Source organism: Cervus canadensis, chromosome 29 (assembly GCF_019320065.1).
Source record: "Cervus canadensis isolate Bull #8, Minnesota chromosome 29, ASM1932006v1, whole genome shotgun sequence".
NCBI lineage: Eukaryota > Metazoa > Chordata > Mammalia > Artiodactyla > Cervidae > Cervus > Cervus canadensis.
Genome location: NC_057414.1, coordinates 15,258,405 through 15,384,464, shown reverse-complemented (window position 1 = coordinate 15,384,464; position 126,060 = coordinate 15,258,405). Strand labels below are relative to the sequence as shown.

Below are 126,060 nucleotides of genomic sequence, written 5' to 3'. Positions count from 1 at the left end.
CAATGAATTGTGCTTAAAGCACAGTTATAAAATTTATAAAATTATACTGCATAATTAGTTTATTATCTAAACTCCCGTAGTAGTAAACTCTAGGATGGCAACAATCACAGGCGTATAATATGCGCATAATATCAATTTCATGCCTGACTGAAAGTAATATGTGTACGGTTAACAAGCAGTGATGTAACTTAAGTCTCCGAGTTCCTAAGAAAGTATTTCATCAGTAGTATTTCCACTGGGAATTATGAAGGGGGACAGGGAATTCTTTTGTTACAAAACGCTATTTAATTGAAGGAATTATATACATCATTTATCACGGGCCTTTCCAAGTTTTGTGCTAAGTTTAAGTTTTTAAGTGTTTAAGTTTTAAACTTTTTCTAAGGTACTTAGGAAAATACAGTTGCCATGGTATCAGTCTGCCTAAGCAATACATGTGTGTGTTGGGGGTTCTGCGACTTTTCAAGGGAGGAAACTATTTTTGCAAGCTCAACTGATTTTGCTGGACAATCATATTTGAGAATTACTGTGCTTACTCTTTATACATAAGTTTGCAAAAGGTTTTAGTACTTTGTTTACAAATTTGATTAATATTTATCATAGAATCTATTTGTGCCAGTAACTGTGCTAAGTGTGTTAAACATATTTTTCATTTAATCTTTATAAGGTGCTCATACTTCTGCAGTTTGGATGGGGCAACTACTGTCTCAGCTGGACTGGACCTGAGGGTCCCTTCATCTAGGCTGGGCTCAGCTGGTTGGTTTTGTTAGGGGAAGCACACTGATTGAAACTACCCACCCTGCCAAGGCACCATAGTAACAATTCGCATGCGTTCTTTTAGGACAGGAGGTCTTGCTAAGGAACACTGAACTAATAAGCTGCCACCACCAAGAAAAGTTCGGGAAAGGTCAAAAGGAGACACCACATGTCCAACTGAAGGAGGAAACAGACAGAGCTGGACTCCATCTTAGGCCAGGCTGAGAATATTAGGCTACACTCAAGGTCACCCTCCCAGTGGACTCTGAACTTTGTGCCCAGTGTCTATAGAAATGGCATACCAATGGAAAACCAGACCCCTGGATGAAAGAGCCTCAGGACTTGTACTTGGACTCTCCGTTGCCTAAAAGAATATGCTAATTACCTCTGTAAGAGAACAAGGTGGTAAATTCCATTATGTTTATCGGGATATGCCCACAGGCTTATTGGTAGATATCCATTGTTTATCTAGTCTTGTGATACATGAATCATGGGTTAACTTTGATCGTATCTCTCTTTTACCTTGTCCAGACTAGTTTCAAGGAATTTGGGGAGGTGGGTTTGAACAAGTACACTTAGGGTATATAAGGTTTTCACAAAAACTGGTCAGGGTCCTTGGCTAAGAGGAGACTCTACCTTGGGCCCGCTGGTGTAATGAACTGCACTCCACTATCTGCATTGTCCTCCTGAGTGAGTTTGTTTCCCGGAATGCATGGCTACAACACAGCCACCTCCCAGAATCCTCTCTGGCATCCATCTTGGCTCTGAGTCAGAATGATTGGCTAAGGACAACCCAGAAACAAATCCCATCACCATAAAACCCGAGGCTGCAAGCCATGTGGCAGAGCTGTTCTCCTGGGTTCCCTTACCCTACTGCTCTCCACCCGGGTGCCCTTTCCCAATAAAACCTCTTGCTTCGTCAACATGTGTGTCTCCTCGGACAATTCATTTCTGAGTGTTAGACAAGAGCCCAGTTTCGGGCCCTGGAAGGGGTGCCCCTTCTGGCAACAGTTCTACTTCCAGATATAGATCTACAGATTATTTGGACGCCTTTGTGCCATATGTCTCTCATTCTTGTACTAGCAAGCTGGTCAGAGTATGTTCTTTTCGTGGAAACGGTAGAGGTACAAGATCTAAGCCTTGCTTCCATTATATATCTAAAATCCACAAGTACTATGGCCAAACCCAAAAGTCAAGGATGGGAGAGGACTTATGTTCAGCCTTTTTAGTTGCAGAAGCTGAAGAGTTACAGAGAAAAGGGTGCGGATAATGGGAGGAGCAGGGCCAACAACCTATCACATATGGAAAATAATACAGTTGCACCCTTATGTTGAATCCTAAATAAAATTAAATTCCAAATGGATTAATGAGCTAAGTGTGAGAAACAGTGAACTCTTGGAACTTCCCTGGTGGTGCAATGGTTAAGAATCCACCTGCCAATGCAGGGGACATGAGTTTGATCCCTGGTCCAGGAAGATTCTACATGCCACGGAGCAACTAAGTCCATGCTTCACAACTACTGAGCCTGTGCTCTAGAGCCTCAGAGCCACAACTATTCAACCCCCGAACTGCAGTTACTGAAGCCCACAGCCTAGAGCCTGTGCTTTGCAAAAAGAGAAGCCACAACAATGAGAAGCCCACACACCACAACTATAGATTAGCCCCCAATCTCTGAAGCAAGGAAGCCCAATAGCAGCAAGGAAGACCTAACTAAATTATATATATATAACTATATATATATATAACTAAATTATATGAATTATATAACTAAATTATATACAACTAGTATATAACTAAATTATAATTAAGTTAAAAACACACACACAAAAAAAAACAGTGAAGTGTTCTGCATATTCGGATACATATGAAACTAAGATCTGCTTAAAGGGATGTATATTTGTCAGATTTTGAGGGTTCATGGAATTCAGATCTTCCAAAGGGAACCGCCTACCATTTTTCAGGACCAAAGAGGGAGAGATTGCATTCAGATTTGGCCTGAATTTTATTTAAAAGGAAACCTGGCCCCACCCCAGTAGATCTCTGATTATAATCAGTCTTTCATCTGCCTAACAAAGGTGGAAATCCTCACTGCTGGAAGATTAACTTAGTAGTAGTAAGTCGTGAAATAGTGGCTGAAACCAAAAACAAAAACCCATAGTCAGGAACATATTCATGGATGATCAAAACATTGGAGATGGGAGGCAAGGACTTTAACAGATTAGTATGTTAAAGAAAATAGAGGAAAATAGACAAAATGAATGAAAAAATGGGGTTTCAATAGAAGAATTTGTCTATTAAAAAAATCAAAATATACATTCTAGACTAAAAATAATGTTTTATTTTTTAGTGTTTTTTTTTTTTTTTTTTTTGCTATGGATCATTTTAAAAGTCTTTATTAATTTTGTTACAATATTGCTTCTGTTTTTATCTTCTGATTTTTTGGCCAAGATTATGTTCTGGTTTTTTGGTCATGAGGCATGTGGGATTTTAGCTCCCCAGCTTGGGACTGAACCCACACCCCCTGCACTGGAAGGTGAAGACTCAACCACTGGACCACCAGGGACATCCCCAAAGTAACTGAAATTAATAGCTTATAAGGTGGCACTTTAGTAAAGAACCCACCTGCCAATATAGGTGACCTAAAAAGACTTGAGTTTGATCCCTGGGTCGGGAGATCCCCTAGAGGAGGGCATGGCAACCCACTTCAGTGTTCTTGCTTGGAGAATCCCATGGACAGAAGAGCTTGGTGGTGCATCCGTGGGGTTGCAAAGAATTGGACACTACTGAAGTGACTTAGCACAAGATAGGTTTACTAAGAGATCTGACATAGCACAGAACAAGATTAGTGAAATCAAAGTTTGGCAGGCAATGAAAAAATCCAAAACACAGAACAGAACAGAATGTAAGATAACTTGGGATACACTTTCAAAATTCTTACAGATGTTAAAAGGCTAATAAAAAAAAATGACTAATAAGGGAATATTGTGAATAGCACCCCTTTTCCTTCTTCTTCTTGCCACAAATACCAGATTTTCTTAGTTTTAGTGCCCTCTAATATCCCAGGCTGTAATGTAGTTCTTCACAACTGGGGCCACCCTCCATTTATGAAGAACTACATTTATCTTGAAGAACCAAGAGAAAAGAGAGAGAAAAGTGGGACCCCAAGAAGTCCATTTCCTAATTCCTCTGGAATCATTTTTCTCTTGCTGTTTTAGGTAACAGCTCCACTAAAACCACCAATGCAGTGGTGCTGCTCGGACTGCACTGGGGCAAAGCCTTTGGGCAGAGTCAAGAGTTGGAAAAGGAAAAAGAGAAAAACGGAGACTTTCACACTGTGGCCTGCTGGGGCCCCCTTTACTGCTTCTCTAGCCAAAATGAACTGTCTCTTGGGAGTTTTTGCTTTCCATGCCCATTGCATTGTTCTGTGACCCAGTCTGCCTCGGATAAAAGAAGAGAGAAAAATCAGGAAACTCATCATCAGTATTGTTCATTTTTCAAGTTTGGACTTACTTCTTCAACCACTCAGTCAAAATGGTTTAATTTTCAACAGTCTTCGTTGAAAATGCAGCTGCCGTCTGCATTTTATCCAAAGCTTTGTATTTTGTAATTGTTGAAGAAATAGGCTGCTGTGGGCTTATTCCATCTTGTCCAGCACCAGAAATTCATGTGTTCTTTAGTAAATTTATTTTTGTGTTTGTGAGATGAAGTTTCCTCTATAATGTACAATACATTACAGAATAATACTAATAGGACTTACCCTCTTTTAACTATTTGTTCATATGTCAGTCAGTGTCTGATCCTGCATCCCTGGTACAGTGCTTGGCATGTGGATGATGTTCGTTAAACTGACACTGAGCAATAGAACATGACACACAGAGGCTTCACAGAGAATCTAAAAGGAAGCTGGGCTTTTAAAACCAAAAGCAACTGAGTGTCTGCTTTTAGGTATCTGTTCTAGTGGCACATATTAGATTGTTAAGGTAACTAACCCAAGCATTGCTTGCAAGCTAAGTCACTTCAGTTGTGTCCAACTCTTTGCATCCCCATGGACTGTAGCCCACCAGGCTCCTCTGTCCATGGGGATTTTCCTGGCAAGAGTACTGGAGTGAGTTGCCATGACCTCCTCCAGGGCATCCTCCCTGGAGGGTAAGTTTGAACCTAGGGATCGAACCCACGTCTCCTGCATTGCAGGCAGATTCTTTACCACTGAGCCACTGGGGAAGCCCAACCCAAGCATTACTGTAAACTTAAAGAAATTAGTTTTTCTTGCCACACTTAATACACACTTCAGGAAAACACAATGTTTCAGACAAATGGGACATATCAAGAGAAATGGGCCATAGGTAGAAGTTCCAGGAATACTAACCATGTATTTGACCAATGAATGGATATACCAGATTTTCTGTAGAAAACTCAGTATTTAATATTTTATCACTTTAGTCACATAATTGCGTTTATAGCTGTCAGATTGTGTTCTTATTTTAGGTTTGGAAAGGTGATGTAAATGTATCTGATCTCCAAGCTTTTTGCATTGAAAATCACAAAACTTTTTAGCTGAAACCCCTAACAGAATGTAACTTCAGAAATGTATGCAAAAATAGAAATTAAAAAGATGAAATAAAATATGTAAAGGCATTCTAATATTCATGTGCAGCTTGGGATGTCCTTTGCAGTTGCTGTGGTTCTTGCACCCCTCTTTGGAGAGCACTGATGGAGAGGGAAAGGCAGTTTTCACACACTCATCAGGGGAAGAGGCTCCGGACCCTTTCAGAGGACAACTCCCTGCTCCTGCCCCCATGCCATAAGAAATCTGATAGGACGCAGCTTGGGAGTAGGACTGAAGCTAATTCACTCTAGAACTGTTTTAATATTGCAGGGGTTCTCAATTCGGGTCCTTAAGGCAAATCTAGAACTCCTCACCAGGCAGGGCTGTAGGATAGTTCAGTTCTCCCAAGGGCTGTAATGCCTAAGTAACTTAATCCCCCTCACAGCTTTGTTAGAACAGGCTCTTAGCGGTGGTGCTGTTCCACACTTCACTGTTCTCACTCATTGCATATAGAACCCCCTGCTTCTTAATCCTCTTCTTTCAGTGTCAAATCCTCTTTACCCTTTATCTACGCTTCTTTTGAGTTTTTATGTCACTGCATCAGGACAGACACTTAAAAAGCTGACTTGTCATTTCATTCATAATTTGTCCCATAGGAATTCATTGGTATCTAAGACCCATTGGTATATCATAATCCATTCTTACTTAAAACAGATATTCCAGTACATTTCATAGGAAAACATCACATAGTATATTGTCATTGACATTTTATCAGTCTTCCTAAGGCAAATAAAATATTCTTACCCATCATAGTCCTCTCTCCCTATTACTGTCCACCACTTCCCACATGTCATAAATGCAGGCCACTGAACATGCAAAGGATAACTCCTTTGGGAAAAAAGTCATATATAAGAATAGGACAGCAATATGTCAGAAAAAATCCTAATCCAGTCAAGAAAACAAAAGGGAAGTATTTAAATAGAAAATAATTGAATATTAATTACCAAATCACCATAATTCTTTAGTATAAACTGAAAAATATTTTAAGAAAATGTGTGAAAAATTAAATACAAAAGAAAATACTTCTAAAACAGAGATTCACAATACTATGTCCTTAACTTTCTATTTGTCAAAAAGAAGATAACAACAAACACCTGTGTTTTCACACCCAGCTTAGTACCGATTCCTGATATAGTTGAAGCTCCTTTGTGCTCTTCCTAGCTCACTTCTCCCTTCCTCCTAGAAATAACCACTCCTTGTCATTTCTTTGTATTTTTTTTTTAAATTAGTCACCTACTGCTGTGTAACAAAGCATCCCCAAAGCCACAGGCTTACAGCAGTAATCACTCATACTTGAAGATTCTTTATGTCCTGAGGATTAGCTGGGCTTCCATTCTCTCCCAGATACTGGCCTTTCTTGTTAACTCTTCAGTACCTTCAAGAAGATACGTTTTATGTTTTGAAGCTTTTAAAATTATCTTTAGTGAGATGATTCATCTGAGTTATCTAATCCATTATTACTGGAAATAGAAATCTTAAATTTAACAGTGACCACTGGGGACTTCCCTGGTGGTGCAGTGCTAAAACTGTACTCCCGGTGTGGGAGGCCAGGGTTCAATGCCTGGTTGGGTAACTGGATCCCACATGCATGCCACCGCAAATAAGACTGAGTGCAGCCAGTGGCCGTTGGTTTTTCTGCCAAATACCAGTTCATAATTTCAGCCTATTTTTCTACTGGAAGTTCCTTTTTTCCTTACTGACGTGTAGATGTTAATGCATCCTGAACAGTTCAGTTCAGTCACTCAGTTAAGTCTGACTCTTTGTGACCCCACGGACTGCAGCATGCCAGGCTTCCCTGTCCATCACCAACTCCCGGAGTTTACTCAAACTCATGTCCATCTAGTCAGTGATGCCATCCAACCACCTCATCCTCTGTCGTCCCTTCTCCTCCTGCCCTCAGTGTTTCCCAACATCAGGGTCTTCTCCAAGGAGTCAGTTTTTTGCATCAGGAATTTAATCAGCTATATTTTGAAAATATGTTCTCCTAGTCTGTGGTTTGTTTTCTTCCTAAGTTACCATTTGGCCAACAAGTGTTACATTTTAATGTTGTCAGATCAGATTTATTTATCTTTTATATAGTCTGTGCCTTATGTTGTTTAGAAAATCTTTTCATGCCCTTAGGTCATAAAGATACCTCCTATATTTTCTTCCAAAACTTTAGAAGTTTTCTTGTTCACCTGTAGATCTTTAATTTGCCAGGCGTTGAGTTCAACCTGGTTTGGTTTCTCCACATTAATGACTGGTTGTGCCAGGAGTCTGTGGACACATTCTCCTTTCCCCATCAATCTGCTGCGTCAGAAAAATCAAGCATCTGCACATGTGAGGACCTGCTTCTCCTCTTGGTTTGACTGTCCCCACTGTACTGAAACCATACTGTCTTACTTAAATAGCAAGTTTATAGATGTTGCTATCTTTCAAATATCCCTGACCTTGCTATCTTGAAAACTGTCTTTGCTTATCTTGGCCCTTTGCTTTCCCATATATTTTTAAATGAACTGGTGAGGTTCTATCAAAAGCCCTACTGGGACTAGATTGACATTGAATTTATAGATTTGAGAAGAGCTGATACTTCTAGAGACTACATCTTCCTAGATATAACTGTTTCTTTTTATTTCTTTGCGTTTTCAACAATTTTATAATTTTCTCCATAAAGGTTATATGTAATTTTTGTTAAACAAGAGTACTGCTGTGTACTTTTAGTAACATGTAATTGGTATCTTTTTCAAATTTACTTTTTTGTTTTGGCTGCACCACTGCTGGATCTTAGCTCTTCAACTAGGGATCAAACCTGGGCTGTTGCCACTGAGAGCACGGGGTCCTAACCACTGGACTGCCAGGGAATTCCTTCCAAATTTATATTTTTAACTATTTTTTTTGTTGGTATGCAGGAATTCAACTCATTACTGTGTATTGATTTTTACATTTAGAAACTTTATTTCTATTGAAGTATAGACACAATATTGTATTAGTTTCAGGTGTACAGCCAAGTGATTTAGTTATATACATTTTTTTCTCAGATTATTTTCCATTATCGTTCCCTTTGTTATACAGTAAATTCTTGTTGCTTATCTATTTTATGTGTGTGTGCTAAGTCGTTTCAGTCGTGACTGACTTTGTGCAATGCTATGGAATGTAGCCTTCAAGGCTCCTCTGTCCATGGGTTCTCCAGGCAAGAAAACTGGGGTGGATTGCCATTTCCTCTGGCAGGGATGCTATGCTCTTCCCCACCCAGGGATCAAGCCCTGTCTCTTACATCTTCTGCATTGGCAGGCGGGTTCTTTACCATTAGTGCCACCTGGGAAGCCCATACCTGTTCCCACGCTCCTAATTTATCCCCCTGCCCACACCTCACCCCCACTCCCTTTCCCCTTTGGTAACTGTATGTTTTCTATGAGTCTGTCCCTCTTTTGTACATAGATTTTTGTATTACTTTTTAGATTCCACATTTAAGTGATATTTAGTATTTGTCTTTCTCTGACTTATTTTACATACTATGATATTCTCTAGGTCTATCCATGTTGCTACAAATGGTAATATTTCATCTTTTTTATGGTTGAGCAATATTTATATTTGGACTTCCCTGGTGGCTCGGTGGTAAAGAATCCACCTGCCAATGCAGAAGACATGGTTTTAGTCTCTGGGTCAGGAAGATCCCCTGGAGAAGGAAATGGCAACCCACTCCAGTACTCTTGCCTGGAAATCTCCATGGACAGAGGCGCCTGGCAGGCTACAGTCCATAGGGTCGCAAAGAATCAGACATGACTTAGTGACTGAACAACAACAATATTTATATTTAGGAACCTCTTTGAACTCAGTCTGATAATATAACTATAGATTCTCTTGGGTTTTCAAGAGGTCAACCATGTTTTCTGCTGAAAAACTGATTTTTTGCTTCCTTTTCAGTTGTTATACCTGTTCTTTCTTGTCTTTTTTCCTGGTTGAAACTCCAATAGTTAATGATATTGGGCATCCTTGTCACATTCCTAAAGTGAATATGGTATTAACATAATTTTGCAAATACCTATATCTAGCTAGTATTTTAAAAATCGCTTCTCAGAATATGCAGTAGATGTTAGCTTCATGGAGTTCAGGTGATCCTACTTTGTTCACAATGACCTCTTTGCTGTTTCTTGAAACTACCAAGTTCTCTTTTGGCTGAACCTTTAAATCTGCTGGAAAGGATGTTTCTACAAATAACCTCATGGCTCACTCTCTCATTTTTTCAGCACTTGGCTCAAATGTCTATTTATCAGCGGCTTTACCTGATCCCTCTCTATAAAATGTGTAAGAGTCTGATTCCACTTCTGATGTTTGATTGCCGACAGATGTTAAGCCTTTGCCCCACTCCTTCCTCCCCTTCTGCCCCACGTTTGTGTGATAAGAAAGCCTGGCTGTGGGCTTCCCCGAGTGGCTCAGTGATAAAGAATCCTCCTGCCAATGCAGGAGACACAAGTTCAATCCCTGGTCTGGGAAGATCCCACATGCCGCAGAGCAACCAGGCCCGTGCACCGCAGCTATTGAGCCTGTGCTCTAGGGCCCTGCAGCTTCAACTACTGGGCCCATGTGCGGCAACTGCGGAAGCCTGTGTACCCCAGAGCCCGTGTGTCGCAACAAGAGAAGCCACCACAATGAGAAGCCAGACACTGCAACTGGAGAGTAGCCCCCGCTCGCCACAACTAGAGAAAAGCCAGCACAGCAATGAAGACCCAGCACAGCCAAAACTAACTAAATAAAACAGATAAAATTATTAAAAAAAAAATGCCTGACTCCTTCTTGCTTTGACACCTGTGGAAAATTCAAACTGCATGCACAACCATCACCCTGACCCGACCTGCTAACCATCATAAAACCCCCAAGCCAGTCTTCTCTCCCTGTTCTCTCAGGCCATTTTTGGACTTGCTTGGGAGCTGCCCTGCTACCTCCAGAAAGCCTCATTATGGGAATCATGAAGTCTTTCGGATCCCCTTGGTGTGTGTGACTCCGTCATTCTCAACAACTGAGCTGGGTGTGGAGTCCACCTTTTCTCAGCGTGGGATGCCCACAACAAAACAGACCCTCCTTCAGCCTTTCATTTTTCTTCAGAGCATGAATACCGCCTGATATAATATATATTTGCTTATTTGCCTTCTCCTACCATGTAAAGGACTGAATGATCGATCCCAGCATCTAGTGAAGTATCTGTCATAATCATTCATCTATTCATTCAACAAATATTTATTGAGTGTCTACTTTGGGCAGATTCTGTTAAAGGCACAGTGTATAATGGTGATCAAAGCTCCTGCCATGGAGCCTACGTTTCCAGAGGATAGGCTATGTTGTTCATCCAGTATGTATTTGTTAAAGGAAAGAATACTAATATTATTTTTGTCTGGAGGTAAGATATTAATACGAAACCCAGGGACTCCCTGGTGGTGCAGTGGGCCCAGGTTGGATCCCTGGTGGAGGAACCATATTCCATATGCCACAGCTCAGAGTTCCCATGCTACAACCAAAGATCTGCCATGCTACAATGAAGATTGATCTCCAGTGCCTCAACTAAGACTCAACACAGCCAAATACACAAATAAAAATAAAAAAATAGAAACACAGTATCATATGAACATAAAATTTTTATTCATTTTTTTGTTACAGACTAGTGTTTACTTAAAAGTAATATTTAGGGATTTATACATAGGACACATTATAGTTAACATCCAAAGACAATCAAAACATATTTCCTGATGATTTATTATATGCTTAGTACTAAAAAGCTCCTAAATCTGTAGTGTTGGTATTACAAGATTAGAGAGTTGTTTTTGGCAAATGGTTATTATAGAAAAACACTGAGGAAAATCTCAACCATTATAATCAGTAAAGTATAATTTTATATTTCACAAAGGACAGTAGTCATATTTAGCAACAGCCTCACTTATAAATTATACACACTTCAAAGTTATATTTTGATGCTTTTCTTCCCCCTTCTCTTCTTGCAAATAACCAACAAGATACAAACTGCTTCCAACTGACATTTGTGAAAGGCAAACTGCAAACTTCTAATTATGGTTCAACTTCACCAAAAGAAGTAAAGGTGCTCCCTCTGACTGCCTTGTTCCATGAAAAAAAAAGTGTACTCTGACTTCTAAAATGGATTTTTAAAATTCAGTAGAAAGATTTAACAATAACCAACATTCCAACACTGATTTTTCTAATACCCAGAAACATCCACTTAGCAGTTGTGAGACTAATTTGAAAAACTGAATAATGTTATACAAATGTAAATTACTATTAGCTAATAGGAATAATCACTTGATTCTTAATCATGTTTATACTTAATTATAAACATAAGAATGATTTTTAGAATAAAAATAATGAAGAACATTTCCATCACGTGTCTTGTGTTCCCAATAGTCCCTCTCAGATAGATATGTGAAATAACACAGAACCCAATGTTAACATAACTTTCATTTCAAAGGCCCCCAAAAATAGGGCTGAAGTAGTGAGAGCATTTCTATTAGACTTTATATTAGTATCAATTAATGAGTTAATCAATCAATTAACCTTAGTTATTACTTTTTCTAAACAAGTACCAGATGATTTAATCTCGCCCAAATGAATGGGTCTCTTTTGGTTGATCAATGCGATAGAGAAACTCAGCAGGTAAGAAGTATCCGAGGTACTCCACTGTATCTGGGGTGGTGTCGTAATGGTAGTGTCCACCTTCTCCATGATGACTGAAACAATGAGTGTGCTCCAACCGCAAATCAAATCCCTAGAACAGCGGAGAAGCCATCTGTTAGTCTTCCAATTATTTGGCATAGAACTTAGGGGATAGGAGACCTTTTTAATTTAGGCTACCGTAATTTTTTGGGGTAGGTAATACAGTCACATGAATCAAAATTCAGAGGGTGCAAAAGTTTATATTCAGTAAAATGTATCTTTCCAACTCCTGCCGTCATCATTCCTTTCCTAAAGGCAACCACAGTAAGCAGTATCTTCTATATCCTTCCAGAAAGATTATATTTTTAATTACTCATAGGTAGTATTCTGCAGGTACCATGTTATATGTTGTTTTCTTAAATTAACAATATAGCTTTCAGATCATGAAGTGAAGTGACTCAGTCATGTCCGACTCTTTGTGACCCCATGAACTGTAGCCTACAAGGCTCCTCTGTTCATGGAATTTTCCAGGCAAGAGTACTAGAGTGGGTTGCCATTTCCTTCTCCAGGGGATCTTCGCGACCCAGGGATCGAACCCAGGTCTCCCACATTGCAGGCAGATGCTTTACCGTCTGAGCCACCAGGGAAGATCATGAGAGCTGCCTAACTCTTTCCAAATGAGACTTAGATTTCCAGCTCTTCTGCTATTACAACAATGATGTCATGAATAACCCTTTTCACTAATCATTTTATCATGTAAGCATATATTTAATGATTAATTCCTAGACATGTAATCACTAAATCAAAAGATATAGCTAGTCAGTACAGCAGTAGATATTTGGTTTGAATTAGACTATATTATTATTTTTCAAGGGTAGAAAACTAGAATATAATGAATAGTATGAAGAACAGCAAATAGATCTGAATCCTGTCCTGATTATACTATTTAATAACATAACTTTGGATGCTATTTAAAATGTTTGTGCCTTCAGTTCTCCAAAGGTAAAATCTACTTTGCCTAGATCTTACGTAGTCAGCTACTTGCTTCCTTACCTTTCAAGGTAATTCTGGAAATTATTCTAGTTCTTAATTAAGAACAATTTTCTAAAAATCAAGCACTACCACTGTAATATCTTGCAATGTAAAAGACAGACATAGACTTACGGGATCTCTGGAGACAAAAACTGGCAGACAAACCAAAGGAGCCTTCATCTCATAAAAACGCAACCATTTATTCACGTCTTCATCAGAGTTCAGTGGACAGGAAGAAAATTCTGCAGGCTATAATGAAAGAACATTAAACATGTAAACATACTGAATATTACTGAGCTAAAAATTTATATATAATTTCATTGTTAAAAGCTTTAAACTTTCTTATACATTCTACTGCAATTTTTGGCACCAGGAGATTCATATACCCTAGTTTTCAAAAGGACCGCCAACCAGTGTGTACCCACTGAAAGATATGAATGAATAAATAAAGGAGTCTATTGCTGTATTTTTATTTTTCATAGCCTCTCAGCTTTCCTATGAGCATATCCTCATCCCAGTCTTAAATGTTATTATTGCTATTGCTAGATGGAAAAAAAAAGCAAGGCATTGAAAGTGGAGTAGAAGCATCAAAAAGAATAAAATATTGAGGAATACACTTAAGAAGGCTAAAGACGTGTACACTGAAAAGTGCAAAGCATTGCTGAAATGAATTTTAAAAGACTCCAGGAAAGGCATCTTGTGCTCATGGATTGGACAATTTAATATTGTTGACATGTCAATACTATCAAATATGATCTCCAGATTCACTGCAATTCCTATCAAAATCCCAATGATGTTTTTGCAGAAACAGAAAAATCCACCGAAAAATTCATATGGACTCTCAAGGGGCCCCAAATCGTCTCACACTTCCTGATATCAAGCTTACTGCAAAGCTGTAGTAATCAAAACAGTGTGACACTAGCATAAAGACAGGCATTCAGTTCAATGGAACAGAAGAGATCCCAGAAGTAAATCCTTGCATATATGGTCAAATGGTTTCTGACAAGGATGCCATGACCATTCAATGGGAAAGGACTATCTTTTTATATTTTTAACAAACAATGCTTGGAAAACTGATGTCCTTATGCAAAAAAAATGAAGTTAGACCCTTACTTCATACCAGATACAAAAATTAAAAATGGATCAAACACCTAAATATAAGAGCTAAAGCTATAAAGACTTTTAGAAGAAAACACTGGGAGAAAGTTTTAAGACACTGGGTTTGACTTTTTAGATTTGGCATCAAAAGTACAGGTAACAAAAGGAAAACAAGTGGGATAACATTAAGCTAAAAAGCTTTTGTATAGCAAAGAAAACAGTCAACAAAATGAAAAGGCAACCTATGGAATGGGAGAAAATATCCGCAAACCATATATCTGATAAGGGGTTAATATCTAAAATACATAAGGAATTCACAAGCAAAAAAAAAATATTAAAAGAATGATCAAATAACTGAATTAGACATTTTTCCAAAGAAGACATACAAATGGCCAACAGGTATATGAAGAAGCACTCAATATCACTATTCATTTGGTAAATGCAAATCAAAACCATGAGACATCAGTTCATTTTAGTGAAGATGGCTGTTACCAAAAAGACAAGAGATAAAAAGTGTTGGTGAGGATGTAGAGAAAAGACAACCCTTGTACACTGCAAGTGGGAATGTAGAACCATTATAGAAGTTCCTCAAAAAATTAAAAATAAAACTACCATATGATCTAGCAATTCTACTTTTAGGTATATATCCAAAGTAAATGAAATCACCATCTTGAAGAGATAACTGGACTCCTATTTTCATTGCAGCATTATTCATGATAGCCAAGACTGGGAAACACAACCTAAGTGTCTGTCAATGGATGAATGCAGCCAGGAAATTAAAAGATGCTTGCTCCTTGAAAGAAAAGCTATGACCAACCTAGATAGTGCATTAAAAAGCAGAGTATTACTTTGCTGACAAAAATCCATATAGCCAAAGCTGTGGTTTTTCTAGTAGTCATGTATAGATGTGAGAACTGGACCATAAAGAAGGCTGAGCACCGAAGAATTGATGCTTTTAAACTGTGGTGTTGGAGAAGACTCTTGAGAGTCTCTTGGACTGCAAGGAGATCAAATCAGTCAATCCTAAAGGAAATCAACCCTGAATATTCATTGGAAGGACTGATGCTGAAGCTGAAGCTCCAATACTTTGGCCACCTGGTATGAAGAGACAACTCATTGGAAAAGACCCTGATGCTGGGAAAGACTGAGGGAAGGAAGAGAAGGGGGCAACAGATACTGAGATGGCTGGATGGCATCACCAACTCAATGGACATAAATTGGAGCAAATTCTGGGAGACAGTGGAGGACAGAGGAGCCTGGTATGCTGCAGTCCATGGGGTGCCAAAGAGTCAGACACAACTTAGCAACTAAACAATAACAACAATAATGGATGAATGGACAAAGAAATTGTTACCTATCTTTCTAGTTGTGATATATATGAAATATCATTCAGGCTTTAAAAAGCAGGAAATCCCATCATTTGTAACAATGTAGATGAACTTGGAGGATACTATACTGAGTGAAATAAGCCAGTCCCAGACTAATATTGGGTGATATCACTTGTATGTGGAATCTAAAAAAGTCCAGTTTAGAGAAACAGTAGCGTGGTGGTTGTCAGAAGTTGAGGTAGGATGGGAGTGAAATGAGGAGATGCTGATCAAAGGGTACAACCTTTCAGTTGTAAGATGAATAAGTTTAAAGATCTAATGTACATCACGGTAACTACAGTTCAAAGTAAAGTATTGTTTATTTGATTTTTTAAAAATCCTATGATCATTTGGTATTTACAAATGGATTGACCTATAATTTTGTTGTAAATAATTTGGAAAAGTAATTAAGTAGTTTCACAATATGTCTTTATATGCGATATCAGCTGGTTTGCCATTTAAAATTACCAGACTAAAAACTTTAAAACAATATATTTTGTGACAGCTTCACTGTTAAAACAAAACAACATTAAAGTGCAACACTTTTACATTTTGTTCATCATTGACTCAATGGACATGAATTTGAGCAAACTCTGGGAAATAGAGGACAGAGGAGCCTAGCATCCTGCACAGTCCATGGGATCATAAAGAGTCTGAAATGACTTGGGAATGAACAACAATGACACTTCATTCACTCACCTACCAAAAATTATTTTTTAAAATTATTTTGTTGTTTATTTTATTTTTGGCTGTGTTGGGTCTTTGTTGCAACATAAGGGCTTTCACTAGTTGCTGAAAGCAAGGGCCACTCTCCACCTGTGGTGCGTGGGCCTCTCATTTGCAATGGCTTCTCTTGTAGCAGAGCATGGGCTCTAGAGTGTGTGGGCTCAGTAGTTGTGGCTCATGGACTTAGCTGCCCTGGGGCATGTGGGATCTTCCAGGACCAGGGATCGAACTTGTGTCCCCTGCAATGGCAGGTGGATTCTTAACCACTGGGACACCAGGGAAATCCCAAAAATTAGTTTTGAAAATCTTAGATGACCTGGTCTGTCCTCATATGGTATTCCATCATTAATATCTTATAAATAGATTTTTTTTTTTTTTACAGCTAGTCCAGTTCAGTTCAGTCACTCAGTCATGTCCGACTCTTTGCGACCCCATGGACTATAGCACTCCAGGCCTCTCTGTCCATCACCAACTCCCGGAGTTTACTCAAACTCATGTCCATTGAGTCAGTGATGCCATCCAACCATCTCATCCTCTGTCGTCCCCTTCTCCTCCTGCCTTCAGTCTTTCCCAGCATCAGGGTCTTTTCTAATGAGTTAGTTTTCACATCAGGTGGCCAAAGTATTTGAGTTTCAGCTTCAGCATCAGTCCTTCCAATGAATATTCAGGACTGATTCCCTTTAGGATGGACTGGTTGGATCTCCTTGCAGTCCAAGGGACTCAAGAGTCTTCTCCAACACCACAGTTCAGAAGCATCAATTTTTCGGCGCTCAGCTTTCTTTATAGTCCAACTCTCACATCCATACATGACTGGAAAAACCATACATGACTACTGGAAAAACCATAGCTTTGACTAGATAGACCTTTGTTGGCAAAGTAATGTCTCTGCTTTTTAATATGCTGTCTAGGTTGGTCATAATTTTTCTTCCAAGGAGCAAATGTCTTTTAATTTCATGGCTGCAGTCACCATCTGCAGTGATTTTGGAGCCCAAACAAATAGTCTCTCACTGTTTCCACTGTTTCCCCATCTATTGGCCATGAAGTGATAGGACCAGATGCCATGATCTTAGTTTTCTGAATGTTGAGCTTTAAGCCAACTTTTTCATTCTCCTCTTTCAGTTTCATCAAGAGGCTCTTTAGTTCTTCTTCGCTTTCTGCCATAAGGGTGGTGTCATCCACATATCTGAGGTTATTGATATTTCTCCCAGAAATCTTGATTCCAGCTTGTGCTTCTTCCAGCCCAGCATTTGTCATGATATACCCTGCATATACATCAAATAAGCAGGGTGACAATATACAGCCTTGATATACTCCTTTCTCGATTTGGAACCAGTCTGTTGTTCCATGTACAGTTCTAACTGTTGCTTCCTGACCTGCATACAGGTTTCTCAAGAGGCAGGTCAGGTGGTCAGGTATTCCCATCTCTTTCATAATTTTCCACAATTTGTTGTGGCCCACACAGTCAAAGGCTTTGGCATAATCAATAAAGCAGAAATAGATGTTTTTCTGGAACTATCTTGCTTTTTTGATGATCCAACAGATGTTGGCAATTTGATCTCTGGTTCCTCTGCAGTTTCTAAAACCAGCTTGAACATCTGGAAGTTCACGGTTCATGTACTGTTGAAGTCTGGCTTGGAGAATTTTGAGCATTACTTTGCTAGCGTGTGAGATGAGTGCAACTGTGCGGTAGTTTGAGCATTCTTTGGCATTGCTTTTCTTTGGGATTGGAATGAAACATGACCTTTTCCAGTCCTGTGGCCACTGCTTAGTTTTCCAAATTTGCTGACATATTGAGTGCAGCATTTTCACAGCATCATATAAGATTATAATTTTCATAGTGCAGCATTTTCACAGCATCATATAAGATTATAATTTTCATAATGAATTTTTTCCCTTAAACCACAACCATTTTTTTTTCACAACCATCTTAACAGTAAACTCAATATACTGAGGTTAGGATTCTAGCAATGGAAACAATCAGTTTCTAAGGCTGGGATGGCGTCAGGGCAGGAGAGCCTGCCCCCAAATTCACTTTGGGCTTCCCTGATAGCTCAGTTGGTAAAGAATCTGCCTGTAATGCAGGAGACCCAGGTCTGATTCCTGGGTTGGGAAGATCCCCTGGAAAAGGGAAAGGCTACCCACTCCAGTATTCTTGGGCTTCCCTTGTTGCTCAACTGGTGAAGAATCCACCTGCAATGCAGGAGACCTGGGTTCAATCCCTGGGTTGGGAAGATCCCCTGGAGAAGGGAAAGGCTACCCTCTCCAGTATTCTGGCCTGGAGAATTCCATGGACTGTATAGTCCAAGGGGTCACAAAGAGTCAGACACAACTGATCGACTTTCACTTGCACTTTCAAGGCTTACACTCACAGCTACCTTGACCTTTGAAACAAACTAAGAAGAAAGTTCTAATATTATTAACATGAAGAAAGGATTCTAGCAGGACCTTATCATATAACATGCTTTACAGTATTCTTTGTCATTTAAATTTTAAGGTAACACGATTGTAGTAAAAGGACTTGTTCAGAACGTCTTGAAAGGTTAAATTCTCAATGTATATTCAAATCTCCTACAATCTTAAGCACATGCGCGCGCACACACACACACACACACACACACACACACACACGTGCAGAGGCCTTTACCATAATGTGAGTCTTCACTTTTCCCTTCTGAATTATGAAAGCACCTCCCATTCCTACAGGCTTATCTCCATAATGTTTTTCAAGAGTCTGCCTCATACATGTCACAAAGTTAAGTTTTCCAGTTCTTCTTTTGACTTTCACCTCAATGACCTAGAGAGAACATACATACCATTGTTGTAAGCTGCAAAATATTATGCAAATAACTACCAAAGTGAAACATTATATAATTCAATGCCATCAAGCAAATATTCAATTGTTTGTTTTGAGCACCCAGGTATTAGCAGAAGTGTCTGAGTCCTCTAAGTCTTAATAATATATATATATGTGAGATATATCATTTACTCTAATACTATCTATTCATGCTTTTTTGGACTGAGAAAGAGAGTTATAGCTTAATTTTATAAATTTATAGCTAAATTCAACACTGAACTCTTGAGACTCTTACTATATGTCAATATGGTAAAAGATTGAGAATTCTTTGATTTAAAGGATTAATTTCTGATAACTAGAGAAGAAATGACTATATTTTCTCATTTCCTTTAAAATTCTGGACTTCTGTTACCCCCACTTTAGTAGGTATTTTTGCTTCACCACCTCATTTCTCAAAGTGGCTGAAGTAGTTATCTCTTTATAAAATTTGAGAGTTCTCACACTGCTAAAACTGAAATCATCTTAAAAAAATAAACAGCTTTATTGGGGATACAATTCACATACTATACAATCCACCTACTTAAAGTAAACAATTCAATGGCTTTCAGTATATTTATAGAGTTGTGTGACCATCATTACAATTTTGGAACATGAAATCATCTTTTTTTGGTTCTAATAGGAAATAAATATGAAGTGGGGTGTTAATTCTCCTTATCTATTCTTTCTATAATTTCTATAATCTATAATATAATCCCCTCATTTCTAGATATCTCAATCAATGATCAGTCAGGAATGAGCAAGTTACGTATGTACTAACTGTAGGCAGACATTATCAACTTCAGCTGCATGGTTCATCTATTTGACTAACTCACTCCCCAAAGAATATCCTATTACCTTTTAGTTCCTGGGATAAAGGCTATTGTTTACTAGTATTATTCTTAACCTTAGTTTTAAATGAGACTTTCACTCTGCCTGCAGTACTTTCTGAATCTTTCATAACTGGATTATTTAAAGAGCTTTGACTTGGGTATCTTTGGACTTTCTTAAGAAAATTACAGTAGCAATAAGCATTCAGATTTTTAGCTCTCTGAGAAATTTTGGAGAATATTGCGTTTTTATGAACAAAATCACCTTCCCAGGTTGGCCTTCACTGGCAAAAAGATTAGCCAGTAATGCACACCCAAAATCATGATATTTCTCACTGTATTTCTCCAGTAGACACCCTCCATCTGCAGGGTTAACCCGAGCAAAGTAACTTCCATTCACAGGAGGTCTGTGTTCACTTTCTGTTTGAACAAGTGGCATAAACTGAAAAGAAAAGTAAATAAGGTATTTAGTCAATCATAGAATCTCTATGCAAAAGAGAATATCTTGAAAATGTGACAAAATATTTTGCCCTACACTTTAAGACATTTTATTTCAAGATCTAATAATAAAACATGAAAAATAGAATATTTAATGTTAGATTAAAATGCTAAAGATTTACAAAAATAAAAAACTGGAAAAAACATTTTATAAAATGTTTACAGTATTATGGTGTTTCTAAGAGATTGTGACATTTGCTTTAAAATTTCTCATTTTAAATTTTAAACTTTTCTCTTGAACACTAGCCAATTTATATTAATGTTTCTGTAAAAAGACTTGTATGATTATTGACTAACAGTCACATTTGTAAGAGGCAGTGAGACAGAATGTGCAAACTGAGGAGGTTATTCACTCTCTGTTCATGAGATGTGAAGAAGCACTGATATTTTTATGTTGGAAATGCGTTGACATACACAGTGATGGATATTACCTTATATAAATAACAATCAAACTACTGGGCTAGATCCCTACTATTGGTCTGAAAGAGGGAGTTGACTAGGTCATTAAACATTTCATGCATCTTCTGATTAAAAGCTGTCTTTGAACTAGCCAAGGTCAGAGAAGCTAGGAATCCTCTGATGTGTAAGGATCGAAATCTTTCATAGTCCAGAGTCCTCGGCAAACCACAGCAGGACCTTTGATAGACTCATCTGTGACTTAAGAAAATCTAAATTAGAGATGAGTGCTCCATTTCAGTTTGATTAACTGGAGCATGTGCTATACTCTAAATCAGTACCAAACAGTATCAAATCTGTAGAGAGGTATCATATCAACCACTTACAGTTCATTCAGATGACAGGATTTCTGATAGGGCAGTAAAAGGAAAAAGGCAAACTAAGTGTCAAATCAATAAATTAAAATAATTATACTAGTATATATTACATATTATATATAACATATGATAATATGCTGACCTCAGAATTGAATCCAAGAGTCTGAAATGGGCCTGCTCCTGCTCCAAGAATAAAAGCTCCAGGAAGCTGGATGTCTTTTGCAATCTTATTTAAATCATAAACCTAAGTAAGAGAAAAAGCATATTATTTAAAACTGACTTACATAAATTCCCAGGTTTACTTTTTGTTACTGAGTCCATTAACATTTGCTTGTCACACTGGTCAGTGGGTCTTCTAAGAATAAAAATAGGAATCAATTTCCATAATCTTCATGTGAATGTGAAAAGTAAAAATACACTTACTTTTTTTTTATTTGCAAGAGGCAGTAAGTAAGGCACACCTCCTACTTCTGCAATTCTAGTTTTTCCACAGATGCCTAAAAAGAAAATACACCTTAAAAATAGGTGAACATCTACATCTAAGTATAAAATACCAGAAGACACTTATTAAGAGTATGTATCTTTTAGAAGAATTGATGCTTTCAAAGTATGGTGCTGGAGAAGACTCCTGAGAGTCCCTTGGACAGCAAGGAGATCAAACTAGTCAATCCTAAAGGAAATCAACCCTTAATATTCATTGAAAGGACTGATGCTGAAGCTCCAATACTTTGGCCACCTGATGTGAAGACCCAATTCAATGGAAAAGACCCTGATGCTGGGAAAGATTGAGGGCAGGAGGAGAAGGGGACGACAGAGGGTGAGATGGTTGGATGGCATCACCAACTCAATGGACATGAGTTTGAGTCAATTCCAGGAGATGGTGATGGACAAGGAAGCCTGGCATGCTGTATAAGGTCCATGGGATTGCCAAGAGTAGGATACAACTGAGCGACTGAACAACAACTTTTGGGGCTTCCCTGGTGATCCAGTGGCTAAGATTCTGAGCTCCCAATGCAGGGGTTCTGAGTTCAATCCTTGGTCAGGGAACTAGATCCCATATGCTGCAACTAAAGATTCTGCATGCCACAACTAAGACCTGGTGCACCCAAATAAATGAATGAATAAATAAATATTTTTTAAGAGAGTATACACATTTTACTCTATATCCTGTGATAAATCATAATGGAAAATATAAAAAAGGAAGGTATATGTGTGTATAACTGAGTCACTCTGCTCTACAGCAGAGATTGTGACAGCGTTGTAAATCAACTATACTTCAATTTTTCATTTTTTACATTTTAAAATTTTTTATTTGTGTTAAAAAATGTTTGTACACCAGTATTTAAAATCATTGTAACAAAAAGGAAATGGCCCTCCAAACTGCACTTCGAAGACCAGAGGACATCTTGGACTAGCTTGCTTTTTACTCTAGAGTTCACTGTCGTCCCACCCAGCTTCCTCCTTCACCAACAGTTTTTTTTTCCCTCCCAGTCAGACAGGCAGATGAGAGAGGCAGGCCATGGCCTATACATTGTTAGAATAGTTCTCCTTTCTCTTATGTGAAAAAGGTTGGCAGTCATTTAATCGATCCAACCTCTTACATCTTACAAAGCTAAACATCTAAAAGTAAAATAAGAAGGCAGTGCTTGTGGAATGTACAGTGCATGCTGGCAGTGCATGCTTCATTAGGATTCGCCTGCTTGCTTCTCCTGTTCAATAGTTTCTTTTGAAGGCAGTGGATTTTTCTCTTGCGTTTCTGTTTTCTTCAATTTCGATTTATCGAACTTTTCAATCTCAGTCATATCGGGTTTGTCAGACATAGTTACAAAGGGAGTAGAGAGAGCTGCAAAGGAGAGGTATCCGGTTTGCGATGGCCGATGAGTGCTCTACTTCAATTTTTTTAAAAAGAAGAGTATATAAGTTTTCCATTCTCATCATTTTACAAATAGTAGGGGTCAGAATCTGTATTGGGTTGGTGAAAAATTTCCTTCAGTTTTTAAAGTAAAAATAAAACACATATTTTTCATTTTCGCCAAGAATTTTATTGAACAAAGTATTCACCATTTTGTTCCACTGCCTTCTGCCATTTTTCAGCTAACTTCATAATTCCATCTTCCCAACACTTTCTATCTTTTTGAGCAAAGAACTGTTCTCAGTGCCTTTAACAGTCTTTCAGGGAACTGAAATTTTTTCCACGAAGAAAATCTTGTAAAGACCAAAATAAATGGACATCCAAAGGTACAATGTCTGGTGAATATGGCAGATGAATTAGAACTTCCCAGTCAAGCTAAAACAGATTTTGCCTGGTCATCAAAGAAACATGTAGCTTTGCATTATGGAGGATTATGCATTTTCTGTTGACTAATTCTGGATGCTTTTCATCAAGTGCTGCTTTCAGTTGGTCTAATTGGGAACAGTACTTTTTGGAATTAACTTGTTTGATTTTCCAGAAGGTGCTCATAGTAGAACGGACTCCCTTCCAATCTCTCCATATTCACAACATCACCTTCTTTGGATAAAGACCAATCTTTGGTGTGGTTGGTGGTGGTTCATTTCACTTACCCCACGATCTCCTCCATTCCACATTGTTGTACAATATTCACATTTCATCACCCATCACAATTTTTTTTTTAAAGAATGTTTTCATGTCATTTAAGTAGACAATCGCATGTGGAGATATAGTCAAGAAGGTTTTCTCTGCTTAACTTATGTGGAACCCAAACATCAAAGCAATGAATATAACCAAGCTGCTGCAAATGATTTTCAGCACTGGATATTTTGAATGTGTCAGCAATCTCTTGGATGGTATAAGTTGATTATTCTCAATTAATGTCTCAGTTTGATAGCTATCAATTTCAACTGGTCTACTCGACCGTGGAGCATCATCCAGCATATCTTCAACAGAAAACTTCACAAACCACTTTAGACACATTTGTTCAGTCACAGCACCTTCTCCACACATTGCACAAATCTTTTTTTGGGTTTCAGTTGTGTTTTTACCTTTCTTCAAGTAATAAAGCATAATATGCTGAAAATGTTGCTTTTTTTCTTCTATCTTCAATATTAAAATGGTTACACAAAACTTGCCCATTTTGATAAGTTTTTTAAAAATGTATGCTGATATGACAGCTGTCACAATGTAATCTAACAAAACTGTTCTGAATGAAGCTAAAGACAACTAAGTGCTATTAGAGCCATCTTAAGGAAAACAACCAAATGAATCTTTTGGCCAACCTAAAAGTAGCTAGGACCCCTGTCCTATTCTAACTACCTGTTTTTTTTTTTTCTTTTTTGTTGTTTTTCTGGCTGTGCCACTTGGCTTATGGTATCTGAGTTCCCTGACCAGGAGTGCTAACCACTGGATTGCTGAGGAGTTCCCTACTTGTGTTTCTAATACGGTCATAACCAAATATAACTTGATATAGTTAGTAACATAAAGGCAATGGAGTTGATGGTAAGGCAAGGGCTAGAACTGGGACCAATGTCTGGATTGGATGAAGTTTCTATATTAGTCTATAATGACTTAGTCCTTTAAAAATCTTTTTTTGTGTGTGGGGGTGGAGGGATTTAGCTAAAATTATATTTTAAGGGGACTTCCCTCATGGTCCAGTGGTGAAGACTCCACATTCCCAATGCAGGGGACCCAGGTTCAATCCATGGTCGGGGAACTATATGTATTCCACAACCAAGAGTCCGCATGCCACAGTGATGATTCCACGAGCCACAACTAAGGCCCAGAGCAGCCAAAATAAATAGTGTAGCCTTGGAGCAGGTTCTTCCTTAAGGGTTACCAGTTCAGTTCAGTCGCTCAGTCGTGTCTAACTCTTTGTGACCCCTTGCACTGCAGCACGCCAGGTCTTCCTGTCCATCACCAACTCCTGGAACTTGCTCAAACTCATGTCCATCGAGTCGGTGATGCCATCCAACCACCTCATCCTCTGTCATCCCCTTCTCCTCCCACCTTCAATCTTTCCCAGCATCAGGGTCTTTTCAAATGGGTCCTTCCAGTAAGGGACATACAGAACAGTATTCTTGAGCTCTTCTGCAGAACTAAAACCCCCACCAAATGAAAGATGTTAACTACTTGATGAAACATTCTTCATTCCAAAGAGAAAGTTACAGTTCAATAACCTTGAGAACCACAGATCATAGGACCGCCTGAGACAATCTCTATACTGAACAAATGCAAGCCTTGTGAGCACCCTGATCCCAGTGAGAAACCCCTCCCATGACTAACCCCTCCCTAAGACTCCCCACAACCCCCACTTCAGTCTGGGACCCATAGTTTTGAGAGCATTAGTCTGTTATGTCCCCCTTTGCCTGGCAAAGTAATAAAGCTATTCTTTTCTATTTCACAGAAAATTCTTTTGTCTCTGAGAGTCAATTTGACGCTGCTACACAGAGGCTGTTTCAGCATCAATATTAATGTCCCTCCTCACTTTCAACATTGGTAATCAGTTGACAAATTTGTTGAAGGGATGTAAATATTTAATAGATGATTCAAATAAATACAAGGCTTTTAAGATCCCTTCTGATATTGAGTAAGTAAAACATAAAAATTATAATAAGTTTCCATAACAGTCACTTGAACAATTAAAAATAAAATTTTGATGTGATATTCAGATGCTAGCCTACTGAATAGCTATTATATAACCTATGAAAGTTATAAAAGTACATAAAACACCATATTTTCCTACAAGGGTATAAAATGAAATTTGACCAATATTAGAAAACACAGAAATGAAGCACAATTTAATCTAAAAGTTGGGGCAATATCCTTTATTTGTAGATAATTTAAGATAATCCTTAAAAATAATTTTGGTTTCAGGAAAAGATTTGGTCTGAAAAGGAAAAGCTAATTGCAAAGATTGCTTACCTTTTGTAGGAAAGGTAAATGGCTCCTTAGTTAAATCAGGGCAATCAACTACAGAGACCTGGACTTCAGCAAAGTTATCTGTTAGCCCCTTCTGCAGAACTAATGAAGACAAGAAAAAAGCTTAACATTAGGTAGAAATTTGCCATCACATATCAAGTCTTCCCTCGATTGTTTTGTGTGTCCTATTTCCAACCTAAACTTGTATAATTTTTTTTTTTTTTTTTAAATTTCTGGCTGCACTGCCCAGCATGTGGGATCTTAGTTCCCAGAACAGGGATGGAATTTTTGCCACCTGCAGTGGAAGCAAGGAGTCTTACCCTCTGGAGTACCAGGAAGTCCCTAAACTTGAGTAATTTAAAAGGAGCCTTGGGGGCCAGCAGTTAAGACCCCATGCTTCCACTGACGGGGGTACTCCTGCATGCTGTGCTGCCAAAAAAATCATATAAACAAACAAAAAGAGGGGGGAACAATCTTCTTAATGAACTTACTGAGATACTAGACACATAATTAATCACAAGATATGCATACTAATTACATAAATAATTCCATAAATACCACTGTTAGCTGTAGTGATTATAAACCACTGAAGATAAACACTGCACTTTTTCTTTTAGGGAAAGGATTCCAGGAATTGAAATGTAAATATTTACACAGCTAGAAAGTAAGCAGTTACATGCAACACCTTCATTGTTTACAGGCAAAATGTTTAGCAAAAGAGGACATGAAAGTATGTGCTATATGACTTCACTTATGTGTATTTCAAACAAAGGCAACTAATCTAAGGTCACAGAGGTCAGAACAATGGTCACTTCCTGGGAAAGTGATATTGACGAAGAAAGTGTGAAGAGTCTTCTGGGATACTGGAAACAGTTAATACCTTTTTTTTTAAACTTTAATATTTGGCCATGCTGGGTGGTATGTGGGCTCTTAGTTCCCCAAACAAGGATCTGTGCACCCCTCCAGAGTCTTTTTTTTTTTAACATTTATTTATTTGACTGCACCAGGTCTTAAGTTGAGGCATGTAGGATCTATTTATTTTTTAATTGGAAGAAAATTGCTTTACAATGTTGTGTTGGTTTCTGCCGAACATCAACTTGAATCTGTCATAATTATATATATATATATATATATTCCCTCTCTCTCCTGGCTTCACTTTCTTTTTCTTATCTATTAATAGATCCCTTCCTTTGAATTAATCCTGTGACACTGCCTTAAATTTTTGCTCAAATAAGGTGAGATACCTAAAAATATATACAGACAGAAAAACCTAAGTAAGGTTCACTGGCAGTCTGTCATATCAGGAGAGGGGGAAAAAGTAGTAGATTGGGAACATGATTAATGTATCACAGTAGATTATTTCAAGAGTACTGCAACTGGTAAAAAGTTAATAAAGCAAAACTGTGTACTCTTTGGGCACCACACACATTTAAATCTTGGATTATCATATTCATTTTCATTCTGTAAAGTTAGTATCTCATCAAGACTATTTGAATGGTGAATTTAGGTTTTTTTGAGAGGTAGAGATTTGGACTCTCATTATCTTAGAATGTTTTATTTTTATTTTTTTTCCTTAGGATAATAAAAAAGACTCAATATAGTATTTACCTCCAACAAGCTCCTCTAGACTTGGCACATGAAAAGAATATTCGGCACAAGCCATCTTCTTTCTTCCTTAGAGGACAAGGCACAACCTTTAAAAGAATAACATAGCTGTTGGGGAAAAACTAGTCTGAACCAACTAAGTCCAAGATGGCAAAAGATTCAACTTCCAGTAGACCTTGAGCCTCGTTGTAAAGCATTAGCATCTAAATGGCACATCCATAAGCACCATAACCATAGAAGGCCAAAAAGTGGGTGGTGGCCCAATTCCTGAAAATCTCTGCCCCAAATAGTTGGAATAATCCTCCCACTTGTTAGCCTATGAAGTTACCCAGCCCATAAAAGCTAACCACCCTACATTTAGGGACCTCTAGCTTTCTGAGCTGGCCCACACTGCCCGTCTTTCTTCCAAGGCCGTCTTGCTTTTTGAGACAGACGGCATTCTGTTTATGAAATTAGTTCAGTTCAGTTGCTCAGTCATGTCTGATTCTGCAACCCCATGGACTGCAGCACGCCAGGCTTCCCTGTCCATCACTGAATGTTGAGTTTTAAGCCAACTTTTTCACTCTCCTCTTTCACTTTCAAGAGGCTCTTTAGTTCTTCTTCGCTTTCTGCCATAAGGGTGGTGTCATCTGCATATCAGAGGTTATTGATATTTCTACTGGCAATCTTGATTCTAGTTTGTCCTTCATCCAGCCCGGCATTTCACATGATGTATTCTGCATGTAAGTTAAATAAGCAGGGTGACAATACACAGCCTTGAAGTATTCCTTTCCCGATTTGGAACCAGTCTGTTGTTCCATGTCCAGTTCTAACTGTTGCTTCTTGACCTGCATACAGATTTCTCAAGAGGCAGGTCAGGTGGTCTGGTATTCCCATCTCTTGAAGAATTTTCCACAGTTTGTTGTGATCCACAATCAAAGGCTTTGGCATAGTCAATAAAGCAAAATTAGATGTTTTTCTCGAACTCTTGGTTTTTCAATGATCCAATGGATGTTGGCAATTTGATCTCTGATTCCTCTGCCTTTTCTAAATCCAGCTTGAACATCTGGAAGTTCACAGTTCATGTACTGATGAAGCCTAACTTGGAGAATTTTGAGTGTTACTTTGCTAAGGTAGTGTATGAGATGAGTGCAATTGTGCAGTAGTTTGAATATTCTCTGGCATTGCCTTTCTTTGGGATTGGAATGAAAACTGACCTTTTCCAGTCCTGTGGCCACTGCTGAGTTTTCCAAATTTGCTGGCATATTGAGTGCAGCACTTTCACAGCATCACCTTTTATGATTTGAAATAGCTCAATTGGAATTCCATCGCCTCCACTAGCTTTGTTCGCAGTGATGCTTCCTAAGGCCCACTTGATTTTGCATTCCAGGATGTCTGGCTCTAGGTGAGTGATCACACCCTTGTAGTTATCTGAGTCATGAAGATGTTTTTTGTGCAGTTCTTCTGTGTATTTTTGAAATGTCTCTGTAAATAAATCTACTTCATATCACTTTGTCTCTCACTGAATACTTTCTTTAGATACGACCTAAAGACTTGAGCTTCATTAAGTCCTGAGTGTGTGATCTCAAAAGACAGTGGGTTCAAGTCCCAACCTGAGCTGTGAGGTTTCATGAGGATTTACAAGATAAAGCAAGTGTAGATTAATGATTGCAAGAGTTCACAGTGCACCAAGCATGAACATCTAAAGCTCTGGAAATGAAAGAATTCAGTTATATAAGGAAGGCAAAAGGGCACTTAGGTGTCTGTCCTCACAGAAAGGCAACCACAGCTTTTAGTATTTAATAATCAAAGTGAGAAATGTTCAAGTAACCTCTTTTAATACTAACACCTTAAATAGCTGACATTTAAATAGACAAAAGGAATACCAAACCAAGAGGGCACATGATGCATTTTTCTCCAGTCATGTACCTGGACTGAACATGCAGCTTTCTAACAGTTGGTTTAAGGACGATAGATGCTGAAGCAAAGGTAGTTAGTTGCTAAGGTTTATGAGTAAGTGTTTAAGTGGTTGTAGAATAACAGTTGGTTGTAGGATGCTCAGGTACTTCTATAATAGATCGTTTACTTGTGTTTTCTATTCTGTATTTGACAATTAGGCTAAAAATTACCTGAGTTTCTTACACTATCACTTTTACAAAAGAAAATTTAAATTGCTAACAAAAATGGAAATTTCTACAAATGATTACCTTTTGATATTCAAATCATTTCATTTACAAATAAACATTTTATTTTTGGTAAACAGCTTTAATGTTCAATTATTCTGATAACTAATGAAGTATAATTTGATTTTTAAAAAATATATGCTAAGCATTTTACAATAATTAGACATTTATGCAGAGATTAGTACCTTACCTCAACTGTACAGGTGACGAGGTGCACAAGCAGACAGATTTAAATAAAATGTGAGCCAAAAAGCACAAACAAACAAAAGTAATACTAGGTGGCTGGAGAAATCCCACTCTAGGCCAATCATAGCAAGGAATAAAGATAAAACTCTTAAGGGTGCTTCTAAGAACACTGTCGGATTTCTCATTAAAATTGTTACTGAATACCTCATTAATCTGAATAATCTCTGGCATATCATTACTTACTAAGTGAAAGGTAGTACTTTGGCAACATTTGAAATACTCTTCCAAATTTTTTTTAAAATTTTCCAAAGATTCATAATTTTCTTAGAAACTGGATTTCTAATTTTGACAGTTTCAAACAACACATTCTTCACAAACATATATATAAGACCCAACACTTCTTTAGTACTTGATCAAATACCAAAACTTATTACCCTGTTCCTCTGTCCATGGGATTCTCCAAGCAAGAATACTGGAGTGGGTTGCCATTTCCCTTCTTCAGGGGATCTTCCCAACTCATGGAAGGAACCTGGTCTCTCACACTGTAGTCAGATTCTTTACTGAGTTACCAGGGAAGCCCTTTATTTACTTAATATGCATAATTTGGTCTCCCAAATAAAACTGTTATTGCCATAATATAACAAGTCACATACCCCTGACTTGACTACATTGTGTTAGTCGCTCAATCAGACACATTGCAATCCCCTGACTGTAGCCCACTCAGCTTCTCTGTCCATGGACTTCTCTAGGCATTGCCATTCCCTTCTCCAGGGGATCTTGCATAACCTCTCCCTAATACCCAGGGAGAGGAGCACAGTTCTTGAGGCACTAGCCTACTGCGTTCCATCTTTGCCTGCCAAAGAAAGCAAGCCTCTATTTCCTTCGCCATAACTCTATCTCCGTGTTTCTGGTTGGCATCAGTGCACAAAGAGTCAAGATTTTGGCAACAAATTCTTGCTTCCCATTCACATAAATCATTTAAGTCCTGTGAATGTAAAATGCTGTTGGACCCACAATCCAAGAGAGTTCACTGAGAATCAAATTGCCTGGATTCCATGGAGTCGGTAGAATGAGCACGCATCAAGAAGTAAAATAATACAGAAGTTTCATCAAGAAGTGAAATAAAAACAGGGGTGTTAGTTTTGTTCAGTGTTAGAGTGAGAACAAAATACATAAGCCTGTATGAACTACACAGTATGAACTGTGAAATTTCAGTGATTCTGCGTATAAGCTAAATCTTATGTTTGTATTTAAAACTGGTATTACACAATATAGAGTGGTAAATCTCATGCTAATGAATTAACCTTTTAATTTCTTTTGACAATAAAGAGCAAATTAATGATAGTATTAATAATAAAATAGCATGATTAATAATGCCCTTGATAATAATAGCAAGTTAATGCTATTAGTTAAAACATCATGACAAGTTGAAAGAGATACTACAGAAAAAATGAGACAGCTTATATCTTAGTAGCTTTAATAACACTTTCCCATTGCATTTTGAACAAGGGACACTGCATTTTCATTTTGTACTGAGCCTCACAAATTACAGAGGCAAGTTCACTCTGGAAACATGGCAGGGGATAAGGCATGTAATCCCTGTTCTGAAACTTACTGTACTTAACAAACCCTACAAGACTTGACTATCTGTGCCTGGAATTGTTCAACATTTAGAGCAAAATTGAGTAAAGAGGCTAGATTACCTTCCAGGTCTATTCAATCCCAACATGACACTATCCACAAAATAAGACTAGACTGCTTTCCTGGTTTTACTATATGATACAAGAAGCTGAGGATTTGATTCCTGGGTCAGGAAGATCCCCTGGTGGAGGAAATGGCAATCCACTCCAGTTTTCTTGCCTGGAAAATCCCATGGACAGAGGAGCATGGTGCTACACAGTCCGTAGGACGGCAGAGTTGGACTAGAGATCAAGCCAGCTCATTCCTTTTTTTTTTTTTTTTAATTAAAAAAAATTTTTTTTCAGCTCATTCCTTTTTTTAAGTACTTTGGGAAAAACAAAAAACACCAAAACTAAAAGTTTAAACTTTTAGCTTTTTAACACAGTAACCATTCAGGAAACAGTGGAAACTGTGGCTGACTATTTTTCTGGGCTCCAAAATCACTGCAGATGGTGATTGCAGCCATTAAATTAAAAGATGCTTACTCTTTGGAGGGAAAGTTATGACCAACCTAGACAGCATATTAAAAAGCAGAGACATTACTTTGCCAACAAAGGTCTGTCTAGTCAAGGCTATGGTTTTTCCACTGTTCATGTATGGATGTGAGGGTTGGACTATAAAGAAAGCTGAGCGCAGAATTGATGCTTTTGAACTGTGGTGTTGGAGAAGGCTCTTTGAGAGTCCCCTGGACTGCAAGGAGATCCAACCAGTCCATCCTAAAGGAGATCAATCTTGGGTGTTAATTGGAAGGACTGCTGTTGAAGCCAAAACTCCAATACTTTGGCCACCTGATGCGAAGAGCTGACTCATTTGAAAAGACCCTGATGCTGGGAAAGACTGAGGGCAGAAGGAGAAGGGGACGACAGAGGATGAGATGGTTGGATGGCATCACCGACTTGATGGACACGGGTTTGAGTAAACTCCGGGAGTTGGTGATGGACAGGGAGGCCTGGCGTGCTGCGGTTCATGGGGTCGCAAAGAGTCGGACACGACTGAGCGACTGAACTGAACTGAACTGAACCATTCAGGGACCTCAGAAAACGAATAACAAAAATCCGCCGCGTGTGTCTCCTGTGATCTGTTAAGCAACTCCCGGGAGGCTGACCCTTCGTTCTGAGTGAGTGTAGGTAAGAACACAAGTTCGAAAGTGGAGCGGGGAGCTGGGAGTGCTTGCGTAACAGAGGCTTCCAGTACAAAGGTTACACATTTTGAGTCACGGTCAAGGTACGATCCTCTCACAATTTAACGGAAAAGCGATTTCTGAAGGGAAAAGTGGACACAACACGACAAAACACACCTGGCCAGAGACACACACTCGCACATCCCCCACAATACCCGCGGTGACTAACTTTGGACAGTTATAGGAGGAGCAAGTCAGGCAAGGTGCCTGTTTCCTTACAGTTCACGTGCATTCCACCCTCCTGACCCCACAATTTATTCCCGAAACGTTGGCCGAAACGTCCTAGGCTATTCCACTTACCTCGTCGGTTAGAGAAGCCTACACCAGACTCCTGCTCTCACCTCACTCAACTCCACCTCTTCAGGGTTAGGGCGTCCAGGCTCCGCCCACTGGACTCGGCCCTCCCCTCGCGGGGATAAACACGGCGCCCGCGTCGCACCACCTCCCAGCTCTCCCGCTCATCCGGGAGTCCAGTTGTTATCGCGAGACTTCCGCCCCACTATTAGCTTGGGCGCGCCGCGCGCTCAGCCTTTCCTCCCGCGCGGCTGCGGAGGCTGGTTGCTGTTTGCTTTTCGGAGGGCTGTGGTCTGTAGGTTGTTGTCGGCAGCAGGAGCCTGTGTCGAGCCGGCGCAGGTTAGTATACGCCATCCGCCTCTGGAGGGGTCGGAAAGAGGACACGGGCGTCCGGGCCTTGTGGGAGGCGGAGGGGTCGCTCTTGTGGCTTTTTCCGGGCGCGGCGGGGCCGGGCGCAGCCCCGGGAGTTGGGCCCTGATGGCGGGGGGCCCTCGGTGGTTGTGGACTGCGGGCCTAGGGCTGCATTGCGACCGTGGCCCGTGAATGTTACAGTGGAGCATAAATAATGCTCATTCTCTGAATGGCGGTTGCTAACGCCATCCTTGCCCGAGGTGGGCGCCTCCTGGAGACGCTCGCCCCAGGATCGCGCAAGGCGCCGAGGACGAGTTGTTCGCGGTCGCGTGGTACGGTCAGAGTACCCGACTAGGAAGCAGCACTTGCACAGGATTGCTTTCCAGATTCCGGAAAAGACTGTGTTAACTTTAGTTTTGATAATACGCTCAGGTATGCCATCGCTGTCATTGGATCCACTTTTCGTTTAACTTGTTTTTAAGGGCAGTTACTTCATGGCTTAGATTTTGCAAAGCTTGAGATCTGTGACCTGTTATTTTCCTGTATTTGAAATATATCGCTCTTAAAATGCTAAAAACTAAGAACAGTGGGAGAATGATGGCACTCTCTATAAGGGAGGTTGAGAAGTAAAAGACATTATCTTTTTAAAAATTTTGCCCAAAATACTGTATCAACGGAAGTGAAAAAAAAGACAACGGACATTGTCGTAGTCTGTAAGCCTTTTATTGAGAATTTGGAGAATTTACAACTTTTAATACCCTAATAGTAAATCTCAGACCAGGAGTTTGGATTGAGGTAGTAAGACCTAATGATTATTTCCCCTGCTATACTGAGGCCACACATAGTAGTTAACTTCCGTTGAACACTGATACTCTTCATTGTACATTACTATGGCTTAGGGTTAAAATTAACATTTTTTCCTGCTGGGAAAGTTCCTTGATACTGTTGGAAATTACCTGCTCTTCTGGAATCTTATTCCATTGTACAGATGAAGGAGGCAAAACAAACAGAACCCGTGAATCAAATCTCTAGGTTTTAGAATTGATCTAAAATTACAGTTAACAACCAGAAAATATTAAAGGCTTCGTAAGTGATGTGGCCTTAGTTTACATATTACTTACATAACTCACAGCTACATCAATATTTGCATTACTATTATCACTAACTGTTGGCATTAATTTGTTCAGGGAAACTACACCACATTTACCAGATTTTCACGGTCAGAAATCTATTGAAAGCAAAAGATAATTTGAGAGGGACTTGGATCAAGAATGGATTCTCTTAACTATGCAACGGCATTTGATTCAGCTGTGGAAACTGAGAATCAAAGGTAAGTGCCTTTAAAAAAAGCCACCAGATTTTTCCTAGATAAGAGACTGGATGGTAATATTTACTGTATTTGAATTACTGGGAGGGCATAAATCATTAGTAATGAGGGGTGGTAAATGTTATTTTCAAGAATTGGAACAGAAAAGGAAAACTTGGTTTGGACAGGCCTTTGAAGTTTTGAACTATAAGAGGGGTTTTAGTGAATCTTGCTTTAAAATCAACTTGTTCTCATTAATTCATGTTAGCAAGGCAGCTGACATATATTATGAAAGGTATCTAGTCTAAATCATTGATTTCACTGGGAAATCACATGAGCATTTCTAGTATATTTACATCAGATACCGCTCTACAAGATACTTTTTGTTTTATTTAGAGGAGGCTTTGTCTTACTTAGTTTAGGATCTAGCCGTGAACAGGATGCCTTTATGGAACTTGGATACATGAAGGATCACCATGGGAGTGGCATTATGGCCCACTTTAGCAGTTTGTTAGTACTGAGCCCATCTTTTAAGAAATTATTCTAAGCATGTTTTCCTGCTTTGATTTTAAAAAAGTATATTACTGGTAATAAATATTCAGTAATTTGAGAGGGTGCAATTAATCTTTCCCTGTTTTCTAGTGACAACTCTTCCTCTGGTAGCAGCTTATTTAAAACTCAGTATGTTCCTGTTCCACCTAAACAGAAGCAAAGAAACACTATTAGAAAATTCGTTCACATACCCAAAAGTACTCAAGCAACAGAGTCATCTAGTGACTCATCCATAGAGCCAATACCACTGACTTTAAAGGCTATTTTTGAAAGATTCAAAAATAAGAAATGGAAACGGAAAAAGAAGAAATACAAGCCAACGGGAAGATCAGCAGGAAGACCAAAAGGAAGGAGAACCAGGAAATTCTCACAAATTACTGAGGAACAATTTAAAGACAAAAGACCTGGTTTCCCATCTTTAGAATCAGAAAATGGAAGAAAACCATTACCTTGGAGAAAAATTTTAACCTTTGAGGTAATTATTTATATATGCTAATCACAGATTAAATGTGTGAAATGAGTTGTTGGTCACTTTTAGATAACACCTGGAGCATGCAGTTTGCAACTTTGATAATACTTCTTTATCCTGACCATACTGCCACTTAAATGCCACCTCCATCCTTCAGTTCAAAGTTGACTTGGGCTTCTGGATGTAATCTTTACTAGTATATTGGGTGGATGTATCTGCATGTAAAGTGCTCCAAGGACGTTTTTATACCTTGCTCTTACCCAAACAGGTTTTAAACATCATTCCTAAAACTCAAATAATGCCTAGTTGTTTTACTATAACGTAAGTCAAACCCACACCTGACTTTCGTATTCAGTGGCTTTAGTAGATGTCATTTCTGACAGAATCACCTGACAGATCAGCCAGTTCATAGCAGTAGACACAAATATTTGAATTTTAAGTGACTGCATAATTTGTAGTCACTTGTTCTAAAATCTGATTTATTGGAAAGGATTAGTAATTATTAACCTTTTATGTTTAAAAGTGACTAAAACAGACATTTCAATTTGCATTAAAAAAGTCTTTAGAAGTCTTTAGTATCAGAAAATGGAAGAAAACCATTACCTTGGAGAAAAATTTTAACCTTTGAGGTAATTATTTATATATGCTTATACACAGCTTAAATGTGTGAAATGAGTTGTTAGTCACTTTTAGAATTTAGGTAACACCTGGAGCATGCAATTTGCAACTTTGATAATACTTCTTTATCCTGACTATACTGCCACTTAAATGCCACCTCCATCCTTCAGTTCAAAGTAGTACTTGGGCTTGTATGTATATGGTCAACAAAGTTGACCATATACAAGATTTATGCTTGTTGTGCTTGTTTTTCTTGGTGTACCACCTTTGGTAACTCGGTAGAACAGTGAATTCTTTATCTAAGCAGTGTTGGATAGAGCTGATTGCCATATGGCAGAGTTACAGCTTCCTTGTTATTTTAGAACATAAGCATCTATCTGCTAAGCTGTGGCAGAAAAAAATTTTTTTCCAAGTCCATGACTTACAACAGGATGTTCTGGTATATAGCAAGCAGTGGCAAGAGGATTTTTTAACTACCTTGAAAAACTGAAGTATGAATACTACCTCAAGGAATCCTTGAAGCAGATGAATGTTGCTGAAGATTTAGAAAAAGAAGACCTTGATAGTCGAAGATACAGATACTTGGATGATGATGGATCTCTCTCTCCTATTGAAGAGTCAGCGTAAGTTCAGACATTGGAACAATTTTGAACATTGTTGGGCTTTTAAATTTTAATGTTGCTCCACATTATATCAGTTTGTTTCGATTTTGACTTAATAGTTTTAATGTTTAAAATTCATATTAAATGTTCAGTTCAGTCGCTCAGTCATGTCTGACTCTTTGAGACTTCACCGACTGCAGCATGCCAGGCTTCCCTGTCCATCACCAGCTCCCAGAGCTTGCTCAAACTAATGTCCATTCAGTCGATGATGCCATCCAACCATCTCACCCTCTGTCATCCCCTTCTCTTGCCTTCAGTCTTTCCCAGCATCAGGGTCTTCTCCAAGGAGTTGGTTCTTTACGTCAGGTGGCCAAAGTATTGGAGTTTCAGCTTGAGCATTGGTCATTCCAAGGAATATTCAGGACTGATTTCCTTCAGGATTGACTGGTTGGATCTCCCTGCAGTCTAAGGGACTCTGAAGAGTCTTCTCCAACACCACAGTTCAAAACCATCAATTCTTCAGTGCTCAGCTTTCTTTATGGTCACTCACATCCATACATGACTACTGGAAAAACCATAGCTTTGACTAGATGAACCTTTATCAACAAAGTAACATCTCTGCTTTTTAATATGCTGTCTAGGTTGGTCGTGGCTTTTCTTCCAAGGAGCAAGCATCTATTAATTTTATGGCTGCAGTCATCATCTGCAGTCATTTTGGAGCCCAAGAAAAGTCTGTCCCTGTTTCCATTGTTTCCCCATCTACTTGCCCTGAAGTGATGGGACCAGATGCCATGATCTTAGTTTTCTGAATGTTGAGTTTTAAGCCAACTTTTCCACTCTCCTCTTTCACTTTCATCAAGAGGCTCTTTAGTTCTTCTTCGCTTTCTGCCATAAGGGTGGTGCCATCTGCATATCTGAGGTTAATGATATTTCTCCTGGTAATCTTGATTCTAGCTTATGCTTCATCCAGCCTGGCACTTCTCATGATGCACTCTGCATATAAGTTAAATAAGCAGGGCGACAATATACAGCCTTGACGCACTCCTTTCCCAATTTGGAACCAGTCTTGTTCCGTGTCCAGTTCTAACTGTTGCTTCATGACCTGCATACAGATTTCTCAGGAGAAATTCATTAATTAATAATTAAGGATTAAATGTTACTTAATATTAAATATTCATATTTAATATTCAATAGTGATATAACTGGTATTGCTGGTTCAGTTGTATGTCATAACAGAATGCTATGAATTTACTGTCATCTGAGTAATGTTTTAAATATTACAGAGCAGAGGAGGAGATTGCAGCAAACCTTGAACATGATGAATGTGATATTAAGTTGGTGGTAAGTGACATTTTTATTCCATTTCGTTTTGGGAGGGCAGGAGTTGACAAAAGGAGATTTTTATCCTGTAGTGTTACTATCAAATTTTAGAAAGGCTCAATGCCCTTGGTGCAAGAATGTGAGGATAAAAATGAGAATTTTATAGATAATTGAGAACATCAATTAGCAGTACTATGTCAATACAAGTGTCAATAGTATTGTAAATTTTAATGTGTTTTATTGTTACTAGGATATCAAATGAGAAAAAATCCACATGTAATTTTCAGGTTATTTTAAGTAACTTAGTTGCATGTAATTACTAGTGCAGTAAAATTGGTTATATGTCTACCAATACTTCCTATGCAGGAGAATAGTTATTTCATAATAAGTTCTGAATTTCCAAAGAAGAAGAATGTATATTTGGATCAAGAGGAATATACTGAAGAAACTGCTTTGCTTAAAAAGAGAACATCAAAATCTAAACACTGGACAGAGGACAAAGTGGGCTGAAGAGAGATAGGATTATAAATACCAGACAAGGTAAACAGAATAAAAGTGAAGATGATAAGTATGAATGTATATGCCAGCCTTAGAAAAAACCACCGTGTAAGAAAATAAAGAATACTTAAAACAGATTTGTGAAACTCCTGAAGTAGTAATTATAATAAAAATTATGTAGAAAAAATTGAGGCTGTTAACAGCAGAGATTGACTTGACAAATAATAAACAAAAGTCATTCTGTTTTTGCCTATGATGGTTTATTTCTAGGTAAGAGAACTTAAAGGTACCATTTGAGCACTGAATCAAGTAACAGATTATAATCTTGAAAAGTCTGCATAAATAGTGATTTTTTTTTTCCTCAGCTACCCTCCTTACGGTACCTACAACTTCCTGTTTTTGTTTTACTTAGACAAGTTTAGTGTGAAATGCTGAGTACTTAATAACTTAATTTTCCCTTCCTAACTGCCTGTATTTCAATATCATTTCATCACCACTGTATATAATACATTTTACAGTAGCACTTGTGTTTGTTTTTGTTTAATTTGTGGACAAAGACTTAACAGACAAGTGCAAAAGTAAGTCCTCTTTTGCAACCCACAACTCATTGTTCAGTATGAGTTTTGATACAGATAAGAAGGAACATGATCCATAAAATGGGTGTGTATTGATGAGCATAAAGATTGCTTCCAGGGCTATAAAGTTAAATAAGCTTTTAAATTACCAGCTGTATTGATCCTAGTACTCAGTTTTAATGTTGACATAAAACAAACGAAGATGGGCTCCTCTTTTTAGGCTTTTATCTTCGGAATACAGTGTCTGGATTTTCCAAAGGTATGTCTAACGCTTTAGGTGAGTTTGGTTCAGATTTGTGTAAATATGATACATTGTCAGAATTTCTCCAGAGTTTTAATTTTTGAAAGGCATTTTTGCCAACTTTAAATTTCTATTCATTATGTAATTTCAGAAAATGAATCTCAGGATTGGCATGTTTTATAGCGACATTGTGCCAGCTTTACTTTGCTTACAGGAAAGGGTCCTAGAACTATAAGCTATCAGAATCTTGGCTATCTCCTCTTGAAGCATATGTATTTTTAATCTCCTAACACCCTCTATATAATTTATTTTAAAATTTATTGAAGTATAGTTGATTTACAGTGCTAATTTCTGCTGTACAACAAAGTGACTCAGTTATATGATTTTTATTTTTGTTCTTTTTTCTTTATGATCTATCACAGAATATTAATTCCCTGTGCTATATATAGTAAGCACTTGTTTATCTTATGAATTTGTATCTGCTAATCCCAAGTTCCCAGTCCATGGCTCCCCCACACCGCCATCTCCTGTCCAACCACAAGTCCGTATCTGATTCCACATATAAATGATACCTATTTCTGACTTAGTTTGCTTTGTATATCACTAGGTCCATCCATGTTGCTGCAAATGGCATCATTTTCATATTAATGGCTGAGTAATATACACACCCCTCCCACACATCTTTATCAGTTCACCTCTCAGTGGACATTTATGTTGGTTCCATATCTTGGAACAGTGCTGTAGTGAACACAGGTGCCTGTATCCTTTCTAACCATATTTTTCTTTGCGTGGGATTGCTCATCATATGGTAGCTCTACTGTTTTCTGTAGTGGCAGTACCAATTTACATTCCCACCAACAATGTAGGAGAAGGTTCCTTTTTTTTTCTCCAACACTCTGGCATTTATTATTTGTAGACTTAAAACGATGGCCATTCTGACCAATGTGAGATGGTACTTGATTATAGTTTTGATTTGCATTTCTCTAATAGAGATGTTGAATATAGAACCCACATCCCCTGCAGTGGAAGTGCTGAGTCTTAACCAGTAAACCACCAGGGATGCATCCCACAATTAAGGGATGCATATACTAAAATGAAGTAGAAAATTTAATAGTGCAATGCTAGAAATGACTACACAGGACATATAATTTCATAAATCTGAATGATGCCAGTTATCAATGAGAATATTTTGTATTATAGTTCTCAATTTAAAGCCAAAAATTCATTTAAATAGTTTTGCAGTAATGTGGGCACTGCAAGGTTAAACACATTGTAGTAATAAAGTTCTTAATAATCAAGCTTAAATTTACATATGCAATTTTTTGGTTTACCTGTAATAGCTACTTGGTACTTTATACTACCTTTCCTAAGCATTGATTTAAAACTACATATCATGTGATTAATTCATGGTATTCTTTAAATTACTTAATTTAAAATTAATTAAACAATGATTAAGCAACAGTTGAGGTCTATCCCGATGGGGCTTTTTCTATAAACCTACGTCGTTGGAAACGCCTCATAGAGTAACTATGTAGTTTCCTTTACTCATAGAACTACCTGTTAGATCTGTGGGAAAGAACTACAAGACATAGCTGCCTATTAAACTATGAAAAACCTAACAATTTTTTTTTATCTTAGGTATTGGCATATCCCAATGATCTCTGTCAAGTTCTAGGGTGTGATAACATAGGTAAGTTTTTAGTTAGTGACTATAATTTGGGGGGGGTTACCATTCCAGTTCAGATGATGAATTTAATGTTCAACTGCTGAATGATACAGATATGAATTAAAACTTAATTCTGATAGAGCTGAGTATAACAAAATATTTAAATAAGCATATATTTAGGTTTTTGTTTTTTAATCATGAGTAAGTAACCCATAATCTTTTATTTGGTATCTGTAGGAATTAATATCATTTGAACTTGATAAGCTTTTAGAGGTAAGTAGAATATAATTTCTATTCAAATAGGATTCAGAAGTTCTGAAAACAATGTAAATTTTGAGTATGGCATTCCATTACTATTGTGACTGCTAGTTATTTAGGTGTAAAACAGAATTATCAAGATTTTGGCCAAAAATTTGCTGTAATATTTGTACTTACAGAATTGGAAAAAAATGAAGACACAGCATGTGTAGGGCATGGAAATGCCCTGGTCGCTTGCACATTTTATTCAACTAGCATGTAAATATCAAGTATGATTGAATAGTTTCCTATGTAAGTTTTATAGGTATAGAGAGGGTAAAAAGGTAATACTAAGTTTATAGTTTAAGATAAGAGTTAATGTAGTTGCCTTGCTGGAATGACAAATAGGAAAAAATTATTTTACATGTTAAAATATTTTAGAGGTGTGTGTGGAAGTAAATTTCTCAGAGAGTATCATTACAGAATGAGGTTGGGATGGTTCCAGTTCAATCATAACTGCACTGCATGGTATCTGCATTCAGCAGTTTGTTCCTGCTGGCTGTTCAAAAGACAGTGCGATATAAATTCAGTATCTGGCATCGTTGGTTTTTTTGCTTTGTGCATGTCAGACCTGGTATTTCTACTGATACAGTATCCTTTTTGTTTCTTATACTGTTCAGTTTGACATAATCTTCAATAGTAACTAATAACTTTTTTTTTCTGTGGTTGTCATGAAGAACTAGACATCCCATCTCCTGACCCTAAACAGGTATTTTGCTTTTCACTTTCTGTTGCTTTTAGCAGCTTTCCTTTACTGATAGCATGCTTAGCAAAACAGTGGAACTTCTATATGGGTGCTACTGCTGCTGCTAAGTCGCATCAGTCATGTCCGACTGTGCGACCCCATAGACGGCAGCCCACCAGGCTCCCCCGTCCCTGGGATTCTCCAGGCAAGAACACTGGAGTGGGTTGCCATTTTCTTCTCCAATGCATGAAAGTGAAAAGTGTGCTCAGTTGTGTCCAACTCTTAGCAACCCCATGGACTGGAGCTGTACAGGTGCAGAAGAAGTCTTTCGCACATTCTCTTAAGCTTGGGAAACTTACTTATAAAGCCTCATTCTACTGAAAATGGGCACTTGTTCATGGTGTCCATAAACTGTTAATGTGGCTACATTGAGAACACAGGTTTTGCTTCCATCCCTGTAGTTTTATTGCAGTGGTGACAATGAGACCTGTAACATTTTTTGCTAGGCTCGTGAGTAAAAACTGGATATAATATGGCTTTTCAATATTAGGAAAGATGAAAGAATAAACACCAATGTACTTGCTATATTTAACTTCTAGGAACCTATAGTGAACTGCTTGAGGAAATTGGATCTTAAAGATTACAGGTAAGATTTTCATTCTTCCCCCCTTGTATTTAATGGAAAAAACTAGACGTTTAAACAGCCCGTTGGGTGTTTTTTCTGTTTTTTTCAGTGATGTTATGATGATGGGCAAATTGTTCAACTGCTCTGAATAGGCTGAGTGAAAATAGCCTTTCTGAACATCCATATTAAAACTATATTTTAAAAACACGAAAGCTCTAATATTAAAGTTGCCTGATGACATGTATGTTTTGCAACAAAGCTTAGGTATGAATGAAAATGGAACCGAATCAGTCCCAGTTATTAAAATCCTTTTCTGTAGGTGGCAAACTTTGAAGTGCACTCCACTGAAGATCAGAGAGGCCCAACTAAAACAGCTGTGGCAAGTAATTTGTTCTATCTGTCAGGTTTTGATGGTCATTACCAAGGCTTTTAGAATGCAGTTTCTCATTTGCTGTGGACATGACCGTAAAACAAAATCCCAACTAGGTTTTTCTTCCTGCTACTTTGTTAGCATTCAGCCTGTTGGGAACATTTTATTAGCTTTAATTAACACTTGTGAAGTTTAGCACTGTTCTAGTACCCAGACATTGGTAGCCTATGCCTAGCATGGAACAGTCTATGCCTAGATTTCTGGAGTTGTTTTCTAGTTGACTGGGGTAGCTGGCTTCAGAACTTTACGTGAGCATCTCTGAAAATGAAACCTTTAATATTTCTGTTATACAGGCATCACAGCTGTGGATTGAGCAGAACTTTTTGTAGGTATGTACACATTAGAGAAAATAATTTTTGTAGGTCATTTCAAAGAGGGCTGATGGAACCAAATCCTAGAGCCCTTAACGCTGTGACCAAAGATTGAATTCTCCATTGGATATAATAGTCACTCGATAGTGCTGTGTTTTCCTGATGGAGATACAAGCCACTTATATCCATGACTGGTGATGTGGGAAAGTAAAATGTAACTGTCTTCCAAATTTAACCAAATTTAACTCTTCTTCAGGGCTGCCTTGAAGGTGACAACTTTGGAGGAACTATGGTGACTGGCAGTGGAAAGAATCAGGACGTGTGAAAATCCTTAAAAATTTATTGACTTAAATAATAATGTTATGAATAAAAAGAAACCTTTGTGCAGAAAGTCAGCATGTATTTCTGGCTCGAAGCTTCTCTAATGTTTTCTGTGGAGGAAATAATATCAGTTATTAATATTAGGCTCTGATGTGCCTTAGACATGAAAAGTTGGGGGTATGTGTGGGATGCTGCTTACCTTATGAAATTCTTTTGTCCTTGCTTTGCTTTGGGCATGTATATCTTGCTTTGCTTTCTCTTCTTTCTGCTTTTTCATTTCAGCTAATTGAAGGTATAATCTGTAGGAAATTTGTATGGAATTAAAGACAGACACTTGAGGTACGTGTTTAGTCACTAAACTTGCATCTGACTATGCAACCCCATGAACTGTAGCCAAGGGATTTCCCATGCAGTGGGTTGCCATTCCTTTGTCCATCAGATATATATAAATCCATATACATACCCTAGTGGCCTTTGGTGCGTATGGGGTTGTGCAGTCTTTTTATCTTTAGGAAGAGACGCCTTAACTTTACTCATACCCTTTAGGTGACTTACAAATGAACCTGAGTGGAGAACAAGCCACTGAGTAAAATATGTAATGCCACTGAGTAAAACCACTAAGTAAATACACAGTTCACTTTGATAACAGATACCTGTAGTTTTCTCCGTTATTGTTTTGGTTTGAGAATTTCCAGAGGCGTGAACTTTATCCTTTATCTCTTTCTGTCTCTGTGAGGATCTCTCTATAAATGCCTTTTTTCTTTTTATGAATGCTTCTTGTAAGCTCTCTGTTGCAGCTGTACACCTTGAAAAGGTTTCTGTTTAAAAGTTTTTTTTAAATTATGTATGTCAGCAGTATACAAATTCAAGTTCAATGGGTGTGGGTTCACCAATCTGATGCACATACCTGCACACAGAGTTGGTTTCTCCAGTGGATGTTCTGACATAGCTGGATAATCTGAGTTTTCTGTTTCTGACACAAGAGGCAGAAGTTCACTCACCTAATTGCAAGAAAGTCATAGAAGACTTTAACACTTCAGAGAAGACTTTTACAGACTTAAAGGCTCTAAACTTAAACCCTAGTTCTTTTGGAACTGCCTTTCAGAAAATTCAGTTAATTTAAAAATAACTTTAAGACTGAATTTTCTAGAAAGGATGAGTCAAGCAAGAACTGAAAAATGTAAAGGAAAACTTACAAAGCAAGAGCACTTAGTTAGTGGCTGGATCCATTGACCACAGCCTTGTGAATGAAAGGCTCAATGAAACTGAGCCATGCCCTCTAGGGCCACCCAAGATGGACAGGTCATGGTGGAGAGTTCTGAGAGACCGTGGTCCACTGGAGAAGCTTAAACAGTATGAAAAGGCAAAACAATACAACACTGAAAGATGGAACTCCTCAGGTCAACAGAAGAGAAGGAGCCAAAGTGAAAACAATGTTAGGATGTGGCTGGTGATAGTCCAATACTGCATAGGAACCTGGAATGTTAGGTCATGAATCAAGACAAATTGAAAGTGAAAGTGGCAAGAGTAAACATCAACATTTTAGCAATCTAAATGGGTTAAAATGGACTAGAATGAGTAAATTTAACTCAGATGACCATTTTATCAACTACTGTGGGCAAGAATCCCTTAGAAGAAGCCCTCATAGTCAACAAGAGTCCAAAATGCAGTGTTTGAGTGCAATCTCAAACAAGAGAAGGATCTTTACTTGTTTCCAAAGGAAATCATTGACTTACCACAGTAATCCAAGTCTATGCTCCAACCAATAATGCCGAAGAAGCTGAAGTTGAACGGTTCTATGACGACCTACAAGACCTTCTAGAACTAACACCCCAAAAAGATGTCCTTTTCATCATAGGGGACTGGGATGCAAAAGTAGGAAGTCAAGAGATACCTGAAGTAATGGGCAAGTTTCACTTTGGAGTACCAGCAGCAGGGCAAAGCCTAACATTTTTGTTAAGAGTACACAGCAAGCTTCCCTCATAGCTCCTGCAGTGCAGGAGACCTGGGTTCAATTCCTGGGTTGGGAAGATCCTCTTCAAGAAGGAAATGGCAACCCACTCCAGTATTCTTGCCTGGAGAATCCCATGGATAGAGGGGCATGGCAGGCTATGGGGTTGCCAGAGGTAACTACACTACCACCACCACACAGCAAACACTCTTCAACCCTAACCCTACACAGGAGATGACTCTACACATGGACATGACCAGATGGTCAATAACAAAATCAGACTGATATCCATCTTCAGCTTCAAAGAATATACAGTCAGCAAAAACAAGACAGGAGCTGACTGTAGCTCAGATCATGAACTCCTTATTGCCAAATTCAGACTTAAATTGAAGTAAGTAGGAAAATCACTAGAACCCACTAAATCAAATCCCTTGATTATACAGTGGAAGTGACAAATGGATTCAAGGGATTAGATCTGATAGTGCCTTACAGAGATAGAAGAGAAAGGCAAAGGAAAAAAGGAAAGATATACTCATCTGAATGCAGAATTCCGAAAAATAACAAGGAGAGGTAAAGCCTTCCTAACAGATCAATGCAAAGAAACAGACGAAAACAATAGAATGGAAAATGGAAAAGAGCTCAAGAAAATTAGAGCTACCAAGGGAACATTTCATGCAAAGACGGGCACAATACAGGACAGAAAACAGTATGGACCTAATAGAAGCAGAAGATATTAAGAAGAGGTGACAAGAATACACAGAAGAACTGTACAGAAAAGATCTTCATGACCCAGATAATCACAATGGTATGATCACTCACCTACAGGTAACCACTCTGGAGTGCAACGTCAAGTGAGTCTTGGGGAGCATCACAAACAAAGCTAGTGGAGGTGATGGAATTCCAGGTTGAGCTATTTCAAATCCTAAAACATGCTCTTAACTGCTGCACTCAATATGCCAGCAAATTTGGAAAACTCAGCAGTGGACACAGGACTGGAAACAGTAAATTTTCATTCCAATCCCAAAGAATGTTCAAACTACAGCACAATTGTACTCATCCATGCTAGCAAAGTAAAGAAGTTGCTCAGTCTTTGCGACCCCATGGACCATCTACGCCAACAGTTAAGTCTAATGCTAGCAAAGTAATGCTCAAAATTCTCCAAGCAAGGCTTCAACAGTACACGAACAGAGAATTTCCAGATGTTTAAGCTGGATTTAGAAAAGGCAGAGGAGCCAGAGGTAGAATTGCCAACATCCATTGGAGAAGGAAATGGCAACCCACTCCGATATTCTTGCCTGGAAAATCCCATGGACAGAGGAGCCTGACAGGCTACAGTTCATGGGGTCGCAAAGAATTGGACATGACTGAGGCACTTCACTGGGTCATAGAAGAAACGAGAGTTCCAGAAAAATATCTGCTTTATCGACTATGCCAAAGCCTTTGACTCTGTGGATCACAACAAACTTGTGTACAATTCTTCAAGAGATGGGAATACCACACCACCTAATCTTCCTCCTGGAAATCAAGTTAGAACTGGACATGGAACAATGGACTGGTTCCACATTGGGAAAGGAGTAAGTCAAGACTGTATATTGTTACCCTGCTTATTTAACTTATAAGCAGAGTACATCATGCGAAATGCCAGTCTAGATGAAGCATAAGATGGAATCAAGATTGCCGGGAGAAATATCAATAACTTCAGATGTGCAGATGACACCACCCTTATAGCAGAAAGTGAAGAGGATATGAGGAGCTGCTTGATGAAGGTGAAAGAGGAGAGTGAAAAAGCTTTTAAAACTCAACATTCAAAAAACAAAGATCATGGCATCCAGTCCTATCACTTAATGGGAAATAGATGGGGAAACAATGGAAACAGACTTGATTTTCTTGGGCTCCAAAATCCCTGTGGATGGTAACTGCAGCCATGAAATTAAGACACTTGCTCCTTGGAAGAAAAGCTATGACCAATCTAGACAGCATACTAAAAAGCAGAGACATTATTTTGCTGACAAAGGTCTGTCTAGTCAAAGCTATGGTTTTTCCGGTAATGTATCGATGTGAGAGTTGGACTATAAAGAAAGCTGAAGAATTGATGCTTTTGAACTGTGGTGTTGGAGAAGACTCTTGAGAGCCCCTTGGACAGCACGGAGATCCAACCCGTCCATCCTAAAGGAAATCAGTCCTGAACATTCATTGGAAGGACTGATGCTGAAGCTTCACTACTTTGGCCACCTGATGCAAAGAACAGACTCGCTGGAAAAGACTGATGCTGATGCTGGGAAAGACTGAAGGCTGGAGAAGGGGATGATTGAGGACAAGTTGGTTTTATGGCATCACCAACTCAATGGGCATGAGTTTGAGCATGCTCCAGGAGTTGGTGATGGACAAGGAAGCCTGGCGTGCTGCAGCCCATGGGGTCACAAAGAGTCAGACATGACTGAGTGACTAAACTGAATAGCACTTTGTTAGCACTGTTTTGTGCCATGTAATTGTGCTTCCCTGATAGCTCAGCTGGTGAAGAATCTGCCTGCAATGCAGGAGACCCTGGTTTGATTCCTGGGTTAGGAAGTTTATGTGGAGATGGGACAGGCTATCCACTCCAGTATTCTTGCCTGGACAGAAGAGTCTGTCCTCAAGGACAGAGGATCCTGGCAGGAGTCGCTCAGAGGCAGACATGACTGAAGGACTAAGCACCAGCAGCAGTAGCCCTATCAGCTTACCCACTGTCAGTTTCCTACTGTCAGCACATTCAGACAGTGATACTGTAAGAAGAAATGCCATGTACAAATCAAAGTAAAAATACCCTTATCCCCTACATTTCAACAATGGGTTGCTATATAATTGACGTTTATTGAGAACTGTGAAATTTACCTGAAAACAGCTCTTTGCCTCATTTTCTCTCTTTTCTTCTAGGGTTAAGTTTGCAAAATCCATTTCAGCAATACTGATATCACTGGTGCTTGTCAATGTAAGTTCTGGTTCTTCCATTATACCATGGCCAGATTCTGTTTCCTGTTTAACAAAAGGGAAACCACATTCAACTATGGACACCAGAGAAGGTCTACTCCATATATTATAAAGCCAAATGCTTACAGGACTAGGTGGCCAGAGTGAGTAGGGGCTGTACAGAATCAGAGTTTGCATCCTATCTAAATGTAGTGGTGGCTGGCTACTGGGCTGCAGCCAAATGCAGCTCACTGCTGCTAGAGCACCCTTTGTAAGGGAACAGCCTTTAAATACTCAACAAGAATACAAGAAGATCCAAAAGGTGACCAAAACACCTTATTTTCTGCTTATCTGTGGCAGGACAAACAGTACTAGAAGGTAAAAGCTATGTTCAAGTGACTGCTGAAGCATAGGCTTAGCTATCATTCTTCAGGTAAGCTGGAGAAGAGAAATGTAAATTGGAAAGAAAGAAATGTAAAATTCAGAGGGAGGTCAAATTGAAAAATCTGTCATTTCTACATTTCACTGGAGATTTCCAATGATTATGAGACTCTCAGATAGGAATGTGAACAAGGAGCTTTGTTGCATGTCCTGCAGTTTTGTTTTCAAAGTCTTTCCTGAAAATGTATTCAGGTGTACAGCACAGATTTCACTTACCCAGACTGGAATAGATCTCTGTAATGAAAATGATCCAGAATTTACAAAGAGCTCTGATTGTGCAAGTTGAGATGGGTTTCCTATGATTGTTGGAATTCCTGCCATAGTTGAATCCTGAAGACATTTTTCATTCTGAACAGTGAGTGAATATGGTATCTGAATTGAAGTTCCCATCTCTACTGTCCTTACACATAAATGAGAGTCAATTTCCTCTATGTGTGGATTTAAATCACAGGTTTCTTTTTTATCAGCAGTGAATCCTTGACCTTGTAACACTGTATCAAGTCTTTCTGATAGTTTTTCAAAGCCCAGTCTGTCTTTTCTGCCTTCTGGTTGGTCTTTTATTGACCACTCACTAGAGGTAGAACCACATGGAGTGATATGCTGTAGATTTAATTGATGAAATACATTAGCCTCACCAGATGAATTGAAGACCAAACTTTGCAAATTTCCTACTGAGAGCTGGAAATGAACACTTTTTTGCTGATTTTGTAACAGTTCATTTTGTTCAGAGGAACAGTTCTGATTTTCCACACCTTGGGAAGAAGCTCTCGCTTCAATGCTAAAAATGCTTGGTAGATCGGCATGCTGGCTCCCTTCCTGTGAAGAATATTCTGGTCGAAGTTGTTGAAAAGATTGTTCAGACCCTGTAAGAGATCAGTTGATCATAATTAGGTGTTGTAAAACTTGGATATAATCTCTAACAATTTCTGAGAAAATTATAAATAAAGCCAGGTTACTTATAAAGTTCAGGAACAAAAACTGATGTACACAAACAAGAATAGGAAGCTAAAGGACGGTCACAGTGATTTTCAAATAATTACTGCTCACACCATGGATTTTCTCCTATAATATTTAATAAAGGAAATACAGCTATTAGACCACAATGAGGACGTATCCCCCTATAACAGAATATTGACTTTATAACTGAAAGACTAAAACATTCATGCATGTCTCACAGATGGGTATGTTGTAATGTGTGCATATACATATATATACATAATCTGTATAACTTTTAACTGTAAGAGCTGAGGTAGGGAAGCTGAACAAGAGGCAGCACTTACTACCCTCAAAAGGAATAAGGGTATGAGTGGAGACAAACCAAGAGCTACTAGGCGCAATTTCCAAGGAAAAATGATATAAACCACCATGAGAAACTATTGAGCTTTATTTAACTTTTCCAAACTTCTACATACCCTCAATATCTTCTGCAGCAAAACTCTGAGCTGCATCACAAGCCATGTTAGGGTCAGGCTGCTGGTTCAGACTGGTGTTAGAAGAATGCAGGCTGGCCCTCCTCAGTGCTGTAAAAGAAGCCACACTTTTGGGGGATGGAGTAGCATGGAGGCTTTCACAGGAAGAACCTGACCTCTGACGGGAAACGGAAAGGCTGTGTTATCAGTTGCATCAACAAATCCTCATGTTTCTTTGCTATTACACTTCCTTAATTACCACTTTACTATCACATTAACAACTTGCTTATTCAAACCCAATTCTTTAACTTTAGGAAATATGAGAGACTTTTTATTTAGAAAACAAACTGTGTATTAACTAACAAGACACAGTTCAGAACATGACTGAATCATTTTCTGTTAAGCATGAATTATGCAGAGCTGCCTGGAAACAGAAAGACCCAGGTTTGAATCTTAGTTCCTTTACTCTGTAGGAGGAGACTCAAAATTTTGCAACATTCTATTTACCTGACTATTTAAGACTAAATTCCATCAAAGTAACCCTTGCCCCTAAACCCAGAAAACTAAGGATAAAAATGTTCTCAAGTTTTTATGGAGTGACCCATAGCTAGAAATAAAGCTGTTGGGACCAAATTCTAATGCACCTATTTTCAATCTTGGTTCCACATTATAACCATTTTATCTGACCATTCCTAGATTTTCTGATTTAATTGGTCAGAGGTACAGTCTGGGCCTGTCAGGCTATAGTCCATGGGGTCGCAACAGTTGGACATGACTTAGCAACCAAACCACCACCACCACAGTCTGGGCATTGGTACCTAAAAGCTCACCAGATGATTTCAGTTCACAGCCAAGGCTAAGAATCATTCTTCTGTTCCAACAGAAGAAAAAACAGATGGTTTTTTGAAATTCACTGCAAAGAAGCATCTACTTTACCTGGTTAAAGTCTTTGCTGTCTTGAGAAATCCCAGAGAAACTTGAAAACAAATCAAAATCTGGATGTGGTTCTAAGGGTTTAAATAGCTGATGATGCAAATTTGGAAAACTGTGCTCCAATTCTGGAAAGTCAAAGTCAACTGTTGGAATTTAAGGAAAAAAAAAAAAAGACATTTATCTTAAAAGTGAAGCCTAGAAAAGTAGTACTAAGAACATATTCATAAAGGTTATTTTAAGGTAACTGCAACTCAACAAAATTACTTCCATTCCTGTCATTACCAGCAGATGCTTTCAAATTAAGCCCTATCATTATTTCTGATGCAAAAGGGGTTTCCAAACCCTTTGACACATTTAAGTTTCCATTTCTACTAGCCTCAAAGTCTTTATGGGGTTAATTAGGAATAAGATGCCATTAGGGTCACTGCTTTGCTACAATAAGCTTTGTTACTCTCAGATCACTTGGGGATCAATTACTTAAGAAAAGCTCACTGTACTAAGTGCTACCATGGGCCAGACACTGTACTTCCTGTGTTTTATTTCACTTTATTCTCCAACACCTCTTCTACAGAGGATGAAGAGTAAGCTGCCTGTGGTCTCAGGAAACAGTCATAGGGTCTGTATGACTTAAGTTTACGTGCTCAATACAGGCAGTACTGCCTCCGCTGCTATAGGTAACTTTGCAAAGGTACAGGAAGACCTACTCATCTCTTCTACATGGTCTTCAGTCTGATTTCAGAGCTCCTTTCTCACTAAGTGCTGTCCTCAGTGTTTTCCATGTTATAATTGCTACAGCAAGCCATCAAACACACAGCTCAAACAATCACTACTTCCAACTAAAAAGGATGATAGGTTAAAAAACGAAGAACACTTAGTTTACAGACTATTAAGAAAGTCTTACTTTTAAATAAAACTTACCCCGAAAGTCTGTTTTTTCAGTCATCAAATTTGCTTCAGTAATGTACTTGTCTCTCATCTGCTGAATGTGTGTCTGACCAGATATCAGTGTTTCCACTGCACTTAAAAGAGGTTTATGGACATCCCGAGAGTCCTGTCTTTGATAAATGTCTTGTGTTGAAGGAACCCTAGAACTTAAAACATTTGTTTCCTCTTCTTTACTGGCAGGAAGTTCTTGTTCCCTATGGTCCACATGCTCTGGGACTGACTCTGAAAATGGGGTTTAATGAAAATACTTAATGGCTGGGTACTTCCTTTGAGACAGATTTTAGCAGACAGACATAGCAACATACATTGATAAGCAATCAGTACAACCAAGAAACGTGCTTGGTAGTTCTCACTGATATTAGCAGACCCTGCTCAATGTGCTACTGGAGATTGATAGAGCATGAACTGTGACTTCCAAACATGTTTAGAATATCATATTGTCCAATATTCTAAAGGCATGATTAGTTTACTTTTGAGACTTAAAGAACAATCCCTCTCAGCACATTCTGAAAAACAATGTTAGCTCTCATCACTGTACTGCAACTCAACTGGTGCTTGACTTTCAATTTGTTTATAAATGTTTTGATACTCGTACCTGGCTCTGTAAGGCTCAAATCTATGTTTTCGTAACTTAAAAAGCTCCCAGTAGAAACAGTTATTGAAGATAATGGCTCATGATAAACTTCTTGTGTTTCAGCCTAAAAATTAAGGAGAACATTAGGCCACTGTGTAGGAAGAAATAGCTAGAAAAAAACCCAAACTGCCAACAGTAGCAGTTATTAATTCTGAGCTCAGATCAAGTGTAGAAACCTTCATAGTTATATAAAGTTCTGCAGTAAAAACTTTTCATCATTGCTCAGAACTGATCAGCCTTTCATACATGTACACCCACAACCCTCACTTACCCACCAATAAGCCCCTTAATTATCCAGTCACCTTTACACACACACACCCAAACACACACACACACACACACACACCCCTTATTTTAAATTATTTTGCTTCTCAGAACTACAGAGATCATGCATCAGGTACACCGGGTGGTCGTCTGATGCTCAGATTTGGCTACTTTCATCACTGATCCACTTTAGTAAGAGCAGATCTCAGAGAACACAGATGAAGCCAAGCAGCTCTAATGATACAGGGCACATCAAGACATTACTAACCTTAACATCTGACTTCACATTTGGATTCAGGTACATATGGCCTTCTCTCTCCACAGCGTAGCTTAATACTGCATGATTCTCAACCACAGCCTCCTTGGCTTTGACTAAAAGGAGTGAGGAAGAAGGACTAGATTATGACAAATCAAATTCTTAGCCAGAGGGCATAATTTCCTGCCTTCCTACAATTCTCTCTTTTTGACTGAGAAGAAAAAACAATTCACGTTATTATTCATTAATATTTATAGTTAGCACATTATACTTTTCCATGGAAAACTGTAGTTGTCATTATTATTCTATGAATAAAAACCCTTTAGAAAAGAGCCAGTGTGATTCGAAATGCTTCTATCATCATTTTAAGTGAAGAAGCAAGAATATTCAATCATAAGTACAGTGTGGCCTCAAAGTTGAGAAAAATGTACATAATAAAGAAAGTGCAACCAGTGAAAGGACAAGGAGAAATCTGACTTCTTTATAACTTGCAGTGTTGTCTAAAATCACAGGAGCATGTACTGCTTTTACTATGAATTATCATTCCTAATTACATTTGACATACTAAAAACACATAGAAATTATACTATCTCACTATTAGTAATTTGGGTATTCTGAGTTAGTTTTTTTCTTACTCTCAATTGCCAGTATTTGTGAGAAAGCTGGCCAAAGCATATGTCATCTGTGGCTCTGAAACAGAATAAAATTAAAACTGTTCCACCAAATATAAAAAAAAATTTTCGTCTCATTATCACCATGATATTAAGAGATCATGCTAATTAAATGTTTCTTAAGTGTTTATGTAAGAAATGTTTTCTAAGAGGTCACATATCCCAGGCACGTATGAATCTATATATGTGTGTAGATAGATATTCATAAAATGATATCTATATTATGGATAATTAAGTAAAACTACAGAAAATATATTTAAATATAATTTGTTTTTAAATACATTTTTTGACTCCTAGTTGAATTAAAAATATTGTGACATAATTCAACCATTAAACTGTTACTTGGCTGCTTCTATATCCACTAAGATTTTAAGTGAAGAAAGTAAGAAACTTAATAGTTTTTTTTTAAGCAGCTCATCTCAAAAGCCAGTTTTGAGATGAGAAATTAGGGATTTTTCATTTCAGAATCACAATTCTATAACTGTTATTATCTATAACAAACCAAAGATTCCCCCAGAGCGGGGGTTGGTCCAGGGTAGCATTTGGGTACTGAATCCCAAAGAAAGGAAATCCCAAAGAATGCTCAAACTACCGCACAATTGCACTCATCTCACATACTAGTAAAGTGATGCTCAAAATTCTCCAAGCCAGACTTCAACAGTACATGAACCATGAACTTCCAGATGTTCAAGCTGGATAGAAAAGGCAGAGGAACCAGAGATCAAATTGCCAACATCTGATGGATCATCGAAAAAGCAAGAGAGTTCCAGAAAAACATCTACTTCTGCTTTATTGACTATGCCAAAGCCTTTGACTATATGGATCACAATAAACTGGAAAATTATGAAAGAGATGGGAATACCAGACCACCTGACCTGCCTCTTGAGAAATCTATATGCAGGTCAGGAAGCAAGTTAGAATTGGACATGGAACAACAGACTGCTTCCAAATAGGAAAAGAAGTACGTCAAGGCTGTATATTGTCACCCTGCTTATTTAACTTATATGCAGAGTACATCATGAGAAACCCTGGGCTGGAAGAAGCACAAGCTGGAATCAAGATTGCTGGGAGAAATAATAACCTCAGATATGCAGATGACACCACCCTTATGGCAGAGAGTGAAGAGGAACTTTAAAAAGTCTCTTGATGAAAGTGAAAGAGGAAAGTGAAAAAGTTGGCTTAAAGTTCAACATTCAGAAAACTAAGATCATGGCATCTGGTCCCATCACTTCATGGCAAATAGATGGGGAAACAGTGGAAATAGTGTCAGACTTTATTTTTCTGGGCTCCAAAATCACTGCAGATGGTGACTGCAGCCATGAAATTAAAAGATGCTTACTCCTTGGAAGCAAAGTTATGACCAACCTAGATAGCACATTAAAAAGCAGAGACATTACTTTGCCAACAAAGGTCCGTCTAGTCAAGGCTATGGTTTTTCCAGTGGTCATGTTGGATGTGACAGTTGGACTGTGAAGAAAGCTGAGCGCCGAAAAATTGATGCTTCTGAACTGTGGTATTGGAGAAGACTCTTGAGAGTCCCCTGGACTGCAAGGAGATCCAACCAGTCCATCCTAGAGGAGATCAGTCCTGGGTGTCCACTGGAAGGACTGACACTGAAGCTGAAACTCCAATACTTTGGCCACCTCATGTGAAGAGTTGACTCATTGGAAAAGACCCTGATGCTGGGAGGGATTGGGGGCAGGAGGAGAAGGGGACGACAGAGGATGAGATGGCTGGATGGCATCACCGACTCAATGGACATGAGTAGGAGTAAACTCCAGGAGCTGGTGATGGACAGAGAGGCCTGGTGTGCTGCGATTCATGGGGTCGCAAAGAGTCGTACACGACTGAGCGACTGAACTGAACAGAACTTAAGAATTGAAAAATAAAAATGAGAGAGAGAAGCAAGGTCGAGTTACTTAAGATGTTGAAGAATTCAATGGATAAGGTCCCTGAAAGTAACTGGAAGAGAAGTATCACTGGTTTGAAAACAGCACACTGATAATAGGGATACAGTGGGAGGTTCCTAAAAAGGGGTTACTTCATTAAAGCAATGCCTTAAAGAGAGTAATCTTCCCATACTGCTACTGGAAGGCAACATTTTCTGCTTTCCTGAGAAGCAAAGCACCATTTCCTGCTTTCCTACAAAAGCAAAGGGTACAGAGTGCAAAGCTAGGGAGTACCACCTAAAAAGCTGAGAAACCAAGGTGAGGTGATGACCTGAATCAAGCGGTAGAGAGGGAAAAGACGACGCTAACAACACTAACACCCTCCCTTCCAAGGTAGAAACAAAACCACTCCAGGATGATTGTGAGAAAGAGACAAGCAGCCTCTGACAGCCAGGAGCAAACCTGGCACTACTGGCTATGCCTTGGAGTTCTCCTGGGAACAAATACTGGAGAAGGCCACTCTGTGACTATGATGGGTCAAAACAAAAATAAGACCATCAGTTCTCATCTCTGAACATAGACAAAACCATGAATACTGTCAAACCACAAAAAAAACCATCTCCTTATCCTGGCTGACATGAGTGACTGCTGCTTAACCAATTACAGCTTTACTTAGCCTAACTCCATTACTCCTACCTCCTAGATAAGAATTTTGTAGGTATCCAATAATAGAATCACACTTGCTTCCTGGTAATATCCAATACGAATAAGCAAAGCCCTATTTCCTTGAACCCTCCCCAAAATCACCTAATAAAAGCCCAAGTCTTACAGTAAGTCCTTTCTGATACCCTCTCACTAACTCACTTTTGGTTCCCCTTGGTGTGCATGCTCTCTCACTGTAGCAAGTCAAAGCACACAGCTTTCTTGTGTAGAGGTGTGATCTCTAGTAGTCTTTGGCTAGAGGACATTGACAGGTAGAATAAAAAGGAATGCAAGTATTCACTGAGTGAGTGAAAGTCACTCAGTCATGTCCAACTCTGCGATCTAATGGACTATACAGTCCATGGAATTCTCCAGGCCAGAATACTGCAGTGGGTAGCCTTTCTCCAGGGGATCTTCCCAACCCAGGGACTGAACCCAGGTCTCCCACATTGCAGGCAGATTCTTTACCAGCTGAGCCAACAAGGAAGCAAAGAATACCGGAGTGGGTAGCCTTCCCTTCTCCAGCGGATCTTCCCGACCCAGGAATCAAACCTGGGTCTCCTGCATTGCAGGTGGATTCTTTACCAATTGAGTTATCAGGGAAGTCCTTAAGTATTCACTGGCTAAATCTAAAAAAAAATGGTAATAGTTTTACTTTGAAATTTCAAAAACTATAATTCATTGGAAATTGTATCTGTAGTTATTTCAATCTCCAATTTAAAAAGGAGATGCTGAAGTCAATTCCTCTATAAACTCCCGTGTAGAAAATAGGTCTCACTCTTCTCTCATTCTATTAAACACTATGTACAACTAGGGCAATAGTTATCCAAGTGTAAGTGATAGCTAAAATAAGAAGAAATCTGGTTAGCAAAAGATAACTTTTAAAAAGATACTTTAGAAGTAATGAAGCAGTACTGGAACTATGCTTTGTAGAGTCAATATTATACATGAAACCCAGCCTGTTATAAACATGCATAAATTCAAAAGCAAGAAAACTAACATCAGTTGTCTTTGCGTGGCAGATTTTAGTCATTTAAAAATTTTTTTTTGTAACTTGTTCTTTAATACTTTCCAACATTTAAAACTAAACATAAAACAGCTCATTTAGAATGCCACAGATGTGAAATTACTTATTCTCTAAATAAACTTCACTTTCCTCATTCAACTTTTTGCATATGGAATATCGGCTTCTTATGGGAAAAAATTTTACAGTATGTAAACACAGAAAATAGAAAGTGAAACCCAATCTCCAACAAGGGTTAACCTGTACCAACATGTTGATTCTTATTTCAGACAGTTTTCAAATGCACGAACAGACTTTTCTCCTCTCATTTAACAGTTTCACAAAACTGCAGTTTTACCGAAGTTATTTACCATTTTTCATTACAAGCAACACTACAATAATTATCTTCTGCCCACATACTCTTGGTGCACAGCAATTCCACTTTCGATTCCTTTCTCTCTCACCTGCTTTATCAGAGTCATCACCACAGATGTTCTCCTGGGCAACTGGGTGAAGATGACCAAATGGATCATGGTCCAGAGGGCTCCCAAGAAAACTTTGTTCTCGGCTTATTGAGACCCTCAGGGGGTCTCTGTCTTGATAAAGATCAGGTTTACCTGGGAGGAAAAAAAATTGACGTACTGGATTTCCACTTATCTTTCTACTTGAAACTAAAAAGGGTAAAAATCTAAACTCTTAAAGGTTTGATCAATGTATCAAGAAAAAGTAACTGCTTAACTTTCACACAGCCTTTACACTGTTTTACTTCAATTTTACTAAGTTTTTAATATGCCTGAAGAACTTACCATTAATATTGTAAGGTATAATACATATTCATAATGTAAAATTCAAAAACAGTCACAGCTAATCTGTGATATAAGGTACCAATCCAGGTGTTTACCCTGGGGAGAGGAGGAATAAGAGTTAATATCAAGGGTACAAAGGAAGAGTTTATGGAATTCTCTAACATTCCAATTCCTGAGCTGGATGGTGTCTACCTGAGGGTGATTTTCAAAGTACTTATTTCTGTAAGTAAAATAAATACTTATGATTGAAATAAACACTTATGAAACAAAGGAATGGGAGACACTCAGAAGTAGAAGCTAATTTACTGAGGGCAACTCCAGAAAAACTTGAGAATTAACAGGCAAGATGTATTACAAAATGAAGGTGTATATTAGGGAACTAAAAACAGGTAGAAGGTTTCAAAACATGTACTTGGAAAAGAGCCCTCCCATCACTTGAGATTCCTGTCTCTCAACATCATCCCCCAGAGAACACGGAAGGTTTATTCTCTGGAGAAATGGAATCCTACATGCTGTGATCAAATTTATCACAGACTCTCAAACTGGAAAAATGTCAAAGGGTCACCTTCTAAGGGGAAAAGCGCCACAGCTGACAGGATTCAAGCCTATGTGGGGAGACCCCAATGGATTTCCAGTCTGTCCTCTTGGCCGTGTGGCCGCAGCTCCACTCTGAAATCAGGGGCATCAGGCACAGAATGGGGCAAGGGTGGAGGGAAGGAAAAGAACGGCATAAGGAAATCAGGGGTATTGAAAGAATGTCTACATCCTCTACTCAGGTCCCTCAGGTCGGCCTCCATAGCACCAACAGCCAGGCTTGTATCCAAGCTGGAGGATCTTTCTTTGAAGAAACGGAACTGTAAATTGCTCAGGGAAAAGAACCACAGGTACTAAGTTGACAGTCCTCAATGAAAAACCACCTTTTCCAATGAAATCCAGAAGTAAATAAGGTCCCCATCTATAGAATTTCCAATTAGCCGTTCAGTGTTCCACTGAAATATGCAACATTTTAGATTTTAAAAATTCTAAAATTTCGCACAGGAGAAAAAAAACAAACAAGGAAGGACCTAGACAGAAAATACAGGAACCTAAACTAACAAAAACCTATAAATATTCAGTGTAGGTAGTATCTTGCATCCATGAAACAAGAGCAAGATGCTATGAAAAGAAACAATCAGAAAAGAGGACAAGCTTTTAGAAACCATACTTTGAGAGTGAAAATAAAGATTTCTAAGAAATGTTAGAAGAAAAAGCTGAGAAAATGATCCTAGAAGGTAAAGCCAAAAGAAATAAACTACAGAGAAGAAATTTAGCTCAAATTTTCTCAACTTTATCATCACCCACCTAAGGAGCCTTTTAAAGACTTTTTCCCTAATGGCTTCCCAACTCTATGAAATTTAATAACTATATATATCCTGTATATCGTTTTTTCAGGTGGGGGGAGAGTAAGCATTTGGAAACTTTAATACCAGTATAACATTGCTTTGACATTCAACTGCATGGTCTGTAACTTAACAAAATACTGGTCTGAAAGGATTGGAGAACACCCTGGTCCTTCAAATAGTTTCAGAAGCTCTGTTTTCAAAGACAAGGGATAGTATTCACAAAGTGTGAAACTACAAAAGGTGACAAATATTAAAATGAAACTATTTTTACAAATGCATGCATTATCTACAAATAAAAGTAGAAATACATTAACCAGAAATAAAAAGATTAAGTAAATAATTATACCATATATCATTCTATGTATATTTGTGCTTTGATACCTAAAAAGTAAGACTTTTTCATCTCGCTCAAAACCAATTTTCACCCCTTTTGGAGGCAATAATAGCCTTGTCAAGAACGTATCATTCATCTCAATGGTGAAAAACTGAAAGCATTCCCCCTAAGATCAGGAACAAGAAAAGGGTGCCCACTTTCCCCACTATTATTCAACATACTTCTGGAAGTCCTAGCTACAGCAATCAGAGAAGAAAAAGAAATAAAATGAATCCAGATCAGAAAAGAAGTAGTCAAGTTCTCAGTCTGCATATGACTTGATACTGTACATAGAAAACCCTCAAGATATTATCAGAAAATTACTAGAGCTAATCAGTGAATTTAGCAAAGTTGTAGGATACAAAATCAATACACAGAAATCACTTGCATTTCTATATACTAACAATGAAAAATCAGAAAGAGAAACTATGGAATCAATCCCATTCACCACTGCAACAAAAAGAATTAAATATCTAGGAATAAACTTACACAAGGAGACAAAAGAACTGTACACAGAAAAGTGTAAGACACTAATGAAAGACTTCAAAGATGACATAAACGGAGAGATATTCCATGTTCCTGGGTAGGAAGAATCAATGTTCTGAAAATGATTATACTACCAAACACAATCTACAGATTCAATGCACTCCCTGTCAAATTACCAATGGCATTTTCCATGGAACTAGAACAGAAAATTTCACAATTCATATGGAAACAAAAGACCCTGAAGAGCCAAAGCAGTCTTGAGAAAGAAGAATGGAGCTGGAAGAATCAACCTTCCTGACTTCAAGTTACACTACAAAGTTACAGTCATCAAGACAGTATGGTACCAGCCCAAAAACAGAAACAGGCCAAAAGAACAAGATAGAAAGCCCAGAAATAAACCCATGAACCTATGGGTACCTTATATTTGACAAAGTAGGCAAGAATATACAATGGGGCAAAGACAGCCTTTTCAATAAATGGTGCTGGGAAAACTGGACAGCTACATATAAAAGAATGAAATTAGAACACTTCCTAACACCATACACAAAGATAAACTCAAAATGGATTAAAGACTTAAATGTAAGACCAGAAACTGTAAAACTCTTACAGGAAAACATAGGCAGAACACGCGATGACATAAATCAAAGCAAGATCCTCTGTGACCCACCCATCTCCTAAAGTAATGGAAATAAAAACAGAATTAAACAAGTGGGACTTGATTAAACTTAAAGCTTTTGCACAGCAAAGGAAACTATAGGCAAGGTGAAAAGACAACCCTGAGAATAGGAGAAAATAACAGCAAATGAAACAACTGACAAAGGATTAATTTCCAAAATATACAAGTAGCTCATACAACTCACTACCAGAAAAACAAATTACCCAATCAAAAAGTGGGAAAAAGACCTAAACAGAAATTTCTCCAAAACAGACATACAGATGGCTAACACACACATGAAAAGATGCTCAACATCGCTCATTATTAGAGAAATGCAAATCAAAATGACAACAAAATATCACCTCACACCAGTCAATGGCCATTGTCAAAAAGTATACAAACAATAAATGCTGGAGAGGGTGTGGAGAAAAGGGAACGCTCTTGCACTGTTGGTGGGGATTAAATTGATACAGCCATTATGGAAGACAGTATGGATTCCTTAAAAAAACCAGGAATAAAACCACCAATGACCCAGCAATCCCACTCCTAGGCATATACCCTGAGGAAACCAAAATTGAAAAAGACACATGTATCCCATTTTTCATTGCAGCACTATTTACAATAGCTAGAACATGGAAGCAACCTAGATGTCTGTTGACAGATGAATGGATAAAGAAGTTGTGGTACACATACACAATGGAATATTACTCAGCCATAAAAAGGAATGCCTTCGGGTCAGTTCTAATGAGATGGATGAACCTAGAACCTATTATACAGAGTGAAGTAAGTCAGAAAGAGAAAGATAAATATCGTATTCTAACGCATATATATGGAATCTAGAAAAACGGTACTGAAGAATTTACTTATAGGGCAGCAATGGAAAAACAGACATAGAGAACAGACTTATGGACATGGGGAGAAGGGAGGAGAGGGTGAGATGTACGCAAAGAGAAATATGGGAACTTACATTATCATATGTGGGGTGGATGGCCAATGGGAATTTGCTGTATGGCTAAGAAACTCAAACAGGGGCTTTGTGTCAACCTGGAGGCGTGGGATGTGGGGGAAGGTTGCGGGGGAAGTTCAAGGGGGAGGGGATATATGTGTGCCTATGGCTGATTCAGGTTGAGGTTTGACAGAAAACAACAAAATTCTGTAAAGCAATTATCCTTCAATTAAAAAAAAAAAAGAATGTATCATTCAATTTCCAACTAAAAGGTGTTCCCACAAATAGAGAAAATGATGTGATCTCAAATTATTTTAGTGGTGTTTACTATTTGGCTTAGTTTTTACTAAAATCCATTGCCAACTATAGAAGCAAATACAAGAAGAAGTACCAAGGAGGCTTTAAAAGTGACTGTGTCTGCCAAGTAGGATTAAGGGGTGAGGGGTGTATAGGGGCAAGAAGAAATGCTGTTTCATGCTGTAATCTTTTAACACTATTTGCCTTTAATTATGTGATTAAATTATTGCCCAAAGAAGTGTGATAAAGGCTATGACGAAAGCTCCCAAAGAGCACATGAGAAGGACACATGACAGTCCAGGCAAAGTTTATGCCACAAAGTGGCACCAAACTCAACCCTGAAGGGAGGGAGCAAGATCATGAAGGCCCTGATGGATGGCTAGGGACTTAAGACTTAGTTCAGACTTACCCTCCAGTCAAGGGGAAACTACCAAAGAGTTTTAAACACAGGGCAACAGAGGCAAATTACTCTGAGAACACAATGGAAAAGTGAATGAAAGTAATGCTAGGCTAGAAACAGGGAGACATGGAGGTTTGCAGCAGTCTTTCAAGAAAGAAATGACAGCCTGAATTAAAAGGGTAGTAGTGGGAATGGAAACAAGTGAATCAACTAGAAATGGTAGTGGGAGTGGAAACAGAGTCGATCAACTAGAACTGAAAAGAACTGGTAACCTGTTGGGTGTTGGAGAGGTATAGACAAGGAAACTGTCAAGACTTACATCCGGGTACTTTTCACTGAGAAAGGGCTAAAGGATAAGGAGGTGTAGGTGAGGGAAGATGACATTTTTGAAATCTCAAACACAACTCATGAATTTATAGGAATCAATGGTGAGAAATTCCCAATGCTCAATCTGAATCAGGGAAATCACCATTCTATTCCTAAATAGTTGTGTTTAACAAATAGCACAAAATGAAGCAAAGCTTTCAAAGCCTAGTAATAAACAGAATACTTACTTTATAAGTTCCATAAGACATAAGAAGAAAACAAAATGTGGAATGATTCAAGAGTTATTCAGAATTCTACCTTCTTAAACTCTTTTAGCCAGAAACAAAAGTACAATATTTTATGGCCTTAATTAAGACCTAAATGGGCTTCCTTTGTGGCTCAGCTGGTAAAGAATCTGTCTGCAATGCAGGAGACCTGGGTTCAATCCCTGGGTTGGGAAGATCCCCTGGAGAAGGGAAAGGCTACCCACTCCAGTATTCTGGCCTGGAGAATCCCAGGGACTATATAGTCCATGGAGTTGCAAAGAGTCACACACGACTGAGCGACTTTCGCAAGACCTAAATAGCTAGTATCAACAGTAAACTTCCATGTACCTTGCTATTAACAAAGCTTATTTTCCCCCTTCAAAGAGTCTTCAAATTGATAAATTTGATCAATAAAACTATCTGGTTGAGTGTAAAATCTAAAAACAATTGTAAAACAAAAATAAAGCTTTTATTAAGGATCACCAGAAGAAATTTTTCTAGATAACTGGATCTCTGAAGAAGCACAGAAAAGACATATACATATTCTAACAGTTCTCAGAGTCAGGATTTTAAGCACCGTAATTATCCTGTGAAAGATACAGGAAAAGAGCAGTCAAAGTATTGAGGTGAAAGAGCAATACGGGAAAAGAGAGAGAGGGGAAAAAAAACAAAAAAAAGAGTTATATCCTGAAGAAACTGGTTTAGGAGGAACCAGAGGGAAGCAAGAATGTCAGAATAAGGAGAACAAAGAATTTTTGTCTACAATAAATTGCTTTCTCCCATATATAAAGAATTTAGTTACCTAATGATGTATTTCTTAAGTCCACATTTTAAATACTGTTTATATAAACCACTTTTTCCCCTTCATGAGTACTCACAGTCTAGGTTTCTTCAACAGCCACAAAATATTTAGCATCCTGAAATAACTATAGAAAACTAGCAAACTATTAAAAAATCATATTTTATCAAGCCCTCTCTTTACCTAGTAGAGAAGTTCTGCCACTTGTTGGTGACTCTACCTCTTGTATGGCACTAAGTTCATGTTGGTTCAAATCCAATCCACCTCTTACTTTTGCTACAGGTGGTTTTGAGGATTTCCTACCCAGTTCTTTGTCCTGACGCACACCTATCAAGTCAAAAGACAAAGTCAGGCACAATACAGATCTGTTAACACAACGAACTTCTTCAACGAGCAAGTACAGGAGGTGAAAGCAAAGAATCATCATCAGGATAATGAGTACAACAGAATATAATTATTAGTATCTTACCACTTTGCTTGGCATTACTACCTTCTGAAAGGAGCTGATGATCATCACAGTTGCTCCTGTCTGCAGGACCAATGTTTTCTTGATCGTGGAGATGAGGAAGCCATTCTCTGAGTGTCTGGGTTTCAAAATCATTCTCAACTTTGGGCTTACTTTCCTGAAAAAGTAGATAGATAAGGGTGGGGATGACACAGGATGAAGGATCATGTGAAGAAGTTATTAGATCTATATCTCCTTTTTTCAATTAGTACCTCAAGCAAACAAACAGCTCCAACCACATTAGTACAAATTTATCTATAGATTAAAAAATAATGAGAAGTACTTCTAATATTTGAAAGGGTAGTAATTCCACTGAAAAGAACCAGTCACAGCCTTGAACCTCAAAAACAGCCTCCACTGCACCTTTCGAGATTAGATTTGAGTATCCCTAGACCTCACATTCTCATGAATTCAAACCTCCTGCGTATCAAAGGATGTGTAGAATTCTGTTCAGGCTAACTCATAAATTTAGGAAACGGCCACACATTCATATATAGGGGGATACACCGTCTCCCATATAGAGAAACTATGAATAGAAACCAGAGTCCTCTCAACAATTCAGTCCCAAGCAGCAGGTCCAAATGTCCATCAGCCTAAAATCACACCACTTTTATACCAGGTGTTAGTACTGTCACTTCAAGAAAAAGACGGTACTCATTTTGATTCTATACAAATGTCAACAAAGTGCTATAGAGAAAGCACGAAGTCTGCTATTTGCCTAAGAGAAATTCTGCTACCTAGTTATTTTATAATTTAATCTTGTGGCAAGCTCAAAACTCTTTATAACAAAACTTCAAAACACAGCCTACATTTTTACTGATATTTTCCATTTGGTTGTATCAAACTACTGGCTGAAATTAGTTGGGCTTCAAATAACTATTAACCTCATAAACACTATGCAAGGTGGATGAATTTTTATTTTTTAATCCCCATGTTATTTAAGGTAAAAAACTAAAGCACAGCTAAGTTCAAACCACTTGTTCTCAATAACTAAAAACTTATTTCCGCCTAGGAGTAAAACAAGTATTTAGTTTGGCTGAGTTACCTGAGTCATCGGGTTACTGGTGATGTTTAATTCTTAGATATTCAAGTTTAATACATACCTGGCTGTCTTTGAAGAAAGCCTTCAGAGTCTCCTGATGTTTCTGTGTCTGCTGCTGCAAGGCTGTCTGTCTCTGTACAAGCAATACTTCTTGGGCTTTCTGACTAAAATGCAGAACTTCTTTTTGTAGCTCCAATTGCTTCTGAAGTCCCCAGTTATCTTGCTGAGCAAAGATGGGTTGTGAAAAACTCAAAATTCTATCTTGAAGTCTTGGGCTTACAGAAGCACTAGAGGGAACTGCACAATCAATCTTGGCTGAATACAATTCACAAATGTTTTGAGATTTTACCTCAGCAAAAGGGAGTGGAATAAATGAATGTTCTCTTTCCTTGGGTAAAAACAAAGAGGGAGCAGGCTGCCCAGAAGCATCACCTTCAATCAGCTTTGTCTGATTGCCTCTAAGCCGTTCTTCCTGGGCTTTTTCACTAAAACGCAGCACTTCGCCCTGCAAGCCCAACTGTGTGGACACGTGGTCTTGCTGAGGCAGAATAGCCTGGGATAAATGCAAAGGCCTCTCCTGAGATCTCAGAATCTCAGGATGACTTGAGGAAACAGCAAGGTCACTTCTGGCTGGAAAAGACTTTGGCATTCCTTCAGAGTCAGCAACAGGCAGTGCTATGTGGGATAAGGATGAAGAGGCACTGGTCTGCTCAGCTGAGACCCCTTTGTCCAATTTACTTAGTGTTTGCAAAAGGAATTCTTCTTGGACTTCCCTCTGTATATCTAACTGCCGTTGACAGGCCTTTAAATCACCATGGTGAGGTTGGAGAAAATGCTCAGGTGACTTTCCCTCAAGTGTATATTGTCTGGGCAAAACCAACTCTTTTTGGATTTTCTCACTACATGGAAGGGGGTTTGTCTGGGCATACAAATGTTCTTGTTGAAATGTGACTGGATAATCTTGTTGAGGCAAAACAGGCTGTGGTAAACCTAAAAGTCTATCAGGCAACCTTGGTATCTCAGAATGACCCGAGGAGACTATATTATCACTCTTAGTTGAACAAGGTTCTTGGATTCCACCAGCGTCACTAGGAGATAATGAAGCAAAAGGAGGCTGTATGACTTGGGATAGGCAGGAGGGGCCAACCTGCTCGGGAGACACTCTTCCCTTCCACTCACCCTGTTTGTGCAAAAGAAATTCTTGCTGAGCTTCCTGTCTAGACTGAATGATGGCTTCCCTCTGTGTAGCTAACTGTTCTTGGAGTGACTTCAGGTTATCTTGCTGAGGCTGGATGAGCTGTGATAACTTCCAAAGTCTATCCTGCAACGCTGGGATCTGAAAACGGCCTGAAGGAGTTCTACTCTCACCCTCTGCTGAAAGAGGTTCCCGAGAGTCAGCAGAAGGCAATGGAGTGAGAGACAGCTGCCCTAACTGGGGTGTGAACGAGGGGCAAGTCTGTTCAGAAGACACATTCCCTCGGCATCTCTGGCTGAACTGAAGGGCCTCCTCTTCTCTGTCTAACCGTTCTTGCTGTCCTTCCAAATTACCCTGCAGTGGTTGTGTATGTCGTGAAAATCCCAGAAGTCTTTCCTGAGATCCTGGGATCTTCCAGTGGCTCAAGGGAACAGCACTGTCACTCCTGAATGACATGCATTCCTGGCGTCTTTCAGATTCAGCTCCCTGAGACAGAGATAAAGAGGTGCCGGTCTGTTCAGAAGGGAAAATTTTTTCTAATTCACTTTGTTTGTGTACAAATTCCTGAGTTTCTTGCTTATTGCCAAGTATTACCCTCTGAAGGTGTGACTGATCATGGAGTGCCATTAAATTTTCCTGCTGTGGCAGACTATACTGTGGAAAACTAAGAGACACATCCTGAAATGCTGGCATTACCAAATTACTTGAGGGAATAACACTATCCCTCTCAGAGAAATAAAAGTTCTGACTTCTCCTAGGCTCAGTTTTAGCTGAAACTTGTGAAGCAAGTGAATGCTGAGTGACCACTGGCAGGAATGAAGAACTCATCTGTACAAACTTAGCCTCTTCCAAATCCCTTTGTTTACGTGAAAGTAATTCCGCTTGGGCTTCATGCCTGGCTTGGAGAGCATCCCTCTGTGTAATCAGCTGTTCTTGGAGCAACTTCAAACAATCATGCAAAGGTTGGAACTGTTGTGGGAAACCTAAAGACCTATCCTGAGATGCGGGCATTTCAGTCTGGATTGAGAGACGCTCCTTCTCAGTCTTAGATGAATACTGGTCCTGGATTTTTCCAGACTGAGGACCAGCAGAAGGCAGTGAAGTAAATGTATGCTGAGCTACTTGAGGTGGGAGAGAAGAGGACCCAGTCTGTTCAGCCCATACTCTCCCATCCAACTCATTCTGTTTATGCACACATAATACTTCCTGGGCTTCCCGCCTCGCCTGAAGGCTGTCCGTCTGCATTTTTAACTGTTCTTGAAAAAATTTTAAATTAAGCCTATCCTGAAGTTGTGGGACCCCAGCATGGCCTGAGGAAACTCCACTCTCTTTCTTCGTTGGAGAAGATTCCTGGATTCTCCTTGACTCAGCTTGGGTGGAAGGCAGTGAAGCAAACGAATTCAGAGGTACTAATGGAAGGAATATAGAAAGGCCAGTTTGCCCTTCCAACTCTTTCTGTTTACACAAAAGCAGTTGTTCCTGAGCTACCTGTCTTGTCCGAAGAACTTCCTTCTGTAGGTCTAACTGTTCTTGGAGAGCCTTCAAATTACTCTGCTGGGCTATGATATTTTCTGAGAATGGCAAAGACTTATCCTGCATTTGGCCAGCTACAGAAACTACATCTTTGCTCGCAGTTGAAAAGGGTTGCTGGATTTCTCCAGACTCGACTTTAGTAGGCAGAGAAATAAAAGAATGCTTAGCTACCAATGGTAGGAATGAAGAAGGTTCAATTAACTTAGAAGACACACTTTTGTTGTTCTCTGAGAACACCTGCTGGGAGTCTAAACTTTGAAAAGCTGTTGCCCCAGATGTTTCAGCTCTTTCTCTAGCATCCTGTACTGTCAGTGGCTTATCATGTGATAAAGCCCTTGAAAGCGTTTGAGAATCTTTAGCAACCAATTGGTAGTCTCTCTGTTGTACTTCAGTCTGTGAGAGCTGCTTTTGGTGTTCTTGTGATTCCAAAGCTTGCTTGGCTAAAACATCTGAAGTGACTAATGCTTCAGTTGTTTCTACCTGTCTTTGTGGAAAGCGACTCTGTCTTGAAACCTGATAATCTTGCTCAAATCTGGAGACCTGTGCAGGTGGTACAGGTTGTTTGTTAGGACTCAGCTTGGGTCTCTGACCTTGATCCTCCTGTTCTGATAGAACAGTGGGTCTTTCAGATGTTGGTGGTGGCACTGATGTAACAGAAGCAGGTATCATTGGGGTAGCTGACAGGGATGGGTACTTTCCTCTTAACATTGTCTGATATTCGAGTAATCGCTTCCTGGCTGTTTCAACAGACTGCTTGTGAAACCTACCCAAAACAAACAAACGTTACTCTTTTTTGATGAAAACAAAAACAACCTACATGCTCAAGTATTTATACATTACATTCAATCTAGGAGTGGCCATAATCAAGGCAGAAATGGAATAATGCTATTAACATTGCCCTTTGAGAAATCTACATGCCGTAGTTCTAAAGGGAATCCTGGTAAGATCTTCATATAAACCAAATAATAAACCCTGAAAATGTAGCCACGCAGTATCACATAAGAACTGTACCCTAATTAATACCTGTTTTGCTGTAATAGCTGTTGTTGATAAATACGAATCATCTTTCTGTGCCTATCTTCATCAGAACGTATGGTGTATGATGCTGGAGCAGTGCTGACCTAGTAAAAGACAAAGCTACTAATCAAAAGGCAAATACAGAAACAAGTATTAAAGTATTTTACATAAACTGAAGTTCTGTAATTGTAAACTTCCATATAGCCTTTTCTTTTTTTAAATAAAAAACACTGGCACTTCCACTGTTGAGAAATGAAGTAATCTATCACTCTTGCTTAGTGTCAAGGAAGTTCAAGAGTTCAACATACATATTGCATACAACTCATGGTCATTGTATTAGCACTGTCTAGAAACTGAAAGATGTAAGTCATCAGGTTTGTATAAACTTATGTATATACATATATTTCAATCAGGTTTGTATAAACTTATTTATATATATATATATATACATACACATATATATACATGTATATCAATCAGGTTTGTATAAACATATATACATAATTTTAAAAGATAATCAAACACAAATTAGAAAGGCATTTTACTTTTCTGAACACTAAGACTGACTGTTCTTATCCTCCAACAGTCTACATAGGGATGAGATTTCCTGCATCCTACCCCAGTCTGTTGAGTTTTTTTTCTTTTTTCTTCTTCCAGCTGAGCTCTGAAGCAATCCGTTTCTAATCTTAACTTCTGTTGTTCAATCTGTTCAAGTAATTCCAACTGTTTTTGCTTCTGTTCTTCTATTTCCATTATCTAAGTAACAAAAATACTACTGATCTATTAACAACAAACTAATACCAAAGTTTACATGCATTACACTGAAAAGTAATAGGTCTCATCCCCAAGAGTACCAATTCTCCAAGAAGAAAGTGGTGATATTTTATCTGTCACTGCCATTGCCAGAGGGAGGAAGGAAGCGAGACAGGGAAAGGGGAAAGGAGAAGGGAGAGAAGTAAAAATAAACATGTTAACTATTTCTATTTCCTGGGAGCACAGGGAAACCTTGATCACCACTGAAGCACCACCTCCAGAGAAGTAGCAAATTCTGTGTTCATATCTTTAGCTCTACCTTGTTCTCAGTAAGGATAATGCCTAAGAAATTAAATATCAAGACCTCTCACAACACTTTGATTTCTTAGGCATACTCGTAAAAGGGTGCAGTTATCTAGAAGCTAAGTAACAGTAGAGTGAGCAACATTGGGTCTTTACCATCAGGCATGAAACAGATGGGAAGACAATGGCAGAGGGATGATAAACTCTAAAATTATACCAACACACACATACAAATCCAAGAAATAAAAACATCTATGTTAAAGTAACTATGATTCATGAGGACAAGGACTAGTCTAACTGGTTGCCTGCTAAATCCAATACCTTCTAGTCCTTTAAACATACATAAGAAACAAGGAATAAACAGAAAAGGGAATCTATGTGAAGCTTTTTTAAGTGGCACACTTCTGCTAGAAATAATGATCTAATTTTCAAAATTAAAAATGTGTCAATCTGATACTACCTATTCCTCATCAAGCAAGAGTGACTATAGCTGAGTTCCTGTCTTTACCTTCCTTCAAAATGGTAGTCACTAGCTACATGTGACTATTAAAACTTAGAGCAATCCAAAACAAAATTTAAATTTCAGTTTTTCATTTGCACTACCCATATTCAACAGCCCACGTAGCTAACAGTTACCATACTTGACACAGATATGGAAAATTTCCATTACTGTAGAAAAATCTATTAGACAATAGTGCTTTACAACACAGATTAGAAAGCATTTATCTGAGAAAAAACAATGGCTCTTAAAATTATCAACCCTCAGATGTATTTTTATAAAAGCTATGACTATAAACTGATTGGCTTAGTAACAATTAGTCTCTATCAAGTTAATTTGTATTAAGAAAAATTTTTCATTAAAGTAGAAGGGTCCAATATTATAGAAGCTGAATTTAAAATTTTTCTTTGAAATACAGCCTTTCAAAAAAACTGTTGGGATCACAAAGTCCAAATGTTTAACATTATGACAGGGACTCATTTATTCAACAAATACTTATTGAGTACTTACTATGTATAAGGCATTGTACAAGAAACTATGTAGGGTAAACTGACTTTTTAAAAAAGATAATCTTTGCCTTTATCAAATCAATGTGTAAGGTAGAAGAAATGGTATCAAAAGTAGCCAGATTTTAAGACAAATCTCATTGGTCAAACAAAACTATAGTACCCAGGGGAAGAAAGAAACCTTTAAAAACAAAAATTTCAAATTACCTGTTTCTGCCTCGCTGCCATTCTAATTCTGACTGCTTCTTCCTGAGGATGAAGTAGAACTGAACTCGGAGCTACAGCTATAATAGGCTGAGTAGTTTTCATTTCTAAGAGAATTCCCAAAGCAAAAATTAGTTTCACTAATTTAGAATTTAATACAACTGTAATGTCCTTTGTTAATTTATTACATGTAATTTTATTAGGAAAAAGATGTGACGAATTAAGTTCGTTTAAGAATGTGAAAAAAGAAATACCTTGTTCCTTTTCAGAGTCTGTACTAAAGGAAAGTGGCTTATCTTCACTAGTAAGTGGTCCAGAGTCAACTGTTAGCATGTCACTTTCAACAACTGTAACAGATATATTATTATTAACATATTATCACTGTCAAAATTAAATCTGAACAATGTAACAAAAATCTACATTCAGATTATCACTGGTCCACCTGAATGTCTTATTTAGTTAAGATCCAGCCACCTTCCAGATGATCACATATTTTATCTGATAAGCTCAAGTCTAACACAAAAAGAAAATAAAGAAGATACAAGAAGATGTAAGACTAAAATTGTAAACAGAAAGGAAAAGATGAAAGACAACTGACTTAAAAGACAGGCTTACAGTTTCAAACACAATGGGAAAGCATAAAAAGAATAGAGGGAGCAAGGCACCAAAGTGTAAAAAAAGAAAAGATAAATTTAAATGTATCTTCAACATACTTAGATTTTAGGATTTTTATTATTTATGAAACCAGAGCAGAAAAAGTTAAGTTAAAGCAGTATACGTTGATCATATCAGGGTAGCCAGAAACTCTGCACAGAGTATCACCCACTCATTCATGCAGCACCTACATACATGCTGTGTGCACATGTACCACAGTCAGGAAGGAAAGGCCTCAAAGGGAGTTTTATGGGGCAGGTGGGAGCAGAACGTTATATAATCATCTTAGAAAAAAATTATAAAATTAGAAACAGTGCTAAGTACTATATAAGAAAAAAGAAAAGAGGGCTTATAACCAGAAGAGTATTTCAGACAAATCTGAATTACACTAGGAGCTCAGATGAGACTTCCCTTAGGAAATGGCACTTTAGTGGAAATTTGAAAGGTAAGGAAGAATCAACCAGGTAAAGAGTGTGGGGATGGACAGGAGACCTTTCCAAACAGGTCAGCAGGCATTAAAGACCCCGTGAGGATTAAAAAAAAAATAACTTGGTTCGGACAAGAGGAAGAATGCAGTCAAATGAGGCTAGAGAAAGATTATTACCCACGGCCTTTTCCAACATTACTTGGTTATGGATTAAAGATGAAAGCGTCACCTTGTATTAAGTGCCAATGCCATATTCTCTCTCCTACTTCTCACTCCTTTTTACTGCTTGCCCCTTCTCTAGCCATCTTCTAAATGCCTGAGTTCCTCAGATGTCTTATAAGCCCTTTTCTTACCGAATTCTTTCCACTAAGAGTTCTTCCATGCCCATGTGCTTGAATATCATGTCTGACTTCCAAACTTGTCTCTCTCTGCTTTAAGCAGGTAAATTAAGTCAATAAATATAAACTGAGCACCTTTTATGTACAAGGCACTAGTCTAGACTCTGGGGATAGAGCAATGAACAAAATTAAGTCCTACAATCCAGGACTGAAGGATGAGCAAGGTGGAGAGGGGCAGGTGTCAAGACAAAAAGCAAATGAGCAAGAAAGAAAATTTACGGTCCATCAGATGCTAAGAGCCATGGAGCAGAGGTGACAGGAAGTGAGGATTATGGGGCTGGGAGAAGGTATAGGAGTTTGACATTTTATATAGAGTGGTTGAGAAGGTTTTATTGAGAAAGTGGTATCTAAGCAAGTATTTGAAAGAAGTGACAAGAGTAAGCCATAAAAATACCCAAGGAGCATCCCCCTCCCCACCCAAAACCAGCACTTGCAAAGACCATATGACTTGTATTTGCTGTGTTGGAAAATTAGCCAGGAAGCCAGTGCCTATGGTGCAGTGGTTGGGGAAAAAATGAAGTCAGAGACAGAGTAAGGGAAGTAGGGGAGAGGGGTGTGTGGGGAGATCTGATGCCACTCTAAGAAAAACAGTTTTCCTGAAGGAAATGGGTAGTTATTGGAGGGCCTCCCCCAAAGGAATGACGCAGCTGACATGTTTTAACAGGATGACTCTGGAAAAAGATTACTACAGGAAGGTGCAAAAGCTATGGACAGAAGACCAGAGAGGAGGTTAGTACAGGCAAGAACCTACACTAGAGAATGAACATGACTAACACAAGGATGGCAGCTGTAAGAAATGGCTAGACGCTGGATATACTCTGAGCATGGGATCAGCAGGTTTGATGATGATTTGGATGTAGAACACAGAAGAGACGAACCAGAATGACAAGCTTTTTGGCTTAAGCAAGAGAATTTTTTGCCACCTACTGAAAAATATGATCATAGGAAAAGTAGGTATAGGGCAGGAGGGGATATCAAAAACTTAGTTCTGGAGAAGTTTAAGATGTGATTCGATACACGAGTGTGTGTTAGCTGTTTAGCTGTTTCTGACTCTTTGTGACCCCATGGGCTGTAGCCTGCCAGGTTCCTTTGTCCATGGGATTCTCCAGGCTAGAATACAGGAGTGGGTTGCCATTTCCTTCTCCAGGGGATCTTCCTGACCCAAGGATTGAACCTGAGTCTCCTGCATTGCAGATGGATCTTCACCATCTGAGCCACCAAGGAAAAATATCAAATAGACATTTAAATAAGTGGAGTTCAATGAAGAGGCCAAGTCTGGAAAGACACACCTGGAAGTCACTGGCGTACAGATTGTAAGGTAAAGTCCTCACACTGGAGACCAACGAGGGAGTATAAATACAAAGAGATTGTGAGAATCAAGTTCTGGGGGCAATAACTAGTGGTTGTTGAGATGAGAATAACTAGCAAAGAAAACCATGATGGAGGAGTCAGCGAGGTAAGAAAACCAAGAAAGGGAGGTGTCAAAAGGTCAAGTGAAGAAAGTATTTTCAGAAGGATTCCTGTTGTACTTAGGATCAAATCGAAGACTTAAACAGGAACTACAAGCCACTTCTTTCAGAAGGCTGGCAGCAAAACATTTCCACATAAATCTAATTACTTTGTTTAAAAAAAATCTAGAAGATAAAACTCAAAGAAAAAAAGCAAATCAAAGAAGAGTTATATCATGATTCTTGTTTGCTAGTATGTAATTCAAGGAAATACTACTGGTTTGACTTTAGTAACTTCTGGAAATATATTTAAATAGCCCTATCTACCAAAATTTTTGTTAAAAAATTAACAAGGAATCAAATCTCTGGTGGGAAAGTAAAATAAATACACAATACTGTACATTCAAAAGCTGTTAATGTGTTCATATCCTTTGATTCAGGAATTCTTTTCCTTTGTTCCTATGGAAATAATTAAAGATATAGGCAAAGACTTTGCTAAAATGATGCTCATTACAGCACAAAAAAGTAATAAGAAACATTAGAAATAGCCTGTACATCTCAACGTAAGGAACAGGCTAGCTCTGGTTCATCAATGTCTTTGTAAACACATCTATGAATGATTCACTGCACTGAAAGTGCTCTGGGAGGGGATTCAGTAAGGTTTCTAAGGTTTCTAAGACTCACTGCCTGTGAGTGGCAGCATTATGGGCTTTGAAACATTTTCTTCCTTTTGACCTCTGTTCTTAGATTTTTCAGAAATGAGCCTATCTTTGAACAACTTAGAAAGGGTTTATGTACTATAATATGAGACTGGAGAAAACTACCTTGTTCCTGCCCAGAGGATAATGTTCTGTCTTCACTCACAGTTGCTCCTGATTCAACTGTCAGGGCTTTACTTTCAGCTTCACTGACAGTCGTAATCATTTCACTTTCCTCTTCAGACATGGATTGAATTGTCCAGAGAGATTTCTGGCTTCGGATCTTATTTAATAATTTTTTAAAAAGAATTTTTGAAGGAATCTGGTGGGTCTTCACTGCCAAAGGAACTAAAAGAAAAGGAAATAAAATTTGTTCAGCAACTACCACAAATAAGGTAAATTATTCTATCTTTACATTTAGTTACCACAACCACCACTGGTTAAAACAAAAGTACAACTGTATTTTTCCCAGTATTTACAATTTAACACAATTTTGTAACTAGGTATAATTTTTTCAACTTAAATTTAAATAAGGACACCAAAATTCAATTACAGCTGACCCGTGAACATGTATTTGAATTGCATGTGCATGTATGCTGGGTCACTGCAGTCATGTCTGACTCTTTGTGACCTTATAGACTGTACCCACCAGGCTCCTCTGTCCATGGGATTCTCCAGGCAAGAATAGTGGAGTGGGATACCATGTTCTAAGGGATCTTCCTCAAGCCAGGGAGCGAACCCATGTCTGTTTTGTCTCCTGCATTGACAGGTAGATTTTTAACCACTAGCACCACCTGGGGTCCACTTATTTGCAGATTATTTTCAAATAAATATGTTATCACAGGACTACACGATCCAGGGTTGGTTGAATCTGCAGATACAGAACACTGGATACTGAGGCCCAAGTTACATGTAGAGTTTGGACTGTATGGAGGGTCGGCACCCCTAACCCCTTGTTCATGGGTCAACTGTATTTTTCAACAATCGGCATGCAGCAAGCTTAAAAATGTATCAGGAAGATGCTTATTCCACTTGCTAAATGATGACAGAATGTGTATCTCTTAATCTGTGGTTAAGACCAGCATTCAAAATATGTGCTATAAGGTTTGCAAGAAAATAAAAGATTCTGCAGAGGCCAGAAATGAAGTTTAAAGGGGAATTCATAGCAATTGAGCCCTGAACCCATTTTTCTGAAATTTATGCCAAATCATAGTAACCTTATATTTTGTTCGGACAGCAGTGTGAACACAGGCAACAGGGATAATGCCTACAGCCCTACCCCAAGGAGTCTTAGAGGAGATCCACATAAAACGGGAACCCCCAAGGACTACCTATCCACAGTGTCTGGTGAAGATGAAAAGAAAGTCTGAGTGGTTTTGAACAAAGGCAATACTCATAGGAATGGGGAGAAAAGAAGTCAAAAGGAAGAAGACTTGGTCTCTAAGGAGATGTGTAGTAAGAGACAGCTTTGTCTTTTCAGAAGTATTGATGCCTCTCATAGCTTCGGCTTGGATTACTACAGACTGTGGCATCATCATTAACATGAGGAAGACAGAAGGACAAGGTAGGAGAAGATGAAAAATGTACTGTTAGACACTGTCAAGTGAAAAAATTCAGAAGGTGGAGACAGAGATGAAGTTTAGAAGAAACCTAAGTTTGTGCTGTTCATCATTACACATCAAGTGCCTAGAAAGCAGCACAGCAGAAGTACAAAGTCTAAAACACAAAAACAAAAAAATGCTGACCTTTCAAATGAATTCAAAGTTGATCAAATAACCTAAGTAACCTAAAAAACCTTCATATACAAAAAACATCCCTCCTATGTATATGAAAAGGATCTTTAGTGATGAAAATCTGAAGTTTCCTCCCCTCATCACTCCCATTAGTATTAGGCACTGTTTGTGGTTAAATTAGACCAGCCTTTTCTAAATGCTGGCAAAATATTAACATTTTTTCCTATAAACTAAAGCAATATTCAGGTCAGAAGTTTTTACCGTCTGCTTCACTAGAATGTACTGTTTCAGCTTCTGTCATTGGAATGTTTTCAGCCTCCCCTAAACTTTCGTGTTCCACTGAGAGGTCCAGTTCTTCATCTTGGATCTGGTCAGTCACAGCAGGCAGAGGCTCTGGTTCAAGGTGCAAAATCAGGTTTCCTTTCACCTCTCAATAAAGAAATACACAGACATGTTTCCATTCCAAAATGACTAAAAAGAACTTGTGCATAAAATTTTAAAGATCATCACAGTTTCAAGTCTAAAATATGAGCACCTCTTTCAAATGAGAACTCCTTTCAAAACAAAAACTGCTTCATCAAGACAAATGTATTTTCCCACAAAAACATTTAATAAGTAACATTTTAATGACATTTAATAACATTTCAAAGTAAACTTTGAAAGTTTACTAAAAATATCTTACTCCTGTCGGCATTGTACATGTCTTCAAAGGCAAATTCTAGCTCTCTCTGCCACTCTTCTTTCATTTCACTGCGTTTGTATGGAAGTTCCACTAGTTGTGGTGGCATCCGTGCTACCATCAGTCTCCTGCGTGCCAGGTCCTCTTGCTGGAGCTGCTGGAGTTCTTTCATTAGTTTCTCTTGATTCTTCAAGAATAAAGAGAAATAATTAACAATTGAGTCACACACTTTGGATAATAACACTCATAGTGAGGAAATCATGAAGGAAATTAAAAGTGGAGAAATCATGAAGTTAGGGGCTGTAGTTCCATCCCCTCCTTTACCATTTGATCAAATGCCACAAGACACTACGGAGTTGGCCCTCCATATCCGCAGTTCTTCCAAATCCACAGATTCAGCCAACTATGGACCGTGAAGCATCACAGTATTTACCATTGAAAAAATATGCAGGTGTAAGCTGACCCACACACTTCAAGGGTCAACTGTATTATGCTGGCAAGTAATACGAGAAGGTGGTTTTAGTTAGGCCACAAAGCTTCAAACGTGTCTGTCAGGTCCCCTTCCTCAGGACAGTCACGGAGCTACACTCCAGTTAAGGTGCCACTGCCCCTGCAGCCTACTCTGTTTCAGTTCTCCACACTGCCAGCAGCAGACACCATTCTCGAGTGAGCACCGAGACTCACGGTGACTGTGGCTTGACAAATATTTCCTGTTACTCCACACTATACCTGTGATTAAACAGCTAAGTAGTGAAGAGAGGAAAACCCTGGGAAGATTGACCATGGAGTCCACTTTCTTCACCACTAAACACTACTAATTTATGCAAGAATATGCTCAGTTTATATTACTTTCCATGTTTTTTTCCCTGTAGGTTTAAAACTTAGATGAAATTCATCTTTTAGCTTTTATAAACTAGGGGTAAGTTATGATTATCACAATGATCATAACTGACTGTAGTCTCTCTCCATGGAATTTCCCAGGCAGGATTACTGGAGTGGGTAGCCATTCCCTTCTGCAGAAGATCTTTCTGACTCAGGGATCCAACCCAGGTCTTCGGCACTGTAGACAGATTCTTTCCTGTCTGAGCCAACAGGGAAGTACCAGTGATAAAAACTAAAAATTTAAGGGAGGTCGTCATAATTCAGTTCAAACTATACAAACTTTAAGACATCCAATTTTGTGGCATCTAATTACCATAGAAGTGCATAAAAACTCATTCTTCAGATGAATGTTTAAAAATCCAAACGTATTAGTCAAATTCAGAAAAAAAATCAGACTTCTGAGAAGAGGAATTGTTTCTATGCTGTTTCAAGAATAAACACTGAACAATAAGCATGACAGATGCAATGCTGTAACTACAAAGCCAGTTTTCACCATACATATTTTACTGCTCTGCAACAAAGTTCAATGTTTCTTGACAGCAAAGATTATGACTATTTTTGAATCAATATTCTGCAAAGGCAACAAGTCCTTTGCTTGGTAAATATTTAATGAATTGAATCTGAAAATCCACAGAGCACAAATGTAATTCAAGTAACTAAATTAGAAAAGTGATTAATTTCTTCTTGGTCTATTTTTAAACTGATTAATACATTAAACTTTTAATATATTCATTAGTACAAGTTTTAGAAGAAAAATGAGAATAGTTTCACCCAACCTGAATTTGAAACGAGGAGGTAAAAGCAAGTCGGAAAACTTGGAGTGACATGAATCAGAGACAGTGTCCCCACTCTTCACGACTCTGTCCTTTGAGACTGTTCACTATCAGTTAAGTCCTACGGTGCCATCGGTAATGCCATCAGTAGTGGTCACAGCCAGAACTGAATGCTTACTTGAGCCAAATGGATCTTTTTCATTGCTTGGAATCCCCGGGCATGTGCCTTCTCACTCTGTTCCATTTTCTCTTGTGCTGCCTGCTTCTGCAGTTCTTCTAATCTTTTAGCTTCTTCTTCAGCAGCCAAACGAGGATCTGGCTAGCAGTCAATCAATAACATTTTAGACAAATAAAGTATGAAACAAAGTGGTAACTGAAAAGCAAAACAACCCTAAAATCATGTTTTCTATTTATATTAAATTAAATGATAACCAGTTATATATATTTTTTCAAGTTATATTTTTAAATGCCCACAATTATCAACAGCATGTATATATGAAAAAAGTCAAATTGTTAGTGTAAACAGTTTTACAACTTGTTCATTTTAAAGGAAATTATACTATACTCATCCAAATACATTCCTCCATCATACTTTTATTAAGAAATTCTACTAAAACAACAATGTTGAAAGGTAAACAAAGAGTTAAGAAACCACAAACATCAAAGGTCATGAAAGCCGTTAGCACTAAGATTTGCCTTTGGTTTTCAGCCAAAATTTGCTGCTTGGCTTGCCCCTTGGGAAGGCCAAATCACCAAAACACCTCCTTTAACATAATTTCTGGCTTCTAGAACTTGTGCATAATCAATGATCATGTGGTTGTACAGAGAGCCATTATTTCATTAACATAGCAATATTAAATGTGCGTATGTGTGTTGGGGGGGTGTGAAACACAACCCGGATTTGCTATTATACCTAAACATTCACTTTCAAATACAGGTAAGCATTTCAAATATAACTTTAAGTAAAAATATTTTACATTTAAGTAAAAATATTTTACATGGTGATAATCTATCAGTCAATGAAATAATAACCACAAAAGCTATTAACCACATATTTACAATTATTTATAACTCTCAAGTAGTGAGATAAATAGGTAAAGAGATAGCTAATGAATTAAGAAAGAGTAGGGACTTCCCTGGCAGTCCACTGGTTAAGACTCTGCCCTCCCACTGCAGGGGATGTGGTTGGATCCCTGGTTAGCAAACTGAGATCCTGCAAGCTGCTCGATGCAGCCAAAAGATAAGAAAGAAACAGTGTACTGGCCAGATAAGTGTATGAAAAATATTATATTCCTTTTGAGCTAATAAATATTTATGTAAATCCTTATGTAACAAAGGTCAGATTAAATCAAAGTTATAATCTATATAAAATTATTCAGTGTATTAACACATAAATGAATTAAATTAAAATGAATTTTAGGAGCAACATTTCATTTAGGCCATGAGGTTTTTAAGAAAAAAAGTTATTTGGGAATTCTTCACATCATGTGAGGGTGAATTAAAAGCCAGAATGTCAACTGTGATAAACCAAAATTTCAAGAGAAGGAAAAACTTCAAAACACACGACATGTATAATAAACAGACTAAGTCCAGATATAAGAAGAGATATAAAGAGTATCAATGAAGGGTCAGAGAAACATTAGACATGCCAAACAATTTTTAATCTGACTGCTGCTACAGCTGTTCAATTGCTAAGCCGTGTCCAACTCTTTTGGACTGTAGCCTGCTAGGCTCCTCTTGTCTGTGGAATTTTCCAGGCAAGAATACTGGAGTGGGTTGTCATTTCTTTCTTCAAGGGATCTTCCCGACCTAGGATTGAACTCACATCTCCTGCACTGGCAGGCGGGTTCCTTACCATGTAATCTGACCACTCAAAAACAAGGTTTTACAAGGAATTGTCTTCTTTAAGACAATCCGCTAAAACTTTGTGTCAATGCAATGAAAAATTTAAACAAATATCTGGTTGAAATTGCGAGATTCTATTTTTACCAGCTGAACTCAAAAGATACAAGTGAAATTTGCAAAAGTGTGAATCCCAAGCAAAACTACTTTTCAGAAAATATGTGTCTGAAAACATCTTTCCTGTGAATAGTAATCTGCAGTGCACAAAACAATAACGCTTTCTTAATTGGTGGCTGCTTTTAGGCCTACTATGGTGTTGTTGAATGTTACTCTCTAGTCAAGGTTGTATCCGTTTCTAAAAGGCTGTACCTTTTTAGATTAACTTTTAAAAATACAGTAGGATTTATTTGGATTCTTTGGTATTTTTAAAGCTGAACTAAGATTCATTTTCTGGACAACCAGCTATCACCAGGCTCGTTAGGTGTGTCACCTCTACTTACAAATTTTCTCACTATTTTGCCACATAGATGAGTTGGTTCTTGATAAACTGTTCATAAGTAGCTCGGCTGGTTTCGGGATACTTAGCTAAAATTCGTTTTGTTAAGTCTTTACTAGTTAACTCATTATGCAAACGGTACAAGGGGTAATCTTTGCTTTTCTGTACTTTAATTTTTTTTTCTTTCATTGTTCCCTTGCAGTACTTTCTCTACAGCGTCCTGCTTAAAATTTCTATCTCCTATACTTTAAGTGATAAATAAATGTTTCGTTTTATTTTTGGTGATTTAATGGGGAGTGGGGTTGTGGGCGAGGTTTAGTTCAAGATATTCATGATATGTGAAACCTTCTAGGTGTAAACTAGGTGCTTTGTTTAAGCTATGTCTTGGTTATCCGAGCACACTTTCCAGTATGCTTACCTTGTTACGACCCGTCCCCTCTCACATGGTTAATACATATGAAGAGGTTTAAGTGTACTGTGCTTATTTGAGGAGGGTGACGGGTGGTGTGTGCATGCTTCATGGCTTAGTTCAACTAAGCACTCTATTCTTAGTTTACTACTAAATCCTCCTTTGGTTATTAGTTTCATAGTAACTTCCCTATTGGGTTTTCTTAAATTAGAAAATGTAGCCCATTTCTTCCCACTCCATAGGTTACACCTTGACCTAACGTTTTTATGTACTATGATTGTGCTTACTTTTGTTTCTTTTCAGGGTTTGCTGAAGATGGTGATGTATAGACTGTATTAGCAAGGACTGGTGAGGTTTATCAGCATTTATCGATTACAGAACAGGCTCCTCTAGAAGGATATAAAGCACCGCTAAGTCCTTTGAGTTTTAAGCTGTTGCCGCTAGTACTCTGGCGAACAATTTTGTTTGTGTAATTATTTGTGTTTAGGGCTAAGCATAGTGGGGTATCTAATCCCAGTTTGGGTCTTAGCTATCGTGTGTCAGCGGCCGTAGAGTTACTTCTGTTGTTTATTTTTGTTATAATTATGGCTTTTTACAGCTTAATTAGAATTTAACTTTATTTGGTGTAGTGCTTTAACACACTTTACGCCGTATCCCTATTAACTTGGGTTAATTGTATGACCGCGGTGGCTGGCACGAGATTTACCAACCCTGATCAATGTAACTTAGTCAAATTTTCGTTTATGGCTTAATTTTTACAACTGCTGTCTCCTGTGGGGGTGTGGCTAAGCAAGGTGTTGTGAGCTACACGTGTGCGCTTGATACCAGCTCCTCTTAGTCTTATTAATCTAGGGGGCATTCTCAGCGGGGTGTGGATGCTTGCATGTGTAAGTCTATTAAAAGTCAATAGGAAGGCTGGGACCAAACTATGTGTTTATGGAGTTGATGTACTCATCTAGGCATTTTCAGTGCCTTGCTTTAGTGTTTAAGCTACATTAACTATGCATCAAAAAAAAAACAAAAACAAAAAACTATGCATCATAAGGCAGACCAGGCACTTGTATACCTACAAGTTGATTAAATATGCTACTTCTGCATCTTCTACCCAAGACATATAGACGGAAATCTTTTCTGTTTGTCTGCTGACATTTCTGGATCTTACAGCAAACAATACAGTGGATGTGATTAGAAAAATATTTCTAGGATGAAAAATCCATTTTAACAAGTGCTATGTAATAGTCATTGACAAAGGAATAAATCAGATGAAAACATCCTTAGTATAAAACAACTTTTTAATACTAAAATTAAAGGATGAAGAGCAGGAGTCATTTAGGAATTTCAAGCATATGAAGTTTTGTTTATGTGTACAGAATGTAAATGTAGCACAAAATTTAGAGAATAACTGGCTCTAAATATGAATATAGCAGGTCAATGTCATTCTGTCAAAGACAAACTGTATAACATATAAGAGACTCTATCAAGTAGATCCACTTTATCAAGATATTCAAACAAAACATGATAGCAACTCTCACATGCTAGAAGACTCACTGAACAAAATGAAAGTGCTTATTTGGAGAAAGCAGCTGAAGGAATAACTGAAATATATGCCAAGAATGCAAGTAGTTTTTATATGATACCTCCTATGAAGATCCTATCATTCTACTCAAAGAAAGATTGTAAATTATTGCACATGTGAAATAAGCTTAGATGCAGATGAAAATACAGAGATTTGTTTTCTGGGAAATCATGCACATTACTGCACTGTCACATTTTAAACCCAAGGTTTAAGGACAGATTTTTCCTAAGTGATCGTGTAAGGAAGAAAATATCAGAATGCTTTAGTATGTGGGACACTTTTTATAAAACTGCATTATAACTACTAATCTAATCTTCAAGTCCAGAAATTGAAGAGAAAGTAGGTCTTTTAGTTACTATCAAAGAGAAAAGTTTAAAAACTTACTATGACATCATCAGTGATACCCTATATGACAGCTAAACACAGAAATGTCTTTCATCAATCTTAGTATAAAATATATATTTAATACTAATATAAAGTATTGAAGTTATAATAATATTTTACAATTTTAAACAAGCTTCAAGATTTATTCCTTTCTTAGAAGTTAACTTTATGATGCTAATACTCATCTTGTGTCTTGATCAAATATTGATTTTAACATTTGCTATTACAGAATTTGTTGCATTCTAACCTCCATATGAATGCTACACTGTGAAATAGTGTATATATCTAGTAGATAAATATACCAAACATGAAAATTCACTGTTACAAAGAAACAGCAATTATAACAAGGAGTAACAATCATTTGTCACTTTTAACACGGACAATTAATTTTTAAGCCATATCATTTCCTACAGACAAGGGTATGATATGCGTGTGTGCTAGGTCACTTCAGCTGTGTCTGACCCTTTGTGACCCTAAGAACTATAGCCCACCAGGCTCCTCTGTCCATGAGATTCTCCAGGCCAGGATACTGGAGTGGGTAGCCATTCCCGTCTCCAGGGGATCTTCCCCACCCAGGGATCGAACCAGGGTCTCCTGCATTGCAGGCGGATTCTTTACCACTGAACCACCAGGGAAACCCATGGGTATGGTAAGACGGCCATTTTCACATGTTGCAGTCACTTTTTAAAAGGAAGTGTAAAGATCTATATCAAGTATCTGTGACAAAATGTTATACACTGTGGAACCGATAATTTCTCTTTTAGACATTTATTCTAAACATACAATCAGAGCTGTAGACAAAATGTACACAGCGTGGCTTTATTGGTGGTCCTGTGGTTAAGAATCTACATTGCAATGCAGGGGACACCGGTCTGACCCCTGGCCCCAGAGGATCCCACATGCTGTGAGGCAACTAAGCCCAGGCACCACAACTACTGACACGCACGGGTCACAGAGCCCACGTTCCACAACCAGAGGCCACCACCACAAGAAGCCAAGCACTGCAACTCGAGGGGGGCCCCCACTCCTCACAACTAGAGAGAGCCAACGGGCAACACCAAAGACCCAGCGTAGCCAGAAATTAATAAAATTTTTTTTTTAAAAAAGCTATAAAAAATGTACAAGATGATTATGTTCGCATTATTTACGAAGCAAAAAAAAAAAACTCCAAAACAGAATGGTTAAATAAACTCTGTAATGAAATATTTAAGTAGCTATTAAAAATCATGTTTTAAAAAGCATGTGTATATGTTTATACACAAATAATGAAAATGTATTAATTAAAAATACTATAATGAATCCATTAATGTATTAACCAATTACTTTTTGGTGATGAAAACTTAGGTGTTTTTCCCATAGTGTATAACAGTATCTAGTTTCAAATTTCTAGAGTATGTAATATTTTTATGTCAAATAAACTTTTATGGTAAGAAAATTAAATATATCCATTTAAGTAGCCAATTCCTTTCATTCATATTGTATCAGCATTCCATTCACATTCAACATGACATTGTAATTCAAAGCATATTTAAAAGATTTTTTAATCACTCTTACCCTAAGACAGTCAGTATAGCTGTTCAAATTTTGATACCTGAGAACAATATATAACTCAATTTAATCGACAGAGAAATAATAAAGTGAGAGTCATGAAAAAAGTCAATCACCTGCTTTGTGTCCACCTCTCTACTCACAAAAGTACAAAGATGATGGTAGGTAGAACTGTTCGTCTTCACATTAGTTTTCTTTACTTCAACATTCTGAAAAATGAAACAGAAAATAGATTGTTAGGTTGAAAGTATTCATTTTCATTTGAAGCAGCATCCAATGAAAAAAGTAATTCTGATTTTAAATCAGTTATTCTTTATTTTTTTTCTTCATGAGAGTGTGCACGCTATTTCCACTAATCCGGAATTTAGGTTTAAAAGTCAGGTTATCTTCAGACTATACTACAAAGCCACAGTCATCAAGACAGTATGGTACTGGCACAAAGACAGAAATATAGATCAATGGAACAGAATAGAAAGCCCAGAGATAAATCCACGAACTTATGGACACCTTATCTTTGACAAAGGAGGCAAGGATATACAATGGAAAAAAGACAACCTCTTTAACATGTGGTGCTGGAAAAGCTGGTCAACCACTTGTAAAAGAATGAAACTAGAACACTTTCTAACACCATACACAAAAATAAACTCAAAATGGATTAAAGATCTAAATGTAAGACCAGAAACTATAAAACTCCTAGAGGAGAACATAGGCAAAACACTCTCCGACATAAATCACAGCAAGATCCTCTATGACCCACCTCCCAGAATATTGGAAATAAAAGCAAAACTAAACAAATGGGACCTAATGAAACTTAAAAGCTTTTGCACAACAAAGGAAACTATAAGCAAGGTGAAAAGACAGCCCTCAGATTGGGAGAAAATAATAGCAAATGAAGAAACAGACAAAGGATTAATCTCAAAAATATACAAGCAACTCTTGAAGCTCAATTCCAGAAAAATAAATGACCCAATCAAAAAATGGGCCAAAGAACTAAACAGACATTTCTCCAAAGAAGACATACAGATGGCTAACAAACACATGAAAAGATGCTCAACATCACTCATTATCAGAGAAATGCAAATCAAAACCACAATGAGGTACCATTACACACCAGTCAGGATGGCTGCTATCCAAAAGTCTACAAGCAATAAATGCTGGAGAGGGTGTGGAGAAAAGGGAACCCTCTTACACTGTTGGTGGGAATGCAAACTAGTACAGCCGCTATGGAGAACAGTGTGGAGATTTCTTAAAAAACTGGAAATAGAACTGCCATATGACCCAGCAATCCCACTTCTGGGCATACACACTGAGGAAACCAGATCTGAAAGAGACACGTGCACCCCAATGTTCATCGCAGCACTGTTTATAATAGCCAGGACATGGAAGCAACCTAGATGCCCATCAGCAGATGAATGGATAAGGAAGCTGTGGTACATATACACCATGGAATATTACTCAGCCGTTAAAAAGAATTCATTTGAATCAGTTCTAATGAGATGGATGAAACTGGAGCCCATTATACAGAGTGAAGTAAGCTAGAAAGATAAAGAACATTACAGCATACTAACACATATATATGGAATTTAGAAAGATGGTAACGACAACCCTATATGCAAAACAGAAAAAGAGACACAGATGTACAGAACAAACTTTTGAACTCTGTGGGAGAAGGTGAGGGTGGGATGTTTTGAAAGAACAGCATGTATATTATCTATGGTGAAACAGGTCACCAGCCCAGGTGGGATGCATGAGACAAGTGCTCGGGCCTGGTGCACTGGGAAGACCCAGAGGAATCGGGTGGAGAGGGAGGTGGGAGGGGGGATCGGGATGGGGAATACGTGTAAATCTATTGCTGATTCATGTCAATGTATGACAAAACCCACTGAAAAAATAAATAAATTATAAAAAATAAATAAATAAATAAAAATAAAAATAAAAGTCAGGTTATTATTTCAGGAAGAATAATGAACAGGCGATGCTCTATAGTTTACTGTATGACATCAGGAGGCACATAATGGCAAGGTGTGCCTCTATTACTGATTTTAAGTTTGCTCATTTGGTTATGATGTTTCATAATCACTGATAATAGAAAGTTCTCTTTTGTCGAACAGAAGTAGGCCAATGAATAAACGTAGAAGGATAATCGATACTTGTGATGCTAAGTATCATCTCCAGATTACTTGGCAATTGAAAAGAGAAAAATTTACCAATATAATTGAGATCTCTTGTAGCCACATAACCAAATCAGACAAATACAGAATACAACAAACTAGTCTATTCAAAAATTCTGAAATAAAAAAGTTGGCCAGGGTTGGGGAAAGAATGTCTTACTTTGCAAGAGACCAAGAGACAAAGCAAACAGAAGCAAGAGGTAAACCTTGACTGGATCCTGGTTACTTTTCTTAGTGTGATATTGCGGCCACATAGGAAAATGTCCTGGACTACCCTGGTGGCACAGTGGGTAAAAATCTGCCTGTTAATGCAGGAGATACATTCAATTCCTGGTCTGGGAAGATGTCACGCGCCACAGAGCAACTAAGCCTGTGTACCACAACTACTGAGGCCGTGCTCTAGAGCCTGGAGCCATGACCACTGACTCTGAGCAGTAACTACTACAGCCCGTGCACCCAGAGCCTGTGCTCCACAACAAGAGAAGTCACCACAGTGACAAGCCCGCGCACTGCAACAAAGACCCAGCACAACAAAAAATAAACAAACGTAAAACACAGAAACAAACCTAGAGCTTCATTATAAAGAAAGAGAGAATGTCTTTATTCTCAGCAGAGGTCCGCTGAAGTATGTAGGGTGAAATGTAACCTATAAACCTACATTCAAATGTGTATTTATATATTCAAATGTATATACAACCATTTGAAATCTACACATAATGCAAAATGAAATCTATACACAAGCTATTTCTTATACTCTTCTTTGTATTTAAAATTTTTTCATAATAAAAATATTGGGGAAAGTACCACCACCACAGTTTAACATGTAATTCATATCTGCCAAATCACTTACACAGACAATGTTTTGGTCAGTTTAAAGTTTTGACCTTGACTTGTTAGGGCTTCCCAGATGGCTAAGATGGTAAAGAATCCGCCTGCAATGCAGGGGACCTGGGTTTGATCCCTGGGTTGGGAAGATCCCCTGGAGGAGAGAATGGCAACCCACTCCAGTATTCTTGCCTGGAGAATTCTTCCATGGGCTGTACAGTCCATGGGGTCAGAAAGAGTTGGACAAGACTAAGCCACTTTCACTTTCGGCTTGTTAGAAACATTAAGAATTATGACAAAAGTAATAATAATAGAAAAAATGGGTATATACTCCCTGCCTTTTAACAAGGTACCGGGGGAGTGGCTGAAATCTGACTTCTCTGTTTGGATCTTACTGGATCAAATGTCACATGGCAGATGTCTAACATAAAAGTAGGAAGGTTGATGAAACCAGAGGCTTAAGACAAGACTATCTCGTCGTACTGAGGCTGATCACACATACATAAAATACATTTGTCTATACAACAAAATAATATATCCTATATTTATATTTTTTTAAATTTCTGTTTAACTTTTTTGATAAACACATCTACGTAATTTTGATAATCATTCAAACGAGCTATTTTAATAACCAAAACAAGATAATCTGAACAGGAGAAGCAATGCCTTTCAAAATTAATTTCTGCTTAATAAGTTAAATGTTTTTTTTTAAAAAAGCTTCAAATCACAAATCACACATTTTACTCTCACAAAGAAACAGACTTTTCTTACCATTTCACATATCTTATATGAATTTATTATCTGGACCTCATTTGTGTGTTTATAAAATGGTAACTATTTACAATAGTTAAATCTTGAATGTGGGAAAATCTTTAAGGCAAATAATCCTTTTCTTTCCCAATAAAATAAAAAAGGTTACAGTTTTTCAAACAAAAAAATCTCTTGAGAGAACTGGAGAAAACTGAACACAGACTGGGTATCAGATTATACTGGGAATAACATTATATTAGTATTGTGCATTAAAGTTCTTAAATATCAAGAGATACAAACTAAAACATTTGTGGGTAAAATGCTATCTAGAATTATTTTTAAATATTCTAGATATGTAGTACCTGTACAGTTAAAAACTAAGTTCAAACAAATGGTATTTGGACGTGCACTGAATTCTAAAAGTAAAGAACAATTACTATATCCAAGCTCCCATACCCAGAGTAATTCACCTCAAAGAGAGCTGGAGGAGGGGGTGGCAGACTTGCGATTTTGGCAGATCTCTCCTTTTCCACAAGTAGGGCTTCTTTTCGAGCTTTTATATGCCTTAAAAAATAAAAGATGTCATAAATTAATCTCTCAATGTTACAATACAACTCAAAGTTAAAAATATAAAAGTCATTACAATCTTAAGAAATCCTCCACAGCCTGATCCCATAGGCTCAAATGCTATTTAATAGAGTGCATACACATAAGAGGAAAAGAGGTGTAGCTAGACTTAAAGCTCCACAATGTGGACTGACCCAGCAAACATCGTTCTTTAGAATAATCTGGAATTAAAAAACCTAAAAATGATAAAGAGGGGCCACTGTATAAAATGACCACTTCTGACTAGCTAATAGGTTCTTTCATTTTCACAATATGCAAAAATCTCATCAACGACTTGCAGAGTCTATAGCCTCTTTTAATGGTCGTCATTGCACTGATTTTTTTTTTATATCAGAGGCAGATAGATTTTGGTTGACCTGCATTCTAAACTAGTAATACATTTCTTCAGAAACTCAGTAACTGCTGCTAAAGTCAAAACATAAAAGAAAGTTCACTTGTTAGAACGTACTCCCCCCAATGCATTATTTTAAGCCAAGTATAACAAACACCATGGGTACACTATATAGCTTTAAAAAAGTATCCAATGTACCCTTTAATTCCAGCTATATCAGTTTCAGTGGAGAATACAGTAAAAATTTCTATTACGTTACCAGGTTTTTTGTTTCATTAACATTTCTTTTTGATTTTTCTGTACTTTCATGGCCTCTTTATGTCTCATTTCTGCCTTTTTTTTCCTTTCTGCTGCCCGGTGTGCCAGAGCATTTAAATCAGGCTCCTAAAAACAAATATTACTTAAAATGTCATGTTAAACAAGACTAAAATGGCAAATATATAATAATATGTGTGATACTCTGCCAGGGAAAAAATCATGAAGATATATTCTAATGAAAAACTGTGCTATAGCACAAAATTAACGATGACATAAATAAAGCTACAAAAATCTGATGTCAGAACTTAAAGCTATTAATACTAAAAACACAAACTACAACCAGGGACCAAGAATATTTTGACTGACACATTCTTTAAAGAGTTCTTCTTCCTGACTAAAAGTTTGGTAACAAAGACATGCATTCTTGGAATCCAGCTTGTTTATTTTGTGTAACTATCTCTGGGACCACAATCTAGGATTTTCCAACCATAAATCAGAAGAAACAAAACAAGGTCAGGGAGTAGTCTTAAATACTGAGTTAAGTACTACTTTGTCTTTGTGAAAGGATGAACTCGAGTGTATACACATTCAACTACACATTTTGGAGGTATGAGGAAGGAGTGATAATGAAAATGAAATCAGAAATCTGAATTCATCCCACCGAACTTGTCCCAAATGACTGAAATGAATAACAACTTCTAATTCTGAAGGTTACTATTTTATTTACCCAGTTGTTAAGGACTGGAAAAGAATAATGTTTGCTTTTTTTTTAAATGAAGTATAGCTTGATTTACAATGCTGTGTTAACTTCAGTATACAGCATAGTGATTCTGTTATACATACACATATATACCTATTCTTTTTTGGATTCTTTTCCCTTGTAGATTATTATGAAATATTGAGTATAGTTCCCTGTGCTCTACAGTAGGTCACTGTTGGTTATCTATTTTATACATAGTAGTGTGTGTGCTAATCCCATTCTCCTGATGTATTATCCCTTACCGCCCACCTATGGTAACCCTAAGTTTGTTAGAGAATAATAGAGAATAATAATAATAATAGTGAATAATAATATTTATATAACTATAATTTATATAATTTATATAATTATAATAATAAAAAAATAATAGAGAATAATAACTTAAACATCATAGAAAACAGATTTTCCTTGACATGCCTCTTACCAGGAAATCAATCAAGTAGGATTCTTAAGTTACATTAAATTTACAAAAACATTCAGGCTGCCCACAGCAAATTCTACACATGAAAACATTTTTAAAACTAAGACCATGGCATCTGGTCCCATCACTTCATGGGAAATAGATGGGGAAACAGTAGAAACAGTGGCTGACTTTATTTTTCTGGGCTCCAAAATCACTGCAGATGGTGATTGCAGCCATGAAATTAAAAGACGCTTACTCCTTGGAAGGAGAGTTATGACCAACCTAGATAACATATTAAAAAGCAGAGACAACTTTGCCAACAAAGATCCGTGTAGTCAAGGCTATGATTTTTCCAGTGGTCATGTATGGATGTGAGAGTTGGACTGTGAAGAAAGCTGAGCACCGAAAAATTGATGCTTTTGAACTGTGGTGTTGGAGAAGATTCTTGAGAGTCCCTTGGACTGCAAGATCCAACCGGTCCATCCTAGAGGAGATCAGTCCTGGGTGTTCACTGGAAGGACTGATGCTGAAGCTGAAACTCCAATACTTTGGTCACCTCATGCGAAGAGTTGACTCACTGGAAAAGACCCTGATGCTGGGAGGGATTGGGGCCAGGAGGAGAAGGGGACGACGGAGGATGAGATGGCTGGATGGCGTCACTGACTCGATGGACATGAGTTTGAGTGAACTGGAGTTGGTGATGGACAGGGAGGCCTGGCGTGCTGCGATCCATGGGGGTTGCAAAGAGTCGGACACGACCGAGCGACTGAACTGAACTGAGTAATACCAATCTACTTTTAACAAGTATTATTACCACAGACAGGCAGTCAAACAAGTGCTCACTTACGTTTTCTTTGGCTTGTTGATGCCCCTCTCCCATATTTCTTAAACTTGCCAAATACAGTTTTTCCAAGTTCTTTATTTTCTGAGTTTGTGATTCCTCCCATTCTGCCCTTAGTTCCTCTGCCAAACGAGTGAATTGCTGATTTCTCCTCTGTTTTATATCTTCTCTTATCTGTAAAGCAATATCTCTTTCTTGTTCTCGAACCTAAAGGGAGAATATTTAAGATTATATGAAAAGAGGCTTACTTCAACTTTTTGGAAAAGCTCTTTGGAAAGAGGATCCTAAATGAATCTGATTCAGGTATTAGATATATCAATTCTCCAGAGTATTCACAAGATATTAAATAAGGCCCGTTTAAAGCAGAAAATCCAGGTGATGGAGGAAAAAACAAAAATCTCAAGACTACTTACAAAGTTCCCTGATAAGCCATTGTTTCCTCCCCAGAGACCTAAGGGGACTGCCATTGCCATTCTGATAACATACAAGAAGCTAAATTGGTAAGCATGATTCACTGAAATTTATAGCCCAGATAAATACAGAAAGATCTAGATGAGAATGATGTTATACATCACCCCCAATTCTGGAGAGAATGGAACATAAAACGTTTCACAAGGACTTAACTATGTTACTCTAAAAAGACTTCTAGACAATAATCTATAATTTCTAAATAAATTTATTTCAGTAGCTTTCCAATAAATCTTCTTCAAAGTCATTCTAATAATCTTCATCAATTACATGATTTTAAAAATGAACTATTTTCAACAATGGAGTTGGAGGGGTCTGAGTGTTTGCATATATTTTTGTATTGATTCGTACGTTTTTTTGTTTGGGCTTCTTTTTTTGCCTTTATGCCAGATGATGCATTTTATGAATTTGTTTGAGAGAAGATCTTGGGAAATAAAAATTGCATACATTATATATAGAGCGAATAAATAAAAATACCATCAAATATTTAATAATCTCAAAAATGAACTATTTTATAATAATTATTGATTCAAATAATCCTTATTCTGAAACTCTTCAGTTTATTTACTGTTTCAGTATACTTCCCAAGTTTTCCAAAACTAGTTAATATGTAAGAACCAGGGCTCTCATAGAGCCAGAAGAAATTTTTAAATGCAATATTTTACTTAGAACACTCTACCGTAAAAAAACCTAATAGAAGTAGAAGATATTAAGAAGAGGTGGCAAGAATACACAGAATTAAACAAAAAACATCTTCATGACCCAGATAACCATGATGGTGTGATCACTCACCTAGCACCAGACACCCTAGAGGGCGAAGTCAAGTGAGCCTTAGCATCACTACAAACAAAGCTAGTGGAGGTGATGGAATTCCAGCTGAGCTATTTCAAATCCTAAAAGATGATGCTGTGAAAGTGCTGCACTCAATATGCCAGCACATTTAGAAAACTCGGCAGTGGCCATAGCTCCAAGAATTGGTGATGGACAGGTAAGCCTCGCGTGCTACAGTCCATGGGGTCGCAAAGAGTCAGACACGACTGAGCGACCGAACTGAACTGAATGTAAAAAATGGGCCTCCCTGGTGGCTCAGTGGTAAAGAATCCACCTGCTAATGCAGGAGATTCGGGAGAAAGAGCAACTCAGTCCAATATTCTTACCTGGAAACCCCCCACGGAAACAGAAGCCTGGCAGGCTACAGTCCATGGGCCCTCAAAGAGTCAGACACAACTTAGTGACTTAACAACTACAATGTAGAAAATACTAGTAATTTTGGGGACACAAAGAAGTTGACACTATGTTCCAAATACATCTCACCTGCAGCAATCTTAGTTTTCGTCTTCTTTCATAATCTTCCTTTAAAATGAAGGCTTCCTCATTAGGACTCAATCTCAGCTTGCCAGCATTCACTCCCTTTCTTTTCATTTTCATGTAGTACTTTAAATATGAAGGTTCTACATAAAAACATACATATATATATATTAAAATAAGGCAGTAAAGATTAGAACACTTTTTAAAGGGCTGTAAACATGAAACAAAATGATTTGGGTAAACTAAGTTCAAATTATTTATAAATAGCAATTATTAATTCAGCATTTCTCAGATGGGGAGAAAGCAGTTTAGTGGTGAGTAAACCATTTCAAGCATTACTTAAAAAAATGCTTCCTCATCTGTGGCAGATTATTGTTTACCTGTAGTATCTGGGACCTGACTAACTCCTACTTGAGATTTCCAGAGTTTACCCAGCTTAAACACAGAAAACCACAAAGATTTCAAAAGGTGTGTCAGCGCAGAATAAATGCTTCACAATTACAGCTTAACACTAGAACTCGGATAACTTGTTCATAACCAGCGAGACTACTGCATTGCAAGGGCTCCTGGCTCATATTTCAGCTGCCGGTCTGTGATATAACATGATCACCAAGTGTCATTGTATCTTAGGGAATCACATTAACCCCTCTACAGTAAAACAACTCTTCAGTAATTGGTGGTGTGATTTTTAAATGAAATCATTAAACAAAACACCTCCTAGAACAAAGTTCTGTTTTTAGGTTCAGTCCAGGGTTTAAGATTCCTATATTTAGTCTTCTATTGCTCCTGTTTACACTCAGGTGTTCTCAATCGAGTCTCTAGATTATAACATGCCCCAATTTGGGAAAGTCTGGTGGGGAGAAAATGAAAGAATTTAAGAATCTATAGTTTTTATAAAATTTTAAAACCCTCCCCAGGTGACTCTGTATCTACTTGTTCCCATTATTGCCATTTTCAAAAATTAGACACTTCAGATCAGTACATAACCATGATTTCATCTGAGATCAGTCTCTTTACAATGACCAGGAAGGGAAATACGGTAACCAAACACTTAAATCTTTCTGAAGATAGCTTTTTTTGTTGTTTTTGCCCCACTTGGCTTGTGAGAATCCTAGTTCCCTGAGCAGGGATCAACCTGGGCCCCCTGCAATGAAGTGCAGAGTCCTTATCACTAAACCACCCGGGAATCCCCTTCTGCAGCCAGTTTAAGCACCACTTCACTGTGAAACTGCCCTCCAGTGATTCTTGCTCCACCCACCTGCCACTCATTCCTGACCTACCTGTCCATAAGAAATGTCACCTTCACATTCACATGGGGACTAACCTATGCTGTCTTGATATTACCTTCCTCTAGTTTTTCATCAATAACTTGCCCTTTCTAGTTAGATTCCTTAACAATAAGGACAGAGGCTCTGGTTTTGTTTTGTTTTGTTTTAAATATCCAAATTAACCACAAATAACAACTACCAGGCAGTATTTCACATACTAAGCATAGATACTGTTTTCACTCAGGTGTACAAATAGCAGCCAGAAGAATTTGGGGTTATCTAATAGGAACTAAGGGCTTCCCTGGTGGCTCAGTGGTAAAGAATCTACCTCTCAATGCAAAGACCTGGGTTCGATCTCTAGGTTGGGAAGATCTCCTGGAGAAGGAAATGGTAACCCACTCCAGTATTCTTGCTATTCTTGCCTGGAAAATCACATGGACAGAGGAGCTTAGCAGGCTACAGTCCATGGAGTTGCAAAAGAGTTGGTACATGACTTATCAACTGAACAAACAAAAAAAGGAACTAAAACTTTTTCAGTGAACTCTCCATCAAAAAGAAGGCAGGAATGATATTATTCACGGTTGTATGTGCAGAGCCTAAAAACTGCTTAGCTCCTAAGTAGGTCCTTTAGTGTGTTGACTGAATGAATGACTCATTCAATGAGTTAATTCATATAAAGTGCTAGATAGGTATATGTGGTCACTGTTACAACCTGATGACAAAAAGGAGTAACTGCTTACATGTGAAAAATCTTTTCCAGCTGCAACCCACTCAGCTGATATTCACAAGGCTTTGGTAATGTACTCTGTGAAAGTGCCAACCAACCATTCTCTTTATTTTAGACAAGAAGAATCAAAGGCCACTTAGGTGAAAGGACTTGTCCTGAGTGACAATATCTACTGGCAGAGCCAAGAGAAGAATCTGGTGTTTCTTATATAGGCTCCTAAATTTCTGAAATGCTAAAATATAGGTAGTGAGGAAAATTTTGTTTAAGCCAGTAATTTTTGCAAGAGGGGATTGACAAGAACTAAACAAAGAGAAAACAAGTAATCCTGTAATCCTCAATTTTCTTTCCTAGAGGATTACAGGAAAACAAGCATACATTTGTTATTTTTACCTAAGATGTGACAGAATAACTGTTTTCTCTTGTGTAGTATTATCTTAATTTTTACACTTGTTTGGAAATAATCTTATGTAGTATTCCCAGCTTCTCTAAATGTCAACCACAGTACAACAACCAAAACCAGGAAATTAACACTAGCACAATACACTAGCTAATTTACAGACTTTATTCAAATTTCATCAATTGTCCCACTAATGTCCATTTTCTGGACCAGGTCCCAAGCCAAGGAAAACATATCCTTTGACTGCTGTGTCACTCTAGGTCCTCAAAGTAGATGCCAAAATGGCATGAAACCCACGAGGATTTTATTAGGGGATATGCCTGTGTAAGGGAAAATGGGGAGGGAGCTGGTAAAAGCTAGGAGTATTTCAGACTTTCATGCAAATCTGCCACTGAGTGAAGGAGGAAGGCAAAGTTGGGTAGATGACCCTTGAACTGTGCAGTCTAAGGAAGCTTCAAGAAGACTTCTGGGGAGTCCTTCAGCCAAAATCCCTGTGTCTCAGGAACAGGCCTGCCTTCACAACCACCCCATGCTCAGTCATTAACTAGGAGCAGTCTGTGGGAGGCATCCAGGTAAACAGGGGCTGAGGGTCTGTGAATCATGTTCTAACAGCTAGGCAGTTTTGTCTCCTTCAACTCCACTAATTTGAGATGTTTCTCAGTCTCGGCAACCCTCCCCCATCTTGACATTTTAAAAAGATACCAGCCAGTTATTTTGCATAATGTCCCTCTATCTGGATGTGTTTAATCCCCTCCTATAGTTAGACTGAGGTTATGCATTTTTGGCAAGACCACCACAGAAGTCATGAGGTACTGTACTCAGCGCATCACACCAGAATGAATTTTGATCCCTTGATTAAGAAGGTGCCTAACAGGTTTCTCCACTACAGACACTATTTCTTTTTAAGTATTCGGTGGAGAGATAATTGAAGCTATGTAAATACCATGTTCCCCACCATATTTACCAACTAAATTTAGTATCCACTGATAACTGCCTGAAACAATGTATTTTCTACTTAAATTATTCCTTCTACACTTACCAACTGGAATCCTACTGTAAGGAAGTTTCACCCATTCCTCTCTCTAGTATTTATTCATATCAATACAGGTTTTCAAATTCTAAGTACTGTTACTGACAAATAATAGAGGTGATACTACTGATCTTGCAAGACTGTTCTGAAGATTAAACGGCAACGGGCACCTCTTAATCACCTATATTAGGAAGATTTGGCTTCAAGGCCCAATTCCACTTAAAGCAGGAAGACACTTAAAATCACTTTGCTCTCACTTCCTTTAAACATATAAGCAGAGTCATAATATCTTCTCCAACAGGTTGTTCTGATTGTGTGTCTTAGTAAATATAAACTGCCAGATACTTTCTAAAATTTAATGACTCTACCGTTCCCCATTGTTTTATAAAGCAGACGCTTGCAGCAGAACTTAGTATCAAAGAAATTAAAGGTGAGAGACACCAAAAGAGAGCATGCTCTGTGCATGAAACGATTCCAAGCTGGTCTCTTAAACGCCTCCCAGGAGTGAGGCCGCTCCGCGGGTGACCTGGGAGCAGGACGCACCCAGGAGGTCTGCAGTGGCGACCCCGCAGACCCTTCCGGCCGCCCCGACTTGGAAGCTCAGGGACCCCGCGAGGCCCGACCCCACGGGAACGCGCACGGCCGGCTGCGCCAAAGGCGCCGGGGCGGCCTCTCACACGGCTCAGGCGAGCCCGTGAGGGGACGCGCGCCCCTCCGGGCGCCCCGCGGCCTCGAGCCCATGAGGGGACGCGCGCCCCGCCGGCCTCCCGCCCCGCCTGTGTGGAGAGCCGCGGGCCGCTGCGAGCGCCCCAAGTCGCAGCACACCCCCGGCTCCCCGCCTCGCGAAGAAGTGCACGCTCGGGACCCTCGGGAAGCCAGCGCCTCCGTCACTCACCCGGGAGACGAGAGCCCGGCCTCAGGAATCGCGGCTCAGACACAGAAGGCCCGGCGGCCCGCCCCACAGCAGCCTCCGAACAGCCCTTCGGGCGTGAGCGGGGCGGCCATCTCCGAGCCGCCGTCACTTCCGTCATTCAAACCGCTCGCCAGTGGCGCGGCCGGGCCGCGGGAAGCGCCGAGCCCCGCCCCGCCCCGCCCCGGGGGCCGCCGGGACGGCCTCGGCGGAAGAACCGCCCGGGTCGCGCGCAGGCCCTACGTGGGGCCTATTATTTCTCGCGTTGGGCGTGGCTCGGAGGTTTTGCTTCACGACTCCCGACGGGCTCGTTTACGGATCCGAGACAGAGGTCCAGGAAGGGAGAGATACTTACCACAGCCCACTCGGGAGGCTTCAGTCTCAAGCGTCTTTATGAAAGACGCCTTGGGGGTGCAGCCTTTCTTGTCTGAGGACACAATTCGTTTGGTACTTTCCTCACGCTGCAGTTATTTTCTGATAGTTTTCAACTCACACAACAGCGAACCGTACCGTAATGCTGTGCCTCCAGAGGGCCGCACCACCTAGAACATGTCAAGGGTTTATCCGCTGTAGATAACCTACAATCGGAAAGGGAGCGAGAGCTGGTTCATATTTACTGAGCCCCCATTACGTGCCAAGGACAGTGTGCTAGGTGTAGGGGAAACCAGGGTGAGTGGCTTACGGCCCCCATGCTAAATTTTGTAGTCCAGAGCAGGGGTCTCCCAACAGGTTTGTGACCTGTGAGGAACCAGGCTGCAGAGCAGGAAGTGGGCAGGCGGTGAGGGAGTCAAGCTGCATGTGTGTTTATGGCAGCCCCTCACCGCTGGGAGTACCGCCAGAGCTCCATTTCCTGTCAGCCCTGGGTTGGAGCCTCACAGGAGGGCTTGAATCGTACTGAAACCATTCACTGCTTCTCCTACGTCTGTGAAAACACGTCTTCCACGAAACCAGTCCCTGATGCTGAAAAGTTCGGGAACTGCTGGTCTAGAGGGTGAAACATACCAAGAATCAAAGCATTACAAAATGAGGAGTGGGTGAGAGGGAAGTTACTGATAGAATTAGCTCTGGCTTCATTGTAGGGAAGAGGTCAGAAGTTAAAACTGAGACAAGGCACATAAACCAATTAGAATTCGGTTGCAGGAAGTGAAAGATGATTACAGCAAGAGTGGAGAGAAGTGGGTAGATTTAGGAGGCAAATCCGGAATTGGTTTTTATCTGCTTATGGAAGGCAAAAAAAAGAGGGAGAAATAAATGGCGATGCTGAAGTTCTCTATTTGGCAACTGAGTGGATGTGGGTAACTTTCTCCTAGAATACACAGAAGATCAGGTTTGGGATGGGGAAGTCGAAAGTTAAGCTTTGAATATTTTAAATTTGATCTGTTTCTGGGATATCTTGACAATATCCAGAAATATTTAGGAGGCAAAATTAGCAGTAGTTAACAATTGCTCTTAAGGTTGAAGGAAAAGGGAGAATGAAATTAATTTCACAGGCTTGTGGAGCACTGTTGATGGTAGTGCCAATAACCAAGGGAGAAATAGAAATGGGAGTCAGTTTAGTAGGCAAGGCAATGAGCTCAGCTCTGAACATGTTCTACTTCACGTGCCTGTGGAAGGATGTGCAGTAAGCAGAGGAATACAATGGTAGACAGCCCACAGAACTGGGCTAGCGTATAGACTCAGGTTTCATTTTCATATGGGTTATAACCAAAGCTATGAAAGTGGATGAGATCACTTAGGGAGAATTAACAGAGTGAGAAGAGCAATGAACTAAGGACCAAACTTGGAGGAACATCAAAACTTAAAGGAAGTGGAGAAAGGAATTGTCAAGTATACAAAGAAGAAATAGTGGGACCAACCTTGGATGAGATGGTTAGATAGCATCACTGACCCAATGGACCTGAAGATAGTGAAGGAAGCCTGGTGTGCTACAGTCCATGGGATCACAAAGAGGTGGACACGACTGAGTGACTGAACAGCAACAACCTTGGTTTTACAGACAAGCTGCATTACAGAGAAATTTGGTGACTTGGCCAAGAGCACATGTAAGGGAAGGGTGAAACCAAGACTAGAATTCATGTATTTATACCAAACAATGGGGTTCTTCCTTCATGCTTCCCTGTCCATGATCACATTTATCTTAATAATTGTACTTACTCTAAACAAACCTCTTCAACATCCTCAACACAGACTCATAGGTACTATCCCACACTCAACAAAAGATGTATCCATTATTTCATGCTTTAGGCTAATTTTGGTGCCCACTGTGTTTTCCAAAAGCACCAAGCACATTCCCCATCATAGCACTTATCAATCCTTATTGAAATGACCTGTTAGGCTCTCGGTTGACTAGACTGAATTCTCAAGAACTGGAGTGCATTTTGTTCGGTCACCTGCCACTTTGAGCTTCTCAAATGTTTGGTTTTTTTTTTAACTGATGAATTTTTATTTTCTTTTTATTGGTGTACAGTTGCTTTACAACATTGTGTATTTATGATTTTTTTCCCATTTATTTTTATTAGTTGGAGGCTAATTACTTTACAATATTGTAGTGGTTTTTGTCATACATGGACATGAATCAGCCATGGATTTACATGTATTCCCCATCCCGATACCCCCTCCCTCAAATGTTTGTTGAATGAACAAATAAATAAATGAATTATATGCATCACTTCCCCAACCTGCATCCTGGGCAGAAATCTTACAATTGGAGATTTTAATTAAGGCTTGTTTTTTTTTTTTTTTGATAGGAGGCAGGAATCAAAGAAAACCCAGTGGGCTTAGAATCAGAGTGTTTGGTCTACTATCACAACTCTGAGACTTACCAACTGTTGGACATGAAGCCAATGAGCCTTGGTTTCTGGTTTGTTTCTCTATTATTGCCAACCAGGCCACCTCAGAGTGTCCAGAATGACTCACTCATTATGACTAGCAGTTGATTCTGATTGTCAGCTGAAACTTTGCTGGAACTATTGAGTGAAGTGCTGTTACCAACCAGGGTTCTTGGCCTCAATCAATTTAAATTATCAGAGGCCAGACAAGAAATTCAGGCAAAGCTCTCCTGGGGTCCCTTTTGCAGCAGGGTGGAGTGAGAACAAACAGCCGGTTCCCTTACTTGGTCACTCTTCAAGGAGGGTGAGCTTGTTCCTTATGTGGGGATGAGGGTAGGGGTGTATGTGGGGGTCAGGCTAGAGGGATGGCTTAGGTGGTTTGCACAGCACTTTGTGGTCTTGTGTGCAGGGGGCATGCACAGTACTCTGCTTTTGCTCCAGGCTCTTCAAATGTGGCAGTTCAGGGACTTTCCTGGTGGTGCAGTGGCTAAGACTCTGTGCTCACAATACAGTGGGCCCAGGTTCGATCCCTGGTTAGGGAACTAGATCCCACGTGCCTCAACAAAGATCAGAGATTCCATGTATCGCAACCAAGACCCAGCACAGCCAAACAAATAAAAATAAATGTATAAATATTAAAAAGGAAATCACGGTTTTGTTTTTTGGTCTCTTTGCATCAGTTCATAATTTTGCCCCAACTGTGTGTGCATGCAGTTATTTTTAGTCCCATACAGTTTCTTTGTATTTTGTTGCTCAGGGAGGTATTTGTCCAGGGACAAATATTTCAGCACTACAGCAAAGGGTCCCAGGCCCCAAGCATATCTCAGTGCCTTCAAGCAGGCTCTCCATGTGCGTTGGAATTCTTACTAGCTGAGATTCAAGAGAGAATGTCCAAAGAATGAGTATTTCCAGGGCAAGAACGTGAAAGCTGCAAATCCTTTTAAAGGCAAGGCTGAGAAATAGCAAGTTTTGCCACACTGTCTTGATTAAGTGTCTTAGGGCCAGCCCAAGTTCAAGTGAAGGGGAAACAAAAGTCATCTCCCAATGAAGTGACAAAGAATTTGTAGCCATCTTTAATTCACCACCATTTCCTTAGTAATACTTGACTTGCTCTCTTCACAGGCTGCTTGTGAAACTCAAAGTCATGAATCATAAAGAGCACGTATGAACTCCAAAACCATGTTAGATACATTCAGTTCAGTCACTCAGTCGTGTCTGACTCTTTGCGACTCTGTGGACTGCAGCACACCAAGCCTCCCTGTCCATCACCAACTCCCAGAGTTTACTCAAACTCATGTCCATTGAGTCCGTGATGCCACCCAACCATCTCATCCTCTGTCATCACCTCCTCCAGCCTTCAATCTTTCCCAGCATCAGGGTCTTTTCAAATGAGTCAGTTCTTCTCATCAGGTGGCCAAAGTATTGGAGTTTCAGCTTCAACATCAGTCCTTCCAATGAACATTCAGGACTGATTTCCTTTAGGATGGACTGGTTGGATCTCCTTGCAATCCAAGGGACTCTCAAGAGTTTTCCCCAACACTACAGTTCAAAAGCATCCATTTTTCGGCACTCAGCTTTCTTTATAGTCCTACTCTCACATCCATACATGACTACTTGGAAAACCATAGCCTTGACTAGACAGACCTTTGTTGGCATACATTAGAAGCTATTACATATATAGGCATCTTTGTCTCCTCTTCTTATTACAGAACCAGCCCTCCAGGCCACAGGGGCAGGCATGTGACCCAGACTGGGCAAATCACAATTCTCTATCTCCTTTGCTATTGAGATTGACCCAAGGATAGGAACATGTTCTAAACTGAATCTTTTGTGGCTTTTATTTTAATACACTCACTTCAGACTGCAGGAGACAAAACCAAACCAAACAAACAAAAAACACCTTTTAAATGTGTTTATTGGTGTTCAGTGTTTAATTTTTAATTGGGTCCCTTTGTACTCTATTGGCCTAGGGCTAGGTGTATAGGCTTAGTTTCTAGTGTTGCTACCCAACTAGGAATGAACATTAATAAGCAGTGATCAAGAAGAAGAATTTTCCCTAGGCAGTAACAACACTAGTGTGACTGGCACTATGCAATGCTGCCCCTCAAACTGCAATGGAAGCCATTCAGGATTGGAGCAGTTTAGCATGTTTCTCTGATGGGGAACAATTTCACTGCTCTGAATCCCTTTCATCTTTATGCACATTCAATATGAGAGATTGGCATTAAAGTCAGGGTGGCAGAGGACCCTCAATAATTCTCATGTATAAAGTCCAGATGAAAGGGAATCACCGCAAGAACAGAAGTAATCAGATTTCCATCTGACCATCTGCCAACTGGCCTTTCTCTCTCTCTGGCATAAATACCAAAAGGGCTTAACAAGTGATAGGATCTCAGGGTAATTTACAGCTGCTAACAGAAGTGAGATTAAGAGTGCCCAGCAGGAGAGGAAAGATGGGCTGGGAAAGGCTTTTAAAAGCTATAAATATTTTTTGAAAATGTGTGTGGGTAGATCCAGAGGTGGGGAGGAATTGGACCATTTATTTAAGGAGAGTGAAAATTGAGAGGAGAGAATAGGAAAATGAATTGATTTCGTTTCATCTTTTAAATCTGTTTCAGCTAATATGATTTTTATTAATGTTACTGATATTTATTAAGCAATGAGGGTGTAGACCGTGAGTTATATACTTAAAAAGACAGGGAAGTCCGGAGACTTCCTGGTAGTCCAGTGATGAAAACTCTGCCTTCCAGCGTAGGGTACACGGTTCAATCCCTGGTCAGGAAACTAAGGTCCCATATACCATGAAGCATAGGCCCCCCAAGATAGTAATCATCCAGTTATAACCATTTTGGCTTCATCGTTTTCATTCGTTCATTGACTATTCATTGAGCAATTACTAAGTGCCAACCAAACGCTTTGGCTGAGGATACCAGATATTGAGGATATAACAAATGCACAAGACAGACGTGATCCTACCCTTAAAAAGGCAGTGCAGACGTGTGAACAGGCTCTCACAATACTTCACAACAACAGCCTGCTTGTTCTTTACATGTTTTCATTCCTAGCCAGAGCTCTGTCTGAGCCAAAAATGGGGCTGCCACGTAACTGGTGAACTAGTGAGGCAGCCATCAGAAGTCTGTGGGTTTCTTGAGGCTCAAATTAGCAGAAAGAATTAGCAGAAAGAAGGAAACATTGACTCCTGAGGATACAATTGATGTGTCTGCTACCCCAGAGACCCAACACATATAGTAAGCACTCTATGCTTTCCAGAGAGGAGGAACTCCAGCTATAAATCTTTGGCACCGGGAAGAAGACAGGTGGGAATCTAAGATATTCTAGCAATTTTAAAGGGAGCAGTGTATTGATAATATAATGCATATGGTGTCACTGTGTGTTGATGGGATAAAATATTTTATTTAAATGCTTGTAATGTGGTGAAACAGGCATATTGAAGGGAATTCTGCACTTCTATAATACTGCCAAGCACAGCTGAGAGAATAAATTTATGCTTGCTTCAGTCTCTGTATATTTGGACTTGTTTTTTTCCTCAGTATTCTAGAAAGTGGTGACACGGGGCAATCTTTTAGACCAACAGCCTTCTATAAGCATTCCTGCCCTGCTTGAAACCTACAGTGGTTCTCTTAACAGAATACATCAACGCTAATGTCTCTTACTAGCTCTCCAGAACCTCCAAAATATGGCACTAAAGAGAGCAGAGCTCAGGGTTTCAGTTTATCACTAATCACTTTGCGCCTTGGTTTTTTTTGTTTTTTTTCCTTGTAAAATAGGAATAATAATATCCACCATGTCAAACTCACAGGACTGTGTCAGTGTTGAACAAAATGATACATCTGACAGCACTTTGCAAACCACCAATGTAGTGTTACTGTGCAAATGTGATTATTATGATGTTGGTGCTATTATGATGTTGGTGCTTTGAGCCATCCAGCATTATTTTATGTCATCCTTCAACTGGACCACAATGTGCTGTGATCCTTCTTGTCTCTGAGTTGGGGCTTATGCGAGTCCCTAGACCAGTGGGGAGGAGAGCAGACCCTGAGGCCAGACTGCCTGGGGTCTGGGTCAGCACTTGCCCTCGAGGCTGTAGTGAGGATTAAATGAGCTCCTGGGGTAAAGCCCTTAGAACGTGCTTGGCACGTCACATCACTCCCAGCACTCCAGCAAATACTTTTCATATTTGACCACATCTTCCTGTTCTAGCTCACGTCCTATCTCATTCATGAAGTCTTCTCCCCTGGTTTTCTCCTACCTATGAAATGTTATAGAGTGATGTCACACAGGTTAACTATTATTTCATGATATGATTGTATTACCCAGTTATATGCATTAACTCAGCATTTAATGAACACCTGCTATGACCAGGTTCTTTCTTGTGTTTGTGTTAAGTCGCTTCAGTAGTGTCTGACTCTTTGCGACCCTATGGACTGTAGCCCAACAGGTGCCTCTGTCCCATGGGGTTCCTTAGGCAAGAATACTGGAGTGGATTGCCATGCCCTTCTCCAGAGGATTTAGACCATGAGAATAAAGAAATACAAGATGCAGGGCCCATCTGTGGTCAGATGACCAAGCAGACAGTTGAGCTATAAACTGAATGGCTGTGTCCCCTGAAAATTCATATATTAAATCCTAACCTCCACTGTGGTGGTGTTTGGAAGTGGAGCCTTTGGGAGGTGATTAGATCATGAGGACTCATTGACCCTTCTCCTTTAGAAAATGCCCGTTGGGGACTTCCCTGGCACTCCAGTGGTTAAAAGACTTTGCCTTCCAATGCAGGGGGTGTGGGTTCAATTCCTGGTTGGGGAACTAACATCCCACATTCTTTGGGGCCAAAACATAAAGCAGAAGCAGTATTGTAACTAATTCAATACTTTTTAAATGGTCCACACCAAAAAGTCTTTAAAAAAGGAAGAGCCTCTGTCCTATTTCTATGAGTTGTCTCTCATCTGCAACAGCCTTTCCCAGATTTCAAATCTCTGTGCTCTTGCCCCCACCTTTTCTCTCCCTCCCCTCCCACCTTTGTTCCCGTGACTTCACTGTTAGAACTCCACAGCTGGAACTTCCCTCAAACCTTCCATTAGGTGTCTACTCATCCTGCGCTCTCTCTGCGGCTTTTACGAAAGAGCCTGATGACTTCATAATTCATGCCCTGATGTCACCTAGCCCAGGTCAAAAGAAAGATGTCTTTTTACGTACATATGCCGTTTTCACCTTCAACACCAGTTCTAGCATGCCTTGTTCAGGGAGACTTAAAACTATTACATCATCTGTGGTTTAGCAAGCGTTCTGCTGAGAGCAGAATTATCAGCATCATGCCCATGCTACAGCTGGGAACACTCGTGCCTGTATTACACGTCTTGTCTTCTGTTCTTTACATCTGGAACAGCCGGGGTACGCCTTCACGGCTCACTTTTGGGCTTACTTCTCATGGAATTTCCTAACCTCATCCCTCTGAGTCTCATTCCTCAGGCTGGCTTCATTCAAGCTAAAGGATCCCCTCCCAGGCAAAGGCGCGGGTGTGCGTTTTCAGAAGGACCTTCAAAGTCCTAACACAAGGAAGTGAGCGATGGGGCTACTTTTAGTCACTTTTCTTTTTTACATGGCGGCGGCAGGACCAGTAGTGAGAGGTGAGGCGACACCTCAGATGCCGTCCTTGATGCCTTTATGTATGTTTTCTGTTTCAACGCCACTTGGGGGGAAGGGTGGAAATTATCATGTCTACCGCTAGAGGGCAGACTGGTCAAATTTAAAATGCGTGCGGCCATTGAGACGTTGTGGGGACTTTTTTGTTTCACGTCCCCTCCACCCCCCGACCCCTCACCCAAACCCCATTAGACCAGAGAAGAGGGACCAAGGTCACCAGAAATAGGAAACGCAAAGCCAGCGCCACCGCTGCTGGTAAGAGCCGGTCCCCCTCCTTTCGGTGCGTGCAGCGAGCGGGACTGGCCTAGGGCCGCAAACAGGGAGCGTCCGGGTGATCCTAGCTCGGTGTTTAGTGCCTGTTATGGACCAGGCGCCTTACTAGACATTTTACCTACTGCGCCATCTGTGAGCCTCACAATGGTCTTCTGAGGCACATGTTTAAGATCACGACAAGTGAAGAGACGTGCTTGTTAATATGTTGCTCAAAAGCAAGTAAATAATAAATGACAGATACCGAGTTTGAACTGATGTTTGTGAAGGAAGGGGTCGATGGGAAAAGAGGGGGGTCTCGAAAGGGCCTGAAATTAAGCGGTAAATTACCATTCAAAGCCTCTAACAGGGCTTCGGGGCTGGGCACTGTCCTCTGCTAGCCACTGTAGAGTGGAGAAAATACCTTTAAAACAAATTATGTATATTCACCGTAAAAAAAAAATCAACATACTAAAGGCAAAAGCAGAAACTGCCTTCAAATCTTATTGTCTAGATAAAGCATTTTTAACCATATTTAGTTAGACTCCTATGGTATTGTTTTTATTTTGTTTTATGAATTTTTTTATGGATCCGTGTAGCTACATGTGTACATTATCATGTAAGTACAGAATATATACTATCAATTTTAATGATTGTGTTTTATTTTATTGTACTTAGACCCCTTAAATCACTCCAGTTCCTATTGATAAACTTTTCATTAATTTTCAGTTTTTTCCATTAGAACAGTTTTGTAGCAAATTCTTTGTGTTTGCTTCTCTCCAAAGCTCCCCCTTCTTTTGTTAACTGGATCCCATCTCATCTCCATAAATTCCTTTGTCTTTTTTTCCTTTCTGCTATACCGTTTCTTTAGCAAACATACCAGATTATCTCTCCCATCTTAAAAAAAAAAAAAAAAAACAACTTTCCAGATGTCACTCCATTTTCTTTATTCCTCCAGACACCTAAAATTCTTGAAAGAGTTGTTTAGACTCGTCAGACTCACTTTCTCTCCAATCAGGTTTTCACTCATAGTCCTCCACAAACTGTTCTTGTCAAGGTCACTGTGACTGTCATGGTGTCAAACTCAATGGTTACCCTTCATCTTCATCTTTCTTGCAGCATTTGACATATTGGCCATTCCTTTCTTCACCTGCCTTCCAGGAAATCACTTTCTTGGGTTTTCTCCTATTTCATTGGCTGTAGTCCCCTTTGCTTGTCTCTCCTCGTCTTCCTGATCTCCAAATTTTGGAGCATCCCAGTATCCAGATCTTAAGCCTCTTCTCTCTCATTTGGTCTCAGGACTAAATACTATGTGTATGCCCAGACTTCCTCCTAAACTCCAGATTCATAGCCAAGTGCCTTCCTGACAGTTCTACTTTAACATTTAATAGACATCTCAAACCTGACAAGTTGAAAGCCTTGGGTTCTCTGACCTCATTTCATCCTCTTCCTACAAGCTTCCTCACCCCAGTAAATATTAAACTTCTCAGCCCCAAATCTCAGTCATCCTTGATTCCCTTATTTTTCTCATGACTCACGTCTGCTCTTCAGGAAATCCTGTTGGTTCTACCTTCAAAACATTATCTAGCACTCAACCACTTCGTGTCCCCCTCCCCCATTAGTTCCCACCTAGAATACTGTAACCTCACCCCAAGTGGTCTTCCTGCACAGGCTTGTGCCCACTTCCAGCCTTTTCTCCGCCAGCAGCCAGAGAATCTTTACAAACAACCACCACTGCTCTGCTCAAAGCCCTCCAATTCTGACTGTTTCACTGATGGCCAAATGCAATGGCTTTATAGTGATTGACAAGGTCCTGTGTGGTCTCAGAACACAATCCCCTTGGTTTCCTCCACTTTACCCAACCCCACACTCAGCTCAGTGTCACTGGTCGCCTCCCAGACCCACCCTCTGCCTGGAATCATCTTTCTGCAGGTGTCCTGGGCCCTGCTTTCCCGCTTCCTTCAAATCCCTGCTCAGTGTCTCTTTGTAAGTGAGGCTTTCCTAGTCACCCTGTTGGAAACAGCGTATTTTGTTTTCTATTGCCTCACTCTGCCTTATTGTCCTTACCATCATCACTGCGTGTGCGCATGTCTGCACACACACACACCCACACACACAATTTATTTGTCGCTTGTCTCCCATGACGGTAATGTATGTTCTGTAAAGGCAAGCACTGTACTTGTTTTCTTTCCAGTGTACCCCTAACTCCTGAACTAATGCCTGGCACCTATCAGGGCTCAGTACAGATCTGTTGAATGAATGAATATTCATTTTCCAGAGCAATGATCTCCAGGTAGACTTCTAGGAGGGGAATTGCTGACTCCCAGGTTATGAATTTTAAAGACGTATTTGACACATTTGACAATTTATATTCCCACCAGCAGAGTACATGGCGGTGCTATTGACCTATGCTCACCAAAATGGATTTTGTCAATACTTTTCATCTTTAGTCATCTTTCAGGCAAACTATTTTCTTTTCATTTGCATTTTGGGGTTATTTGCATGTTTTCATGCATAGACGTATTGACCATTTGTACATGCATTATTTGTGTGGATCCCCAGATTAAGTTTTTTGTCTACCTCTCTGTTAGGATTATTTCCCTTATTGATTTGTTCTTTGTGTATTCAACCTTTGTTTGAATTGCCAATATTTTCCCCAGTTTTTCATTTGTCTTTCAACCTCATTTTTGATGTTTTTGCAAAAGAAAATATAAAAATGTATTATGCATTCAGATTTATTCATTTTCCCTTGGTGATTTCTTATTTCTCCAATAAGAATATAGTTATATTGAGCTTTCTCAGGCTTTCTTGGACATGTCTACTAAGTATATTCTTTTCTTGTGGATAAATTTCCCACCAAAGCATTATATCATGGGTCCAGGTAGAAGGAAATGGTTTAGTACTACCTGGCCCATCAGACGTGTAGTTCCAGGAATCTGGCTATTGGAATGTTATACCAAGGCAAAATGCCACAAACTCAGTTCCCTGGGAAGTTCACAGAAGGACGAGCTGACTACAGCTGTTAAACATCTATTCATAAAGCAGGTCCCAGAGAGAGAACACTCTATAGCTCCTGGAAGCTGTGAGCTCGCATAGTTCTGCTCCAAGGAAAGACATGCAAAGGAACAGAACCACACAGTTCTGGAGACTCAGAAAGGGTTACTTTGACAGGTTTCCTTGCTTGCAGGACCATTTAATCACCAGTTATTTCCCTTCCCTTGTCAGCAAGCGGTATTGGCTGACATATGCCTCAACACAAAGTGGTGCTGTATTTATACACAGAAGCAGGTGTCTCCCTATCTACCCTCATCGTATGTGCATAAGGCATTAAAGATGTCCCCGGGGCAGAGACAACACTGGTCCCAATATAAATGATGAGTTCACTCATCGTGAGCGAGGATGGCAATTCACATTCTTGTGCTGCAGATGTGCTGAGGTGTCCTGAGGTGTTTATTCCCTCCTGGGCCGGGCTGCTGGTACAGTGCCTGGGCGGGGCTGAGCCCCCAACTCTTATGCCTCAAATAATTGTCCATGGACAAGCAGTATCTTCTGGGAGCTGCTGCATTTCAGCCTTCATCTCAGAATCTGCGTTTTCACAAGATGCCCTAGTGATCGTCTGCTCATTTAAGTCTCAGAGGCTGTGCACAATGGACTCTGGTTTTGAACAGTCCTATCCCTTATCACAATAACTCATGTATAAAGATTATCACTGTTTGTTTTTTGATTGTGAAGACATTTGGAGAGCACTGGTTATTATAATCAGAGCTAGAAAGAATGTTAAATAATGTTACTGCTGCTGTTGTTTTTGAATGGAAAGCTGTGGCCGTGACTCAGCACTTGATTTTGTTGGCTTTGTCCATCAAAACAGCTCTGACTGTTCATGTTTAGTATGAGGCTTGCTCCTTTCCAGTGAGACTGTAGGATCCTAAAGGACGAGGATTATTTCACCTTGTAACTCTTCCCTACAATTTGTTTCAGTGCCGTAAAGCAGTGTTTTGCAAACTTTGTATAGGCATCACTGGGCGGATGGTGGGGAGGGATGTCTTTTTATAAGGCAGATTCTTATTCAGTGGTTCTGAGATTCTACTTTTCAAGGACACTTTCAGGTGATTCTGATACTGCTGGTCCATGGACCATACTTTGAGTATCAAGGTTTTAGAGTATTCATTTAACTCTCATAACAACCTTATGAGATACCTTGACTAGATGTCATCCCCATTTTATAGCTGAGGCATTTGAGGAGCAGGCAGTTAAACTATTATGCCTGAGATCCTGCCACTATTCAGGGATGGAGTTGGGTTCCCCATGGTGTTCACCTCTTGAAACCCTTCTTTCTTTGTGCAGTAAGAGACAGAAGAGCAATGGAGACTGGCCTCATAATGAATGGTTAGAGCTGTCTCAGGGTTCAGACCAAAGTTTTCTCTTTTCTCTTTTCATGGCCATTCCAGTGCACAACAGTCCATTCAGGATGCTCTGAATAACCATAGATTAGGTGGCTTATAAATAACAGACATTTATTTCTCATAGTTCTGGAGGCTGGAGGGTCCAAGACAAAGGTGCCAGCAGATTTGTTTTCTGGTGAAGTTCCTCTTCTGCTCACAGATGCCTGTTTTTGTGCTGTGTCCTCACACTGTGGAAGGGGGCAAAGGAGCTCTCTGGGGCCTCTTCTTTCAGGGCACTAATCCTGCTCATGAGAGCTCCACCCCTATGAGCAAATCATCTCCCAAAGGCCCACTTTCTTTTTCTTTTCTTTTCTTATTTTTATTTATTTATTTATTACTTGGAGGCTAATTACTTCACAACATTTCAGTGGGTTTTGTCATACATTGATATGAATCAGCCATAGATTTACACGTATTCCCCATCCCGATCCCCCCTCCCACCTCCCTCTCCACCCGATTCCTCTGGGTCTTCCCAGTGCACCAGGCCCGAGCACTTGTCTCATGCATCCCACCTGGGCTGGTGATCTGTTTCACCATAGATAATATACAGGCTGTTCTTTCAAAACATCCCACCCTCACCTTCTCCCACAGAGTTCAAAAGTCTGTTCTGTACTTCTGTGTCTCTTTTTCTGTTTTGCATATAGGGTTATCATTACCATCTTTCTAAATTCCATATATATGTGTTAGTATACTGTATTGGTCTTTATCTTTCTGGCTTACTTCACTCTGTATAATGGGCTCCAGTTTCATCCATCTCATTAGAACTGATTCAAATGAATTCTTTTTAACGGCTGAGTAATATTCCATGGTGTATATGTACCACAGCTTCCTTATCTATTCGTCTGCTGATGGGCATCTAGGTTGCTTCCATGTCCTGGCTATTATAAACAGTGCTGCGATGAACATTGGGGTGCACGTGTCTCTTTCAGATCTGGTTTCCTCAGTGTGTATGCCCAGAAGTGGGATTGCTGGGTCATATGGCAGTTCTATTTCCAGTTTTTTAAGGAATCTCCACACTGTTTTCCATAGTGGCTGTACTAGTTTGCATTCCCACCAACAGTGTAAGAGGGTTCCCTTTTCTCCACACCCTCTCCAGCATTTATTGCTTGTAGACTTTTGGATAGCAGCCATCCTGACTGGTGTGTAATGGTACCTCATTGTGGTTTTGATTTGCATTTCTCTGATAATGAGTGATGTTGAGCATTTTTCATGTGTTTGTTAGCCATCTGTATGTCTTCTTTGGAGAAATGTCTGTTTAGTTCTTTGGCCCATTTTTTGATTGGGTCATTTATTTTTCTGGAATTGAGCTGCAGGAGTTGCTTGTATATTTTTGAGATTAATCCCAAAGGCCCACTTTCAAATGCTCTCACCTCAGCAATTATGAATTTGAGGAAGACATAAACATTCATTTACCATCAATGGTGATTAAGAGTTTTATACCTGGGATACAGTTTGACATTTTCTCAGTGGCTATAAAGTAAATTTCATCCAGTATGTTAATTACTTTAGATCCAATGGCTCTCAACCCTGCCTCACTTTTGGGACTTTAAGGACATAAATTCTTGGGCTCCACCTTACAGATACTAAAGTCAGAATCTTCAGAGATGGGAGCCCAGACCATCTGCATTTGTTGAAGCACCATAGGTGATTATAAGGGGCTTTCTGGATGGCTCAGATGGTAAAGAATCTGCCTGCAATGTGGGAGACCTGGGTTCATTCTCTGTGTCGGGAAGATCCCCTGGAGAAGGGAAATGGCTATCCATTCCAGTACTCTTGCCTAGAGAATTCCATGGACAGAGGTGCCTGGTGGGCTATAGACCATGGGGTCGCAAAGAGTCAGAAATGACTGAGCAATTAACCCTTTCACGCTTCCACAAGTGAATATAATGGATGATCAGAATTTTAAAAAAACACTACTCTCTGCATCTTTCCACACTTGCCATGACAATTTTTTCTTCTAGTTTTGCTGAGGTATATAGTTGACATACAGCACTGCGTAAGTTATAGCACTGTATAAGGTGTACAGGATAATGACTTGACTTACATACATCAGGAAATGATTATCACAATAAATTTATTAATAATTGACTTTATTAGCATATTGTTGCTTCACAATGTCGTGTGAGCTTCTACTGCACATATGGATCAGCCATACATATACATATATCCCATCCCTTTTGGATTTCCCTCTCACTTAAGTCACCACAGTGCATAAGTAGAGTTCTCTGTGCTATACAGTATGTTCCCATCAGTTATCTATTTTATATATAGTATCCGTGTCCATGGGGTCTGCAAACATGGTTAGCAACTGAGAAACAACAATCAGTGGTGTATCTGTGTCAATCCCAGTGTCCCGATTCCTCCCAGCCACCCCTTTCCTCCTTGGTATCCATACATTCGTTCCCTGTGCCTCTATTTCTGCTTTGCAAATAAGTTCATCTATACCTTTCATGAGATCCCCCATATACATGTTAATATATGATATTTGTTTTTCTCTTTCTGACTTACTTCATTCTGTGTGACACTCTCTAGATTCATCCACATCTCTGCAAATGACCCAATTTCATTCCTTTTCATGGCTGAGTATTTCTTTGTGTATATGTACCACATCTTCATTTTTTAAAAAATATTTTTTTTATTATTTGGCTGTGGTGGCTCTTCGTTGTGGCAAGTGCAGTGCCTGAACTTCCTGGTCACAGCATGTGGGCTTAGCTGCTCCACTGCACGTGGGATCTTAGCTTCCCCACCGGAGATCGAACCTTCGTCCTCTGCATTGCAAGGCAGACTCTTAACCATAGGAGCACCAGGAAAGTCACCCAAATCTTCTTTGTCCATTCCTCTGTGATGGACATTTAGGTTGCTTCCATGTCCTGGCTATTGTAAATTGGGGGGGGATGTGTCCTTTTAAACTATGGTTTTCTCTGGGTATACGTCCAATACGGGGATTGCTGGATCATATGGTAGTTCTATTTTTAGTCTTTTAAGGAGACTCCATATTGTTTTCCATAATGGCTATATCAATTTACATTCCTACCGACTATCACAATAATTTTAGTGAACACTCATATACATGCAAAATTAAAGAAACAGAAAAAAATGTATTCTCCTTTGTGATGAGAACTCAGAATTTGCTCTTTTGACAGTTTTCATACATAACATACAGCAATGTTAATTATGTGTATCGCATGGCACATAACGTCCCTGGTACTTACTTACCTTATAGCTGGGGGTCTGTGCCTTTTGACTGTCTGCCTTCCCCTGTACCTCACCCCGGTAACCACAAAATCGGACTTTGTTTTTGAAGTATAATTGACCTACAATGACGTATCACTAGTTCCTGTTACAGAACATAGTGATTTAGCGTTTCTGTACATTTCAAAATGATCACCATGATGTCTGGTGGTGATAGTTACATATATCAACATATAGTTACAATACATCACTATACAAAGATATTACACAGTTATTGACTGTATTTCCCACATTATACATTTAATATCTGTGGCTCACTTATTCTGCAAATGGAAGTTTGTACATCTTAATCTCCCTCACCTATCTCTTTCCTTTCTCTTTATCCCTCCCCTTTGGCAACTACCTGTTTGTCTGTATTTATAACTCTGTTTCTGTTTTGTTATGTTTGTTCATTTGTTTTGGTTTTTAGATTCCACATATAAATGAAATTTGTCTTTTTCTGTCTGATTTATTTCACTTAGCATAATACCCTCTTGGTTCATCCATATTGTTGCAAATTAAGATTTCTTTCTTTTTATGGTTAATATTCCATTATATACACACACACACACACACACACACATATATATATATATATATATATATATATCTCACATCTTCTTTAGCCATTCACCTATTGATGGGCACTTAGTTTGCTTCCGTATCTTACCTACTATAAATAATGTTGCAATAGCCTTAAGGGTACCTATATCTTTTTGAATGAGTATTTCATTCTCTTTGTGTAAACACCCATGACTTACACAATGTATGGTAGTTCTATTTTTAACTTTTTGAGGAATATCCACACTCTTTTCCATAGTGACTGCACCAGTTTACATTCCCACCAGCAGCCCATCTGTGGCAGAGTCCAGAAATCAACATTTTAACTCATCTATCTGGGGGATTTTGAGGCAAGTAGTCACAGAGCACAATTAGCAAAGCACTAGCACTTTACTATACTTTCTTTATTTAATCTATCTTTAGTTGTCTATTTTTCACTTATTTTACTATGCTTTCTGAATGTACTTTTGGGGGAGGAAACTACCCTGTATTTCCAAAGCACTTCAAAATGCATACTGGGTTGATAGTAATAAAGACTTTCCCTACCTCATTGGACCCAGATCCCCTGGAAGCCCCTGGAACCCATTCCAGAACTTTGAGAGAGAACATGCAGGAGTCACACCACAGGTGGATAAGGGTTGACTGAGTACCAGACAGATCCTGAGGCCAGGTAAGGGAAAGACCCAGAATCTATTTAAAAACAAACCCAAAAGCTTGTTATTTTTCACAGTCTACAAAACCGAATGCAGGCAGGGATGTTGGTTACCTGTTAGAATTTTTATTATGATTTCATGCATAATTTAGATCACTGGATGGCTGTAACTCTCGCTAATAAATTGTGTACACCCTGAACACAATAAAAATCAGTCAGCACAGCAGAATCAGTCTGTTCATTGCTGAACCCCTTGGGGCATGGCAGAGTTAAAGAATGAACAAATAACCAGCCAAAAGATGCAGCAGCAGCTCTCGCCTCCCATTTTATTTCAACAGGGTTCATTTTTGAACACAGGCTCAAAGTGTGGAGTGGAAGGCTCACAGCCTTCCAAAGGCTCAAGGTGTAACACACACATACATGCATGCATACTCACTTTCCTGTTATTTGATCACTGCTACAAGTGAACCTAGGATAGATGTATGAACAGAAAGGAAACTAAGAAAAAGAAACTGGAAAGAATAAAGAGTAGTGAATTATTTGTAACACTCTCCATTAAATTTTTTATTCAGTTCAGTTGCTCAGTAGTGTCTGACGCTTTGCGACCCCATGAACTACTTACTGTATGCCAGGCTTCCCTGTCCATCACCAATTCCCGGAGCTTACTCAAACTCATGTCCATCCAGTTGGGGATGTCATCCAGCCTTCTCATCCTCTGTCGTCCCCTTCCCTACTGCCATCAGTCTTTCACAGCATCAAGGCCTTTTCCAATGAGTCAGTTCTTCACATCAGGTGGCCAAAGTATTGGAGTTTCACCTTCAGCATCAATCCTTCCAATGAGAATTGAGGATTGATTTCCTTGAGGATTGATTGCTTGGATCTCCTTGCAGTCCAAGGGACTCTCAAGAGTCTTCTCCAACACCACAGTTCAAAAGCATCAATCCGTTGGCACTCAGCTTTCTTTATGGCCCAACACTCACATCCATACCTGACTACTGGAAAAACCATAGCTTTGACTAGATGCATCTTTCTTGGCAAAGTAATGTCTCTGCTTTTTCATATGCTGTCTAGGTTGGTTATAGCTTTTCTTCCAAGGAGCAAGCATCTTTTAATTTCATGGCTGCAGTCACCATCTGCAGTGATTTTGGAGCCCAAAACATAAAGTCTCTCACTCTTTCCATTGTTTCCTCATCTATTTGCCATTGAGTGATGGGACCAAATGCCATGATCTTAGTTTTCTGAATTTTAAGTTTTAAGCCAACTTTTTCACTCTCCTCTTTCACTTTCATCAAGAGGCTCTTTAGTTCTTCTTCACTTTCTGCCATAAAGGTGGTGTCATCTGCATATCTGAGGTTATTGATATTTCTGCCAGCAATTTTAATTCCAGCTAGTTCTTCATCCAACCCAGCATCTGGCATGGTATATTCTGCATATAAGTTAAATAAGCAGATTATAATATACAACATTGACGTACTCCTTTCCCAATTTGGAACCTGTCTGTTGTTCCATTTCTAGTTCTGTTGCTTATTGATCTGCATACAGATTTCTCTGGAAGCAGGTAAGGTGGTCTGATATTCGCATCTCTTTAAGAATCTTCCATAGTTTGTTGTGATCCACACAGTCAAAGGCTTTGGCACCATAGTCAATAAAGCAGTAGATGTTTTTCTGGAACTCTTTTGCATTTTCAATGATCCAGTTGATGTTGGCAATTTAATCTTTGGTTCCTCTGCCTTTTCTAAATCCAGCTTGAACATCTGGAAGTTTACAGCTCACATATTGCTGAAGCCTGGCTTGGAGAATTTTGAGCATTAATTTTCTAGTGTGTGAGATGAGTGCAATTGTGTGGTAGTTTGAACATTCTTTGGCATTGCCTTTCTTTGGGATTGGAATGAAAACTGACCTTTTCCAGTCCTGTGGCCACTGCTGAGTTTTCCAAATTTGCTGACATATTGAGTGCAGCACTTTCACAGCATCATCTTTTAGGATTTGAAATAGCTCAACTGGAATTCCATCACCTCCACTAGCTTTGTTCATAGTGAGGCTTCCTAAGGCCTACTTGACTTCACATTCCAGGATGTCCGGCTCTAGGTGAGTGATCACACCATCATGGTTATCTGGGTCATGGAGATCTTTTTTGTATAGTTCTTCTGTGCATTCTTGCCACCTCTTCTTAATCTCTTCTGCTTCTGTTAGGTCCATACTGTTTCTGTCCTCTATTGTGCCCATCTTTGCATGAAATGTTCCCTAGGTATCACTAATTTTCTTGAAGAGAGATCTAGTCTTTCCCATTCTATTGGTTTCCTCTATTTCTTTGTATTGATCACGTAAGAAGGGTTTCTTATTTCCCCTTGCTATTCTTTGGAACTCTGCATTCAGATGGGTATATCTTTCCTTTCCTCCTTTGCCCTTTGCTTCTCTTCTTTTCTTGGCTATTTGTAAGGCCTCCTCAGACAGCCATTTGCCCTTTTGCATTTCTTTTTCTTGGGAATGGTCTTGATCACTGCCTCCTGTACAATGTCATTAATCTCCATCCATAGTTCTTCAGGCACTCTGTCTACCAGATATAAACCCTTGAATCTATTTGTCATTTCCACTGTATAATCATAAGGGATTTGATTTAGGTCATAGCTGAATGGTCTAGTGGTTTTCCCTATTTTCTTCAATTTAAGTCTGAATTTAGCAATAAGGAGTTCATGATCTGAGCCACAGTCAGCTTCCAGTCTTGTTTTTGCTGACCGTATAGAGCTTCTCCATCTTTGGCTGCAAAGAATGTAATCAATCTGATTTCAGTATCAACCATCTGGTGATGTCCATGTGTAGAGTCTTCTCTTGTGTTGTTGGAAGAGGGTGTTTCCTATGACCAGTGCATTCTCTTGGCAAAACTCTATTAGCCTTTGCCCTTCTTCAATCCATACTCCAAGGCCAAATTTGCCTGTTACTCCAGGTGTTTCTTGACTTCCTACTTTTGCATTCCAGTCCCCTATAATGAAAGGGACATCTTTTTTGGGTGTTAGTTCTAGAAGGTCTCATAGGTCTTAATAGAACCGTTCAACTTCAGCTTCTTCGGCATTATTGGTTGGAGCATAGACTTGGATTACTGTTATATTCAACAATTTGCCTTGGAAACTGACAGAGATCATTCTGTCATTTTTGAGATTGCACCCAAGTACTGCATTTTGGACTCTTTTGTTGATTATGACAGCTACTCCATTTCTTATAAGAGATTCTTGCCCACAGTAGTAAATATAATGGTCATCTGAGTTAAATTTACCCATTCCAGTCCATTTTAGGTCACTGATTCCTAAAATGTCGATATTCACTCTGCCATCTCTTGTTTGACCACTTCCAATTTGCCTTGATTCATGGACCTAACATTCCAGGTTCCTATGCAATATTGCTCTTTACAGCATTGGGCTTTACTTCTGTCACGTCATATCCACAGCTGGTTGTTGTTCTTGCTTTGGCTCAACTGCTTCATTCTTTTTGGAGTTATATCTCCACTGATCTCCAGTAGCATTTTGGGCACCCACCAACCTGGGGAGTTCCTCTTTCAATGTTGTATCTTTTTGCCTTTTCATATTATTCATGGGGTTCTCAAGGCAAGAAAACTGAAGTGGTTTGCCATTGCCCTCTCCAGTGAACCATATTTTGTCAGAACTCTCCACCATGACCCGTCTGTCTTGGGTCGCCCTACACAGCATGGCTCATAGTTTTATTGAGTTAAACAAGGTTGTGGTCCATGTGATCAGTTTGATTAGTTTTTGTGATTGTGGTTTTCCTCTGTCTGCCCTCATGGAAAAGGACAATCAGCTTATGGAAGCTTCCTGATGGGAGAGACTGACTGTGAGGGAAATTGGGTCTTGTTCTGATGGGCAGGGCCATGCTCAGTTAATCTTTAATGCAATTTTCTGTTGATGGGTGGGGCTGTGTTCCCTCCCTGTTGACTAAGCTGAGACCACACTATGGTGGTCTCAGGTGGACCCACAAACTGCAAATAATTATACCAAATAAATCCTCACACTATTAAGAAAGTTCTGGAATGAACACAGATTTCCCAACCTGGGGATCTGGCAAAGGGACTGGGAACCCCAGGAATTTGACTTTGGAGACCAGTGGGATTTGATTACAGAACTTACACAGGACTGGGGAAACAGACTCTTGGAGGGCACAAACAAAACCTTGTGCGCACCAAGTCCCAGGAGAAGGGAGCAGTGACCCCACAAGAGACTGAGCCAGACTTTCCTGTGAGTGTCCAGGAGTCTCGGGCAGAGGTGTAGGTTGTCAGTGGCCTGCTGCAGGGTCTGGGGCACTGAGGGCAGCAGTGTGTGCGTGGGACGTTTTAAAGGAGGTCGCCATTACGTCTTCATTATGTCTACCATAGTTTGGTCTCAGCTGAAACAACAGGGAAGGAACACAGTCCTACCCGTCAACAGAACATTTTTTCTTAATTTGATTTTTATTTTATATGAAAGTATAGTTGGTTTACTTGTTGTGTTAGTTTCATGTATACAGCAATGTGATTCAGTTATACAAATTCTAAACAACAGAATGGGAAAGACTAGAGATCTTTTCAAGAAAATTAGAGATACCAAGGGAACATATCATGTAAAGATGGGCTCGATAAAGGACAGAAATGGTATGGACCACAGTAGTGGAAGATATTAAGAAGAGGTGGCAAGAATACACAGAAGAACTGTACAAAAAAGATCTTCATGACCCAGATAATCATGATGGTGTGATCACTCACCTAGAGCCAGACATCCTGGAATATGAAGTCAAGTAGGACTTAGAAAGTATATCACTACGAACAAAGCTAGTGGAGGTGATGGAATTCCAGTTGAGCTATTTCAAATCCTGAAAGATGATGCTGTAAAAGTGCTGCACCCAATATGCCAACACATTTGGAAAACTCAGCAGTGGCCACAGGACTGGAAAGGGTTAGTTTTCATTCCAATCCCAAAGAATGCTCAAACTACCACACAATTGCACTCATCTCACACACTAGCAAAGTAATGCTCAAAATTCTCCAAGCCAGGCTTCAGTAATACGTGAACCGTGAACTTACAGATGATCAAGCTGGCTTTAGAAAAGGCAGAGGAACCAAAGATCAAATTTCCAACATCTGCTGGATCATAGAAAGAGCAAGAGAGTTCCAGAAAAATATCTATTTCTGCTTTATTGACTATGCCAAAGCCTTTGACTGGGTGGATCACAATAAACTGTGGAAAATTCTGAAAGAGATGGGAATACCAGACCACTTCACCTGCCTCTTGAGAAACCTGTATGCAGGTCAGGAAGCAACAGTTAGAACTGGACATGGAACAACAGATTGGTTCCAAATAGGAAAAGGAGTGTGTCATGGCTGTATATTGTCACCTTGCTTATTTAACTTATATGCAGAGTACCTCATGAGAAATGCTGGGCTGGAGGAAGCACAAACTGGAATCAAGATTGCCTGGAGAAATATCAATAATCTCTGATATGCAGATGACACCACCCTTGTGGCAGAAAGTGAAGAGGATCTAAAGAGCCTCTGGATGAAAGTGAAAGAGGAGAGTGAAAAAGTTGGCTTAAAGTTCAACATTCAGAAAACTAAGATCATGGCATCTGGTCCCATCACTTCATGGGAAATAGATGGGGAAACAGTGGAAACAGTGTCAGACTTTATTTTGGGGGGCCTCAAAATCACTGCAGATGGTGACTGCAGCCATGAAATTAAAAGACACTTGCTTCTTGGAAGAAAAACTATGACCAACCTAGACAGCATATTAAAAAGCAAAGACATTACTTTGCCAACAAAGGTCCATCTGGTCAAGGCTATGGTTTTTCCAGTGGTCATGTGTGGATGTGAGAGTTGGACTATAAAGAAAGCTGAGCACCGAAGAATTGATGTTTTTGAACTGTGGTATTGGAGAAGACTCTTGAGAGTCCCTTGGACTACAAGGACATCCAAGCAATCAATCCTCAATGAAATCAATCCTGGGTATTCATTGGAAGGACTGATGCTGAAGCTGAAACTCCAAAACTTTGGCCACCTGATGCAAAGAACTGACTCATCAGAAAAGACCCTGATGCTGGGAAAGATTGAAGGCAGAAGGAGATGGGGACGACAGAGGATGAGATGGTTGGATGGCATCACCAGTTCTATGGAGATGAGTTTGAGCAATCTCTGGGAGATGGTGATGGATGGGGAAGCCTGGCATGCTGCAATCTGTGGGGTCGCAAAGAGTCGGACACAACTGAGCGACTGAACTGATGTATAAGTGATATCATGTAATGTCTGCCTTTCTCTGACTCCCTACTTTGAATCTAATCATTCATTATTTTATTTAATAGCCTATATTGAGCATCACTGACTTCATGAAAATGAATTTGAGCAAGCTCTGGGAGTTGGTGATGGACAGGGGAGCCTGGTGTGCTGCAGTCCACGGGATGGCAAAGAGTCAGACACAACTGAGTAACTGATCTGAACTGATTGAGCATTTATCACATACCAGGCCGTTTGGTAGGTATTTGAGTCTATCATGGCTTCCATCCTCAAGGTACCACAATCTCCTGGGGGAGAGGGGTGAGGATACGAGGGAAAACAAAAATAAACAATTTCAGCACATTCACTTAATGAAGGAAATCCTTCCTGCTAATATTTCTTCCTGGACTATATCTGTCATCAATAAACAGGAAATCCAGGCCCTTGGAAAATGTGCTGTGAGCAGCCGTGATTTGGGGAAAGGCTACTTACTAGTGTCAGCCACTCCTTGCAGCAGTACCATCTCTGCATGGCTATCCCAGACACACAGACAAGGGGGAAAGGCCCGAGATGGTGCGGGCGTTCCCGAGGTCACACTGGGGGAACATGGCGTAATCAGGTCCTATCAAGGCACTTATCAGACCTCAGAGCAGAACTCTCTCGACCTTGCCACCTTATTTCCATCATTGAGAAGGTGATAAAGAGAAGAAAGGAAAATCCTATGTGAAGAAAGTTTGACAGAGTAACACCTCTAATGATTACTGCTGGGGTTTTAGAAATTCAATTCAATAGTATTGGATAGAGTTTAGTAACTTTCTAGGTGTGTAGATGGCCTGGGCAAGGTTAGATGGGTGATTCTTCCTTATAAAGCCTGAAAGAAACCCTGTAAAGAGATTCCACTCCAGCCTTCTCAGATTTTAATGCTTAGTTTATATAAAGGGGACCCAGGTATCATGTAGGATGCTAGATTTGGGGGGCAGGTGGTAGGTTTTTCTTTGGGGGGGGGAGTTGTTTTTAATTTTTACTTTTTGGCTGCAGCATGTGAAATCTGAGTTCCATGACCAGGGATCAAACCCTCGCCCTGTGCCTTGTAAGTGTGGAGTCTTAATCACTGGACTACCAGAGCAGTCCCTCGGCTGCTAGATTCTGGGATGAGATTTTGTTAGACCTTAAACTCAGAAGCACTGACGGCATCAGGGGACTCAGAAGACCACACCTCCCTCCAGGGCTGAGATGTCACGGAACACCGAGTGTGCTGTTTTCCCCGGCTGCTGGGTCTGCCGTCCCACTCGGAACCTCACGCTGTGTCGGGGCTAGCATTAAATGTAGCAGGCTGTCCGTCTGTCTGTCTGCCTGAAGTTGGTGAAAGTGGTAGGAATCCAAGGATATGGGAATCAGAATCTGCCTGCCAATGCAGGAGACACAGGTGCAATCCCTGGGCTGGGAAGGGTTCGACCTCTTTTCCAATGAGTCATGTCACATCGTACATGACTACTGGAAAAACCATAACTTTGGGCTTCCCAGGTGGCACTAGCAGTAAAGAACCTGCTTCCCAGTGCAGGAGGCATAAGAGATGCAGGTTCAGTCCCTAGGTTGGGAGGATCCTCTGGAGGAGGAAATGGCAACCCACTTCAGTATTTTTGCCTGGAGAATCCCTCAGACAGAGGAGCCTGGTGGACCACAGTCCATAGGGTCGCACAGATTGGGCATGACTGAAGTGACTTAGCACATGCTACACACAGTAACAAATAAGACTAACAGATTTCAATGTTTATGATAATGAAGACTTATTTCTCACTCCTATGTCCCAAAACGACTCAACTGCCAATTTGTTCCATATCTCCATACTGAAACCAGATTCTCCAGGGAAAAGTCGTTTTCTGAAGTAGCCTCTCCAGGGAATGTTTCAGGTCAAGGAGACAGAGGGAAAGAAAGATGGCAAACCATGGTCTTAGTGTCACTTCTGCCCACTTCCCGTTGGCCAAGGGGACCCAGAGCTGCTCTGGAGTTCAACAGGACAGGCTTTTATAATCCTCTCAGGGAGGAGGATCAGAATATTTGGTGATGAGTAAATCAGTCTACTACAGTGAGTCAAGACTTCTAAGGGACATATTTGGGTCTAAAATCAGAAGCCATGTGCAGTGGGTAAAAGTGGAGGCCAAATTAGCAGGGAAGACCAGTGAAGCGGGACTCCACCAAAACTGGAGGAATATAGGAACTCAGAGCAAGGGTGACCCAAGGGTGGTGGCCATGGATACCCTGGGTGGTTTTCATCCACTGACGTGTGACTGGCTGGGACATGGATGAACTGGATGAATGTGCAGGCCTGGGGAGCAGAACTCATTAGGGTTCATCAGGGCAGTGTGAGCTACTCTTTTTGCTGGACTGGATCAGAGTTGCCCTCACATTGTCTTGTCTTCAGTTCTGTAGACACTGGTCACCCTGAAGGAACTGAGGCAGCACACTAGTGATGGGTTCTAGAACGCTTCCTATGTCTACAGCCTTAAAGTGTCCTTTTATAACCTTAATTTTTTTTTTTTACTTTATACATCATGTTAGCAGTAACATGATGTATAAAGAGAGCTCCAACTCACTTTAAAGGGTTTTTGATAAAGTGAAAGTGTTAGTTAGTCCGTGTCTACCTCTTTGCAACCCCATGGACTGTAGCCTGCCAGGCTCCTCCTCTCTCTTCAGGCAAGAATACTGGAGTGGGTAGCCATTCCCTTCTCCAGGGGACCTTCCTGACCCAGGGATCAAACTGGGTCTCCTGCATTGTAGGCAGATTCTTTAACATCTAAGCCAGCAGGGAAGCCCAAAAAGATGGTGCAATTAGGAAAGACTTGTAGATAGTAATA

At 39.3% G+C, this 126,060-nt stretch overlaps 4 protein-coding genes and 10 non-coding genes across 26 annotated transcripts; 9 read left to right on the top strand and 5 right to left on the bottom strand.

The window, feature by feature from the left end:
• Positions 1-10,950: 10,950 nt before the first annotated feature.
• C29H11orf54 (chromosome 29 C11orf54 homolog) lies at positions 10,951-33,273 on the bottom strand. Of its 2 annotated transcripts, XM_043452720.1 has the most exons (9): positions 33,136-33,273; positions 27,631-27,716; positions 26,026-26,124; positions 21,573-21,646; positions 21,292-21,393; positions 20,144-20,320; positions 18,863-19,012; positions 13,160-13,276; positions 10,951-12,107 (listed from the first exon to the last, which is right to left on the bottom strand). In XM_043452720.1, the coding sequence occupies exons 2-9, from the start codon at positions 27,683-27,685 to the stop codon at positions 11,934-11,936; spliced, it is 948 nt and encodes a 315-aa protein (XP_043308655.1). In that variant the 5' UTR covers positions 27,686-27,716; positions 33,136-33,273; the 3' UTR covers positions 10,951-11,933. The 2 variants fall into 2 exon arrangements, with proteins under 2 accessions (XP_043308655.1, XP_043308656.1); XM_043452721.1 differs by lacking the exons at positions 27,631-27,716; positions 33,136-33,273 and having other exon boundaries at positions 21,569-21,646; positions 26,026-26,063.
• LOC122431405 (thymosin beta-4-like) lies at positions 22,661-25,018 on the bottom strand. Its single transcript, XM_043452725.1, has one exon. It carries the CDS (start codon positions 22,967-22,969, stop codon positions 22,835-22,837), a length of 135 nt encoding a protein of 44 aa, XP_043308660.1. The 5' UTR covers positions 22,970-25,018; the 3' UTR covers positions 22,661-22,834.
• Positions 33,274-33,317: 44 nt separating the features above from the next.
• On the top strand, positions 33,318-44,066 carry TAF1D (TATA-box binding protein associated factor, RNA polymerase I subunit D). 3 transcript variants are annotated; one of them, XM_043452723.1, is made up of 14 exons: positions 33,318-33,468; positions 34,668-34,810; positions 35,429-35,813; positions 36,873-37,048; positions 38,311-38,368; positions 38,714-38,887; positions 39,641-39,679; positions 41,300-41,351; positions 41,565-41,600; positions 42,302-42,333; positions 42,909-42,955; positions 43,254-43,317; positions 43,658-43,693; positions 43,932-44,066. In XM_043452723.1, the coding sequence occupies exons 2-6, from the start codon at positions 34,752-34,754 to the stop codon at positions 38,855-38,857; spliced, it is 822 nt and encodes a 273-aa protein (XP_043308658.1). In that variant the 5' UTR covers positions 33,318-33,468; positions 34,668-34,751; the 3' UTR covers positions 38,858-38,887; positions 39,641-39,679; positions 41,300-41,351; positions 41,565-41,600; positions 42,302-42,333; positions 42,909-42,955; positions 43,254-43,317; positions 43,658-43,693; positions 43,932-44,066. The 3 variants fall into 3 exon arrangements, with proteins under 3 accessions (XP_043308658.1, XP_043308657.1, XP_043308659.1); XM_043452722.1 differs by having other exon boundaries at positions 43,254-43,693; XM_043452724.1 differs by lacking the exon at positions 39,641-39,679 and having other exon boundaries at positions 43,254-43,693.
• Positions 39,365-39,492, top strand: LOC122431515. The gene has a single exon (XR_006266537.1). It is a non-coding gene; the product is annotated as a small nucleolar RNA SNORA40 (small nucleolar RNA).
• LOC122431510 lies at positions 41,123-41,253 on the top strand. Its single transcript, XR_006266534.1, has one exon. It is a non-coding gene; the product is annotated as a small nucleolar RNA SNORA18 (small nucleolar RNA).
• On the top strand, positions 41,399-41,469 carry LOC122431519. The gene has a single exon (XR_006266539.1). It is a non-coding gene; the product is annotated as a small nucleolar RNA SNORD5 (small nucleolar RNA).
• On the top strand, positions 42,082-42,218 carry LOC122431502. Its single transcript, XR_006266526.1, has one exon. It is a non-coding gene; the product is annotated as a small nucleolar RNA SNORA8 (small nucleolar RNA).
• On the top strand, positions 42,675-42,807 carry LOC122431506. The gene has a single exon (XR_006266530.1). It is a non-coding gene; the product is annotated as a small nucleolar RNA SNORA1 (small nucleolar RNA).
• LOC122431501 lies at positions 43,044-43,116 on the top strand. Its single transcript, XR_006266525.1, has one exon. It is a non-coding gene; the product is annotated as a small nucleolar RNA Z40 (small nucleolar RNA).
• On the top strand, positions 43,346-43,468 carry LOC122431509. The gene has a single exon (XR_006266533.1). It is a non-coding gene; the product is annotated as a small nucleolar RNA SNORA32 (small nucleolar RNA).
• LOC122431505 lies at positions 43,725-43,851 on the top strand. The gene has a single exon (XR_006266529.1). It is a non-coding gene; the product is annotated as a small nucleolar RNA SNORA25 (small nucleolar RNA).
• CEP295 (centrosomal protein 295) lies at positions 43,930-99,455 on the bottom strand. Of its 10 annotated transcripts, XM_043452711.1 has the most exons (30): positions 99,320-99,455; positions 95,009-95,145; positions 93,233-93,433; positions 91,224-91,348; positions 90,477-90,570; positions 86,377-86,469; positions 80,184-80,324; positions 78,354-78,537; positions 77,933-78,100; positions 76,065-76,286; positions 72,568-72,660; positions 72,317-72,420; positions 70,667-70,804; positions 70,055-70,152; positions 66,365-69,794; positions 65,226-65,379; positions 64,940-65,083; positions 58,505-58,657; positions 53,788-53,891; positions 53,217-53,319; positions 52,595-52,843; positions 51,680-51,819; positions 50,747-50,921; positions 49,551-50,197; positions 48,819-48,959; positions 44,904-44,997; positions 44,650-44,814; positions 44,460-44,559; positions 44,196-44,295; positions 43,930-44,106 (listed from the first exon to the last, which is right to left on the bottom strand). In XM_043452711.1, the coding sequence occupies exons 1-30, from the start codon at positions 99,453-99,455 to the stop codon at positions 44,068-44,070; spliced, it is 7,872 nt and encodes a 2,623-aa protein (XP_043308646.1). In that variant the 3' UTR covers positions 43,930-44,067. The 10 variants fall into 10 exon arrangements, 9 of the variants coding, with proteins under 9 accessions (XP_043308646.1, XP_043308645.1, XP_043308647.1 ...); XM_043452710.1 differs by having other exon boundaries at positions 43,930-44,295; XM_043452712.1 differs by having other exon boundaries at positions 43,930-44,295; positions 65,247-65,379.
• Positions 53,408-53,479, bottom strand: LOC122431511. The gene has a single exon (XR_006266535.1). It is a non-coding gene; the product is annotated as a small nucleolar RNA U2-30 (small nucleolar RNA).
• Positions 53,625-53,704, bottom strand: LOC122431514. The gene has a single exon (XR_006266536.1). It is a non-coding gene; the product is annotated as a small nucleolar RNA U2-19 (small nucleolar RNA).
• Positions 99,456-126,060: the final 26,605 nt, after the last annotated feature.

What these genes read in the sequence shown, in the direction of transcription:
- TAF1D (XM_043452724.1), top strand. Translation starts at nt 34,752, where the DNA reads ATGGATTCTCTTAACTATGCAACGGCATTTGATTCAGCTGTGGAAACT. An exon ending in GAAAAATTTTAACCTTTGAG is followed by an intron (nt 35,814 to 36,872) that starts GTAATTATTTAT and finishes TCTGGTATATAG; the next exon opens with CAAGCAGTGGCAAGAGGATT. An exon ending in TCTCCTATTGAAGAGTCAGC is followed by an intron (nt 37,049 to 38,310) that starts GTAAGTTCAGAC and finishes TAAATATTACAG; the next exon opens with AGCAGAGGAGGAGATTGCAG.
- C29H11orf54 (XM_043452720.1), bottom strand. Translation starts at nt 27,685, where the DNA reads ATGGCTTGTGCCGAATATTCTTTTCATGTGCCAAGTCTAGAGGAGCTT. An exon ending in TCTAGAGGAGCTTGTTGGAG is followed by an intron (nt 26,125 to 27,630) that starts GTAAATACTATA and finishes TGTCTTCATTAG; the next exon opens with TTCTGCAGAAGGGGCTAACA. An exon ending in TTTTTGTCTCCAGAGATCCC is followed by an intron (nt 12,108 to 13,159) that starts GTAAGTCTATGT and finishes CCGCTGTTCTAG; the next exon opens with GGATTTGATTTGCGGTTGGA.
- LOC122431405 (XM_043452725.1), bottom strand. Translation starts at nt 22,969, where the DNA reads ATGTCTGACAAACCCGATATGACTGAGATTGAAAAGTTCGATAAATCG.
- CEP295 (XM_043452710.1), bottom strand. Translation starts at nt 99,455, where the DNA reads ATGACGGAAGTGACGGCGGCTCGGAGATGGCCGCCCCGCTCACGCCCG. An exon ending in AAAAGATCCATTTGGCTCAA is followed by an intron (nt 78,538 to 80,183) that starts GTAAGCATTCAG and finishes TTATTCTTGAAG; the next exon opens with AATCAAGAGAAACTAATGAA. An exon ending in ACGCACCAAAGGCCACTAGG is followed by an intron (nt 44,296 to 44,459) that starts GTATGTATATGG and finishes AATTTCCTACAG; the next exon opens with ATTATACCTTCAATTAGCTG.